General features: G+C 38.5%; 2 protein-coding genes across 4 annotated transcripts; one reads left to right on the top strand and one right to left on the bottom strand.

The window, feature by feature from the left end:
- The first annotated feature begins 7,011 nt into the window (after nt 1-7,011).
- On the top strand, nt 7,012-79,302 carry LOC145984006 (glycerophosphocholine cholinephosphodiesterase ENPP6-like). Of its 3 annotated transcripts, none has more exons than XM_083117301.1 (10): nt 7,012-7,149; nt 52,819-52,926; nt 54,181-54,323; nt 57,051-57,231; nt 61,743-61,875; nt 68,583-68,720; nt 70,997-71,155; nt 71,939-72,059; nt 77,144-77,275; nt 78,865-79,302. In XM_083117301.1, the coding sequence occupies exons 2-10, from the start codon at nt 52,826-52,828 to the stop codon at nt 79,065-79,067; spliced, it is 1,311 nt and encodes a 436-aa protein (XP_082973427.1). In that variant the 5' UTR covers nt 7,012-7,149; nt 52,819-52,825; the 3' UTR covers nt 79,068-79,302. The 3 variants fall into 3 exon arrangements, with proteins under 3 accessions (XP_082973427.1, XP_082973429.1, XP_082973428.1); XM_083117303.1 differs by lacking the exon at nt 7,012-7,149 and adding an exon at nt 17,287-17,427; XM_083117302.1 differs by lacking the exon at nt 7,012-7,149 and adding an exon at nt 22,240-22,376.
- Nucleotides 79,303-83,751: 4,449 nt separating this feature from the next.
- LOC145984407 (ankyrin repeat and SOCS box protein 13-like) lies at nt 83,752-109,135 on the bottom strand. Its single transcript, XM_083118070.1, has 5 exons — nt 109,009-109,135; nt 98,517-98,704; nt 94,669-94,819; nt 87,228-87,362; nt 83,752-85,031 (listed from the first exon to the last, which is right to left on the bottom strand). Exons 1-5 carry the CDS (start codon nt 109,022-109,024, stop codon nt 84,706-84,708), a joined length of 816 nt encoding a protein of 271 aa, XP_082974196.1. The 5' UTR covers nt 109,025-109,135; the 3' UTR covers nt 83,752-84,705.
- Nucleotides 109,136-114,130: the final 4,995 nt, after the last annotated feature.

The following is a 114,130-nucleotide window of genomic DNA, read 5'->3' as shown; positions in this document are numbered from 1 at the left end:
TGCCAGCAACAAAGGATGCATAAGGGAAACAGGGATCTAAGGTCGTTATAGTAAACTCTGGCCTAAGTGTGTGTGACCAAGTGGGATATTGTGTCCAAAACAGCATTTCATGATCCCAGTGAAAATTTCAGCAATATAGCTAGTTTTTGTGTCCCTCAACCAAAGTGGAAAGCCAGACCACATGGTCGGCAGAACTGACGCTATAACAGCATCCATAGGATATCAGCAAATATCCAAGTTGTTCTCAGCCATCCATGCAAGAAAAGCCAGGCAAACTCGTCCATCACTCCTCCAAAGCCTTTGTTACACCAAGGAAGCAGTGAATCTCTAATTTTTAGTGTTGTGTACCCCAAAATTACCCATGTGTCGGGATGTGGCTATGAAGGGTGAAATATCGTGTGTGTGGCCCCAGGTATGAAAATTATAATGTGAAAACGGCTGGTATGTAAGTACAGAATCTTTGGTATATCTTTTTTTGTGTGTTATGTACAGTGAAATGCTCGTGTTTGGTGGTAGCTATGCCACAAGCGGTGTTTTTTATGAATAAATATGTCGTTCAAAGGTGTCTGACCTTCTATCATTGAAGTGAATCATAAGCCTACCAAGCCCTCCTCTGGTTACTGTCTGTTGCTTAACAGGTATCTCAAGGGATATCTGTTATTATACGGAACACCTCACGTGGAATAGGGTCTGCGTGTGGCCGCGTGAAGCGTGGCTCTCTCTTTTGTTTTTGCTGTTTTTGATATATTATATATCTAAAGTTATCCTTTAAAACAAACTTAAACGAATTTAAAACAAAAACAACACCCCTTTATAAAACATACCTTTCTACGAACGTTGACTCCTGTTCTTCTGCTCAGCAAATTTTGTTATTACTTTTTCGTTGAAGCCCTCTATGTTTGAAATGTATTCTATCTCTATTGTAAGCAAGTGCCAAGGCATCTGGTCTGTCTTGTCCCATTGCATTTCTTAAGCAGGTTTTAATACGGTTCAATGTGCTGAAACATCGTTCAGATTCAGCTGTTGCCACTGGAGTTATTAAAACTAAGTTTGTCATTTTTACTGTTTCTGTAAAGATACCCTCTAAATAATTTTAAATGAAAAATGAACGCAATCTACTGATACAGTTTATGTTTTTCAACTCTTCACTACAATAAAGAACACGAAGTTACCTCTTCTATGAAGGGATAATAAATCTGGGAAGATGCCTCTGTTTAAAGATTGTTCTCTTTCATTATGTCCTCGTAGAGCAAGTTCATGTCGACCACAGAATTTTAAGCAATCGATAATTCTATTTAATATATGCCTATTTTTCCGGACAAATTCATTGTGTATTGTAAGTGACAGCCTATGTCCTTCATCAATTTGTGTTCGAGCATCAACCCTGCCAAACTCACTCAAACATAGCGAATGAAAGCCACCAAAACACTACAGAACAACACGCGAGATTGAACGCGACTCAACGGAAGTAGCCCCGAATCAGCACTCAAATCCATTGCACTCTCCCCTCCTCTATCTGCTAGCATGTGACCTTCACTGTAGCGTAGGTGGGTGTAGGCCACGCCTTCCTTTGCGACGTGCCCCGGAAAACGATAATTGACATCAATGCCGCTAAAAGCGCTGTCGTATCCATTACAACAGACGATGAATTTACGTGGGTAAAAATCGCCTTTTAAAAGACTGCGTGATAGTTATGCGTTATGGTGATTGATAATTACGTGAATACGTCCGTTTTTCTTTAGGGGCTAAGCCCCGGAAGCCCCAAGGGACGAGACGCCACTGCATGCGTGTGTTTTAGGGTGACATGTCAATTTCTCGTTTATGTGAAAAGGTGAACTTTAATGTAAGCAAAAGCATGTGCGCGTCACAGTTAAAGATTTTCGCATCTACAAAGAAAATCCAAAACACATTTCCACCTCGCCAGCCTTCGTGGCGGAGGGGTTAGCATATCGCGCTTTGACACCAGAGGCCCCAGGTTGGGTAATGTGAGTGTTCGTCCATTTCATGATATCATCGCCCATCCTCATCTTTGCGATTAGCCAAAAGTGGCAGAAATGCGAAGTAAAATAAACCAAATAAATCAATCAAACATTCTCATCTCACTCAAAGACCTTGCGAATCCAATCCAAAAATCTACCAATAGAACCTGCAGTGAGTTTCATTTATCTCGTGCATTCATCTGACTAATATAATTTTCTTACAGATTGACTTTAGGTTTTAACTTAAAATGGCGTTGTGTTTGTGTTGCATTCGATTCCAAAATTAGATTTTAAGCAATTAATATCCAATTATAAGTATAACTAGTACATAGGTAAAAATAATTCCCCCATCTGATAATATCGCAAATTGCACCTTGTTTAAATGTCTAGGAAAAAATTCATTTGACCTAGAAATGATATCGCGATGCGATGAGTCGAAAATTGTCACAGCCTCATCTCGTCTCCTGTGTGGCGAGGTCCTTCTCGTTCTTGTTTGTGTTAATTGTTGTTTCGGTTTCCACTCGGAAGTCATTAAAACTTATTCTACATTCACTTCATGCTCAGATAGACTAATCGGGACTCTATTTTCAAAATCTCTTAATATATAGGTTTAAGTATAGTTTTCCGAACACCCCTCAGAAAGTTATGAAAAATATGGGTCAGGTACAGCAGTACATTGTACCCCCCCCCCCCCCAAGTTGGTCTGTAGTGTCTCGTCTCGTTCGTGTAAGTATTTAGTTTTGGAAAATTCCATTTTAAATATTGAAAAGAAAATGGGATCATACCCTTCTGATGAAGATTTGTATCTTATCTTCGAAACGACGCGACCATTTCTTTAGAAAAGTGTACCCCCCCCCCCCTTACGCAAAGGAGCATTCGTCTGCAGCGTGATTTTCTGAGAGCAAATCTGATTCCATCGTTACACACACATTTTAAACAATTTTCATCTCCTTAAAGAGGTTTCCAAGAACTTAGGTCAATTAACTAACTAGTAGCAACCACAATGTATAGTGGAACCACAAGCAAAACAACCTGCGTACACCAGCGAATCCTGTGCACCGTACTCCCGAGAGGAGGGGAGGGGGAGAGTGGACCATGCTTCCTTATGGCCCGAGCTGAACGGAAGAAGGGAAAGCTCCGCGGGGACTTTTCGTCCAAGGTTTTTTCCTTGTGGTCGCTCAATAGTAGAATAAGTTTAGAATGGTTTGAATTTCTGTGGTAAGGAAGATAATGTTTATAAGTTATAAACAATATACACTTTTTTATTGGGCGAACTGAAAATAGGTTCTTTTAACAGTAGCACCTTACGCCTGCTGTCAAATTACAAAGGGGGGGGGGGTACAGTTGGTACAACTCGATTTACGGATTTAGGGGGGTACAGTACCCTCCTTCAAAAATTTAGGGGGGTACAATGTACCCCTGTACCCCCCCCCCGTTCCTGCGCCACTGTACGTGGCTCATCATAAAGAACACTCTTTCACACGAACATCTTGTCACAGGTAAAACAGCAAACATATTCAGCAACTTTGAAAAATTTGTATATGTTGCAGTTGAGGTACTATCAGAATCACTCAACCACATAAACGATTCCCCAGGAAGTCGATTTTCACTTGCAGAACTGTTTAAAAGGGGTTGGGGTCAAACCCCATGATTATTGGCATCGTTCATTTCAAGTTACAGAAAAGCAGAAAGCTTGTTATTTTTATTGTTGATAACAGAAATAAAGTTTATTTAGTTAATATTCGAACAGAGTAACCAAAGTAAAAAGTGCATTAGAACAAAAGAAAATAGAGTAAGCAGGTTATATTTTCGTATTCTATACCATGAAATCCAAAGAATAAATGGTGTCCCGGTTTTCAAAATTCCAAATATTATAGTTTTATGTGAGAGGTCACACAACATAAACTTTAGGAGTAAAATTTCCCCCTAACTTATGAAGCACTTTCTCGAACGTTCAAAAGTTAATAAGAAAACTAAATAGCTATGTAAATGTAAAATGTAAAAAAATAATGGAAAACAGTTGTTCTAGATATTCACTCATCTGGTGGATCGAGTAGAAAAGTCTCTCTATTTACATAATATATTGGAATAAATTGGTTTATTTTTATTAGTTTAAAATAGCTCTTATTGTGTAATAACAATGATAATGATAATTATTTATATTATTTCTACTATTGAGGTTTTATCAATGGCCTGATCCCTCTACAAAAATTTCTGGCGACGCCCATGCTCCCCATTACGCGATTACTTGTCTTCCGGGGCCTCCCCGATGGCGCAGTGGTAGCGTCGTCGCCTTGTAATCAAGGAGTCCCGGGGTCGATACCTGGTGGAGGCACATAGTGGTTCGGATCCTACTTTAAACTGTAGGCCCAGTCCCAATTAACCTTACTGTGCATAAAGTGGACTTAAAACACCATACCCAGATATGGAAAATTCTGGATAAATTCCTGCCCACAAGTAACACTCCTTCTGTTTGAAAGTATCATGTCCCTGAAACACCTTTGAAATCACTAACATAAATTACTGTAATTGAATTTATATGTGTGAAATACATACTTTTAGCCTTGTTTCCATGATATGAAAAACTCAATATGCTGACCAAGGCAGACATTTATTTTATTTTAAAACATAAACTAAACGTAACGTTTCAACCTTCTAGCAAGGTCTTTTTCAGACTATGTACCAAGTACAAATGTAACAAGGTACAAGAAAAGGACGATATATATACACAAAAATATTCCCCTCCAGACTATTAGAAAGTTGTTCTGGAACATTCTAGCAGGTGGCTTTCCCTTGTCAACTGTACTTTCACCTGAAAGTGAATGTGGTTGGACTCTTTATCTCACGTTCTATTTCCTTCATTCTTCTTCCTTCTTCTCTCCTCTTTCTCTTTTGTCCTTTCCACTCTTTCTAACACTTACTTTTTGGTTGACATTCATTTTCCGGAATAGGGGTGTGTCCCACTTATCCCCCTTCCGGACGTCCATGATCATATACATGTAATAGGCAAAGTAATAAAAACGGCAAAATTGCAAGCAAAGCGAGGCGAATAGTAATATTTTACTAAATCGATTTCTTTGCAAGCTTACAATAGTACCAGGATGTCATCCTATCCTCACTCATCCTCATCTTTGCGATTAGCCAAAAATGGCAGAAATGCGACGTGAAATAAACCAAATCATTCAATCAACATACAGCAGTAAACGTAGCCCATACAAGAGTGCACATCAATGTGGAGCAATTTTCTTCGCTTGTCAATTGACCAGGAAACTTGTTCGTGGAAATGACGAGGGAATTCCCCGCACAAAGCTGCTCAGTAGGTTAATTGTCCTGGCATTCATCTCCCGTGGCGAAAAGAAATACAAATAAGGAAGTACGTTTCAGACACGCTCCTCTAAAAAAAAGATGAAAAAGAAACGTTGCGAGGAAGCAATGGAAAAAGTTATTTCAAAGTCCTGACCTGGGATTTTTCAGGGCGTGGTATCATAACTCTTGATTTGAAAGGTAAATATTAATTCGTAGGCTGGTGAAAATGCATCTTGTTCACAGCGCCACGGCACTCGGTCAGTGGCGCAACCACAGTGGGCAGGGGAGCATTGCCCCCTCAACCTTGGACGGATATGAGTTCTATGGGGGCAAGGGGGCAAACATTGACGGCCAAGGGTACCTGCAGGGGACAATTACCGCCCCAAATTTCAAATTTTATGTATAATAAAAATTCATTTTGGAAAATTTTCTTGCTCGCTTCGCTCGCAGTACCTGATTTTCTTACTCTTATCAAGTTCAGAGCCGCAGCTAGGGGCGGCGAGAGTCGGCCCTGGGCGCCGAACAATGTAAATGAGAAAAGTTGGAAACGAGAGAATGCCATGGCGCCCTATTAAATCACTATCGATTTCAGTTTGCAAAAAAAAATTGATCTAAAAATTTTGTAGAGTCGAATTACTTTCGGAACATCTCCAGCGGACTACGCGAGTCTGTCTAGCGAGCCTAGTGGGAGTGTAGAGCCTGAGCAGGGGGCTTAGCGATGGGTTCGGGTTGAGATGACGTCAGCGGCTCGCTTCGTTCATTGGCTGCTTCGTGAGTTGCGACTCGTTCCGAAGCTTTAAATGCATAACAGCCAAAGATGTTATGGAAATAATCTCCCTCTAGCTCGCTTCGCTTGCAATTTATGGTTGTTTTCTGTACTACATTGTACTTTACCACAGAGAGAAGTAAGACTTCCCTTAAATGCATAAACAATTGTTTTGAGGAAAGGGAGCGTGCACATTTCAGAGACAATTTATATAATTTTTGCTGTTGGTTTATTATGAGGTGATGTCATTGCCTTGTAATCAAAGGGTCCCGGGTTCGATACCCGGTGGAGGCACAAGTGGTTCGGATCCCACTTAAAACTGTAGGTCCAAACCCAATTAGCCTTACTGTGCATAAAGTGGACTTAAAACAGCAACTCAAACTCAATTATGAGGTGAATGAATTGATTCTGTAATGTATTTAAATAATATATGTTGTGTATATATGTATTAAAGAAACTTTTAATACTACACAATTTAGTGTTGGCACGTTGCAGTATGTTGCATATGTGTGAACCATATAACGTGCATGAATATTATACACGTTAATGTAAAGAAAATGAAACTCGGATTGCATTTATCATGCATTTGCTGTCTTTCAAATATAGTTCGTGTGCTTGTTTTCCATTATTAATGTGAAATTGAACGTGTTGAACAAATAATTCAAATCGTTTGTTCGAACACAAATGCTCTAGCACCGACTTCTACTCCCTCTTTTGCGTAATTTACAAGGATAATAACGTCTTTGACACCACTACTACTACTAATAATAATAATAATAATAATGTTATAATAATAATAACAATTATTATTATTATTATTATTATTATTGGTACATTTATCTTGGTACTTGCCCCCCTAGACAAAAATTCGTGGTTGCGCCTCTGCACTCGATGCTATTGAGACTTGCATTAGCCGCGTGTGGAGCGCCTTTCCTTCGGTTATATTTGGGTGAGAATGAGAAGAGATTGGAGGCACGTGGATTGTGCTTGAGGCGTCTGGGCCGAGATGCTGGAGTCAAGTGCAATCGGCAGTCGACTAGCGACCTGCGAGCACGCCGAGTTCATCTCTCCTCTTCGGATCAAGATTTCAAGGTCAAGGTGAGTGTTCTGTCTGAGTCACGTATGTTATTCATATGAAAAGCAACGTGTTCAAATAGAAATATGTTTCTGCAACGAATTCTGAGTGTTGCTATGTGGTTACGTTCTCCGCAAACCCGGGAAATAATTCTCAAAATAAGTACTCGCTACTTTCTAGTACATTTACCTCAGCAATCGCCATGTAGTACATCAAGCGACAAAAGGATTTGTAGGCATTCTTTCGTCGTAAGCACTGGATGGTATTTAACTTGCATTTATTCAGATGTGATGTCCATATATTTATTTCGTGAAGTTGTATATTCATTCTTACACTTTCAGGTAGATCCGACCTCCGTGGGGGAGTGGTTATCACAGAGTGCTACGACGCCGGGGGTACCGGGTTCGAATCCCGGCATGGGTGTTCTTTGTGAGTGTCGCCTCATCAATTTCATCATATTATCACTAATGGTAGAAAAGCGATGCCAAATAACAAAAATCGAATCAAATCAAACGTTCAAGTGGTAGAACAAGTTTGCAAAGTGCGAGATTAGGTTAATGAATAAAATTCACAAATATATGTATGTGAACCAGATTCTCTGGGGAAAAAATCGGGATACTTCAGTCATACTCTGCTTTAGAATATAACATTCAATGTTTCCAGTGCAGCAGCTGCAAAACCACGCATAGCATACAAATATCAATAGGACTACAATCTTTAATATTAGAAAGGGAAAATAAAAGTTAGGCTAAAATCAAATAAGGGGATGAAGAGTTTAGAAATATTTTCAACAATTTCAAATGTACGTTGTGAGAGTAAAATATAATAAATATAATATATATATATATATATATATATATTATATAATATATATAATAAAATATAAATATATAGGTAGGTATAAACATATATATATTGCACTACTGGATTCTTGCACAATGTTAAATACAACGGAAGTACTCTACAGTCTTAATCTTGAACGAAAAGCACTTTAAACGTATGACTCAGCAATAAAATGAAATTATTCAGAAAATATTATGTGTTTCGTTTCTGGGTTAAAAACCGGGATAATTAAGCATTCCGAGGAGCACACCGAAACCTCTAGGTGAAAACTGGGACTGTTCCTGCAAAATCAAAACTTCTGGTCACACCTTACACAATACAGCCATTCGTTTACTGTTGTCTTGGATGTGGACTGCTGCAGACCTGTTACTGCATCATGAGTTAGACTGTTGTTTTCGTTAACATTTGCAGATTTCCAGTGACGTGGCGTGACTTTTTCAAAAATGTTACCGGGTATCAGTACGACAATTATGCCTGCTAGGCGTTATCACCCCCCCCTTTCCCCCCGATAAAGAAAACATGTCTTCGAGCTAGATATTTGTTCATTTCGTTCTTGTTTTGCAATCAGCACAGTGATTTAGCCACAAACACTCCTAGAAAGAACTGCCACTCATGAGACAGTTACCATGAAAATCCAATGAATAGTGGTAGACCCTTGTCAATTCTTCATCTGTCTCCGTTTCTTTGCAATGAGGTGCGAAGGGGAAGAAGAAGATACACACTTTTCTCGGGTCAGTTTGGCGTTTGTGTGGTGAGCACTGAGCAGACGACAGAACTCCGCTCTTTCGTGGAAGGGAAACCCAGCTGTTCGTACTACTGTTGCCAACTTAGTATTTTGGAGCAAGGTTTGTCCAAATCACGAATCACACCAAGGAACTATATTTTCGTCTGTTACCTAACTGGTCTCAGTTGTAGTTCAATCCAGCCTTGGCTCTGCAGTCTACCTCTAGTTGCTTCACAGAAATGGTACTCCTATTTTAGGCGGGATTTAGCTCTTTTCTGCCAATCCGATGTGACAACACTGGTTGATCCGGTAGGTCTGAACAGCAACAGGGAGCCTTAACAGGCATATGAATAACCCCATAAAGTCCTTCCCCGCTCTTTCCTTGCATTGGCGCCCTCTTCTCCCTTGTTGCCTCTTCAGGGTAGCGGAACGGCCTCCCTCTTCGCTTCTGTCGGCTGCAGAAAAAATGTCCTAGGCAATATCTACTCGACGGCAACGGTGTTCATTAACGTATTTAACAATGTTGTCATTTTATTGAAACAACTTTTTAATTCTTTATATTTTGCTGTTACCTGCGGTAACACCGGATACATACACGCCACGCCTCTGCAGATTTCATAGATATGGACTAGCTACAGAAAATTTGAGTGGAACTTTCCAGTTTGGGGAAACTGCATTAAAGTAACGTCCCAACATGCTTGCAGAGTTAAGTTAAATAGGTTAGTTTTAGGGAACTTAGCATTAAAATATCGTTTCTAAATGCTTTCACGAAACATTAGACGTGGCGATATGCTGACTCAGACGTTGGGATGTCATCTAAAACTGTAAAATTAATTCGTGCCTTTGCAGTTTCTCATAGATACTGACCTGAGAAAATTGTTGTGCTTATGTGGACACCTAGAACATTTTTAATATGGAGGTGTAAAAAAAAAACACATAGCGCACATATATAAAGAAAACCGAACATCCTAATGTGGATTTAATGAGTTTCAGAACGAAATGATAAAACAGGACATTAGGGTCAAAACTTGAGTCGGCGGGAGTTCAAGCTCCCTCGGTTTCTGTTCTGGGCAGCTCAATTTAGCTGTGTGTGTGTGTGTGTTTTGTGTGTGTGTGTGTTTTGTGTGTGTGTGTGAGTGTGCAGTTCTATTTATCTCAGACTAACGAGGCTCTGACGTCTGGACTCGCATCCAGTGTAGTTCTCTGTGCGACTTGTGTTGTGTGCTGTCCATTTGTGTGCGCGTTTTCACCAACTTCATCTCATTACCATCATCCCTATCTTCGCGATTAGCCAAAAATGGCAGTAAAGCGAAGTAAAATAAAGCAAATCAATCTCTCCCTCTCTCTCTCTCTCTCACACACACACACACACACACACACACAGGTTCAGTAGCGTTTCGTCCGAGTTGCAGTTCGTCCGAAAGCTAAATTCGTAGAAAAATGCTACAGTTCGTCCGCGACGGTTTAATGAGGCGTTTCGTCCGGGCTTGGATCCAGAAATTTTAGTCATGGCAGATGGAAACACTTTCTTAATAGCTGACGACTGTGAAGGTGAGAGGTTATTAATATTTGCAAGTTCCAGAGGGAAAGAAATATTAAAACAACAAAAAATATTTTCTTGGATGGAACATTTAAGTGTGTTAGCAAACAGGTTGCTCAGTTGTATACAGCACGTAGATTTAGGAAACACTAGAGAAAAGACAAATGTTACGCCTGCAGTTTTTACGTTGCTTCCTGACAAATAATAGGTTACCTACATTCGCCTATTTGAAGCTATCCTTAAAGTACACAGTGTTTCAAAAAGAATACACGTATTACAAACCAGTATGCTGTTGAAACTACTGATCGGATTACAGTCCAGCGGCTCTGAACGGAAGGTAACATAGCGTAGTTTCGCTCAGTTGCCGCTAGATCGCTGCCGAGTGCGGTAATTCCATGGAGCTGTTAAGCATTTTAAACATTCTAAAAATAACTTAAACTATCCATGGATTATCCGTGCTGGCCCATGAGTCACTTATGACCCTCTGTCGTGCATTCCGAGTGCGAGGCTATACGGCAGGCACACCTCTATTTTCATAGAGATGGACTTCATCGCACTGTAAACCTAAGCAATCAACAATAGGTTTTAAAGCTTCAACGCTACTCGGTCAGGTAACCGTAAGCTGCCTGTTCCTGGAATTCGGACGAAACGCAACTCAGACGAAACGCTACGCCACGCCCTCTCTCACACACACAGTTACATATATCCACTGCTACTGCCTGTCTCTATCAAGTTAGAAAAGTATAGTTAGAATTCTAACTACACTTCCATGAGAAATCAGGATTAATTTTAACTTTCGTAACTGATGAAGAAAGCAGGGGAGAGTGGAAGCTGTCCCCTGTGTATTGCAGCAGCCCTTCCCCTTCCCAACCCCATGACAGCAAGGTTGGGTGAGCCCCAGAGCCATACATGCAGGAACATAACGAAAACATTCACAGAGCACCCACTGGCCTCCGGTTTGCCAGTAACAGACATCCTTCTCATAGAACGAAACCTGCAGGAATGTTACGGCCTCTTGGGCTACAACTTGGCAGTAAAATATTTGAAATATAGCTCGTGATTTAGAAGAAGCGGAAATGCAAAATGTCATGAATTTTGTGACCACGACAACTCTCACAAATTCAGAGTGATTTGTCTAAAATTCTTGCAGCAGCTAGAAACTTTGAAAAGCAGAAACCATATTGCATTTGAGCAAAATCGAGCGACTTGTTTCAAGATGGTGAACGAGAAACCTATTTTCCTTATTACGTGCAGCATGCCGTACTATACATGTTTTTCTTTTTAACTCTATCTAGCTAGAATATATTTTCGGACTGCAAGAAACCAAGCCGTCATTTCAGGTTATTTTGGGCTCACAATTTTACATTTAAAAAAATAGTGAAGTGTATAATTTAAGAGGGGGAAAAGAGCTGCACACACACACATTCTAACTGCCATAACTGCTTTAAATTCAAAGTTTTCGAGTTTAACTTATTATTTTACAGTCAAATCTTTTCAAATTGTATATATTTTGAAGTAGCATCAATATTAATTTGCTAGGGCACCAACGCTTTCCAGTACAACTTCGAGGTGACCCTTAAACGTTTGATTTACCACTTATTAGTGTAAAATTAACTTGAAATTAAAACAAATTATTACTTCGAATACTTCTTTAATTAAGTAACAAAATCATAGAAATATAGATGAGAGGAACCTCCCCGATGGCGTAGTGGTAACGTCGTCGCCTTGTAATCAAGGGGTCCCGGGTTCGAACCCGGTGGAGGCACACAGTGCTTCGGATCCCACTTTAAACTGTAGGTCTAGTCCTGATTAGCCTTTCTGTGCATAAAGTGGACTTAAAACAACAATTCAATTCAATTCAAGAGAGGAAATTATTTCCCTGACTGGGAACTAAATTTAAGATGTAGAGGTTGATACAACAAAATGGAGATCGGGGAAAATTCCGTGGTTCCCCCCACCTGAATTCGAACACTGATTACACCATGGTCTTGACGCTTTTACTTCACTTCTACCCTGAAGATGAGAGTGACGTTAGCACTCGATAGCTTAGAAACTGTTCCAGTATTTACCTGGTCGATAGCCTGAGAGAATTTATTCATGACTACACCATGTTTTTGCAAATCTCTATCACTATATGGACCTCGATCGGATGATTTTCTATCCACACTAGCATCTCAGCTTGTAGAGAAATTTGATGAGAAACAGCATTATGGTCAGGGCAAGTACTAAAACTTACGATACTATAGAATATTTTCCATTATTCATCCGACATGTTGCAACACAGAAAAGCAAGAAAATCATTTCATCACTGTGTGAAACGGTTCGTAATTTATAAATTTATGTTAGAAATTGTGCTAGAATAATAATAATGAGACAATAAGAACAGATTCCTATATCTGTGTGTCTTGTCTATGTCTACACACTCTCTAACACACACATACACACCAGTGGCGTGCCAAAGGGGGGTTGGTGGAGGACAAAACCCCCTTTGGCCCAGTAGTGCTAAAAATAACGTCAAAGGTAGGAAAAGATGGCAAAATGAGGGCGACTACTAAATAAGTAAATCCCCCTTTCTTTCAAAAATCCTGGGCACGTCACTGACACACACACATACAAAACGGAGATGTTGGGAAAATTGGGGGTATTTGGGGTGTGAGGTTTTCAGTACTCCATGAAAATAAAATAAAAAATATGGATACTGAGTATCATTTAAAGCACATCTCAATACACCTGGTACAGATCCAGTTGTAATGCTGACATTACATAACTTCAACTAACATTTTACCCCATGAGAATCTGCTGACAAAATCAGTTGTTCATAATATATTTCCTGCGTGTGCAGGAAATGGGCTAATAGTGTTTATTTCCAGCAATGTCTCGATCGAGCATCAGCGCATAGTAATCTGTATTGTAAGGACATCGATGACGTAATGGGTCTCTTTTTATTTACTTTATTATTCCGTACGCTCCGCGGCAACTTCCGGCACGAGCCAATCATGATTTGAGAACAACAGACATTGATCAACCGATGCCATGTCCTGCTTGTAAATGGTTGCTTTCAGATACTTCCAATGCAGAAGACGAAGCGTGCCTGTAACTTGACTTGGAAATAAGGATCCAAGGCCTTTGGGGTTGGCACCTTCTAGGAAAGAATGTTCAATGGTGAAGAGCAGACGTGAGGGGCGTTTTCATCTTTTGCGCTGGTGCGCTGGTGGTGCTTGAATTTTTAGTGTGGGTACAAATATCTCGATGGATATTTGTTCCAACATAACTATTGATTGATTTGGTTTATTTTTCTTTGCTTCTCTGCCACTTTTGCTGTACATGTGCACACATGCCATGAAGGCATATGGAGTGATGTGAAGGTGGAGCTCCACATATACTTGATCTCGGCCATAGTTGGAATGATGTGATCAGCATCACGCCTGGCCGCCTTTACCTGCTGGGTGAGCTCCAGAGCTGCTATGCTGGGACAAAGCCGGAAAAATTCCGACCTTAGATCACCCCACCCCTGGAATCGAGCCCGGGTCTCCCAACTGAGCTACCGCGGGGGAAGATGAAGGTAAAACTCTCAAAGAACATCCATGCCTAGGCCGGGATTCGAACCCGGGACCTCTGGGCACATGCATCCAAGACTTAAATTTTATAAGGGTTTAGGGGCAGTGCTGTTCATAAAAGGAATTTATTTCTAGTTACCAGTGATATATTTTACCATTTTTTCTATTTAGGGAGAGGGACTGATCTAAAGGGGTGAATTATGGGCATGCCATACAGTCTAAAGTGAGAAAGAACACAGAAGTTGAAAATACAAATGCATGAAACATAATCCAAAAAGAAAAATCATTGTCTTCAGGGAAATGGGAATAGGAAAAGAAGATTAATTCAAAGAAGCAATATTTACAAAAGAAGAATTAAGTAGCACATTCTAATGTTGTTATTTAATATTAATGTAGAGAATCTATTAACTATCGCACATATTACGGTTATTATGCCATAGCGAACAAGGAAATGATCGCTAAGTCACCCGATGGGAAAACCCAGTAGGCTAAAAGAAGGTGGTCTAAAGGAGCTGTCACCTCCAAATGGCACGCTACAGTGACAAATCGCGACATAAGTTACTTGAAATACACATACCGGAGATAATGAAAAAAGTATATATGCAACCTCACATGCACTTTAGTTTCTTAGTCCCTGTGGGTAACTCTGGCCTATCTTTACCGCTTTTAACAGTTTAGCTGTTTGATTTCAGACCTATTGAATAATGCTCGTTTTAAAGCAACGACATCACCATTTTTTGAACTCAACAATCGATGGAGTTCGAGTTTTTATGTCCACTTTATGCACAGAAAGGCTAATCGGGACTGGACCTACATTCAACGTGGCATCTGAACCAGTAATGGGATGACGTGTGGTCAGCACGTCGCACCCCCAGCCGTTATAGAAGATAATTTCCTGATGGTGGGTTGCCACCGGTTCTATACACAGGCCGAGAACATATATATATATATATATATATATATATATATATATATATATATATATATATATATATATATACACACACACACTGTATGTGTGTAGTACAATCGCTAAAACGGATCCCATTGTGATATTCATATATTTTTTAAAAAAATTAATAATGTAATTCATGAGATAAAGCATTTGTCCTATGTTAACTCGAGTCTCCTTGCTTTTATTCCCTTGCGTTGCCTATTTCTAGTTAGGTTTAACAACCCATAGCGGTGAAAGTAGTTAGATTTAACAACCCATATCGGTGAAAGTGGACTTTGATACAAACCGGGAATTCGACCATTGCTCTGAACCAGCTAGAGTTATTACGTGGCGTCTTGGCTTTGGTGACTATTCTCATCTGGCTCTTGATTTCATTCCTGGAGTCTATAATTATCCCAATGCAGACTTTGGCACTTAGCCTGTGCCTGCTCTCTGCTGATAACTTTTTCGTCATTCAGCTGTTTGAAAAAAAAAAAAAGTGACGAATAAGAAGTTGCATGGACTTGAACCTGCAAAGAACATAGTCCTTCGAGTGAGGGGACAGTGCTATTGCTTAGACGGAAGAGGGCAAGTACCAGTTCATGCAATTTAGTTTGTACTTGCATTTTTCCTGTCTGATCCGGCGATAAAAATAATATAGTCGTTAATAACTCGCAAGTATATAAATGGAATGCTCAAAAAGTAAGGCAACCATATGGAGGAATTCATGCTATGTAACAGGTCCTGAAAATGCCCACCATTGTGCATTTCACACGTCCAGTGAACACAACGTACAATGAAAGGCAAAATGATAAACATATTTTACGATCTTTGTATCTGCAATTTCGTATTTCTAAAAATATAATTATGCTTATGTTTATTTTGCATATGTTATTACGTTATTTTGTGTCGTTCTTTTTTATCTCTCTCTTTATGTTGATCGTAAGGATGGTTGTGCTCCAGCTCGACTTGCTAACTTTTAAGATCACAAAATCACGAGGGCCTATTTGCAAATAATCAGTTGGCCATCCCCATTGATATGTCCTAAAAAGTCGAGTATGTCGCACAATAAAGCAATTTTGGTTTATGTGAAAATTTCAAAATTGTTTACCAAATTCTCGAACGAGACAAGAGTCTACTACAAACAGGGGGTGCCGTGGAGTAATTGGTTAGCGTACCAAATTTCTAGGAAGCGAAGTCGACAGACAGCACTAATTGATAGGAACATGTTGTACTTGTTTGACGCTGAAAATACCTTCGGTTCATAGGAGAACTGCGGAACTTCTCCCATCGGATCGAATGAGTCATTGATCGAATTTGGTTATTTGGCGTCGATTTTCTGGTAAAGAATTTTCCACTCGTTTTGACGCCATCGAAAACGGCATCCTAAAAGTATGCAACCACGCTACTCAGGTCCATAGTCGCCACTAATGGATCGACTGAAATTTCGAAAAACTAAAAACACTCTGTCTCTCGTCTTATCTCAGTTGGCATACCGTGGTTATTATCGTAGTCTTGTTTCCCAGTGTACAAGAAACATAAACGCTCTGTTTTTATTCCTCGGGTTATCTTTGTTTACTTTCTGCTTCCAAAACTGGTTATACGTTTGTTTGGCAAAGGAGAAAAACAATAATCTGCATGTCAATGTTAGTGAAATAGGCAGCAATAAAACCAAACGGCTTGAATTTAGTGAAATGACTTTCTCTTATATTTGTTACTTTGACTTTGTCATAGAGAGGGATGGGAAATGTGGGAATGAGTTACTGCAATGTCAGATAAATGAAATTTTTGTTTTAAAAAATATGCTTACAGTTCAACAAATTGATTGATTGATTTGCTTTATTTTACTTCGCTTTCTTGTGCCACTTTTGGCTAATTTGCGAAGATGGGGATGAGTGATGAAATGATGAAACTGATGAATGGACACTCGCAAACATCCGTGCCCGGGCCGGCATTCAAACCCGGGACCCCTGGCGTCGTAGCGCGATGTGCTAACCACTCCGCCACGAGGTCCGCTCACAGTTCAACAAAGAACTCTCATTAAATCACTCTTCGAAAATTTCTTACACTTCAATGTGTAGATCTTCCAGGATAGGAATCTATTTGTCCATCTTATGCAAAAATTAAGAATATGTGAAATGTGAGTGGAACAGCATGTGATTACCGCACCAGTCACGAAGAACAGCTGACGCGATGTGATGCGTTATTCGCAGTGAGGCGGTTTGTTTACAGAGGGTCGCAAGGTTCATGATGCCCACATTAGTCACCTTAGTATAGTCCGTCGTAGATTCGATCCAAACCACCGACAAAAAGAATAAGTTACATTAAGTAAAAGTAGAATGCAACTAGACAAGAGATAATGTCCAGTTAACATCGTATGCTAACACTTTCCACCCCTGGGAACCAAATCGTCGACGCCCTGATTACAAGACAATAGGTTATTGGTTACTGGGAAAGAAACTATGTGAATAATCTCCAGTTGACAATCTGGTAGACAGGTAGTCTTTCTCGTGTTTAGTGGTATACTATAAATTTCTAGCTTCTTTCCATCCCCAAGGCTGAAATTTTGCAACATTATCAATGCACGTGCACACTCATTACAATAACGTGATAACTTACACGTTAAAGGTTTCCTCCTTACGTAACGCTTCGTTCTACGTGGTAGTGAAAGACGCATACACCTGGGCTGACGCCGTGTGCAAGGTAAGAAAAATAATTGTCATGTATGTAGTCCTCACATACTAATATAATCCACTTTATTTGTTGATGTCAAATCTTATTCCCATTTTTTTGTCTCTTCCCGCCTTGTCTCTCGTGTTATCTTCGCTGGTTTCTTCTTCATATTTTTGTCTTGCGTTGTATCTAGGATATCACCTTTCTCTCGTCGTCTGGTTACTTTGACTCCAATCGTCTCACGATCTACGTCGTTCCTATATAGTCTCACCTAGTTCTCGTCTCGTCTCACTTTGATTTGACTCTTCTTTCTTCACAATCGTCTAGGCCAGTGGTTCCCAAAGCGTGCGCGGCGCGAAATGTTCCTGTATATTCATCAAATGATATGATTGTTCCAAATATGTGCTTATTTAGTACTTTATACGGATAAAATGTTCCTGAATTTGAAATATGTGTTATACCTAACCACACTAACCGAGCGCTGCAAGTGTTAGATAGACCTACATTCTGACTTGAGCACCGCGAAATAAACCTTGAAACAAAAAGGTTCGGGAACCCTTGGTCTATGCTCTTCCCTGTCTCGCCTCGTCTCGTCAATCTCGAATCTTGTCTCGTTTCATCTCATTGCGACTGTTCTCTCGTGTCATGCTCGTCTCACTGACATTATCTTATTTTATTATCTCTCATCTCGTTTTTCATCGTCGCTCTCATTTCTGTGAACTCCTCACTCTCTTCTCTCTGCTCACTCTTGCCACTCTCATCTCATCTGGAACCAAGGGCGCCCGCAGAAGGGGGCCAGGACGGCACTTGCCCCCTTAATATAATTCGAATGATGAAATTGTAGCGTGAAAACATGCTTATAAGAATTTTCTTAACTGGGGGGGGGGGAACACCACCCCCACGCCCCCTCCACTTTGAGTACCGCTGTCTCCCCTGAGAAAAAATCCTGCGAGCAGCCTTGTCTGGAACTGTGTTCTCTAATATCGCTTCCCACGCTTCGACTAACGCCTCTATTCCCGCCTATCTCATGTCATTTTTTTTTCCATTTCTATATTCTCTGCTATGCAATATGTGTACTAATTATTAACAATATAATAGGCTGAAAAATAATTCGATTATAATCGCTGTTCCATTTTCATTGCTACATGTGCTGGAAAAAATCTTGTCCATTTCTTTGGTGTCCTTTGATTTATTGTCATTTAGATATCAGACTACCTGATTTATACATATTGATTCTTAATTAGGGTTAGGAATTTCATGCATTTTTTGGAAAATGTGATGTGTTCTCTAAATATATAGAAATTCATATTATGAAGAAACTAATTGCATTAAGTCGCTTTTTAAGGACATATTTCTAGGCATATTTGGCCATTTTTACGTGATAGAGCATATTTTGATAGATTCACAAGTATGTGACCAATTTGCTTCAGCGAAAGTAATTACATTTTCAGAAAGCTTACCATCAGTGATGACAGAAATGACATTTCGTTCCTTCTCATCATGTCAGGATTTTTTTTTACGCTTTTTCAATTTCAAACGAAACCGCCTTTTTGCTAGTATAAGACAATTAGTTAGGATATATCTACTTAAGTAATTTGCAGTTAGTTTCAATTTTGTTTGAAGAAACTTGGCGTCCAACAATGGCCTGATATTGACTTTCAATAATGCCCTGCCAACAATGCCCGAGTATTGCTGATAAAACAATGTCTACCTATTGTTTCAAAATGCACTTGAAGAAAATACTCATTTCTTCACTGGCGTTTGTTAGTTTCATTTGGGAAATGCTGCTCACTTGTTGAACTGTTGTTCTGTCTTGGATTTAACTGCTTTCAGGTGGTCTATATGTGTTTGTGTGTGAGCTTATCAAGGAAACCTAGTTTTGAGATTGTAGTGTGAAGTGGTGCTGAAAAATGTCTCACCGGGCTTGTAGAAATCATCCCGATAGTTTCTGTTACACTTGTGGAAGTTATATGTTGCCAACACAGAGGAGAAATATTACTTCTTTCTACAAAAAGGCCTGCTTGGCATATTTTGGTGTTAGTCTAGGCGATCAAGACAAAGCCTGGGTACCTCATTAAACGCGCTTCACTACAGTTTGGTTGTCCAATGGTGTGGTTGGAACCTCGAGATCACACAAGTGATTGTTACTTCTGTTTATGTAACGTTCAAGGCATAAACAAGAAGAAAAGAAGAAGAAATCCGTGAAATATCCCAATCTTAGATCAGCCATCTGCCACCTTCCACACAGTGATGAACTGCCAATCCCTGCACCTACGCAGCTGGAGGATAACAGTGGTGAATCAGAAGAGACCTCTGAACACGAACATGATCCTTCATTTCAAACAAGTGGACTTTCTTCTCCTCGTCTGTTCACACAAGGTGAATTAAACGATTTAGTTAGGGACCTGTATTTACCCAAAATTAGTGCTGAACTTCTTGGATCGCGACTCAAAGAAAATAATTTACTTGCTCCGGGAACTACGTTTGCTTGGTACAGACATAGGGAAAATGAACTTGTACATTTTTTTCAAAGATGGATAAACTGATATACTGCAATAACGTGGTAGGTTTGATTGAAGCCCTTGGAGTCGAGTATAATGCTGCTGATTGGAGGTTATTTGTTGACAGTTCGGTGAGGAGCATGAAAGCAGTACTGCTTCATAACGGCAACTTGCTGCCCTCAATACCTCTAGGATATTCAGTAGTTTTGAAGGAAACGTACATAAACTTGAGGTTCATGTTGGAAAAGATAAAGTACAACGAGCATAACTGGATTGTTTGCTCTGATTTAAAAGTGTTAACAATTGTTCTTGGTCAACAAACTGGTTTTACTAAGTATCCCTGCTTTATGTGTTTCTGGGATAGCAGAGCACGAAATGAACACTGGACGAGAAGACACTGGCCAAAACGTACTGATCTTATACCAGGACAGAAAAATGTTGTGAGTGAATCTTTGATTCCTAGAGATAAAGCTGACCTTCCTCCACTCCATATTAAGTTAGGCATCATGAAGCAATTCATGACAAGTCTAAGCCAGGAAAGTAATGTCCTTCAATATCTGAGGTCAAAGTTTCAAAATAAATCTGAAGCCAAAATTCAGGCAGGTGTATTTGATGGCCCACAAATACGCATTCTTATGAAAGACCACCATTTCCCTAACTGCATGAATGAAGTGGGAAAATCAGCATGGGTGTCATTCAAAAGTGTATGTGAAAACTTTCTGGACAACAAGAAATCAGAAAACTACGAACAGGTTGTTGACGAAATGCTACAAAACTTGAAATTGTTAGGGTGCAGAATGAGTGTTAAGTTGCATTTCTTGAATAGCCATATTGATTACTTCCCTGAGAATCTTGGTGCAAAAAGTGATGAGCAAGGTGAAAGATTCCACAAAGATATCAGAACCATGGAAACAAGATATCAAGGGCGGTGGAATGAGGCCATGATGGCTGATTACTGCTGGTGCCTCAAGAGAGATACTTCTGTCAATTACAGTAGAAGCTCAGTGAAACGGCGCAAAATAATATCTTCTGTTTGATTTGTTAAGGTTCACTCACACTCTATGAACTACTCTTTATGATGGTGCATTGACATCAATGCAAAACTTGTATAAAATATTAATTCCTATGACTTGTTGTAATACTTCAGTTTCATTGAAAATACTCCAAACTTGATTAATGTACATTAATTTTAAAATGATATTACAAAAGAAAATGACGTGATAGGAGAAAACTGAAAGCAGATCTGAATTCAGCACACATAAGTTTATGTAAATCAGTTCTTACTCGCAGTGAAGCAGATAAAAAGTTTCAAAATGCATACTTGGGATCTCTCGTATTCAGCATATTCTCGCTTTTTCAAGGAATATACAGCAATTTTCGAAGTGGATTTGTTTTTACTGCCATGTTCACTCAAGTTGTTGAATTTTTGTGCTCTATTGCAAAAATGTTATTGGGAGAAAAAATTTCTCTCGATACTACAGAACTTGAGTATGAGTATGAGTATGAGTATGAGTATGAGTATGAGAATGACAGTGCTTAATTTAAATATGCTGCTCTTGTGTCAGCCGAAATAGAAAGAAACGTTTCTCAGGCTTTGCTAGCTGACAATAGGCGATCATTTTTAGTTGGAAATTTACAGAAAGTATTCGTTCTACATTGCAACTCAGGGCTCATAAAGTGAACTAAAAATAGTATGTGAAAACATCTTAGCATATGTTAAATATTGATGTTTGAAACAGTTCAGTTGTAAGGGCATATTTTTTTAAATTATAGTGCATATTTTTAAAATTTTAGATCGTTTTTATTTTGCATATTTTGGTGATTTTTAGGTCATAAAAATCTTAGCCTCTTATTTTTTTTCAAAACTCGAAACAAGACCTCGACTCTTCCTTTCAGACAGGAAGTGAACGTTAAGTCGTCATGCTGCACCTTGAGAAAATTCTCCACTACCTCCCGCAATGGCTCGGTGAAATTATACGCCATACTTCCTAGAAAATGTTAACGCATGAACATCCAATCTTCACAATCGAGCAAATTTAATATAATCTTACCGGCTGAAGAGTTCGCATGACAGTATCTTTGTAAATGCATAAATTTGTCACCAAACTAGCTTGCGAGTTGTAGCACGTTTACAGTCAATGGCATCAATCATGTACGCCTCCTTCTGCAATGACGACATCGTTTGTTTCGTCCCCAGTAAACCTCGTACTACCACATGTTCACCATTGTTCGTTATAGGCATGTGGAAAAAGCTGACATTCTTGTTCCACTATATCACCCCTTCCTATTGCTGGCAAAACGTCATTCACAGCACATAATAACTGGCTGCGACTTGACTGATGACATAAAAACCTGTTTTCCCGCGTAAGGTTGGGCCCTACCTGATGCGCGATCTTCAAGCAAGTTGCACATGCCGTTAGTGCTGGGTTCGCAAGTTGGCCGGGAGTGAGGTGTTTGTCTGAACCTGGAGTTTCGTTGGTGAGTATGACGTTATTTCGAATGTATCTTGTTGTTTGTTACTGAAGTACCAAGTCTTTGTTTCCCGCTAAGAAAGCTAGATACTATGAACTTTTGTAAGGCGGACATGAAAACAGATTTTCTGCAAGGTTCAATTTTTGTTCTACAATGATCTTGCCAGACGAAGAATTGTGTTTTAGCTGAACATTTCAGTAAAGAAAATGTAGAGGAGGAGGCAATTTTGCAGGTTTTTCTCATTTTGAGTTTTTTTAAACAGTAGTTATGGTCTAATAATATTTCAATGTTAATTAAAATTGTTTCATTGCAATAACAATAGCATCAAACGCGTCATATTTCAGTCATTATTGTTCTGTTTGGGGGGGTGTTCGTCAAAATTTGGGGGGGTGTTAGGGGTGTGTGGATAAATCACTGCTGAGTAAATATAGCGTAGTGGGTTCCCATATTGCCTTGCTCAACACGGGCGTCGTCCTCAGAAGGGGTGCCAAATTGGGGTGACCCCTTGATTAGCGTCAAAACTTTATTTTTGATTGCATAAGCGTGGTCAGGGGTGCCCACGGCGGGTTTTTGCGGACGCAAGTTGCGTCCACCCAAATTTTGGAGGGATTTTTAATTTGCATTTTCTGTGATAGAAATTTGACTGAATAAAAATTTCAGCATTAGACAGAAGTTGAACTTCGTTAACATGTAATAATCACTTCGTACACTGCTAATATACTGCTAAGGGACTGGTAATAAGCATTATTTGTGTGGGGGGGGGGGAGAACAGTTCTTATTAAGTTTTAAATTATCAGCTGAATTCTTGTGGAGAGATTAAGCATTTGTGGGGGGACACTCGTTAAGTCTTAGATTTTCACGGGAATTCTACTAGGGGGTGTGTGGAGATTGAGCATTACATTGGGGGGGGGGGGGGGCTTGAGGGAGAAATATCCAGATCTTGGATATCAATATTAGGTCTTAGATTGGTAAAGATTCCATAGTAAAGGGGGATCGAACTTTGAAGTTCGGGGTGGGGGCAAAATTAGTGCTTTGGTATACAATTCGTATGATGAATTCCTATAGGCTGTCATTTTTCTGAATCATTTGGAAGTCGTACAGTATCAAGTGGATTTTACTCTGGATTATTCTCTAAGCGGAGTGGCGCCTTTGTTCCTTCACTCCCTAAACAAACATCGGATACATGAAAAAGCAGTGAAGTAAAATATAGCACCAACTACTAAACAAGAAGTCAACGGGTAACTATTTTTTTTTTTTTATTTTACGTCGTTTTTCTGCCACTTTAGGATAATGATGATGAGTGTGGTTCGACAGCAGTAACTATGGAAGAAGGCAAGAGGACGCCACAAGCGCCGAGGCAAAGTGGGTGCTGAACGAGCAAGAAGATAAAAATTTGGAAGGAGTAAAAGTCGCGCCTTGTTAAAACATTAACTCCTTTTTAAATTGTATTATTGCCAGACTCCTAAAAATACCCTAAAAAATTGTTTGCTCGCTTCGGTCGCACTTCTCCTCCCAGATTGAAGGACGTACGCAGTGGGGGGCTGATGGTGCTGCAGCTCCTTCTGAGATTTTGAAGAAGTTAAAAATTTTCAAATGGCAGTAAAGGACTTGGGAAAAGGCAAAATGGTAAAAGCAAACTCCCCTTGAAATGACCCCCGGTTACCATCTTTGTTTTTTAACAACTTTTACAACGAAGTCCAAAAATTACATTTACGAAATATTTTATACTTTATCCTGTCTCCTCCCAGAACGCAGCTATGTAATATCTACCTTTACAATTCCAGCCCCCTCAGAAACAAAAATTCCTGCGTTCGCCAGTGGTGTGCCCAGCTAGATTTTTCTATCATTACGTTGTGTGCTTTTTTAACGTTTACGCATTCCCCGTCCAAAAAACCCTATTTATACATACTTTATTGTCTGACATTTCAATTTATCTAACCAATCAACGTGCTTGCTAGCTTACGTGTCAAAAATTTACATTTTAAGTTAACTGTCGACCACTTGACAGGCTATTGCATTCAAATTAAAATCAGTTACTATATATTTGTCAAAACAATTGGGGGGTGGATTGTGATGAACGAATTTGGGGGTACTGCGTCCAGGGTCTTGGGGGAGGGGGGCTATTTGTTTCTTAGTTTGTTTAAACAGTGGGATCCGAACCATCATGCCCCTACCAGGTTTTTGTTTTAAAAAGAGTTGGATTTATTGTTGACAAAAATTAATTGAAGTCACTTCTGCATAATATAATAAGTATATTGCAATATCATGCAGCAATTTAAGCTAAGAGGTTCCTGTTATTTTCATGTCAGTACGTACGTATTGAATAAACACATATCTACAATAAACATGTTCTTTAACAGTAACACGAAATAATATACCGGGTGATCCAAAAGTCCCGGAACGGTCACATATCGTGAGAAATACACATCGAATCGGAAAACGAAAAAATACGTGTTTTAGTAAGTGAAAGAAAGCTATTCAATGATATCACACTTGATTCCCCACCCCCGCCCCCTGGGGGTGGGGCAACTGTGAAATTTTAAATGGAAACCCATATTTTGTATTGTAGAATCGGAAAGAGGACTTCATTCCGAGTCCAACGAGCTATCAACCATCCTCCTAGCTTAATTAGGAACGGAAATATGGCGATTTTAAATCTTCGAAAAAAAAATAGTTTATAGTCAATAGAGTATATACTCTATTGAAAGGTCTTGGCGTGCAGATTCCGAATCTGCAATCGCTTTCACTCTACCCTTCTTAAACCCGAAGGTTCGTGGCTGCAGCAACACAGGCCTTCCATCTTTCCCTATCTTGAGCAAGATCTATATACTCTTTTCCATCCCTATCGATTTCCCTTAGGTCCATCTCAACGTTGTCCCTCCATCTTCGTCTTGGCCTTCCTACAGGTCTCTTACCATCAGGTTTCCTAACAAGAATCCTGTAAACTCCTCTTTCCTCTCCCATTCGTGCCACATGGCCTGCCCACCTAAGTCTTCTTGATTTAATTATTCTAATGATATCTGGACATGAATATAAATTATGTAGTTCTAAATTATGTAACCTTCTCCACTCACCTGTCTCCTCATCCCTTTTAGGTCCAAAGATTTTCCTAAGGATCTTATTTTCAAATACTCTCAATTTATGTTCTTCTTTCAATGTAAGGGACCAAGTTTCACATCCATATAATACTACAGGCAAAATTACTGTTTTGTATATTTTAACTTTTAGTCAGGGGCGGCGCCAGAAATTTTCGGCCGGGTGGACAGAAGCTGAATATTGATAGATTAGGGTGGGTAGTATAAATTTAAGAACATATATACACTGCCCTCCAGAAATTAAGCAACAACAAGAAAATGTGAGATAAAAGAGAAAACAGTTGGAGAAAAGAGAAGAAGAGTGGTGGGCACGCTGAAAGAAAGCAACGAATGCGTTAGGGAAAACAGGTGAGTCATAAAGTGCGATCATCGTGCCCTCGCACGGATTTCTGGCGTACCAGGTATTGGAGTCGAAGACGCGCTTTCACGGAAGAGGTGTGTGTCTCTATCTGGAGAGTGCAGAGGTGAGTCAAGTGTGCGGAAAGGGTCGAATATGGCAACCAGGCATCATTTGGCTGATGAATTACGGTGGCGTGCCATCGGTAGACTAGAAGCAGGGCAGCGTCAGGACGAAGTGGCCAGATGGCTCAATGTCGATCGTTCAGTTGTCAGTAGGTTATGGAACAAGTTCCAGAGAACGCAAAATGCATCGCGGAGTTTCAGTGGAGGTCGACCGCGTGTGACATCGGTCAGGGATGACCGATATATCCGTTTGACAAGTCGGCGTAACAGGTCCGCAACAGCTACCCAAGTGCGTGCAGCGGCTATTGCTGCCACAGGACGGCCTATGTCAACGAGTACAGTACGCAGACGGCTACGCGAGGGTGGGTTGTATGCCAGGAGACCAGTGTTGTGTATACCACTCACCCAGCGTCAGAAGACAGCCCGCTTACGTTGGGCACGAGAGCATGTGAACTGGACACTGGACCAGTGGCAGTCCGTTCTCTTCACTGATGAGTCCAGATTCTCACTGGACAGTGATTCGCGACGCCGATTGGTCTGGAGAGAGGCAGGAACTCGTTTCCATCCCTCCAATATTGTTGAAAGGGACAGCTATGGTGGTGGAGGTGTGCTTGTATGGGGTGGCATTTCTATTGGTGGACGTACTGACCTCTATATCCTCCCACGTGGCACCATGACAGGTCAGCGTTATAGGGATGAGGTCCTTGCACGTTATGTGGAACTATTCGCACGAGAACGAGGTCCGGGCTTCATTCTGCAGGATGATAATGCCCGTCCCCATAGAGCAGGACTAGTCGATCGGTTCTTGGACGAGCACCATATTCAACGCATGGTGTGGCCATCCCGTTCCCCGGACCCTAACCCCATTGAACACTTGTGGGATGCTCTGGGGAGACGTCTCGCTGGTCTTGTGCCCCCTCCACAAACACTCCAAGACCTTCAACTGTCTCTCTCCCAACAATGGACCCTCATACCCAATGAGTTGGTGGACAACCTTATTGGCAGCATGCGGCGTCGTTGTGAGGCGTGCATTGCTGCGCGCGGTGATCATATCCCTTATTAGTGTCAGATAATGGTCACTTTCCGTCTCCAACGTTTACCACCTGTGATGCTCCATGCATACATTTCATTTCTTTTGCCCACGAGTGTACCTTGTTTTGTGTTTCTTCTGTTCTGTAAGGCGTGGGACACTTGTTTCTTTCGTTACAAATAAAATATGTACACCCTCTGGCCTTGTGTTTGATTCTATTGGATGATCACCATTTGTTGCTTAATTTATGGAGAGCAGTGTATGTGCATGTAAGACGTATATGTATTCCCACCTCTCTTACACTCCCGATTTTCTTCTTGCTTCTTTTCTCTTTCCTTTTCTTGTTTTCCTCTTTATTATTTTGTAATCTATTCTCGCAACTTGTTCCATTTCCTTTCACGTTGTCTCTGATGGACACAATTATTTCAACGAAGAGTTTATCCATGCGCAACCATACATTCAAAGTCACATTCTTTCATGCATGTTAATATAATGAAATAAATGTGAGTTAGGTTTAAGCTTGCCCTTCGAGAACAAATATAAAATACAAGGCACATACTTGATTTTATGTATTCGGCGACAGTAATAGAAAGTGCTATGGTAGACAATCGTGATGTTTCTCATAATGTAAATGCATGTTCCTGAGCATAGTATTTTCATCGTATGAGTTTTTGACTGAAAGAGTTTTCTTACTCCTTGGGGGTCGCCTTTCTTAGCTTACAAAGTTTGTACAACTGACAAATCTATCTGAATGTTTGCAGTAAGGGCGATTGGGTACCAACATTTGAGGGTCAAGGGCGAAATACTTTATTTTGGTAGAAAAGGCTTAGCATAAAGAGGTCGTAGTGCGGGGGCAAAAAATGTGCCGGGGGGACTGCATCCTCCACCTCCCACCCCACCTAATCGCCACCACTGAATGTTTGGATTAAAATGAACGTCTCATTAGGAATAATTTAAAACACACACGGGAAACCAATTCTTTGTTCATTGTCCATGAAGTATTCCTAGGCTAATAAAAGGCTATTTTGACAAAGTATCACTCATAAGTAATAAACAAGTAAGATTGAGAAATCTGTTCAGAATTGAAGAGATTAATAGCTAAGTTGCTATTTGTTTTCTGAACTAAGTCATATTACTCATGTGGGAGAAGCAATACACGTATGGTTACATGAACATATTTTTTGAGGTAACAAAATTATTTAGGACACAAGGAATTCGTCGAAGTTGATCACCGTACCAGCAATAATTCATCTATTTTTCATAGATGACTTAAGTTGTATGGCATGACCATTTCGAACACACTAGAATGTCAACCTCTGTCATGTACAGCATACCCTGCAAACTTTATTCTTTCAGGGCAACGAGTTCCTGGCGCCTGGAAACACCGTCGAAGTAATAATTTATGGGGGTTTGTATTTTGAGTGTCCGCGTGTGTTTGTTTTCGCCCCTTCGTCACTTTCATCTAATCACCATTGAACCTTATCGTCGTCATTATCAAAATTAGCAGAAAAATGACTTAAAATAAAACAAATCAACCACAACTTACTCTTCCAAAAATTGAAGTTTCATTATTACACTCGCCTCATCAAGTACTACGTTACCCTCTCCCTCCCGAACCGAGCCGCCAACACTAATTGGAGCAACAGAGACAGGTTCTTATCGAACTACTACTCTAAAGTGCACGTCCTTGAGGCGAACACTCCTGGATATGGAGAGCAAATTAGCTTTTCTTCTCTTTTTCCTTGCATTGGATGACGTCCTATAATAAGTTGCAAGTCAATACGCAATACGCTTGCTTTACTTGAGAGCGTGAGCGATACCAATGCCCGCGCCGTGATAGCTATGAAATTATCAGGTGTGTGAATGCGTCTGCGTGGTGTGTTGTGTGCGCGGGGGGGGGGGGGGGGTGAGGTAGGGAGCAGAGAGACATGCACGCGTTCATCGAAATTTCAGACTCGCATGTCAAACTCTTAACCCACACTGCTGACATACGTGGAGGAGTGGTTAGCAGAACACACTACGTCGCCAAGGACACGGGTTCGATTCCCGGCCACCTGGGAATGGGTGTTCTTTAAGAGTGTCCCTTCATCAATTACACCATATCGTCACTCATCTTCATCTTCGTGGTTAGCCAATATCGGCAGAAAAGCGACGAAAACAAACAAAAGCAATCAATCAATCAGTCTTAATCCCCACCGACCCTTTTTTCATACGTAGCACCAAAAAAAGTGTCGACATGAACCCCTCCCGCTAATTCTTAAACATAACTCAGGTCTTCTAATGGCTGTTAATATATTTTTTAAAAGATAAGAAGAAAGCACTAATGATTTCCAAATTACATTCATTTCATGACGAAAAATTTGTAAAAAGTTGATGAAGCAACTAACATGCAGGCCTTTCCGATGTTGCAGTTGTAATATCGTCCCTCGCAAACAAGGAGTTCGGTTTCGATATGTGGGGGCACGTAGTATTCGGTTCCCACTTTAACCTGTAGGTGCAGTTAAAATTAATATGTAGTTAAAATTGTAATTAGGAACATTTTAAAATTTCATAACTTATAAACGAAGTAACACTAATAATAGAATATAATGAAACTCAACATAAAAAACTAATTTTGATTTGATTTCGTTATTTAGCGTAAAATAAACTAAATCAAGAATAACCAGTCAATGCCTTCTTATATTTCTAAAAAAAAGAAGAAGAAAAAGAGCCTAAAATTTCCAATAGTCCTCCGTAACCGTGCTATCTAAGGCGTTGCGTAACGGCATGGGTTCGAGTCCGCCTAGGTTCAGTCTCTGGGTTCTCGGCCGGTGTATAGGACCGGTGGCAACCCACCATCGTGAAGAAATTGGGGAGCTACGAGTGAATAGTGTAACATAAAAATCTCCTCTAACGGCTGAGGGTTCGACGTGCCGACTCCACGTCACCCCCATTACATCACTGGTTGAAGATATTCACACTTTTAGGTAGGATTGTGGGAAGGAGGCTGGCAGTCAGAAGTTAGACCCAAAGCTCTTCCAGGGCTGTAGAGTCATGGAATATGTTAAAATTTCCAACATTTTGTTTTGAATTAGTTTTCCGTTTGATTGGTTACCTAAGTATATATTTAAAATTTACAATGACACACACTACTACTATTTACCCTTGACCAGGCTTTGAGATGCCTTCTATCTCTCTAGAAACTGGCATGTTTCTTATTTAACGTCGCTTCTCTCTGCCACTCTTGCCCAGTCGCAAGAATAAAAATGAACGATTGTCGGGTGAGATTTGTGAAAGGACACTCCCAATGGACATGCATATGTCCAAGCTGAGACTCGAACCCGGAACCTTCGACGACGAGATCGTGAAGAGACAACTAAGGCAGCAAAGGTTTTTGTTATTTTATCGTCGCTTTTCTATATCTCATGTTAATCTCGACTATGAAAAGGATGAATTGATGAAATGACGATGCGCGAAAGTCTTCATAACTGACCAGGGTTCGAACCTGGGACCTCTGGCTTCGCAACGCATTACGGTGTCCATTTGTTTTCAGATGTCTTTACTTGGCTCTAATTCCCCTACATTAGTTGTAATAAACATATTTTTTGTAACAAGATCAACATGTCAAGCAAGGGCTGTTTTTGAACTGACACAATTCATCTAAGAGATTACGTGTGTGAGCGAACGCACACGCACACAAAAACACCAGAGAGACACATTTGTCACTATCATATATAAATCCTAACTCCCACAGATACACGTAGATTCATTCCAGTGTTGCATTTGTAAAACCGCACTTCTTTTCCTAGTATGGTGACATTACAGTGAAATGATCCTGTAATTAACTGTAGATAAGTCGCAATTAGTAGATCGAATGAAGTTGTTTTCAGGTGAAAAAACAAACAAATAGTGTTATACTTGATGTATTGTTGCCGGCACACATTAATAAAATTAGAACACATTTACGGGTGGGCACACGCAAACTGATGACAAAATTGGCTTTTTATGGGTTGATAATATGTGAACATTTCTAGCATAGATAATATTCACAAGTAAAATAGACATGTTATGAACACCAGAATACACTTATTTATTGAGTCATTCACATATCCCAAAGCATATGTACTTATTGAATTTGACTGGGTGGGCAATCGGGTGGGCACAGGAATTTTTGGGTGGGCGCTTGCCCACCCGTGCCCACCCCTGTCGCCGTCCCTGCTTTTAGTTTCTTAGATATTAAACGAGAAGACAAAAGTTTATGAAGAGAGAATTAACATGCATTTCCTGAATTAAGCCTACTTTTTATTTCCTCTTTAATATAATTTTCATTTGTTAATATTACTCCTAAGTATTTGAATTTGGAAACTGGTTCAAACGAGTTGTTATCAATAATTAGATTTTGATTATTACCTAACACTTGGTTTCGGCCTGTAAGCATATATTTAGTTTTCTCTTTGTTAACTTCCAAACCTATCTCTTTAGCAGTTTTGAAAAATATTTTAGCATTATTCTTAATTGTATTCACATCATCCCCCAGTAAGTCTACATCATCTGCATATGCTAACAACTGAGTCACACCATTTAATTTTAGTCCTTCTTTAGTTTCTTTTACCTTCCTAATAGCATATTCTAAGGCAAAATTAAAGAGCAATGGAGATAATGCATCTCCTTGTTTTAACCCATCATGAATTGTAAATTTGTCAGACATATTAATACCCACACGAATTTTACTTTCTGTTTCACTGGTGCATATTTTTATCATACTAACAAGCTTCTTAGGTATTCCAAACTCTACTAATATATTATATAATTTCTCTGTTTTGACCGAATCATATGCTTTTTTGAAATCAATGAATAGTTGATGGACATTTTGATTATATTCCCACTTTTTTTCAAGTGTCTGTCTGATGTTAAAAATTGGATCTGTAGTTGATCTGTTACGTTTAAATCCACATTGATAATCTCCTATGATTTCATTAGCATATGGGGTTAGTCTTGTTAAAAGAATGTTAGATAATATTTTATATGTTGTTGAGAGGAGAAAAATTCCACGGTACTAATTGCAGTTCATTTTATCACCTTTTTTAAACACAGGAACAATTATGGATTCTTTCCACTGTTGAGGGATTTCTTCTTTATTCCATATTAAACAAATTAATTTATGAATTTGACATATTAATGAATTTCCACCATATTTAATTAACTCAGCTGGTATTAAATCAATGCCAGGTGCTTTGTTATTCTTTAGCCTTTTAATAGCATCTTTAACTTCAGTCAAGTTAGGTTCTGGAACTAAAGGTTCTGCTGTGTGTACTTCATTTACTTCTGATTTATCTCCTACATGGACATTTAAAAGGTCATTAAAGTAGTTCTTCCATCTATTTAGAATATCGCTTAGGTCAGCTAGAAAATCACCGTCTTTATCTTTTATCAAGTTTACTTTAGGTTGCCACCCCTTTCTAAATTCATTTACACCTTTATATAAATCTCTGATTTTTTTTTTTTTTTTTTTTTTTTGCTGTTTGTTTCAATTTCGTTAATTTTGCTTTTCAAGTAATCTCTTTTTTTACTTCTAAACGTGCGGTTAACTTCTCGCTTTATTCTATTATAATTGTTTAGATTTGTATCATCAGAGTTATTTAACCACCTAAGTCTAGCCTGATCTCTTATTTCTATTAGATTATGACATTCAATATCAAACCATGGCTTACTTTTTCTTGGTTTATGGTACCTATACTTTCTTTAGCTGCTGATTCTATTGCATTACGTATGTGCTCCCAATTCTTATTTACGTCTGTCTCATTTATATTTTCATCATCATTTAAATCCTGCAAAACATCAAATCTATTTGACAGTTTAATTTGGTAATCTTTCTTAATTCTTTCATCAGTAAACTTTCCTGTATCAAATTTTATAACTTTTAGATTTTGTTGCTTATGATTTATCACTGAGAGTCTTTCTCTTAATTTAGCAATTACTAAATAATGGTCACTGGCACAGTCAGCACCTCTATGTGTACGGACATATATATATATATATATATATATATATATATATATAAATCGCTATATCTCCGCTCCTAATTGAGCTAGGAGGATGGTTGATAGCTCGTTGGACTCGGAATGAAGTACTCTTTCCGATTCTACAATACAAAATGTGGGTTTCCATTTAAAATTTCACAGTTGCCTCCCGCCCCACCCCCAGGGGGGCGGGGTTGGGGAATCAAGTGTGATATCATTGAATAGCTTTCTTTCACTTATTAAACACGTATTTTTTCGTTTTCCGATTCGATGTGTATTTCTCACGATATGTGACCGTTCCGGGACTTTTGGACCACCCGGTATAACATGGTAATGTTTTTATTTGGAGGAAGGTGGAAAGTAGGAGTACCAGGGTAGAAAGATGGGAAGGGGGCAGCAAGGTGGATAGTACGGGGGCGCCAAAAATCCACTTTGTCCGGATGAAAATCTTATCCTGAGCCGCCCTTGATAATCAAGAGATACCGGGTTAACTTTCCGGCGGTGATTCGGATCCCATGTTAAACTGTAATACAATGTAGAATTAGGCTCAGAATAAAGTAGACTTAAAACATGCTTTGCCAATGCCAAAGTTTGCGCAGATTTGACTTAGTAGTTGCATAATTATCGCTCTTCTTTCAAATAAACCATTGAAGAATGACGTGGAAACAGTGGCGGCGATTGGATTCCAAAACTGGGGGTAGGAGGGGGAAAGGACAATTTACTTTTCCTTAATAGATAATGTTTAGCATGGTGTGGGGGCAAAAGTGGCAATAATTGAATTCAGTGGTGAATGGGTGAATTATGGGTTGATTAAGTGCACTTTATCGGGACACTTTATCTACTCCTTGACTTTAAAGTGGGACAAATAAATAAAATATAATCAGCTTGTCTTGTGGCTAACTGGGAGGATAATTGTTATGATTTAACATGTCGACAATGAGACCGGTGAAGGGGTACTTTGCATAAATTTTCCTAACTGGAGGTTGCCTCACTTCGAAGCACTTCTGGTAAGGATGTTTCTCCCGGATTTTGGTCTTTCAAAAAGTTGATCACCTTATTGAAGCAGTCAATTAGCATTTATTAAAATAACTATAACAATCACTAATGAAAATAATATTCGCAACGTAAATAACAATGCAGCCCTCACTTACACCATGGGTACGCTTGGACTAAACTCAAGCCTGCAAGCAGAAATTGTTTTGACCTTTGATATGCATATGCATTACTCGCATCTCCCACGCTGTAGTGCCAACAGAGATGGATACAGGTTACGATACTGTTACTCTCACGGGCCAATCACTGTACAGTGTTGCCAGTGTACAATAAAATGAGTTCAAACTTTGTTTTTTTTTTAATCACGCCACTGAATGATTGGTTTGATGCTAACTTACATGTATTGAAACAAAACAGAATCGCTGGTTTGTTCTTTGGTATAAAAAAAATCTAAAGATTGTTTTCGATTCTATTCTCGAACCACTTGGTTCACAAGTCAGCATTATTCCAGATAGAATACCGGAATGGGGAGCTCAATTTTAATATTTCTAATTCTTAGCATTGAAGAAATAGGTAGTTTATCTACTTCTTGATTCCTTAACGTCGTATTTCTCTATCACCCCGGATATTTTCAACGATAAGGTTGATAAGGATAATTATGACACAAATGAGAGAACATTGTTAACACTTATATTGCCAGTACTTGAATGAGGAACTAACAAACAAATGAAACTTTACAGTCCTTTAGATGTTGAACGTCCTTCTACTTATAAAAATTCATTTTTCGCGCCTGTTAGACCTATTCCTAAAAATAGTGATTCTATTTATGGGGGCTAATAATTATACACATTTAGCCGTATATGCACATATTCTTCGTCACTGTTTGAACCTCCAACCAAAGAACAAATTTCACAGTCGCTTAATACGTCCATCTGCGAGGCGGGCAGCAGAGTATCATGTCAATTTCTTAGCAAGTTTGGTGACTCATGTTTGGCCAAATTGACCAAATGAAAGTTTTTTTTAAATGTTAAGTAAGGAAACTTCTAGTTTTTCTTATTTTCGGTCGAATGCATCTATCGAACTATAAAAATCTGGGGGCTACAAAGGGCTGAGATTAGTTTTTGGGGGGCTTCAGCCACCCCTAGCCCCCCCCCCCTTCGTAGCGCGGTCCCTGCTTGTTCCTCAACCCTGTCTTTAATTTTCAAATCCAGGGTCACACAAGGGACAATTTGGTGTGTAGTACAGTGGTGTAATTTATAGGCATGGTATCTGTGGTGTATCATTGTTATCTATGAGATTACTAATTCCTGATACTACTCACAAACAGCACACGCTGTCGCTTTGTAACCAAAGCATCCCCTGGTTCGATCCTCGGTGGAGGTACGTAATGGTTCGGATCCTACTTCAAACTGTATACAGCTCAAACTGCCTACAGGTCCAGTCCCAATTAACCTATCTGTGCATAAAGTGAACTTAAAACAAACTTTAACAGCACCTGCTGGATTCAATGATGCCGGAATATTGGCTGGAATCCATACGTAGCTTAATACTCGTCAATCATTTTACACACGCATAACTCACCGCAAACAATAACAAAATAGCATCGCTGTATAACCTGTTGATGCTGGAGGAAGAATTGCAGGAAGGGCATCCAAAGCATTCAACATTCTCCCTTCTTCTACGAAATTAAATTTACACAAGCTAGTCTATCAGGAGGATTTCAGATCTTCTAGGCTCCTTATCGCCTATCATTCTGTCAACCTTTCGTGCTGCTATACTCTATCCCGGGAATCTCTGGAGCAAGGCTGCGTATAACGGTAAAGAAGTGGAGAAAGGATGTGGACGGAGCGAAGCAGTACACGCAGTTGCAAAGGCTGGTAACTGCAGTCGCTTTCCCCCTCCACACAATCCCGTTTCCTCGCACTTGTTCATTTGTTCAGCTCCCTCGGGTCACTAATTGCGCAGAGACTTGATTTCGTTCGCTCGCTCCAGAGATTCCCTGGACAGAGTATAGAGTTCCGAATTTACATCGCGTGGATCTTAATTTCTCATTATACACCATTCATCATGAAAATATAATAAGTTCGTCTTCCTTTACTCATCATCCATCCATCCATTTCTCTTCTTCAGTTCTTACAATTGATTTTCATATATTCGTTTCCTTTGGCCATCAACTTCTATAATCCAAGTCATATTACATCACTGTTTCTTGTTATTAACTTGCTTCGTGTGTATCGTACAGCATTCCTCTCATCCTATGAAGGTATTTGCACCCAAACGACTTCAGGTTTAAGTTTATAGTCTTCGATCTTTCCTGATTATCACAGTCATATCCTATCATAGCAGTGAAGATTATTATCAATACGAAGCGAGAGCCTTCCGGATGGCGAGGTGATAACGTCTTGTATTCAGGAGGCCTCGGGTTCGATACCCGGTGGAGGAACGTAGTGGCTCAATCGATTCATTGAATCGAAAATTCTGGGTGCGTCAGCACTTAGGCTATTTTGCACCCGTCACATTATACGGGGCCCAGCCCCTTAGCATATCTAAATTAAACACGTGCCTGTGGACTAAAATATACTTACCTGAGTTGAAAGCTGAGGCTGCAAAGGGGCACTCAGCGCATATAAGGACAAAATACAGGACAACACACACACACAGCCCTGCAGAGGAATATACTGGCCGTAGTTCCCGACGCCAGAACCTCGTTGGCCTGCAAAAAGCACTTACCGGCAGGGTGCAAAATCCCGGGGGGGGGGGGAATTCCCCCACCAACGATCTTGTCCTAAAATCCCCCCTACCAAACTTTTCCAGGGGGGGAGAATTTTTTTGTTATAACAAATAAAGATAAACAATTAGTTTTGAAGTCGAATATACTTCACGGGAATAATATCGAAAACATACACCAAAAACGAAACAACAGAGCCCCGTCTCTAAGGACAATCAACCCAGCAATCCCCAGAACATAGAAATTAGTCCGATTTGTTATTTCTTCTCCATTTCTCATCGCATTTCGTCAACTACCGCAAAGTATATAAATATATAAATAAATAAAAACTTCTCAGCTTTTAGATGTGATTTTTATGTTGGCAACTATTATCTTATGTGTCTTAATTTTGGATACTCCCCCTACTCACGCAAGTCATTGTTCACAGCATTAGCAGTGTAGTAATATCTTAAATTTGCAATCGAATTTTGAATGAAGGACAATCGATATTTTGTAATATAATTATATAATATATATAATTATAATATAATTGAATTATTTGATAATTGACATATATTTAATGATGCACCCTGCTTACCATGGTGAACTACGTGGAAATGAGGTTGACAATTGGGTGCTTTAAAAGAAGGCCAGCCCTTACACGCCCAATCTTGGCTCGAATTCCACTTTAAACTGCATGCCCAGTCCCCATCAGACTACGTGTGCATGAAGTTGACTTGAAAACTCGAACTTATCTCTCAAACGAAACGAGATGAAACTTTGATGAGCCTGGGTGCCGTTTCGATATACGGCGTTTTACTGCATAAACTTTCACAGCGTGTGGAATTCATTACGGCCAAATGAAGTTGTTCTGCTTGATGCCTCGTTTCGGTGCTGCGAACCCTCGAAAAGACTTAATTCAATCCTGAATGGATGCAACTTCTCACACAAGTTACTGTAAAATTTACAATACTTCCCATGTGCATATTTAGGGGGAGGGGGTTACGAGTTCTAACTCTAGGGCAATAAGTGGATTTTAATAGCAAACTTTCAATAGCAAGTCCTACCAGCCCCGTAGAGTTATGCAACACACGCAACGCCTTGCAGGCAAACGAGTATTTCAGGATCTAAGTGATCCATCTTTAATGCCGGTGACTGTACAAAGGAATATTAAAATCAACACCGATGATGTCATTTTTAATTTTTTTTAGCAAGGAGGAAAATACTAATTCCAGAATTGTAATTCTTATTGAAAATGGAGGTGGAAATAGCTTTACTTTTTAAAAAGTACTTTTCTGTTCATTTTATGGCCTTCCATGTGGTGGCAGATTGGCTTTTGATACCCTGATCATACCCACTTACGTGGCCTATATGGTATATGACGATGCGTTTTCCTATTTAATTTACATAAACGGGACAAGAAAAATCAATTTGAATATTTTATGATGCATAAAAGTAGATAATGATTGTAAATTACAGTTGCGTGTACCGTAAATATATTTGTAAAAATGAATCATTAAAATTATATTAATTATGGTAACCATGTAAAGGTGGTTAGCATTTTAAAAACTGCCAGATTCATTTCTACGGCAGTCAGATGGCAGCAAAAGAATGAAGTCGAAGACCGTCATTTCGCCAAGCAACTTTTTACAGTGCAGCACAGGCGCAGGTACACAATGGATTGACTTCGTAATTACTACAAATAAAATATAGGGCTCATCTATAAATAACACTGGTCTACGTCCATTTTGCTGACTGGAGGCTGATGGTTGTTCTTTAGTAATTCGAGGGTGGTAAATCCGAAACCGAAATCCGTTTTTTTCTATCACGTCAGGTTTCGGAGGAAAATAGAAAAATATCTAATATTAGGGATGTATATTTAGAGCAATGAAACAACGTAGTCCGTAAAGAGGTTACAAGTTGGCAGCACATGGAATATTATAATGAATATTATTTCAATAAGTTATTCGAACATTGTTAACTCCAAAACAAAGGACAAATATTACTGACTTTGTAAGGAAAGCATATAGTGCATATTTCGGAATTAAATTGGGTGACCAAGATAAATCCTGGGCACCTCATAAAGTATGCAGGACCTGTGTAGACTAAAGGAAAGAAATATGTTAGCGTCTGGAACAACCTTCATGTATCGGGACAGAGAGAGGCATCCATTAAGATATTTTCAAAGGGACGAAGAACTTGTCTATTGTACAGATGTGAAGGGACTAATTGAAGCTATGGGATGTACGTATACGTTTAATGCAGAAGAATGGAAATTTTTTTTGATAGCTCGAAGAGGAGTTTGAAGTATGTGTTGCTGCATAATGGCAATAAGTTAGCATCCATTCCTGTTGGCCACTCCGTACATTTGAAGGAAAGCTACAAAACAATGAAAGAACTGCTTCGAAAGATAAAGTACGCAAATGACAGTTGGCTTATGTGCGGAGATCTCAAGGTCATTTCAATGTTACTTGGTCAACAAGCAGGTTTTACGAAATATCCATGCTTTTTGTGTTTATGGGACAGTCGAGCAAGGAACGAACATTGGGTACGAAGACTGTGGCCTGCCAGGAAAAGATTTCAAGTCGAGGCGAAAAACATCCAGAACAAGCCGCTTGTTGATCGTAAGAAATTGTTACTTCCTCCACTGTACATTAAGTTGGGATTAATGAAGCAGTATGTAAAAGCTCTGGATAAGAATGTGGCTTGCTTTAAATACATTTGCTCAAAATTTCCTGCATTGGCGCATGAAAAAGTAAAAGCAGGTATTTTTGATGGTCCTCAGATAAGGATGCTAATGCAAGATGAAGAATTCTTACAAACAATGTACCGCACAGAGAAAGATGAATGGTGTGCCTTTTCTGATGTCATTACAAACTTTCTTGAAAACTTCAGGGCACCCTACTACGAGGTTCTAGTTGAAAATTTGTTGGTGACGTTTCAAAAGTTAGGAGTAAATATGAGTGTCAAGCTTCAATTCCTGCACAGCCACTTATATGTATTTCCGTCCAATCTTGGTGCCTTAAGTGAAGAACAGGGCGAACGCTTCCACCAAGACATAAAAACCATGGAGCACCGATATTAGGGGAAATGGAATGAAAATATGATGGCCGACTATTGCTGATTCTTGCAGCGTGACGTTCCTGAGGCCACCTACTCCAGAAAATCAAAGAAACGAAAATTTTTGCATAAGTATGTATGCATGTTGTGCTATTCTGTGGTGTATGTTAAGTTTAGCATAAGAACAGACATCAGGTGTTGACTGTATGTGCTCGTGAAACAAATTGATCACTTTGCCGGAATTGCCTAAACCTTTTGTCCATTAAAAACTCCCTATTGAGAAAATAGAAACGTATGTTTGTTAAAGAACGTGACGTGATACTCTGCATGGACATCTGACTACGTCGCATTCTCTTTGCAACTGCTGTTGGCATGTAACCGGATATAATTTTCTGAAAATTTTGAAATGTGACTTGTGAAACAATGCAACTTAATACCTGTTATCAGCTACACCACCTATGTATAGTCCTATAATTTCATTATGTGCAGATATCTATATGGAAAATTGTTGGAGTTAGCCCAGTATTATAATATTGTAAAAATTTTCAAATGTGATTTGTGAAAAATTGTGACGTGATACAATTTTTCTGACTACATATTTGAAATCAGCGACCTCAAATTATATAGAATCAGTTAAAATATCTAAGTCAGCAGAAAAAAAAATCATATGTAGACCAGTGTAATCAATTATATATCCACTTGCTATGTCTGAGGAAATAAAAATAAATAAAAATAAATTTTAGTAAAATACATTTCTTTTAGGTATTGCTTTTTAATATACCGAAGTCTCAAAATATAACGTTCGTCTCGCAAGGTCTTCTCTCGATTTTTACAAGACCGCCCCGATCTCGGTAACATCCCTGGTATTACAGCCAAAATTCACAGAGAAAATAGTGCGTGCTTGGTAACATTTTTACCTGGCCTAAGTGCAGTGACACTTTAAATCGTGTCGCCGAACACGGTCCAATGGCTTTTAGAACACTCATTTCGCATAACGACGTTTAAAAAATCTCGCAAGGGATTGAAATCACGTTACGATAGAGTTATTCCACAAATAGCACGGGAAAGCTGTGATGAGATCATGAGAAGTTATTTCTAGATGTTGTATCATGCGTGCTGTGGTGCAACTTCAAAGAATGAGGCCAAAAGATCAGATTATTTCAAGCTAGACTCAGCCGTACGACTCGCTAGGGCAAACTCAGGAAGTTTATTCTCGCAGATTTCCATCCATACACAATTAGAGTCGCAACATCTGGTCTGGAAGATAAATTCGGAATACATATATGAACGATAGTCAAATTAAAACCTTATTTTGTTTTTGTTTTGTTCTTTTATCTAATAGACTTCTGCATGTAGGGTTGCACAAGTTTGCTGCATTTTAGCACAGACTCATTGCTGATTGGAACAAATCTCTGCACAAGAATGAGATTGCCCTTAACCACCACTCACAACGACGGGCAAATACCTCGAGCTGGAAGCAAAGGTTGAAGTAAATGCCAGAGTGGTGTAGTGGTTTGGGTGAATGATTGGTATTCCGACTGTCCAAGGATCGTCAAGCCCTACAACGGTAGAACATTTTTCCGAACAACTTGGAGCATTCTGTTATTAAGCTTTCCAGACTGTTGTGAAGGTCAAGATTCCATGGATGACAGGTCACATGTAAGTGGTCTCGTGGCACGGTACTGTCGGCCCCGTGGCGGAGCGGTTAGCACATCGCGCTACGACGCCAGGGGTCCAGGGTTCGAATCCCGGCCCGGACATGGATGTTTGGGATTGTCTGTCCTGAAAAGTCCTGAACTAGATATATGAGTGAAATAACTGTGATGGAAGAACCTTCTGCTTAGGGGCTTTCCTTTAATAATAATAAAGTAAAGTGTTCCCCTGTGCTTAGCACCACGCCATGAAGGCGTATAGGGGGTGTGGGGATAACGCCCCACACTTTCTTGATCCGGTCGTGATTGGGGGTGATGTGATCAGCACCACGCCCCTGACCGCCTTTACCCCCCAGGTTTCCCCAGGTATTCGACGCTGGGTGGGCGCCGGGGCCGCTTCCAACGTTAGAATAATAATAAAAACATGGTTAGCGCAGGTGGCCAGTATTCCAAAGGTCCAAGGATCCATTCCAGCAGGGAGTGGAAGAAATTTTCATGGGCATGGTAGAACTCTTTTATTTTAATTTCCATGCTGACGGTTGGAAGCGAAAAAATAGACATCGTGGTGCAGTGGTTGAGCAGTTTCTCCATGTACGAGAGGTCCAAAGATCGATCCCCGTCCTAACCGCAATATTTTTTTTCCAACCCATTCTCAACTTCTTATTTCAATTTCTAGATTGCTGCCGTACTTCTTTCTTTCGTTGGCTTCCTTGAGGACTTGACGATCACAGTAGTCTGATGATTAAAGCAGTCTAATCTCGAGGACGATGGCAGGTTACTGAAAAAGTTTATGGAGCACGTGCGCTATCTACTGCAACACGCTACCTTTTGCTTTGAAGTTGTTTTTCTTGTTCTTTGAGTAAGATAGTAGTCAGCATGTAGCAGTAATAGAGTTCGGCTTCATTTAGGCTACATGGAAGGACAATTCAATGGTAATCGGATCGCTGCAATTCATGTATTACTGCGAGTGAAAATAATAACGTAGGTTTCGTGCGTGTTGATATTTATTAACATCCACTTTCTCTCTGAACTCGTGTCATTTTGTTCTGGAAAATGTTAAATAGAATGAGCACACGCCCCTGAGTCACAAGAATATTTCGTATATTGTTTGATATTCGACGAAGGATGTTCCCAATGCTCCATGAATCGTCAGCAGGGTTGGCAATTTTTTAAAAAAAAAAATAAAAGAAACTGTTTTTTTGTTGTTGTTTAAAACATGTTTTTTTTGTTTCGAACATAGTTTTACACATGAGTAAAAAAAACACGTTTTAAACAAAAGGAGGCCAACCTTTCCCCAGTAAATTATAGCTAAAGTCGTTAAAGAAAAAATATTCATTTTTATGAAACTATATTACTGAAGTACAGTGGCGGCAAGGTAAAGAAAAAAAAGGGAAAGTGCTCCCCTGTGCTTAGCACAACGCCATGAAGGCGTATAGGGGGTGTGGGGGTAACGCCCCACACTTTCTTGATCCGGTCGTGAGTGGGGGTGATGTGATCAGCATCACGCCCCTGACCGCCTTTACCCCCCAGGGTTTCCCCCAGGTACCCATGTTATTCGACGCTGGGTGGGCGCCGTGGCCGCTTCCATCGTTAGAAAAGTTCCCGGATTTGAACCGGCCGGGGATCGAACCCGGGACCTTCAGCATGGTAGTCAGACGCGTTACCTTTGGAGATAATGTTTACCATACTGCAGGGACAAAAGTTGGGGGTAATAGTCCCCCTTTTTCCGCCACTGCTGAAGTAGGTCAGTATTCATATTCATCTAAATTTCAAGAAACTAAATATTATAGACAGTGGTGTGCCCAGGATTTTCGAAAGGGTCGGGTTATGTACACTTCTTCTGGTAGTCATCCCTCATTTCGCTATATTTTCCTACGTTTAATGTTATTTTTTTCTAGGAATACTAAGCCAAGGGGGGATATAACTCCCACCAACCCCCCCTTGGGCACGCCACTGATTATAGAATTACTATCCTCGTCTTGGGAAAATCAGGGTGTAAAATTTCCCGCTACCTGAACAGTTTACATAGCAGAAAACAACCTACAGTGTCATAATATATTCTCCAGATCAATTTATCTTTCCAACTACACCCAACGCGCATAGGCGCCGACCCCCCAATGTTAACGATGTTGGGGCAGAGCCCCCCAAATAATTTTGCTTAAGAGGATCTAATTTATTATTTTGCTTCTCTTGTAAAGTTTACTCTGAATTGTGCCACATGAACTTAACTTTAAATACACATTTGAAATGTTCTAGACCATCAACTTTGGGGGGCTGAGACCGCTAAACCATCAACTTTGGGGGAGGGGCTATGATCAGAGACAGCAAAACACATGACTTATTACTATACAGGGTGTTTCCGGGATGATGATACAAAATTTCAGGGATGATGGAGAAGGGCACACGTATCAATTTGAGATAAGGAACCCTGGTCCGGAAACGACTTAGTCGAAAGTTATAAGCGAAAATCGGTGTATGAAGATGTAATACTTTTATCTTTATCTTTTATCGACATCTTGTGTACGAGACACCTGTCGAGACTGAAGAGGATATCCTGGCAAGAATTCTCGCTGCCTGTGACATTGTTCGAACGACCCCGAGCTTGTTCCAACGGGTATGCCAGAACTTTGTGCGACGATGTCATGCCTACAGCAAAGCTGAGGGACGACACTTTGAACAACTGTTGCGAATGTAGCAGCTTGTGAAACTTGTGCAGGTAATAAAAGTATTATATCTTCATACACCGATTTTCGCTTATAACTTTCGACTAAGTCGTTTCCGGACCAAGGTTCCCTATCTCAAATTGATACATCTGCCATTCTCCATCATCCCTGAAAGTTTGTATTATCAGACCGGAAACACCCTGTATACTAAGTATATAACTATGAGTATTGTTAACATTTTTACTAAAAAGAGTTTCAAAAGAAGATGTGCATGGACTAGGAGAGTGGATAGGACGTTCGGGCTACAAATGGCTATCACATGACATTCAGAACGAGATCATTGATATATTAGAGAGATCCAGTGGCAGCGATTGGGGGGGGGGGGGCGTGAGGGGGCAGTTGACCCCCACTTTTTGCCACTTTTGCCCCCGCACTATGCTAAACCTTATCTACGAGGGGAAAGTAAATTATTCTTACCCCCCCCCCCAGTTTTTGCACCTTGCCCCCCTAGATTTGGCACCAAATCGCCGCCACTGGGAAGATCTGTTTTGCGCTCCGTGGTAGCAGATATTAAAAGTCGGAAATATTTTGCTATTATGGTTGACGAAACTTGTGACATATTCATCCGTGAACAATTGACATTTTGCATTCGAACTGTAAATGAAAATTTTAATATTTTTGGGGAATTTATGGGTTTTACGAGATTCCGAACACTGAGGCCAAAACTTAGAAAAGGGAGGGAGTGAGTCATTCATTAATTTATTTCAGTGATAAGAGCCCCCCCCCCCAATAATTTTGACAAGTCGGCGCCAACGGCGAAAGAAACCATAGACGAATTGTACACCACCATTTTCATTCGGTCTGTATTACACAATGCGATGGTAATGAATTGAAACAATGACGTTAATAACCATTAACCAGAGAACAATGCCTGCTTCGAACCAACATAGTTTCATTCCTTAAACCAACACAGGATGCATGGACGTCCGCAGGATTTTTTCCAGGGGGCAAACAAGCCACATTTTCCCCATTAATAGTGTTGTCCCCTCAAAAAAACATTGCTTAAATTTGAATTCATCATGTTCGTGCATTAATTAACACATATTATTGTGGCTGAAATGAAATTACATGTGTGAAATATCTAATTTTTGGTTGACTTTCATTTTCCAGGAGGGGCCACGGCCCTCCCTTGCCCCCCTTCCGGACGCCCATGACAGGATGTAGAATAAAAAAGTAATGAAAATAGTGATGGACAATTTGCCTACTATTATTTTTGCCGTTGACTGTACAAAATTATGTTACCAAAAGTAAGCATCTACGCTTCATTCAGTTATATAAACCAATGAATCGTATCTCAAGAGAAAGAAAGATTCACGTCATGATCGAAATCACGCATTGTGTATTCAGATATTAGTTTCCAGTTTCCACCATAGTCTCAAACTTACAGGACGGTACGAAACAAAGAACTGAAAAGTTTCGAATTCTACAGTGGGTCTTCCTTGTCGCAGAACGGTTTTGCTAACTTGTGTTCTGACGTTAGACGAGGAATGCCTACGAGGTTAGGTTAGGCCTGTTAGCTTAGGTTCCATTAGCATAAATACAATGAAAAATTATTATTTAGGCTAAGAGAACTAAACATAGCTAGCCTAACCTAACAACGTAGGCATTTAGCCTAAAATTAAAAATCTTTCTCCCGTGACGTCAGAACACAAGGTTGCTCAAGTGTTGTGCGATAAGTGAGGCCCTTCTACAGTAAAGCACGGATTAATTGACACAGATTCAATAAAAAGACAGGGTTGCCAAACAAAAATATTATCACAGACTATAAAATATCAAGTACCAAAATGTGTTTTAATCACGTCTAAAAACATGTTTAAAACACATTGTTTTAAACGTTTAAAACATTTGTAAAAAGAACAAAGCCGTGTTTTTTAAACGTTTAAAACAAAGTGTTTTTAACACATTTGTTTTAAACATGCCAACCCTGATCGTCAGCATGTGTACTATAGTGGAACCACAAGCAAAACAACCTGCGCAGACCCGCAACTCCTGTGCCCCGTACTCCCGCGAGGAGGGGAGGGGGAGAGTGGACCATGATTCCTTATGGCCCGAGGTGGAGAGAAGAAGGGAAAGCTGCGTGGGGACTTTTCGTCCCAAGGTTTTTTTTCCTTGTGGTCGATCTATAACATGCTATTGATATCATGAATAACAATGTTGATCAAGATGGAAAAGATTAAGGTGTACAGTGTCTCTCAAAAGTTTTAGGACAACGACATTTTAAACTAGGCAACCCAATTTACACAAGGCGTTTGTGGGTTGCGTATAGAGTTAGGCTCAATTTCAGGGTTGCCACATGAACAATAGATATTTATAAAATACGCGAAAGAAATAAAAAAACAAGTATTATTGTATAAAATTATTTAAAATATCACTATTATATCTCAAGTGACAAAATTCTTTCTCAAAGAAAAAAAAAAGGTTTTCTAGTATTTCGTCGCTGATGAGTCTACAGAAAGGAAAAGAGGTGTAAGAAAACGAAAGGTGAAAAAGGACAGGAGAAAGAGAAAGCGAAAGCAGAAGAGGAAATGTAGAGGAGAGAAGAAAGAGAGGATAGACGAGGAGAGGAGATGTAGTGAGGAGAATGGAGAAATATTCTAGGAGAGATAAGGAAAGTGGAGCAAAGAAGAGACAAGAGGAGGAAAACGAGATGAGAGAGGAAGAGACGAGAAGAGGGGAGTGGAGAGTAGAGTATAGGAGAGAAATATAGAAGAACGAAAAGAAGAGGAGAAGAGTCCAGTGGAGTCGGAAATCTAAGACAGAAGAGGAGATACAAGGAGTGGAGATGAGTGGGATGGAGATAAGATGCGAGAAAAATAGGGAAAGCGATACGAGATAAAATCAGAGCAGAAGGAGGGGAAAGAAGAAGGAGAAGGAGAAGGGACTGAAGAGAAGAGGTAGTTCAGGAAATATCGTCTTAGGGTCAAGAATTGATGCATTGGTCAAATTATCGACATGAAACAGTCAATAACATTTTGAAAAGTATTGGAGAATGTATTAGATCGGTGCGAAATGCCTTTTGGCTTAGTTCAGAGCAAGGTAAAATCTTCCATGTAAGATCTTTGATTTTACCTGCGATTATACCACTAAAAACATGAATGTAGTTTTAATATTTATAAGAATTATCCACTTCTCGGTTCGTTGAAATGGAGATTTTGTAATTTATTATTTCCTCCCTCCCCATCGTTAATTCCAAACTGAATCATTCCGTTTCACACGGCGTAGACAATGAACACAATGGGATTGGTCTAAAACTTATGAAAATTTTCTGGCACCGGATGGGTTTGAACCTACGACCATCAGATTGACAATCCTGAACGGTAAACACTACCCTACAAGCTTTCGCTATTGAAAGTACGTAGACAGTGGGAGAGAAATTTTGAAGAAATCTTTCTATTAAATTTATTATATAAATCCACCTTATGCTCAGATAGGTTTATTCACAATCGTAAACTTTTCGTTTAATAGATAATATTTGGTTTTAAACGACGGGAGAACGTTGGTCTAATTTCCTTTCTTGCTCTTTTGAGAGAATATATACTTCTACAATAGCAATCGCGTTCGGAAACGGTGAAAAAAAATGACTTGGTTATCAAAGAAAGACAAGCTTGGTAGCGTAGCTTGCTAGCCTTCAAAGTGGCTCACTCACGCTATTCGAGGCCGCTTCTTATCGCAAAACACAGTGCGTCTTTGTAACAAACAAGTATTGTTTGCACACTACATGTAGGAGGAGAGTTGCATCTACATTTCACATTGGTCAGCTCCTTCTACGTACTTTCAATAGCGAAAGCTTGTAGGGTAGTGTTTACCGTTCAGAACTGTCAATCTGATGGTCGTAGGTTCAAACCCTTCCGGTGCCAGAAAATTTTCATAAGTTTTAGACCAATCCCATTGTGTTCATTGTCTACGCCGTGTGAAACGGAATGATTCAGTTTGGAATTAACGATGGGGAGGGAGGAAATAATAAATTACAAAATCTCCATTTCAACGAACCGAGAAGTGGATAATTCTTATAAATATTAAAACTACATTCATGTTTTTAGTGGTATAATCGCAGGTAAAATCAAAGATCTTACATGGAAGATTTTACCTTGCTCTGAACTAAGCCAAAAGGCATTTCGCACCGATCTAATACATTCTCCAATACTTTTCAAAATGTTATTGACTGTTTCATGTCGATAATTTGACCAATGCATCAATTCTTGACCCTAAGACGATATTTCCTGCAACTACCTCTTCTCTTCAGTCCCTTCTCCTTCTCCTTCTTCTTTCCCCTCCTTCTGCTCTGATTTTATCTCGTATCGCTTTCCCTATTTTTCTCGCATCTTATCTCCATCCCACTCATCTCCACTCCTTGTATCTCCTCTTCTGTCTTAGATTTCCGACTCCACTGGACTCTTCTCCTCTTCTTTTCGTTCTTCTATATTTCTCTCCTATACTCTACTCTCCACTCCCCTCTTCTCGTCTCTTCCTCTCTCATCTCGTTTTCCTCCTCTTGTCTCTTCTTTGCTCCACTTTCCTTATCTCTCCTAGAATATTTCTCCATTCTCCTCACTACATCTCCTCTCCTCGTCTATCCTCTCTTTCTTCTCTCCTCTACATTTCCTCTTCTGCTTTCGCTTTCTCTTTCTCCTGTCCTTTTTCACCTTTCGTTTTCTTACACCTCTTTTCCTTTCTGTAGACTCATCAGCGACGAAATACTAGAAAACCTTTTTTTTTTCTTTGAGAAAGAATTTTGTCACTTGAGATATAATAGTGATATTTTAAATAATTTTATACAATAATACTTGTTTTTTTATTTCTTTCGCGTATTTTATAAATATCTATTGTTCATGTGGCAACCCTGAAATTGAGCCTAACTCTACACGCAACCCACAAACGCCTTGTGTAAATTGGGTTGCCTAGTTTAAAATGTCGTTGTCCTAAAACTTTTGAGAGACACTGTACAAATATGGATATACACTGGCTGACAAAAAAAGTTAAGCACCCAGAAGGAGTGGTTGGACGTGAATGAAACTACATATGCTGAAAGTCCATGTACCTTTATTGAACTGATTACAATATAGGATGCAAGAGTCAAGGCTGTTGGTAGTTACAGGTGGAATGGTGGCGCCAGGTCAGTAGGGTGTCGCACCCTCTCTGGCCGCAATGCATGCCCTTATGAGGTTTGGAATAGTGTCAAACAGCCTTTGGATCCTCTCCTGAGGCACGTTCGTCCACGGGTGTTGCAGCTGTCCCTCCAGATCCCGTAGGTTGGCACTAGGACGGAGTCCCCGTTTAATGTCATCCCACACATGTTCAATGATGGAGAGGTCCGGGGATCGTGCTGGCCACGGGACGACCTCAACATGCTCTAGGCAGTCCATAGACACATGGGCTGTGTGTGGACGTGCATTATCTTATTGGAACACTGTCCCAGGGTGCTGTGCCATAAGGGGTAGGGCGTGTGGACGCAGAATGTCTGTGACATATCGCTGTGCCGTCAAAGTCTGCCGAAGCACTATTAGAGGTGACCTGAACGCATATCCAATGGCTCCCCACACCATGATGCCAGGGGTCACACCTGTGTGTCTCTCCACAATGTAGGCAGGTTGTGCCCTCTGCCCTCGACGGCACCACACCCACACACGATGGTCATCGGAGGTCATGGAGAAGCGGGACTCATCACTGAACATGATGCAACGCCATTCGTCCTCTGTCCACACCTCTCGAGCACCGCACCACACCAACGGCAGGCATCAGTGTTGTGGTGTCAACGGCAATCGGCGCATGGGGCGGTAGGACCCGAATCCGGCGGATGCGAGTCATCGAGACACTGTGCGGGAACTCACAGGATGTTGTAGAGTGTCCAGTACATGTTCTTGGATGACGGGTGTTGAAGTTGTGGGATCCTCCACTGCTTGGAGCGCCATATGACGGTCCTCCCTCGGGGTGGTGTTTCTTGGTCGACCTGAACCTGCACGACGTGCATGGGTGCCCTCATGTACCCGTTGATTCCAACATTGGGCCACTGTGACATCTGAATGGCCCACATGCCTGGCAATTGCCCGATACGACCAACCTGCCTCATGCAGTCCCACAATGCGGCCTCTGTCAAATGCTGTCAATTGCTGGATCGGCTGTCTAACGCGTCTGCGAGGCATCGCCGGTGCTTCGTTTTCCTCTCTGAACTTCATGCTGCACTGTCTGACTCACAGCAGGTGACTGGTCCCACCTTATCAGCAACAGGAGGTGACGTCACAAATGCCCTCTGGTGGGCGTTCTACACATTACAGATCCTTGTACATCTAATCATTTACTCACACATCAATGGTATGCATGTATACCGAAATGGGGTAATCTTCAACCACTCCTTCTGGGTGCTTCACTTTTTTTGTCAGCCAGTGTATGTTCTCTGCTTACTTCTCGTACATCTTGTTCCAACTATCTCTGGAGCAAGGCTCGCATAGCGTCAAAGAAGGAGAGGAAATCAAGCGGGCAGAGCGTAGGAGTAGCCTACATGCTGCTGTGAAGGCTGGTAACTGGAGTCGCTTTCCTCCCCTTCAGGCAATCGAGTTCTCTCTCGCGTGTTCATTGGTTTAGTTGTCTCCCGTCACTACTTGCACAGACACTTGCTTTCGTTCGCCTGTTTAAGAATAAGTTCGACTTATTATTAAACTCTTTTATACGCTTCTGAAGAGAAGTTCTAACTTAAAGAAAATATAAAATAAAACATACTTATACTAAATATGCACTAATAATTGATGGCATAAGGATAGAAAAAAATTGCAGTTTAGGTGATATATTATTCAATTATTCTCTAGAACTAGACTTTTAGAGGAAGATTCTCAACCGAAGAACTTTTATATAATCCTGGCCAGGTGACTGCTAAAGAACAACAAGTATGACATTCAAAGCAGGTTTTATAAGATCATTTTGCCTATGCATCTTTAATTTTCTCTCTGAAATTCAATGGCCTAAGTCTGTTCGCTTGACGCCTAGCTTTTACTATTAACAAACTCTTTAATAAAAATGAATGATCCTTGTGTCATCTGTGAATTAATTTCACAAACTAAATGAGCAAATCATCAAAGATTGATTAATTTCCAATCTCCAAAAGATGATTAAGATTTTTTGTTACATAACCAGCATAATCACATATCCTTCCACAATAATCTTCCTGTGGGTTACTTGAAATGACAAATAAGCTTCTTCTTACCTCCAGAAGAATTAATCTATCCCAACTCTGAGAGATACTGGATACATCATTGGAAGTTATCCAGAAGATTCACCCATCACTAAAAGATTTGAACACCACTTTCAACTGCACCACCCTCGCACAATGGAAAATTCAAATAAGTCTCACGCATCTGCATATATATTCATGATGAGGCGCAACATACACTAAAGTCTTGGAAAGGAGCGATTCCACAAATGAACTGTAATCATCATTTAATAAAGTGATTGGTTGCGATTGAATGGCTTCTACACGATTGTGACACATTTACATTCATACGACATTCAGGTGCACATCTTCAAATTACCTGTAAGCAATGCAGATCCACAGGAACTAACTTTACTTTTTTGTTCTGATGCCTTTTCCCCATTAAAACTGCTATTCTATTCAAGAGCTATTTTTCATGTTTAGAAAAACTCAGTTGTAGAAAATCATTTTTGAAAGACTCAATTTATGCTAACACTGAATGCCAAGCCACTATTGTTTGAATACAACAACATTGTTTACCATGTAACATTGCTTACCATGTGCTCCAAGGTGGAATATCAAGAAAAATAATGGTGATCTTTGAAATCTTGTCCATACAAATGGTCCATAAAATGCACATAGACTTCAATTTTATAGAGAATAAATCGCTCCCTGTATATACGTTCTATTGTATATTGCCTGCATCAAAACATAATTTGAACTTCTTTCCTTAAGTAACACATAAAAGTTTCATAATACATTTTCTATTTTTTCTTAATTATTCTGGCATATGTCGCATGCATTTGAAGGGGCAACTGTCAGGCTGTGGGAGGGGGGGGGGGGGCTTAGCTTCCTCGTCCCTACCAAACTATGCCCATGCCAGCCTCTCTGCTCAACACATGGTCCAAAATTTTGGAGAAAATGAGAAGATAAGGATCATGTGAAGTGCATGTAAAAGTGGCCAGCTTGCTACACATACATTCTGTGCTGCTTCACTTGAAGAAAATCATGTTGCCATGCCAAGTCAGATGTTGAATTCCTGAAGCACCATCATCATCATCTTATTCAAACGTACAATTTTATGCACATTTTCTGATCGATTTTTGGTCTGTGTATATTGGCGTCATTTCTCACAGATGTAGGCTAACCTATCAAGCAGTATGTCAAAATATAGATTAAAACTAGAAGAATCAATGCTGTACTTACCAAAATTGGATATTTAAAGGTGGCTTGATAAGGCCCAACTCAGTGCAGAGGCAATATCAAAAACTTGAAAGTTTCATAGAAAAAAGAAGAGCAAGCAGCCGCATCCATAACTCGATTCACAATGGCTAGGAATGGTAGCATGCTAGATCCCCAGCATTATCGGTGAGAAACCAAATGTCCCCATTTGACCTGCCATCCCTGTTTTGAAAGACTCTCCCCTAGTATATAATTTTGAATTTCTAAAATATGATTAAATTAATAAAATTATGAAATATTTTATTAATTAGATTATTTAAAGTGTCTGGAAGAATATTTAATTTCATATCATTATTCTTTATCAGCTGAACGATGACATCTCTTGTGGGAAAACTGCTCCCAATTTTACTCTTTATATATGCACTTCCCCGTGCACATGGCAATAATCAACTATTGGTGATTCTTCTTGATGGGTAAGTACCAGAAATGTTTGTGAATAGTTTTACTAGTCTATTTTATTGCAATTAACCAAAAGTGGCAGAAGAGCGACATAAAAAAAAATCTCAATCTATTTGATAATTGATGGAAAGTAAGAAGGACTATTTGACTATTTGATTCATTTGTGATAGACACCAACCTTTCTGATGAATGCTCCTACCTTCAATATAGATTGATTTTTTAAAATTATATTTTCCAACATGATTATAAGCTCTGCTTTCTTGCTATTATTCTGATCAAAAGTATTTTCTTCACTAGCATTTATTGGTATTTTCTAATCTGTTCTAATCATCACTTTTATACCTCTTTGTATTAATGACGACAATGAGGATCATCTGATCAAACAAACACAATGAAATGTCCACACCTTACTCAGGATTTGAACCCCTGGCATCATATCTCCTAAGGGGCATTGAAATGTATTTTTATTGAATATGGTATCACTGAATAAGAAATAAAAGAAAACACTACTCATATGCACGTCCTGTAAAACTGTATTGCATTAGCACAGGTAGCAGTTAACTAAGAGATTCACATCACAGGATATTACACATGGTCCTATGAGAATGTGAAATGTTATAAAATATGTAGTAGAGAATGAGATGTTAATGTATTGGTAATTTGGCTGCATCCAAGGGGATTTTTTAGGATGAGAACCCCTGTGGTGCCATGCTTATATACTTTTGGACTACCTAGAAAACTTGTGGTGTCTTTAGCATTGAAATTTCAAATTTCCTGTGGACCAAAATTGAAATTGTATTATACTGCTGGTGAAGCATTTGCCATATTAAGCTTTAAAATAGTGATTGAATAATATGGTAAATTAAAATATAATCATTTTAAGTTATTTAATAATTGACAGATTCTTAAGTTTTCTCAAGTTGGAGAGATTTACTTCCATTCAGTGCTGGAAGTGGAAATCTCTAGCTGGGGGAGGTAGGTGCTTGCTTGGTTGAGTTTGGAATAGGAGGGAGGATGCTTATACAAATTATCCTAGTTGGGGGATGCTTAATGAAAATTTTCTTAACTGGGAGGGAATAGCATCCAATGCTGTACTGTTTTGTTAGTTAATATTTTAGAAACCTATTTTAAATCAAATACATCTCAATTGATTACTTACACAGCTTTTCTAAAGTTCATTTTGGGTCCATGTTCTCATGTAATTCAAATGTGTGTTGAATGTGGATGTGGTTCTGTGAGTAAAGTACTAACTTTCTCTACATTTGTAGGTTTAAATGGGATTATCTTAATCTCATAGATGAAGAACACCGGGGAGGATTCAACAGTTTTATAAACCAAGGTGTCAAAGCTGAGTATGTGGAGGCTATATTTCCATCGCTTTCATATCCAAGCTGGACAACACTGAGTACAGGTAGATTGATTACTTTTTGTTGGCACATTTAAATAGAATGCATATGTTATTATCAAGGTTTGTGAAGAGTTTCCCCCACCCCGCTTGAAGAAGTCTATCCATAACAGCCCCTTTTCCATGAAGGGAGGGGATTGTGTACTTGCAACTAAAGCAATAGGAACCATTTAAAAACATGAATATGTGCAGAAAAGCTAAAACGAGGTGGTCAACTTATAATATAACCAACCTGGACATGGGTTCATGGACGTCCGCTGGATTTTTTTTCCAGGGAGAGGCAAGCAAGGTATTTTTTTTCCAGGGGGGGGGGGGGCAAAGGACACATATTTTCCTCCAAAATAGTGATGCCCCCTTAATAACACTATTTCAGTCTGAAATCATCATCTTTCTTCAACGAATTTATAATAATTAACATAAATTACTGTGATTGAAATGAAATTATGTGTGAAATATATAATTTTTACGTGAACAATCATTTTCCAGGGGAGGGTGTGGTCCCCCCTTGCCCCCCACCCCCTTCCGGGCGCCCATGCATGGGTTATCTTACCAATTTCATCTAATCATCAGTCATCCTCATCACTGCAATTAGCTAAAAGTGGCAGAACAGTGACTAAAAAAAAATATATGAAAAATCCAAATTCACAGAGTAGGCAAAGGATAAATTGAGTATAACAAAAGTTAGGCAAGAAGTGAAAATGATCTACAAATGTCTGTTTTCAAGCTTCAATCAATTCTTACAAATTATAGCATGAGCATTTCAGAGAATAAAATGAAGTCAATGGCAATAAATGGTAAAAATACTTCCTAGAGTGAAAATAGTGAAAAACAATAAAATAATTGAACAGGTAACAGACTTTATATATATGGGAAGCCATTTTTCTCAATTCGAACACCAAAAAGATGTTGAGAAAAATTTAATAAAATATAACAGATTAAATGAAATTTTGTAAAGAAATTTTAGAAAACAATTCAGAAAAGAAATGCAAATTAGACACCACAACATAATTTCAAAACTTGCTGGTTCTTCTATGTGGTAGCAAATGTTGGACTCTTTGACAACATGATAAAACTACTTGTAGAATAAATTGTTCACAAATGACATTTTGCGATCTTTAACTGGAGTAACCTTACAAGACAAAATTAGAAGTGAAGAAATCTGAAATAAACGGAAGGTCGAAGTAATTGTAGAAGAAATTCAAAAATATCAGTTAACATGGAATCAACATGTTCTGAGGATGCCAGATAGCCATTTGCCTATAATTTGAAGAAAATTATTAAATTACAGGCCAAAAGTAAAAATGAATTTAGGAAGACCATATTGCCAATGGGTCCTCCTCCATGGCCGTGCGGTCTAAGGCACCATGCTTTGGGCGGCGGTTGCGGGACGGCATGGGTTCGATCCCGGGTTCAGTCTCTGGGAATTTTTTGCCTGTGTATAGGGCCGGTGGCAACCCACCATCGTGAGGAAATTGGGGAGCTCCGAGTGAGCTAGCGTAATCCGGTCGCGAAGTCCTACAACGGCTGAGGGTTGGTCGGGCTGACCACCCATCCCCCTAGTCTGGCTGCAGATCTCCACGCTCCCCTGGTGGCCCACGTGGGAGGGAGGCCAGCAGTCGGTAGGTAAGCCAAGGCCCAATATTGGACTGTAGTGCTATAGGATTAGGATATTGCCAATGGAATGATCAATTTTTGTAGTTGCAGAATGTGCTTTTGTTAGCCAGACCTGCAAGAGGAAGAAGAAGAAGAAAAATTGGGACTAAGCAATTACCATGTTTACCTGATACCAATACCAATGCTGTTACTTGCAAATTGAAACAATTCACAGTAGATTAGAATATTTATAAATTTTAAAAATAGTTTTTAATTTAAACTATAAATCTATCAAGCATTTGCTTTAAAATATTCATAATTTCACACTAGAAAATCCAAATCATTAAATCCATTTGTCCCCACAATGCCCTTGCCAAAATAATGAAAATGATGCATTTGTATTATTTTCAGGCTATTTAGACTGTGAAAGTGTTGCATCAATTTTCCAGACTGCAAAAGTATTGACCAGTATTGGTGATTCATTCAAATCAATTCTAAAATTCTGGGTTTGTTTCTTCATCTGTTTTATCAATTTGTCAACCTCTGTGTGGGGTGGTTAGCACAGCAGTTGCTGCAGGTTTGAATCCCATCCTGGGAATGGGTGTTCTTTGTGAGTGTCCCTTCATCAATTTCATCATATCATCACTCAACCCCATCATCACAATTAGCCAAAAGTGGCAGAAAAGCAACACTAAACAGCAAAAATTAAACAAAAATGGCTTCATCAATTCATCATCATGGTGATTAACCGAGAGGCTAGAAAAGCAACATACAAAATTACCAGAAATGCAATACAATGCGATAATTTCAGTGGCCTCTTGTCATCATCCTAAATGCAATTTGTTGTTTCAGTTAGTTCGGTAGGCTCCTACATCATAAAAAAAATAGATATTCAAAAAATAAAGGTAAGTACACAAACAGAACTGCAGAGGAGTTGTACAATGGTTCAGATCCCACTCTGAGCATAGAGTTGACTTAAAACAGACTTTGTAAACTCGAACAGAACTGCAGTCAGCTACTAAGCTGGATTATAAGGACTGCTGTAGGTATTGAAATAATTAGAAATCTAATTCGTCCAATAACTCTATCAGTGCGATTACTTGAAGAGTAAGATAATGAAAATATCATTTTTCTTTTTAGGTGTGTATCCAGAGAATCACGGAATTCTTGGTAATTATTTTTACAACAGGAAACAAGATGCTATATTTGCATTATTTAATACAACACTTACATCACGAGAAGATTGGTGGCAACATGCTGAGCCAATATGGACAACTGCAACTAAAAATAAATTGAAAGTTGCTACTGTACTTTGGTCAAGGTACGTGATTTATTTTGAACAAATAATTTCATCTCGCTTGTTATTTATGTTTATAAATTATAAGAGTTAATTCAGCATTATTACTCAACACTGATGTGCACACATGCTCACACAAATAGAGAAAGATGGATGTGTAGGAGGTTAACTGTGCACACCACAAAACCTAGGTGTCCCAGGCAAATACTGAACAACAGGTGTGTCATTTTTATTAGGAAGTGGCAATAATGATGATAATAATAATAATAATAATAATAATAATAATAATAATAATAATAATAGTAATAATAAAATTCTTTATTAAGCGGGTAAAGGTTCAGCCTATAGGCTGCTCTGCCACCTAACCCTTGTCAATGTAATGTTACATATATAATAAACTGCATGTGGAGCAGTGAGCTACAAGTAAAATAATACATATATACTTGTAAGAGATACACAAAATTAAATGAATACACAAAGTGATTAACTACAAATACAAAAGACAAAATAATAAGTAATAATAAAATACAAAAGTAATACATAATAATAAAAATACAATTTCATGTAGTGACTTGATACCTTCAATATGTGCCACGACTCTGCCATTGTTCCATTAACAGTATATCTTTTACTTTACCTCTGAAATTAAGGGGTTCTTTATGCATGCAATGTTTGCAGGCAATGCATTGCATGCTTTGGGAGCCGAAAAGGAGAAAGGTTGTAGGCCTTGGTAGAATGATGGGGTAAATCGAAATTGTTCCACTTGCAGGTAGCATATTCATGGATATCCCTACGAGAATGCATTTTTTCGAACAGATACCTTCTGCTAATATACCGCGGACGAAACGGAGATAGTGCATTTTCCTTCTGTTTGCCATAGTAAGAACCTGATTGTTATTTAAAATCAGAAGAATATGATCGGATATTTTTAGTTGAAAAATGTACTTTTACACTGAGCTTTTGCGAGAGTTGAGGGCCGTAAACATTATCACAATAGTCAAAGAATGGGTATATTAATGCTTGGATGAGTCTTTGTTTGCATTCAACAGGGAGGAAGTCGCGGAAACAATTTAGACTTCTGAGTGTTTCGTAAGCTTTCATACAATGCATCTTTACATGTTCTGACCAGTCCATTGTTTCGTCAAAGACCAGACCAAGAGTTTTGGTAGTGTTACTCCTGACAATAGACAAATTGTTTAGTTTGAGATCCATGTTAATGTTTTTCATTAACGACCTTGAATAATTAGATCCAATGATCATGAAAGTGGATTTTTCCGGATTGATTTTAAGATCGTTAGATTCACACCAGTTATTGACGATATTCAAGTCGGAGGTCAGTGACCGCAGGTTATGTTCCAATGAAGCATGATGACCTGAAAAGTATAACTGGGTATCATCTGCGTAAAAATGTGGAGTGAAGAATTTTATGGCTTGCTGCAAATCTGCAGTATAAAGGGTAAACAGGAGGGGGCCTAGTATAGATCCCTATGGCACACCTGCTTTTACCATTATAGGCTGAGATACGTGAGACGGTGATTTATGCAATATGACCCTTTGACGCCTGTTAAACAGATAGGATCGAAACCAGTTTAATGTTGAAGCAGAAAACTTGTAATATTTAAGTTTAGCTAATAATAAATCATGCTGCACAGTGTCAAAAGCCTTACTGAGATCCAGAAGTACTAAAATGGTGACTTGCTGCTTATCGGTGGCATAGAGAATATCATCCACTACTTGAACAAGTGCAATGGCTGTGCTGTGTTTCTCACGGAATCCAGATTGCAGTGGGGGCAGTAAATTATTTGTGTTAATATATTTCAACGTTTGTGAGTGCACTATTTTTCCGAGAACTTTAGATAGCACAGGCAAAAGACTGATAGGCCTAAAGTCAGTGTAAGAGGTAGCGATCTGTTTTTTCTAAAGTGCCATCTTGCTGTATTTTTTGTGCAACTGATGAGTCGGAATTTCGCATTGTAGCCTCCATTTTATCCAGATATAGAAACTATGGAAGGCAAGCCTTTGGCACACTATGACAATATATGTGTTCCAAAAGTGGGTGTAGCAATGCATGATTTGTAGCACCTGACAAATTGGTTAATGGAGTTTTTGTGGACTAAAAGTTCAACAGATGGAATTTGTGTAAATGCTTTCAGAATTTGTTTTCCTCTATTGCATGTTCAACAACTAGAAGTTATCCATAGGTGTTCAAAATTCCTTCAGCTTCCTCTACTATATGTGAATGTCAAAAGTAAGAGTAAAATTTCAAACAGCAAATCATGTAAACATATGCACATGCATGTGTACACACAAGAAAAGAGCCAATCCAGTGGCTACACTCATTAAGAGGACAACCTTCCATTTTGCCACTGAAAGTTCTGCTTTTAAGTCCCAGCCTAAACATGGGTGTACATAAGTGACCCTTGATAAATTTTTCACCATATACATACACATATCAGGAGTGTATATTCTAGGCTAGCTAGGCTACCTGTGAAACCCAGAGACTAAAATACATTAGAAAAATCTATTAGAAAAGGTGCATGAAATTTTTCATCTTGATAAGATGATAATGCTTCAGAAGTTGGCACTGTATCCTCGCCTCTTTGGGAATTTGAGAAGGATCACATGTCCTCCCCGCCAATTCTTGTGGCTTAACATACAAGTAAACATACTTCTCCTTCCCTCGAATGCTGAAGAGCATAGTACAATGTGTCCAGCTCTCATAGCTTGTTGCAAAATTGTAGGAAACTGTCTATTTCAGTACTGTTTTTGCTGGGTAGACAATTTCATATCAGTAATCCTATTTCTTTTATTTTGCTGTATTTACTCCTTACATATATTTTACTGCATTTGATAAGTTTCCATCCCTATGGTAGCATCGTCAACTTGTAACTAAGGGGTCCAGGGTTCGATTCCTGGTGGAGGCACATAGTGGTTCGGATCCCACTTTAAACTGTAGGCCCAGTCCCGATTAGCCTTGCTGTGCATAAAGTGGACTTAAAACACCAAATCAATCATTCAACCATTTCTATGAACATGGGTAGACATAAACAATAATTATTATTTCCATTATTTTGTAATTGCTAATTTCAGTTTATAAAATGAAGAGAATAATTTGTTACAATGTCACTTCACTTCATAAATCCCAAAACTTTACTGTTGGGCAAATTAGCATACTGCATAGCCAACAATTGTCTATATTTGAAACAAGCAGTAGAGCTCTAAGTAAAGTATTTTGGCAGCATTTGTCAGTTCAAAGGTTACATTCAACTGAACACATGCAATTAGATCTCTTTCCATATTCCTATTCAAGTTATTTTACATCCCTTTTCTACCTTGTGGGTTAATTGAAATGATGAGGATGAACGATGAAGTGATGAAATGGATACACCCATGCCAGGGTTTGAAACTGGAACATCTGACCTCATAGTGAGTGGTGCTGTCTACTCCTTCATGGAGGCTGGCATGAGTCAACATAGAGCAGAGCATGTAGCTGTCATCTAAAACAAAGGGAGATGGGTGTCCCATTACATCACTGATGTTCTAAACATCACCCCGTTCAGTAATTCATCAGCTGTGGTGTTATTTCAGACAGGCCACACCAGGTAAGTTTGGAAAACTTGAAAATGCATGAGAATCCAGAATCAAGATTCGTAATGGTCATCTCTGCTTTCCACTAGTGCTGCCACTACGAGAGATCCCCAATATGACCTCAAAATGGCTGGATGAGTGAGGGTATCTGATGAAATCATAAGGAAGAGCTTAAATAAATTAAACTTGAGAGAAAAACAGCTCACTACAATAGAAAGCTGTTCCTCTGCAATTCATCAGTCACCACATTAAATTGGCAACTTGTGCTTGAAAGACAAAGTTAAGCACAGAGGAGTGAAGATTTGCCTTCACTTGATGTGACAGGTGTGAATATGTCAGGAGATGCCTTTGCGAGTGCTGCTTACCAGGCAGTGTTCAAGAAGTGGACAGATTTGGAGGTGGTTATGCATCGGTGGGAGTGACATTTTTGTAGACAGCCAAACGTACCTCATCGTCGTCCCTGGATGCATAACTGCCAGAGTATGCATCAACTACATCCTGGAGGAGCATGTATTGCTTTCCACACTTTGTTTGGGTTTGTAGTTACTCCTCGTGCATAACAATGACAAGCTGCATGTCACAGGCATGAACAATGAATTCCTCCCCAAGGGTCAAATTCAATTAGTTTATTGGCCAGCCATGAGCCCTGACTTAAATTCTATTGAGTACATGTGGGACATGCTCGACAGCAGTGGTAGCAATAAGGTCTTTGTCTCCCCCCCCCAAAAAAAAACAACTGAAGAGACTAAATACATTGAGTTCAATAACTTTCAACTCTATTATTTGAAAAATTCATCTCTCATAAAAAACAACATTACTAGAGGTTAGAACGAAGGATCCTTAATGACTGTGGAATGAAGTGAACTATTTGAGACTCTTCCCCTTACTGTTTGGTATGCAGGGCCCTGTGTTTGTGGATAAATATTGTAATAAAATATATTTTACAGGAGTGATGTTCCTGTCCATGGGATCCTTCCTGAGGTTGCAGGAGGTTTTTTCACCAAAAAAGGATCAGATGCTATTGTGCAGAGCCTCGATAAATCTCTTGAATATCTAGAAGCAGAATATGACCTTGTAATGGTAAGTAGATTCCTAACATTAAACAAGCAAAGTACTTATTTTATCAAGAATTTCTACTTACTTAAACAGTTTTGAATGATCACTCTGATTTATATGACTTAACAAAACATGATATACTATTATTATATCAAAACAGATTGGAGTTGCCAAGTCATGTTTATTAGAGCTTCTCTGACATGAACTTGATTTCTATAAGATCAAGGAAAAAGTAAATGAACACAGATACATATTGAAAATGGCTTTATGAAATATAATTTGTGGTACTTACATTAATGTAACAAAGCGTGATTACTTTCTCTTTGTAGCCTTCAAAACCAGTGAGAGTACTTCTTTCATGGAAATGAATAATTTTTGAAAGGGAAATATCAGAAATAAATTATATATATATACGTACACATATATTAGTTAATTTAAGTTGCTCCCCCCCCTTTTAGATTAATAATGATCACAAAGATGAAAGATGTATGAATGTAAAATATATAAACAACAAATGCAATGATTCCAGCTTATAGAACCTTGTGCATCGCAGGGAATTTAAAGCTGAGAAAGGGAATTTTTCAGAATCTATAGGTAATTTCATTTTTAGTCAAGCAGGAAGGAACCACAATAAAGTATTGGCACAAAGCATTGAATGCATGTTGTAGGTGGCTTTGTGCTGTTGTTCCTATTGGCAATTCAAAAATTTATTATTTGTTTAGCTGTTAGAGTCGACGAGTGATATGAAAGTGGCTGACCTTGACAAGTCCGCGCAGAGAGAGATGGAGATACATTTCCGCTGTTGCCACCTACTCACCGTTCGGGGTTCTCACCAGCTCTTACAAAATAAAAAAACAATGGCTTACATTTGAACAATTGTAAATTGCCGCTGCACGGCTATTATTGCAACAATCGATATCAATTCTGCACGAGTATTACCAAAAAGCTTTAGACAATCGTATTGTGGTGTAAATTAAACGTGTAGTATCTTGAAAGTAAGTGAAAGAAATGAAATATTTTATTGACCATTATTGTATAGAGAAAAAGTTCTCTTGCGAGCCGATTTTTATTAAATGAGATTTTAACTTCCAGTGAGAAAGTTACAAAGGTAACTCCAAATTTTAAGTTTGTATAATATTTACAGCAATATGTTATTTGGTTACTGAGAAAACGAGAGAAGAACTTCATTCATTCTTTCGCAGCGTGGCAAAGGCAACTTCGTTTGCCACAGATACCATGTGCCGGTCTTGTGGCACTCACAATAACAAAGCAACTGTCTGGCATGCATAATATGAACTGAAAACAAAAATTAAAATGCCATTTACTTACATAACGCTCATTTTGTACTGCTGTCAACCTCGTCACTTGATTCAAGTTCTTCGGAATTCGTGTCTTGCAAATTTATAATAACCTGCTTGATGACATCGTCTCTGACTATTTCATGCTGGATCATCTTCTTGCATTTTCTCTGCGTGAGCCACACAATCTGCCCACTCAGAAACACCTATTCTGTCTATTGCTTCGTGAGTCAGTTTCTCTATGTCAGCAATTTTGAAAGTCATGTTCTTGTCAGCTATGTACCCCTTCATCTGAGTCCAAATCATTTCAATCGGTTGTACTGACAATGATACGGTGGGATACGAACAACTCTGTGACCATATTCTCTTGCTATTATATCGATTTCGTAACTTTTGTGAGTTGGTGTATGATGTTTCACCAACTGCAACAATTCTGCTTGGGTTTGTATGCTTGTGTGGGGAATGTTCTTGTTACAGAGCCATGCAATTATATCCATGTTCCTTGTGTTCGAACAAGGCGTTTTATCCACTTGCAAGGAATGCATGCTCGCGTTGTCCATTACAATCACGGATTCAGGAGCGAGAAACGGCAAGAACTGCTCGCGAAACCACTTTCGAAACACTCCAGATGTCATTTCTGAATGATAGTCAGTACTGTTTGTTTTGGAGCGGAAAACCAATTTACTTTGGGGCACAAGGCCTGTAGCAGCTGAACCAGCATGACACACTCTAAGACGAGCACCTTTTCCTAATGGCACCTTTAACCCACCAGAACCATCAGTCATTCTTTAGCAGCTCGTCTTCGTGTGATTCTGGTTGACCCAGGTTTCATCTAAATAGTATATATTTGCAATACCAGCTTTCCTGATTTTGTGCATGGTTCTGAGGAAGATCACTCTCGCAGCTACAACATCACCCCTCTCCATTAAAAATTTCCTCCCGTCATTGCCTTTCCTATATCTGAACCCCATGTTTTTCAAAATTTTTAACACTGACCACGTACTGCCTGCAAACCCGATAGCTTCCTTCAATTTAGCCCTAAGTTTCACTGCAGTAGGAAATTCGCCATTTGCATACATATCAAATATAATATTATGCAATACCCCTTTATCAAAATCATCCAAGTGCGTAATATTCTTTCGCCGATTACGAAGTTTGCCAGGCGAGCGAAAAGAAACCGATCCTGTATCACCGATCGACGACCTGGCTTCCTTCGCAATCGTCTGAACTGTAAGCAGACCTATCCCACATGCAGCCGCTGTATGCTCCTGACATTTGGCAACACTGCTCCCTGACGAACACGAGGCACTGTCTGCACTGCGAGATTCACTTTGGAAGAACTGATACACTTTGTACACCATATCTCGCGCTTGTTTGTGTAGAACACGACGCAAAGGTGTTTCTGTAGCCATCTTGCACATGTATATTGACATTTTTTTGTGATCACACTGGTGAAACACGTACAGTCACAACGAAAACCAAACCGATTCTTACTGCTCGAGAAACAAAAGAAAGACAACTTGTGTTTTCCACGGCAGTCTGTACTTCCTCCTTTTGCTACTGCGCATCGAGCCTTGTTCAAGGTCAGCTGCTTTCATATAGCTCTTCGACTCTAGTGATTTAGTATTCATGCTGGTGCTGTGTTTACTGAAGTTAAAGGCAATGGATGAACAACTGCATGTGAAAATATTTGTAACGAGATTTTTCTTCCGGAGAAATTGCAAATCGTAAGTGCAGGTAGGCCAGTAGCATCTCTTGTACCACAGGTCTTAAACTTATATTTCCGTATGAAAACAAAAATCAGGAATGTACAAAACAGGGTACTGGGGTAACTTGAATTTTACACTTCAATTAATATTGGATGTTTTTATTTCGCCACCACATTCCTTTCATATTCTATGTTACAGGTTGTTTTTGTTTTTTTTGTATAGGATTATTATACTTTCTTGTTTTATTTGAAATTCTAAATGTAGATTAACTGCAATCACAACAATGGTCGCAACAATAAGATAAAATTTTCCACACATATATTCATAAATCCTGTATGGATGCTGAGGTAAATTTGCAAAGAGACTTCAGGAGTGGGTGGATAAATCAAGTGTCGGAGATTACCCACAAGTTAAAACCAGATACGCCACTGGTTAACACATGCTACTATGCTACAGAAGACAAATAAGATTTGGGAGAAAGAAGTATTTCAAATTTTGTAGCACATAGGTTAAAGTTTAGTTTTCGTCCTGCTCGTGCAGTTTTCCCTGTAAACAAGTTGTCAAAATTGCCTGTTTTTGCCTCCACATGAATTCTTTCCATTGAATCTTGCAGAGAAAGCATCCTTTGAGCACAGAATATTCATCTGCAACTGGGCACATTTAGTGTTGCCAGACCAGGATAAGGAGAAAGATGTCTGTCTCCTTTTTCTATTAGTGGAACACACAAGACACCTATTTGGAGAGAAGTTGAATCCTCAGAATTTGTGATATGCATGGCAAAATATACCCACATCTTTGTTTGCAGCCTTAGGGATGTTGTGCCTGCAGAAGGCCCTTCTTCTAAACTCCTTCTAATGATTCCTATACCAATAAAATGTTGTATCTGGGACTAATAAGTTTTTATTTTAATCTTGATGCAAGTATCTCACTCTTCTCTTTTGTCAATCCTAAGAGTCTGACTAAATTTTTGAACTCGTTTTGAGTAAACACTTGTTTTTATCATCTGGTGCAAAATCCATATCATTTAGTTGTAGATTCTACACTAGAAGAAACCTCGGCATCATGTAGTCCAGTCAGTGCTGTAGGAATCTGAATTTCTGGTCCATATGGAATGGGTCGTATGGCTGAAGACAAGTTTGGATATGTGGTTGACAAGCTTTTCTTGTTAAAACCAGATGCTTTACATGTACAAAAATACAGTTATCACAGTGATTTTTTGGATCATGCCAAACCATTGGTATTTAAAACAGCATGGACGAACATTATGTCAGTTCAGTCATTCAACACATGAGTTGCACATCACATGTGGAGCACACTTTTTGTTTTGATCACCAGGTTTCACTTTAAAGCAAGCATGATGTGCATTTTTCACAGAGTTATACTTTCATTTTGAGTTGTTTTTTTTACTTTTAACCACTGTATTAAATATTTATGTACCTATGTTTCAGAGAAGGATTCTGTCTCTGTCCTCAGGGTAGTGTGTTATATCTAATAAATCATTTATTCAGTCCCTGGATATATGATGTGTTCGGAGTTGGCGACTATACATGGAGTATAAAATCTGTTGCACATTTTCCATCTTACAACAATGCTTAGATGATGCAGAAGAATGGAGTGGTACTACAAGACTGGGTATATGATGAAAATGCATGTGATGCTACTACCCACGGAAACCCAAATCACATGATTGGTGGCAGCTTATAATAAGGGGCTCCATTTGAAATTGCAACAAAGATGGGAAATGTCACCAACTGGAAGAGCTAGCTTTCAGATATGAGACAGTCCCTTTGACTTCATCTGTAAACGACTTAAACATGCTTGCTATACAAACATAACAGTTCAAAACTACCGTGCGTCCATTTCGATCTGCAGCCGAGAGATCGGGAGAAACGTGGCGCGCGGCGCTGACGGAGATGGCGACATTTGAGGCCTGTAATGCCCGCTTATTTTTGTGGACATCTTGCAAAACGAGCACTAACCTGTGTTATAACACGCAAAAGTTCTTCTGTAATTCTTCCAAGTTCCACCCTTATATACACAAATAAATACGCTTTAGAAATTATAATAAGAGCCACAGATAATACTCTGTAAAACATTTTAATCATAGTTTTGACCAGTAACGTCCTGCTTAAGTTTATATCCTTGAAAGAGTTTTGTGTCGATGGGGATCGTTTGGAGGTTTCGAATGTGCAACACTGTATCAAGATTACGCTGCAGACGAACCGTTAAAAGCTAATGGTGTTCGTGAGCTTCCTTGCAATTCGAAATCTCCTAGCTCAAGTTTTTTGTTCCTTCGCGACTACAGAGCTGTGAATATAGTGGCAGGCAGATGTAAACCAAGAGCGTGTTAATTTCGTACTGTGCGTAAGAGTGTTATTCTTGGTTACTTGCCGTTACTTGTTTGTGTTATTGCAGTGTGTATGTGTGTTGTGTCAGTCAGACGATTGGAATGCCAGCCGCAAGGTTCACGTTAGAACAAAGAATTTTTATGTATGACACTTACGTGAAAACAGACTCGTGTTGAGACGTGTGTAGGTGGACATCACTTTGAACAACTCTTATAACACAGGTTAGTGCTAGTTTTGCAATATTTATATAAATGTCTGCATATGTCCATAAAAATATGCGGACATTACAGGCCGCAAATGTCGGCACCTCCGTCAGCGCCGCCTGCCACGTTTCTCCCGATCTCTCGGCTGCAGATCGAAATGGACGCACAGTATTTTAGGAATGCTGTCTGATGCCATGCAAGTAATACTTAAAAGAGTTTTGTGTCGATGGGGATCGTTTGGAGGTTTCGAATGTGCAACACTGTATCAAGATTACGCTGCAGACGAACCGTTAAAAGCTAATGGTGTTCGTGAGCTTCCTTGCAATCCGAAATCTCCTAGCTCAAGTTTTTTGTTCCTTCGCGACTACAGAGCTGTGAATATCGTGGCAGGCAGATGTAAACCAAGAGCGTGTTAATTTCGTACTGTGCGTAAGTGTGTTATTCTTGGTTACTTGCCATTACTTGTTTGTGTTATTGCAGTGTGTATGTGTGTTGTGTCAGTCAGACGATTGGAATGCCAGCCGCAAGGTTCACGTTAGAACAAAGAATTTTTATGTATGACACTTACGTGAAAACAGACTCGTGTCGAGACGTGTGTAGGTGGACATCACTTTGAACAACTCTTATAACACAGGTTAGTGCTAGTTTTGCAATATTTATATAAATGTCTGCATATGTCCATAAAAATATGCGGGCATTACAGGCCGCAAATGTCGGCACCTCCGTCAGCGCCGCCCACCACGTTTCTCCCGATCTCTCGGCTGCAGATCGAAATGGACGCACGGTATTTTAGGAATGCTGTCTGATGCCATGCAAGTAATACTTAAAAGAATTGAAAAATTCTACACGAGGTGATAATATAATGCAACCAAGAGAGGATTCGCAGCATCCACAAAATGTTGAATTGTAAAATAAGCTTTACGTGATGGAACAAAACTACCAACGTTTTTGAAAATAGCATATCTTATTTGTCAGAAATTAGTTAAAATTATCAAAACAACAAAATCTTTGCAGGTCAGTGTTATCTCTACAAGTGGAGGTTTAGCGTAAAGTTAAATTGTCAAAAGCACTTGAAATATGTCATTATCACTTACTTCTGTCTTACATTATCTTACCATTCCACATTATTTGTAAGTGTAAGTCTATATTCTTTAAATTTCTCTTAAATTTTAGATGTATGGGGAACACATTGATAATGTTGGACATAGATATGGCACAGAGTCACGTGAAATCAAGGATGCCCTCATAGAAGTAGGAGGTATACTGGGGAATTTCCTTCAGAAGTTAGAAGACAAAGGTCTACATGAAAAGGTAACTAAGGTCACATATTTAATTTAAATTATTTTATCATTGGAAAATCACCTAATTTTATATAAATAAATGTAAATTACAATTACTTATCCATTTGTCAAAAATGTATAGATTTATTAGAAAAAGCCACATGAAGTTCATATAAATTGTCAGTATTTTTTTCTGGCTATAGTGCTAAGATTAGGATCCATGGTGGTTCAGTTGGTAGGGACGTGGGACTGACTACCACTTGCTCTTGCATAAAGTAGCTCTAACTACTTCAAACTATTGGGTACCTGGAGAACATGGTACTACATGCCCGGGCATGGTGCTAATCACATCACCTCCAAAAATGGCCAAGATCGAGAATGTGTGGTACCCTACCCATGTGCATGGGAGACTTTACCGATAGCACTAAGATTGTTTGACTGTAATTTTGAAACTACTTAAAAAAAAAGAAATGCAAGAGTTATGTATTTTGATTTAGTTTGTTCTTTTGAGTGTTTTAAGTTAATCTTATACAAAATCAATGTAATTTTCACATTTTAGGAAATTCAATCAAAATAACAGTTGGGCTGAAAAGTTCATAGGCTGACTCATAGATGGCGTTACTAGAATTAAATCCATGTGATTTTTACTTAGTACTAACCTTCAAAAGATACGTGTATAAATTTCACAGCTGCCGGATAATTAGTTCGTGAGATATAGCATTGTGAGTGAAGCAGCTTTTGTTATTGTGAAAAAATGGATAAAAAAGAATTTTGTGTGTTAATAAAGCATTGCTTTTTGGCGGGAAAAAATACTGTTGAAGCCAAGGCTTGGCTTGATAAACATTATTCGGACTCTGCACCAGGAAAATCAACCGTTGAGAAGTGGTTTGCTAAATTTAAACGAGGCGAAATGAGCATCGAAGACGATGCACGCAGTGGACACCCCAAAGAGGCTGTTACCGACGAAAACATCAAAAATGTCCACAAAATAATTTTAAATGATCGTAAAGTGAAGTTGATCGAGATAGCTGAGACTTTAAAAATATCAAAGGAACGTGTTGGACATATTGTGCATGAATATTTGAACATGCGAAAGCAGTGTGCAAAATGGGTGCCACACGTGCTCACAGTCGATCAAAAGCAACAACATTTTGATGATTCGGAGCAATGTTTAGCGATATTCAACCGTAATAAACACGAATTTTTCCGTCGATATATTACAATGGATGAAACATGGCTCCATAACTACACTCCAGAGTCCAATCGACAGTCAGCCGAGTGGACTGCACGTGATGAACCGAATCCAAAGCGTGGAAAGACGCAACAGTCGGCTGGCAAGGTTATGGCATCAGTATTCTGGGATGCGCATGGTATTATATTCATCGATTACCTCAAAAAGGGCCAGACCATCAACAGCGATTATTAACTTACATAGCGTTGTTGGAGCGTTTAAAGGATGCAATCACGAAAAAACGGCCCCATTTGAAGAAGAAAAAAGTGCTGTTTCATCAAGACAATGCACCGTGTCACAAATCAATGAAAACGATGGCAAAATTATATGAATTAGACTACGAATTGCTTCCCCATCCACCATATTCTCCAGATCTGGCCCCCAGTGACTTTTTCCTGTTTGCAGACCTTAAAAGAATGCTCGCTGGAAAGAAATTTAGCACTGATGAAGAGGTAATCGCCAAAACTGAGGCCTATTTTGAGGCTAAAGAGAAATCGTACTATAAAAATGGCATCGAAAAATTGTATGACCGCTATAATCGTTGTATCGCCCTCGAAGGCAACTATATTGAATAATAAAATCGAATTTTGTCAAAAAAATATTTTTTACTATGTTAGCCTACGAACTTTTCAGCCCAACTGTTACATGCAATGATGTGAAAGATGCGATGATTACCAACATAGCTAAATAACAATACAATGCGCTAATTATTACAAATTATCTTCTCTTAACACACTAGATATGGCAATAAATCAATATATCTTTCACTGTAAAGCTAAATAAATCTGTGTTTTCATTATTCACACACATGAAATAATTCTTAATGCATACCACTTTGCTTTTGGAGAGGGGAAGAGGGAGTTACCTCTACACTTCTTATTTAATAACATACCACATTGATTCAATTGTATTTCTACACTTGTGGACATATAAATAATGCATATTTTCTGTGACGTGTAAAAATAGTAATTTCTATGCTATTAATAAAAAAGTGTTTTTCAAAATAATTCATTTACCTTGCCTTATTCTACAGGAGAAGATACGGCATTTATTTATTTTATATTTTTTTCTTGAAGGTTAATATATTGATTGTATCAGATCATGGTATGACATCATGTGATACAGGTGTAACATTCATCAATATAGAGGACTACATAAGTTTACAAGATGTTCAGTATATTTTTGATCGAGGTGCAATTATGAGCATTTTCACTCAACCAAACAAGCTTGACACGGTAAGTTTTTCAAATATAACATCTGGGAATTCTTTTAAATCTGACAAATTCAGCTATTCAAAATTAACTTATCTGCAAATAACCTTACATGTTCTTCATGTAAAAGATATTAGTATATGTAGTTCATGCAGGATTTCAGAAAAACTAATGTGAACATGTGTGAAAGTGAAGTGTGATTACTTTGAAGAGAACAGTGTTGAATAGGTTTATATGCTGTAAATACATATTACTGTGTATGGTTCAGTTTATTTTGGGACATACATTGTTAATTGATGGGTATTTCTGCATTGTAAGTACCTCACTAGCTTTAGATAAATAAAGGTAAAATGCAATTGGTTTCAAATAACAATTACATTCAAAAGGTCCAATAAGTTTAAAAAAGTTCAGTATTGGCAACAACTTCTGGTCAACAATCCACAAGAGGCCAGTTAGTTCACTTAGAAAAGCCTTTATTTTGAATAGAATGGGATCACCAAGATATCCAGTGCAATTGGATTGAAACTGGTGGCTATTTCTGGATTTCTGAAGCTACTAGACAGATGTAATGTATTCTGTAAAGTCATCAGAAACATACATAATATCGTCATATTCATGAGATAAATGAAAAAAAAATATTTTTGCTAACCTATTCACTTCAATACAAATTAATGTAATCACAATTCTCCACCCCCACATGCATAAGCAGTTTAAATGTATCTATTTTTTAAAAATATTATTTGAAGCTTCAAGAAAAATAATTTAACATCTTTAATTAAAACAATTTTTATAAATTATTTTTACTAGGTGTACGAACAGCTAAAATCCATAAAAGGCACTCACATATACAAAAAAGATGAAATTCCAAGTTATTTGCATTATCGGGAAACTGACTTACTTCCTGACATTTTGGTAACAGCAGAACCAGGTTAGTATTACCACACTTTTAAAAACATATTATGTATTATGTCATATATTGTACATTATATGAGTCAATTCATTATTTCACACTTTCAAATGAATGATAAGTACGTTTTCAACACCGTGAAAAACTGAGTTTTTGTAGAAATTACATGTTTTTTGGAAGGTGATATGATCACCAAAGGTAGCAGGAGGAACACTATTTAAGAGCCATAATTTTGAAATTCGAACAAAGTGAGATAATTGTATTTTTTGATTGGCTTTATTTTTTTATATGTTGAAGTAGATCATGAGAAATGAATATAGTGCAATTTTGAGACCTTGAAAAATGTTTCCCTCCCCTGTAGAAAATTTCAAAGTTCAAGGTCAGACCACCCATTTTTCATGAAAAGTGAAACATGGGTAACTTCAGAAATCAATAACATCTCAAACATTTGTTTTGATATACTGTTAATATAAGATGGGTTGCTCATATACATTCAGTTGTTTTGATGGGACATTATTGCTTTCCATTGTTATGTGGCAACAAAGAAGGTCCAAAATGCAGTTTTTTTCCTGTTTGGCCCTTAATATCTTGGTTAAGCGACACTACCCCAAAGATTTGTTTACTGGGCATTGAAGCTCACTATTAGGACAAGCTACCTGATATATCACCTTACTGGGATATTGATGCTGTTAGCAGATATAACCCTTTGAATAATAAAAAATTGCAAAAACCGCAACTTTAGAATTAGGCCTATCTCAAAACAGCATCAAGGTAAAAATACACTAAGTATGCCAACTTGTAGGTGAATATATGTACTAACACCAGGAAATGAAAAAACTTTGGGACCTCGTCCCACTTTCGAGAAAATATTTTTTAAAATATTAGGAAATGTCAATGTAAATTATCACACTTCCTACCCTATCAGAAAGTGGAACAGCTCTTTCTCCTACTTTTCTTTGTTCCAAATGCAACAGCCCATATCTAGACAAGTTGTGGGACAGTTTTCGTTTTTCTTTCTTTGATAGAGAGCATAGTGGTAACGTCGCATCCTTGTAATCAAGGGATTCCAGGTTTTATGCAAGGTTGAGGTACAAGTTGTTTGGATCCCACTTAAAACTGCAAGTTCCCAGTCCCAATTAGCTTTCCTGTGAATAAAGTGGGCTTAAAAATAAAAACTCTATATACAGTGGCGTACTAAGGACTTTCAAAAGGGGGGAGGGGCTATACATTTTTTAGTAGGCAGCCATCTATTTGCCATCTTTTCCTGCCTTTGATATTCTTTTTACTGGGCCAAAGGGGGGTTATTATCCCCCCTTTATGTACGCCACTGTCTATATTGCAATAAGAGTATGTTTGTAAACGATTCTGTATTATTGTACCAAATAAAACGTAACTTTCTTGTTATACATAACTTGAGATTCCCATAATAAACCAATTTCAATTCAGGTAGGTCTAAGAGTGGACATTCATGATGGAGTGGTTACCACAGCAATCCACGATGCCAGGGGTCCTGGGTTCGAATTCCGGTCTGGGGATGATTGATTGTTCTTTGCGAGTGTCAGTGGGAGTTCAAAAGTCAACAGAGAAATATATTTATGCAATATGCAAAGTAGGAATCTTCACTGGCTGTATTTTCCTGATTGAGTCAAGCATGAAACCAATGAGTTCCTATTGATTACACCAAAACTTCTTTTTTACATCGTATATAAATTAACTATCTATAAATGGAAGTCAAAAAGTTGATATTATAGAAGCCAACCCAAATTTCAGGAACAACTACAGATCAGTGCTTGAAGTGGAAATTCCTAGCTGGGGGATGCTTGTATGGAACAACATGGAGACAATGCAGTGGGTGGGATGATGCCAATGCAAATTACCCCATCTAGGAGGGAATGATTCATGAAAAGTTTCTTAACTTTCCTCCCCACTCCAAGCACTGTTGTAGATACAATAAGAAATTTGGTGTACTGAAATACCAATTTGGTGAAGCATTAGTTATCATAATGACATATTAGGACATTATACCCATCACAAAAACATGAAATTTCTATGTTGTGGTTCTATCATTTCACTGGAACCCGGTACTTTGGTGTACGATATCTGATGTAAGTTAAAACGAAATTTTTGTGACACATTTTGATATAATTCAATTGCAGGTAAATAGGTGTACAAAAATACCTATCTGTATTTTTCTTATTTTATGATGAGAATGAATGAGAGTAGATGAAATTGATGAATGGATGCACACACAGACATACCCATGCTGAGGCTGGGACCCAGTGATGGTGCCAGAAAAAAATAGTGGGGAGGAAAAGAGGGGGGCATTCATATTCAAGGTACCACTAAGTACCAAACAACAACTACATGTTTGGACTAAAAGTGTGTTTATTTGTAGAGTCTTTCTTGTTTGCTGGAGGGGGGTGTATTCTCTTTCCCTTTTGATGCCATCAGCTGGCACTGGTTTGTGATGAGATCATGAGAACCACTCAGCATGCTCAGTAGGGTGGGCTGTTCTTATAGATGAGAAATCTTAATTTTACAAAATCAGCAACATAATAGGTGGCAAAAGATGTGGCTATGACAAGTAATAATTCTGCAAAAAAGTTTTTGAATTTATCTTATATCTTCTGCCCCGGTTTCAGAGCGGAGTGCATAGCATATTAAAGGAGCGCTCCGGAGTGACTCCGAAGTGTCGCTTCTACTCCGCTCCTCACTCCGGAGCGGAGCGTGGCACGGCAGCACTCCGATTCGGAGCGGAGTGATTCAACTTTTTGAGATTCAGTTACGTTATAGAAAATTGGTGCAAATGTGACTTCGACATCAGCCCAGTTAATCAGTTCGATATAATATGTGGCATTGAAATTCAAATCTGGAAGTACAAATTGCCTTACATCTACAGCTTTCTTTTGTTTTGCCTTCAGAATTCGTCTTAAGGCTAATTCTCTCACAAATCAGTGATCATCAGACAGCATGTTAAGGAGGTGGTTTTCTGGGTGAAGAAAATTAATTAATTAAAAAAATTAAAGTAATTCTGTTAAATTACGGGGTCAATGACTTTTTTTAGGTCCTCATTAAAGTAGTGCAACAGTTGTATTGTTCTGAATTCATGCTGAGCCCCATTTTTGCAAGATGAATGGGTCTTTATATCAAACTACATTGGGGCGTATACTTTTATGATGAATTCAGCAAGGATCTTTAAATTTGTGGAGGGATCTTCATTGCCAATATACAGCCGCAATACACGATTTGACTTTGTAAGTCACCTTGCATGGGAAAGCTTTCCAGGGTGACGATTCACTAAATTTGGTGAGCAATTAGTTTTAAATCATACTTTTCATTACGCTTAATTTTGGGAAACCTTATATGTTTTAAGTACTCGTTATGGTACTTATCTAAAAGCTCTATGATATGAGAACATGACACGATGGGAATTGTCGCTTTCTTCCAGATGTCATCGAGTTTTTGTGCAACTATATTTGATATTTCATGAAAAGTCTGTCCTTTATTCGAAGGCTTATTTTGATATTTTAACTCATGTCTGATGAAAGAGTAAAACATCTTTTACAGTTGGCAAAACTAAATAATTAAGGTCATTAGGAGGACCAAAAATAGGACAACTAACTGAAATTCTTGTAGTAACAAACTTTTGAGCACTCATTTTTATTTTCCTAATATCATGTAGGTAACTATTCAAACACTATTTTACACCCACACTGGGCTTGAAACAAATTATGACTGAATATCCTGTTTTACATATAGTCTGTCTACATGATTTGGATAAGTATTTGCCTGCCGCCGTGTTTAGCCTGAAAGCAATTTTAATGGAGGGGCTGTTCTTCGCTTCAACTTATTGTAGCATCTTTTGTTGTCTCAGTGAAGGGTGCCAGTAAATAAATACATTTAAAACAACACTTTTGAGTTTTATATTCCGTGGATAACAATTTATGTTAATAGTTACAAATAAATATTTACATTGTAGTAAATCAGTGTGTGAGAATTTTTGCTACATGTCGAATTATACAAGACGCGGTAGAGCGCAAAAGATATTAATCGATTTTTCTAAGATTTTACATGGAGAATACATGTGCCCATAGGCACATTTTGGCACTGCTCAGCCAAGGCAACTGAGAAGTCCTATCAAATACTAATATATCATTCATTTATTTCTTCCAAGAATCTCTAACCATTTTCATTGGTGCCCACAGAGCAAGCATATCATGGTTATGTAATAGGAAAGGTCCAACCACAAACTTGTTTTAACTTGTTATTGCTATTTTTCCCACATATTCAATATTTTTTTTATTGGTACATCTAGGCAAGAGATGATATAAGAATGTTTTTCTTCTTGGTACAGCAATGATTGTCATCACATTTGTATTTAGGTCGGTCAGAAAAGAATGAAACTAACAATGTGTAATGGAACATGTTTTGCATTTGGAGAAAAGTGACTGTGGTTCACGTAACTAGTGACCTTGGTCTATTGACAAATGAAGTGCAGAGTTTTACTGCAAGTTGGCACCATGGGGCAGGTGGTATTTCCCAGTCATGTTGGGCGTAACATGGACAACTTGGTTTTTGTGAAAAGATGGTGTAATCACAATAGAGTTTGTGAATTGGTTACGAAACCTCTTAAGAAAGAGCAGTCAATGCAATGGAAGCACACAAACAGTCCATGGCAAAAAAAAAAAGAGCAAACCAGGTTTCACATGTGAGAACCATCATCAAGCATCATCCATACTCATCAGACCTTGCACCCTCTGTTTGACAGTGCGAAAGAGCTAATACACAGCCAGAAATTCATGTGTCAAGCCCTTACAGGAAGCTGTCTGCTCCTTTTGCCATACCACCCCAGAAGACTGGTTTCATCGGGCACTTACGAAGCTTCCAGACAGATGGTGTCGATGTATTCAGGCAGGGAGGGAATATGTCCAGCAATCATAAAAATATCTGCTATGGGATCTTCACTTCCAAATCAGGCAAGTCTCTTTCTTTTCCGACCAACCTAAGTAGTATGTGGATAAAATGATCTTTTTTCTTTGATGAAAAATAATGCATACATGAAACAATGCTTAAAAAATATTATAATTAAATATATTTTGTTGCAGCGTTTCTTCTGAAAGCAGCAAATTCCAGTAAACAATGTCCCTATGATAAGCCAAAAAATTATTGTGGTGGATTACATGGTTATAAACCTGCATTCAAGGACATGAGGACAATATTTTTTGCAAAGGGACCAAGTAAGTGTCATAATTAAATATGAAATAGATTAGCCTCTAGAAACTGCACCACTTTTAAATATTTGAAACTTTAATCTACTATGTATCAACTCCATCCTGAAGCCTGAAATGGATAATCAGCAATTAAAGAACGAAAGAACAAAATCCTTTACTTTTAACATATACTGTTCATTGTAGGACATAACCAATGGTGTCAAAGTGTGTGTATATACCTGTATATAAAATGAACATACTAATAAAGCATATGGATAATTCAGTCCAGAGGAAGAAGAAACTGCAGTTCAGTACTTTTTGCTGAACATGCAGTCTCAAAATGTTTGAAAGATAATGAACACAAATGTGAAAATTCTGGGCACATGAAAAACCCGATGCCAAAAAGAAAAAGTTAATTGACAAAAATTTGAACATGCTACAACCAAAATATTTATTAAGGCTGAACTGATGCTGATGTATCAATTCCACTGTTACTGGAAAATATCTAGGACTGAGCAGATACCACTTTGAACTAGGGATGGGCCGATACCGATAAAGTACAGATATAAAATTTACTGATACAGATAACCGATCCAATATAAAATTAGAAATGGTCCTTGAAGAATCCCTGAAAGGTTCACTGACCTCTTTAATAAATGTGTATTTCAAGGTGGCTGCAGTGCAAAAGAAAATGCATATTTAGACATTTACTTTTTTAGAAAGTAGGGCATGGAGATTATCCATAAATATTACAACAAAATGGCAGAATTTTGCACTAAATTATCAGATATTTATCGATATATCGGATCGGTAAAATAATCGGTAATTTTACTGATAAACTGATACACCGATATGCCTATATTGGCCGATACCGATAGAGCACCGATTAATCGGTCCCATCCCTACTTTGAACTTATACCGATACAGATACTTGGAAATTACAATAATTAAAATTTGTTCAAAATATTGGATCAGGATTGGTGTGTAAATAATAATCTCCAATTATATGCATCAATTTAACAAGAAATTTGCTTTAGAATATTCAAGAATTACATTAGAATATTAAAAATAGATGTTATGTAATCTAAAAATACAGTTTGAATTTTGCATGATTTCCAACATAATGAGACTCCGCGAAAATGTCATGCGGCACTTTTATGGACCACGTGAAGAACCAATATGCCAGAAAAGTATTGGCTGCTAGATGAATTTCAAATGATACTTTCCGATACCGATCCTCCTCAGGTTCTGCAAAAATGAATTCACAGAATCTAATTTTCCTGGAAATTATGCAAAAATTCGAAGTTTCCTTCATTTTGCACCAAATTGTGTGAAAAATTGATTTTCTGATTACATAAGAAACATAAGGAGTGATTTTAATATTCTGATGTAATTATTGAAAATGTTTAAAGCAAAATTGCTAAATTGATGCCTATAATTGGAGTGGAATACTCACCCACTAATATTAATCAATATTTTGAGCAACTTTTCATTATTACAATTTTCAAGCATCAGTAAGACTGTCGGTTCCAAGTAGTATTGAATCAGCCCTACTATTTATATTATGCAATTTTCTTTAAAGTTAGAATCTACAAGTTTCTTTTTCTCTATTGCAGATTTTCAAGAAGGTTATGCAAGTCCTAAAATAAGCCTTGTGGACATTTATCAATTATATCCACATTTACTCATGATACCTCCTCAACCAAACAATGGAACTTGGAGCAAAGTCAAGGACATGCTACGGGATTCTGCTCACATTCATTCAGGATCTGTATTCCTCTTGCTTTTTATACAAACCTGCATTGTTCTTTTTAAGTAAAGTTATATTTTTGTACAAAAAAATGAAAAATCTTGAGTTGTGAAGAAAGCAGTTAACAAACTGCATCTACTGTACAATTTAATATATTTATACACTAATCATGTGTAATTTTGTAATGATACAGATGCTACAATATGAACTTGTACATGAAAAATAAAACATAGTTTAAAACAATAACAGATACTGCACACAGGTGAGGGTGCAAAACTAGGTATGGAATACTGATATTTTCTTTGTATAATTTTCAATTTTTTTGCAAATAAAAGGTAACAGTGACAACTGTGCATTTGACCTTTGACCAATGCAAATTGATGGTTTGGATACGGTACCATTGGTAATAATTAAACACTTACCACTTTTCAGCATTTTGTAATATATTGTAACTTTAGTTTTGCCTAAACTATTCTGAAACTTCGCAAACTCGGCAGTAAATTTCTTCAGGTTAAACACTACCTAGTCTAGTGTTTCTAATCTCACAAAAATATTCTCCATCATTATACATTATATGATTCCAATGTGTTCAAAAATTCTCATTCAATTTAATTAAATGATATTTATATTTCAAATATTTAATTTAAGATGTGGTGTTTACATTTGATATTTTCACAAACCCAGACTTGAAATAATACATTTACAAACACAAGTTACAAATGGTACAAGATATACCAATCTACAAAAAAATGTTAATTGTTATAAGAATTTCAAACTCAAATTTACTAACCCACTTCAAGATATCTTATCTTGCAATAATCTTCAGTTTGTCAGACAGATTCTTCTGCAAACGACACTAACAAAGTAAACGGATCAAGAGAATTCGGTTTCATTTTCCGTGCAGTTTTATTTTCCTTCCTCAATAAAAATAAACATTAAACTTGCCTCAGCGCATTTATAAATACAGGGGTTGGACAAAAATATGGAAACACCTGGTAGAAAACAGGTAAACCATTTCAAACACGATTTGCGTCTGAATGGTAGGTGGAGCTGTGGTCATTGGCACTTCCTGCTAGGTATACACCCTGGCCAACCTGACAGATGGGCCAGTTACAGTTCAGCGACCGGTCTGTGCAGGTTATCGTGAATCATGTCTGAGCTGACATAGTTTCAGAGGGCAAATTGTGGGTGCGCATATGGTGGGAGCTTCCGTGACGAAAGTAGCAGAAATGTTTTCTGTATCAAGAGGCACAGTCTCGAAGATCATGACTGCCTACGAGACTTCCGGAAAAACTGCATCAATGAAGCACCAGCGTGGATGCAAGTGTGTGTTGCGTGACAGAGACAGACGCACATTGGGTAGGATTGTGACCAAGCAGAAGATCACCATGGCTCCAAAATTCACTGCTGAGCTGAATACAGTGCTTACAAACCCTGATAGCATCAAAACAGTCAGAAGAGAACTCCACAAGCAGGGTATTCATGGCAGATCTGCAATTCCCAAACCACTCGTGACTGTTGACCATGCTGCTAGATGGAGACAGTGGTGCAACGCCCATAAAAACTGGACAATGGAGCAGTGGAAGACTGTAATCTGGTCGGATGAGTCATCCTTTACATTGTTTCCAACTGCTGGCCAAGTGTACGTATGGAGAACGACAGCACAAGCGTACGATACAGACTGTCTGTTACCGAGAGTGAAGCATGGCGGTGGTTCAGTGATGATTTGGGCAGGCATCTCCTGGTATTCTGCCGGACCCATCATCACCCTGCATCGACATGTCACTGCCAGGGACTACGTAACCATTTTGAGTGACCAGCTGCATCCCATGGTGCAAACTTTGTTCCCAGATGGTGATGCCGTGTTTCAAGATGACAGAGCCCCTGTTCATACAGCTCACATCGTCCAGGACTGGTTTGATGTGCACAACGATGAAGTGTCACATCTGCCATGACCTCCACAATCGCCAGACCTCAATATTATTGAGCCCCTGTGGTCAGTTTTGGAGACCAAGGTGCAAGCCCGCTACCCACCACCATCATCTCTACAACAACTTGCAGCTGCTTTGGAGGAAGAATGGTACAACATCCCTTTGACAACCATATGCGACCTGTATTTGTCCATTCCACGTTGACTGCAGGCCGTTCTGCATGCCAAAGGTGGTCCTACTCGATATTAATAAAGGTAATGTGCATTTCTGCAGGTGTTTCCATATTTTTGTCCATCCCCTGTATGTATAAATTCAATGGAATCTGGATTAATAAAAGCTGCAATTTTTCAAGTCTATGGAGAAAAATTCACATAGAATTCACACATAATTCCAAGAATTCAAGGAATTCACAGCGAGTAGCCACCCTCGTAATATTTGCAGTATTAACTATTATAAATTTTAATACAGCATGTCATTTCAATAGGCATTAGTCTTGTCTCTGTAGTAATCAGACACAAAAAAAAAAAACACTATGTTAACGAAAGTCAGGAATTCTTTTTCTGGAAAATTTCCATTTTGAGCCCTGAGGATAACCAACTACATATGTTTTTAAAGCTTTAGAAAATTGCACACCACAGTAAATGCATGTTTCAGCTTCCACTAGATGCAGTCAACAATACTAGAAAAAGTTAATTTCTAAAATCTTTATTATCATGAGAATGGTTTTAATTCCATAGCACTAGCCTTCAACATACTATTATACAGCTATCACATATGAGAATGAGCAACATATAACCCTTCTAACAAGAAAGGCTGGCATCGGAACAAGATAGGATCATAGAAAGGCAGCTTGCACAATTTTAGCTGATCTGGACCATAGGTGTGGGAAAGAGGAGGAAGGGTTTAAAGAGAACCAATTTTCGTATTTGTGATATTGGGTCAGTTGCCATGCATAATGCAAGTGATTGTAATGGATGGCTTACTACTGCCATATTGGAATCCCAATTCCATTTTGCCATCTGGTATGAATGTTGATGTAGCAAATATTAAAGCATTTGCAAGCAAATTAGCTAGCATAACACAGAGATTTGGCAATTTTTCTGTAGCAGATGTTGTAGTCAGATTTGCATGACCAAAATAAAGTTATTTTATTTCACCAAAGACTTCACTTTCCCCCTCTTTCCATTTTTCTCCTTTTAGACTTGAAAAAGTTAAAACCAAAGTGAAAATATGCATTGGCCTCCACATTAATTCCCTCCTCACCACTAGATTTCAACACAACACTGTAAACCAAGCAAATTAAGCACCACAGTGCAAATTAGCCTCAATCTTCCATCAGTTGCCTTAAATATCACACATCATAAGGATTTTATAAAAGTTTATTACTGTGGGAATAATTCAAATTCCCTAGCACTAGCCTTCAACACACTTATTATAATACTATCACATACAAGATTAAACAAGCACACACACCATCAAATGTTCAAGAATTTTTAAAATCATGGTTAACTGTGACCATTCCCTTATACAGACCTTCAACAGCATAAACTAGCAGAATTGTGGTTACAAAATAATATTAATTTGGCCTTTGATAGATCATCTCAAGAAATACAATACATATGTATATTGATATGATGAGAATAAATTAAGAAGTGATGAAATCAATGAGGAAACAAATAGAGAAATATCCATACATTAATTCAGATTTGAATATAGAATTGCCTAGTGTGACAAATAGTGCTATGCAAAGCAACATAGAGGGCAGTGTAGTGTATGAGGAATGTGAGTAAAGGCCACAAACACTGGCTTAGGTTCTTAGTTTCCATTAGTCTGCACATAATCAGGTAATTTCTGGTGAGATGGTATGGGAGTTTAAACAAAAATATGTTATCACAAGTTCTTATTTTCCAAATTTTACAAAACTGTAAAGCAACGTTTTTGGAATTAATGAAAATAATTTCAATTAGGGCTGAGCTGATACCACTTTGAACCAATACCCACACTAATGTCAATACTCTTACTGATTCAACTAAAAGTTGCTCAAAATACTGATTATAAGCATCAATTTACCAGAGCTTTCATTAAAAATAAACAATTACTACATCTGAATATCAAAATACCTGTTATGTAATAACAAAATAAGTTTTTCACACAATATTGGTGCATATTAAATGAAAACTTCGAATTTTGCATAACTTCCAGGACAATTAGACTCTGCAGAAGTGTCGCATGGCATTTTTGCTGACCCATGCGGATGACCAAAATGCAGGAAAGTGTTGGCAGATATTCATATATAAAATCCAGCCAATATCTTCCAATACCAAAAGCACTAGTGTTGGCAAATACAATGCTATCAGCTCAGCTCTAATTTCAACATAATACAAAAGTTCTTCCAGATTTTGCAAGTATAAAAGTAATTGATGTTTCAAAGTACATGATGATAAACAATGATTTTATATATCTCTGAATCTATATGAGTTGCTACATTATGTGCAAAACAAGGTTGGAAAAATAATATATATCAGTACACAATTTTACTTGATAAGCCTTAGTTATTTTTTTTACACTTCAATGTAGCAAACACTGGTATCACATCACACGGAGAATTAAAGAGCTTGTAGCATGACTATTAAGGCTCGACTGGACCATTGGCAACCGAATGGGTGAAGTTTTTCAAATTTTTCTCTCCTTTCAAAAAACCACTGTGATATTCCAAAATCTAAAAAATTATATGAGCTTAGAATTCCTTCTAGAGCATTGAAGTGAATTTTCATGTAGTTTGCTTTCACTGTTATCTAGATATTATCAATAGTTGTGTGATTTCGTAAGTCTATTAAACTATTGATAATATCTAGACAACAGTGAAAGAAAACTACATGAAAATTCACTTCAATGCTCTAGAAGGAATTCTAAGCAGATGTAATTTTTCAGATTTTGGAATATCACAGAAGTTTTTCGAATGGAGAGGAAAATTTGAAAAAATTCTCCCATTCAATTGCCAAAGGTCCAGTCTAGCCTTAAGATGGAAGGTAACATTTAAAAGTAAATGATACACATCAAAATACGAGGGTTATTATTTTTTTCAACCTCCGATGGTGCCGCCAGGAGGCCTATGAAGCGCTAGGAAGCAGGGCGTAATGCAGCGTGATTGGCGTTCTCTCTGCTACTACCACCACCACCACTGCCAAGGCCAATGCTTCAGTTGAAGCTGAGCAATGGGTCCGTAGAGATGTCTGCTACAATCGACTCTCCCACCAAGTGTGAGGTGCGTACTGTGATACAATTTCTACAGGCAGAGGGGCACAATGCAGCACAAATTCACTGTTAAATGAGCTGTCTGCCAGAGAGAGATGCTGTCTTCCTTCATGAGAATGCCCGACTGCATGTTGGTGCATCAACCCAAAACCTTCAACGAATCCACTAGGAAGTGTTTGATCATCCTCCCTACAACCCAGACCTGGCACAGAGTGACTTCCTACCTTTTCCTGGCGATGATAAAGCATTTGAGAGGATGGTGCTTCCACACCAACGCGGAGCTTCAGCAGGCCTGGCTCAACAGACAGGCGGCACCTTTCTTTGCAGAGGGCATTGGAAAGCTGGTCCATCAGTATGATAAATGTCTGAATCTTCTTGGTGATTACATTGAAAAGTAGATTATATGTGTACCTAACTATTGTCAATAAACCCATTTCGCTATTCACTGTGGTTATGATTTCATGCCCTATCGGAGGTTGAAAAAAATAGCCCCCCTCGGATGTATCTTAGAAAAGCATAAATCAATGGTCAATGTATATAGTTTTTATCAAGACTTGAGGAAGAGGCAACTTGTCAGCTAGATGTAATCGTCTTGCTCCAAGAGCTTTCCTTACAGCAAGTCTACATAGCTGCTCAAGTGAACGTGGATGTCTCTCATACCAATGGAGAAGTTTATATCCTTCTGTTCCTTCCCTAGTCCTCTCCTTTGGTGTTTTCCCTTGGTTGTCCCTTTTGTTAACATCTGCACCATATGAATGTAAAATGCGTATTAATTCTTCAGGTTTCTCATGTAAAACAGCATAATGTAATGGTGTCTTCAGAATTTTTGTAGCATTCACATTGCTTCCTGTAAAAGAGGGTAGACTAAACTGAAACAAAATCAATACAGAAGAATCAAACATTAACATTCAGCAACCAAACTGAAAGCTACAAAAGTCACTTCTGCAATGAAGGTGTTTAGGTAAAGCTGCGGCACCCAAGTTGTGCCTGCGTGCAACTATTCTCCCACTTAAAGATGTGGGGGAAATCAATGCTGAAAGTGTCATTATTATATCATATTACACATTTTAATTTGATTTTAAAATAATTGTATATTCAATGCTTTAAAACTAGATATGAAAATAGAGGATAGCCAACAACAAAGAAGATATCAGAATAATTGTCTGAATGTTAGTAGTGAGAATTATTTATTTATTAGCATGTAATCTTTTTAGTTACTGTATTTGAAGAAAGCATATTTTCTTTCATCTTCAGGTGGAAACCATATATTATATCATCTTCAGGTGAATATATTACTTATTGCCAGTGGTAGGGGTCAAACCTGTGACAGTCCTGTGGTTTTTTCACAAGTCTGGTGTACGGTGGAGTACTTTGTTAGCACACCAGACCTGTAGTAAAATCACAGACCCACCATAAGTTTGACTCATGCCACCACCAGCAGAAATAAATTAATTAACTGAAGATGAGAAAAGAGGTGTTCTCTCAAAATGTAGTGAGCAAATATAAAGGATAATGTCCACTTAAGATTGCACACTAAGATATTTGGATAGAATTGATTGTCACTTGCATTTTTCACAATGTACATTGTTTATTGTTGAGAATTTGTGCGAATTATTAAGTTATATTAAGCACACTAATTCAGCACACATAGCCTACTTTTGAGGGAAACATTTGAAACATTGGATCTTCATGTTGATTGCCCTCCAACAGAAATAGCACAGCATCCAATGAATATTTTGAGAAGCAATAGGGCCATTCCATGTGAAATCAACCTATGAAGAGGCACTTTTCAACCTCACATATTTTGATTTATTTTAAATTTGGCATACTGGAGGTAGGAAAATATGGAGATCAGTATCTTTTGTATTTATGAACTTACAGGGTGTGTGATTTTGACCATCTTTTTCAACACCTCATGATCTTTAAATTGCAATATTTCAGCAATCAGGGCATCTGAAGAAGTGATTCACACAGCAATGGAAAGGTCTTGAAAGGTTCTCTCATTAGAGGTATTGCATGCCTATGTCAGGGTAAAAAACCAATTGAAGGTGGTGTAATGAAAATTTTGGTAGCCATTTTCTCAAAAACTGGTCTTTTATTTTTTTCCAAAAAAATTATGTCATACATACACTATTACTCAATAACTGTACAAAATTTGAAAATGGGATGCCAATGGGATCTGGACGTAGGGTAGGTTAGGTAATGCATGATAACATATTTTGATAATACAAATTCCTACAATTCAAAAGTAAAAGTCTAACCGACATGAAATAGAATATAAACACAATATTATTTGAATCAAGGTACATGAAACTGATGTTTACATTCCTGGTTCCTAGAAATACAAGGTGATTCAAAAGTCTAGGTCCCATAGGCAACTCCATTATTAATGCATATAGCGAGAAATGGAAAGAAGCAGAAGTTGTTGGAAATAGGTGAGTTTCAATATAAAGTGCTTCAATTTTCAACATACGGTGTGAAGCTGTACACTGGTACGAGCCTCATTGGTAGCCAAAAATGCCACATGCTTGGCCTGGAATATAATGTCATGACAATACCATACATTACTGGGTAAATTAAGAATTGATGGCGATAATTACAGGCAAAGTAAACAAGTAGAAAACACTAACAAAACAAATGTAACTATAACATTCCTAGTTTCCAAGATAAAAAATTATATTATTCAAATCTTGGCAAATTTCAAATTTAACGCTCCTGGCGTTAAGGCCTAAACCAGGGAAATAGGCCCTGGTGTCTAAGGGTTAAATGTTTGCCATTTCATATCTGTTCATCTGTAATTCATAGTATTAAAACTGCATTAAAAAAAAGAGAGACACAGGGGGAGAGAGAGAGAGAGAGAATTATTATTTGTCGTAAAAGTTAAATGCTATGTAGATAAGACAATATAAGTTTATGCAAGAATCTTATAATAACCACACAACTTGCCATTATACAGATCATTACACAAGACCACATCTTAAAGTTTGGCATGGAAAAATAAGAAATTCATAAGGGAGAAGTCTATTTAGCCTTTTACACTCACCTTCCTCAAGAAGCAACTGAACACATTCCATGTTGCCTACTGCACAAGCTGAATGCAAAGGTGTTCCAACATAGCAGTCAGTAGCTTCCAAGTTTGCTCCTGCATTGATCAGTAACTTCATACAAGTTTTAAATCCTACAAGATAAAACACACTTCAAATGTAATAAATTTTTATTGAAGACTTTATAGAATTCAGTAAAATTAACTTTGGAAGTAAATTTACAACACAATGATTTTGTGAATTACTTGATTTTGTTAACGAAAAACTCAATATGCTGACCAAGGCAGAATTTAACAGCAGCCATATTGAAGAAAGATATGGAAAAGCAGGGAAAAGTAGATAATTTGAGTAAAAAAGGAAGGGAAGGCATGAAGAAAATCAAGACAAGAAGTGATGTGGTGGCAGAGCAGACAGATAAAGGAGGAGCAATTGTGGTGATGGAAAGAGAATGGTACGAGAGGAAGTATGAAGACCTAAAAGAGAACGGATATGAGGAGATTTGTGGAACAGAAGAAGAACAAACTATAAGAGAAAGGGTCATACAAGACTGTAGGAGGAGAGGATTCAAGAAGTGCATAAAAGAGACAGGAAAACTGACCAGTTTGAAAGGCTTTCCAAAGATACACAAAGAGGAGATAAAGTTGAGACCAGTAATGGACCGCAGAAACAATGTTTTGGTACCCTTGGAAAATAAATTAAAGAAAGTTATTGAAGTGTTAGTAAGACAGCAAGAAAGCAGAGCAGTGAGGAAAAGTGAACAAGTGGTGGAACTCATAAAAGGACTTAAGTTAAACGGGAAGAAGACGACAATGTTTAGCTTAGACATGAAAAGCATGTTCCCAAGCATCAAGAGGGGACAAGTTTTGGTCATTGTTAGAGAATGGGACAAGAAATTATAGGAGAATGGGACAGTGGAAGGGTAGTGAAGGCACTGGAAACCATTTGGAATAACGGTTACAGTAAAATGGGGGATAAAATAATGTTAATGAGTGAAGGACTGAATATAGGCTCTAGCCTAAGCCCAGCATTGGCTGAATTGGTTATGAATGAATGGGAAAAGAAAGTGGTCGAAAAAGGATATGACACAATAATTCTGTTTTGCATATATGTGGACGATTGTTTTGGCATATGGAAGAGAACAAAGAGGCAGCTCGACATATTTGCCAAAGAAATACAAGATGAAGAAAGAGGGATATTGCTGGAACTCGAAATAGAAGACGACAACAAGATAAGCTACCTTAGATATATTGATGAAGAGGAAGAGAGGACAAGAAATTGAAACCACTTGGCATCAGAAGAAGTGTGCAGCAGCGGTATTCTGTTACAAAAGAAGTGATGTAAGCGAGCTGAAAAAAAGAAATTTTATAAAGAATATGGAGGACAGAATCAAGAAAATATGCATGAAAGAATGTGAAAAAGAAGTCACAATAAATAGCCTATCTAAACAGCTGGAAAAGAATGGCTACCAGAAGGAGGATAGACTGGACATAAACAGAAGGAAGAAAAGTGGCAGGGGGGAAGAGGAAGAGAAAGGAAAAGAGAGGTGGTTTGGCATAAGGAGTATGGGGAAGACAACAGAAAAGATATGCAAAGTGCTTAGGAAAGCGGGCATTAAAACTTACAGGAAGGGCGGATAAAGCATCTTAAGAATAGCGAAGAATGTGAACAAGAAAAAGGAAAAGAGAGAGAAGGAAGGGATTATCTACGAAGTGAAATGTAAAGAATGTCAGAGTGTGTACATAGGAGAAACAAAAAAGAGGCTGAAAGACAGGTTGAAATAACATAGGGATGATGTACGACTTAAACAGAGAGAGAAATGCTATATTTAAGCACACGAGAGAAACAGGACATGACACAGAGTGGGATGAGGCTAAGAAGATAGGAAGGGAGAAGAGAGTACTAGTGAGAAAATGGAAGGAGGCCAAGGAAATAGAGAAGAAAGGGGAAGAAGACACAATGAACTGGAATGGGGGACTGAAGATAAACTAAGAATAGAAGAAAGAGTGGAAGGAACAAGAATAGAAGAAAGAGTGGAAGGAACAAGAGTGAAGGAGGAGAGAAGAAGGAAGAGGAATGAAGAAAGAAATGATAAGGAAAAAGAGTGTGAGATAAGGAGTCCAACCACGTTCCAGATGAAAGGAAATGTTTATCTAAATCACCTGTCAGGTCAAACAACAGTTGACAGGAGAATGATTTGCAGTAAACATTGAAAAAGATGTGAAAATAATTTGTATTTACTCAGCAACCAGGAGTTGTTGGCATATGTTCATGAAAGTTTTCATGCAGAAACAATTTTACAGGTAGTTATTTTCCATTATTTCTCTGCAACAAATACCACTGATATGCCTCCTGTGTTATGGAAGGTGCACCATTGAATTCCACCAGAATGGCGCCACCTTTCTGGATGTCGCAAAACTTTCCAAAACAAACTGAAAAATCATGGGAAATTGGCCTTTCACTTTTATATGTGTTCTTATTATTATTTATTTACTATTGTTAAAGATATCCAACTTGGTAATTTGTATTTGCACCTGTTGATATTTTCATGTTACATGTGGTGACACAGTGAAAACCTGCATGATTTCAGGAAATCATTGACAATGATTTCTGGCGAACATCGAGAAACCCATGGTTATACTGTTGTATGCAGTTACACAGAAGTCACCGGCATCTGTTCGTGAAAGTTTTTAACCAGGAAATGATTTTAGAGGATTTTCATGTGAAATCAATCAATGAAAAGGGCCTTTTCAACCTCACATATTTTGATTCATTTTAAATTTGGCACCAGAAAATTTCTAACCTGAGTTAGGAAAATATGCAAATTTGTAGATCCATATGTTTCGTATTGCCAAAAATACAGGGGTATTGACAAATTTTTCAACACCTTGTTAATTTTAAATTGCAATATTTCGACAATCAGAGCACCTATAGAAGTGATTGAAATGGTGTTGTAAAGGTCTTGAAGGGCTCTTTCATGCAAGATATTGCATACCTGCGTTAGAGGCAAAATAATAATAATAATAATAATAATAATAATAATTAAGGTGGAGTAAAGACAATTTTGGTAACCATATTCTCAAAAATGGGTTCTTGAATTTTTTCAAAACACTATATGTCGTACATGCACTACTACTCAATAAATGTACAAAATTTAGAAGTGGGATGTCAATGGAATCTGGCATTATGTTAGATTTAGATTAGGTTAGGTCAGGTTAGGTAATGCATGATAACATATTTTGATAGACAAATTACTATCATTCAAAGGTAAAAGTATACCAGATATGAAACACAATATTGTTTGAATTAATGTACATGAAGCTAATACAAGGGGCATACTGAAATTAATTAGAAACTTTTTTCAAAAATCAGAATCCATCAATAAATCATTGCAAAAAAACAAACTTTACTGAATGCATCAAGGTAGTGTGACATCATTAGCTTCGATCATGTGAATGCAGGCAGTTGTTTCAAAATGGCTGACAGTGATGTTTCATTTTGACAATGTACAGTGATTGAATTCCTTGTTAAAGAGGGAATTCCTGCTGCCGAAATTCAGAATAGACTTCAGCATGTGTATGGAGATGTATGTATGGGTGCTAGCAGTGTTAGAAAATGGGTAAAACATTTTAAAGATGAAAACACGAGCATCAAAGATCAGCCTCGGAACTGCCTCCATGGAACGCAACATGGAAAGAGTTGATATCATTAAAGAAGACAGATGCAATTTCAGCAATCCTGTAGATAGAACACAGTGCAGGAAATGATTGCAAGGTTAGGCTATTGAAAAAAATTGTGTCGCTGGTTTCCATGTTTATTGACGGCCGACCACAACGTGCAGTGAAAAACCACAGCTCAAGAACTTCTTCAAATACATCACAATGAAGGCAATGATTTTCTTTATTAAGTATTGTGACTGGTGAACAAAGTGGCAAAGCATGAAATGGCAAAGAAAAGCAAAGACAGTGTTATCCGCTGGCAAAGTATCGTGCATTGCGGGATAAACGTCCTGGTAAGAAAATCATCCTTCAACATGATAATGCATGCCCGCACTCTGCTCAGTTTACCAGGGAGGAAATTGAGAAAATGGGATGGGAACTTCTGCCTTACCCTCTCTACAATCCTGACATTGCACTTTCAGACTATAATCTGTTCAGTATTGTGAATGAACAGTTAAGAGGCCAACGCTACCAGACAACAGAGGACATACAGAAAGAAGTGCTTCAGTAGGTGAGTGAGCAGCTGGAACAGAGTTCTACCATAAGGGTACTTTCAAGCTTCCAGAAAGGTGGGGAAAATGCATGCAAAGAAATGGGGACTTTGTTGAAAAGTAAATAAAAGTATGTAGGTTAATAAAACCAAAACTCTGTTCATGAAAAATTGTTGCTTTCAGTATGCCCTCGTATTTACATTCCCAGTTCTTAGAAATACAGGGTAACTCAAAAGTCTGTCCCCATGGGCAACTCCCTTATTAGTGCACATATCAAAAAATTGAAAGAGGGGAAAGTTGCTGGAAATAGGTGAGTTTCAATCTAAAGTGCACAGTAAAGAGCCCTATTGATGGCCGAAAAATGTCACATGCTTGGCCCGGAATACTGTATGCCATCGCAAAACCATACAGTACCAGATCTGGCTCTTTCGTGCACTCGTTTGGCTGTGAACTGTGCCACCCGCCCCCTGCCCCACTATGATGCCACCCACCACTGGCTCAGGCCCACAAAGACCAACTTTTCTCATGAATGTACATTTTGCACATGACGTGATATTGTTATATTGGCTGCATCACCCAACCCCTCTTACCTCCCCAGGTACTTTTATATAGCGCCGTGGCTAAGGTGAAGATGACAATACTGTTATCCGGGAATCCTTTATTTTCGATTTCATGTGAGCATCAGTGGATTATTGAGATGGGTGATTTCGCCAAATCTATGTGGTGAAAATTAAGAATAAATTGCCATCACTTTAAAGATAATGGTAATAGCAGCGCCCCCCCCCCCCTGCCACCTAAAATTACCCTAGGAGGCACTTTATGCAGCCTTCGTTAGTCTAGCTCCTTGAAAGTCATCTTTAGCTCTCATAATGGTGAAATTTAGCTCTTTTATGCACATCAGGTTTGGTAACACTGCCAGGATGGCTGTAGGAGGCAAGGAAAAATGCATTAGGCTTATGGGACCATTATTTTTTATTTGATCTCTTGGGAATATCAAACATCCAATGACGTAGAAAAGTACATAGACGGAAAAAGGACACGTTGAACTATGTCATAGTAGTAGGAAAAGTCCAAACTCACATTTGATTAGCCATAACTTGAAGTTGAAGTTGCTTTCCCATAAGGAATGCATAGGATTCTGTAAATACTTATTAAACATATTTTTCGAACATCGTGTCTAGGTTACTAATCAACTTGAAAGACAGTTTCCACTTGCAACATGGAGAGAAATTCATACTCTCTTGCATACTAATCCCTTTTTTAAATAGCAGTGTCCAATCCGACAATATTAAAATAAATGCACAACTGGTACTTAATTGTCCCTCTTAGACTTCTTAAGAAGTTGTGAAAAAAGGGTCAGTGTCCAGTCAGTGTTCAGAGTATAGCATATATCATTTGAGTTATGATGAACGGGATAGTTTTCGTTGAGAAACAAACATACAACTTTTACATATAAAAGTATGCATGTAACTGGTCAGTGTCCAGAACTTAGGTGAGATGGAAGTGTGTCCTCACGTCGTCCAATGGCAGTGCGTTTGACACCCCAGTTTGCAGCAGACAGTGTCACGGGGCCAGTGGGAGAAGATGATCGTCGGTCAGAGTTCAATACCATAGTGACCGACACCATGGACACTTGGGACATCCAGGTTCCCTAAGGGCCTACAATGGATTCATCAGTGGACAGTACCAGTACATCGGAGTAAGTGACCGAAATCAAAATTAAGTGGTGGACTTAACACACTGACAGTAGGAAGACATATGTAGTGAATCTCCATGTAGATACTTGATCACATAATTACAGCAGCTCAACAATCAGAATTCCTATAATTTCACATACAACCCCCCCCCCCTTTCCTTTCCAAGCGGCCCAGGGGGGGGGGGAAGAGCTAGCCTGCATAGCCACAACAAGGATTTTTGGCTACCAATGAGGCTCGTGCCAGTGTACAGCCTGAAGGATGCATGCTACATTGAAAGTTCAACTACTTTTGATTGAAACTCACCTACTACCAACAACTTTCCCCTCTTTCCATTTTCCGTTATGTGCACTAGTAACGGAATTGCCTGTGGTACCGGATTTTTGAATCACCCTGACTTCCTAAGAACTGGGGACGTAAATACCAGGTTTATGTACGGTAATTCAAACATTATAGTGTTTCATATATGGTATACTTTTACCTTTGAATTATAATAATTTGTCCATGAAAAACTGTTACCATGCATTGCCTAACCTATCCTAACCTAACCTAAATCTACCATACTTCTGGATCCAATTGGGATCCCATTTAAAAATATTGTACACTTATTGAGTAATAGTGTATGTATGACATAATATTTTGAAAAAAATAAATGAAAAGACCCATTTTTGAGAAAATAGCTACCTAATTTTTTTTTACACCTAATTCAATTATTACCCTGACATAGGCATGTAATATCTCACATGAAAGTGTCCTTCAAGACCTTTCCCACGCCATCTCAATCACTCCTATAGGTGCCCTGATTAACAAAACATTGCAATTTAAAGATAACAAGATGTTGGAAAAAATTGTCAAAATCACACATTTAGAACCCTTGTATTTTCGGAAATACAAAACATATTGATTTGCATATTTTCCAACCTCAGGTGGCCCTTTCAGAATGCCAAATTTCAAATGAATCAAAAAAATGTAAGGTTGAGGACCTTCTTGATTTGACATGGAATGGCCCAGAAAGTTATTTTCCATTATTACTCCCACGACAAATACTACTAATCTACCTCCCTTGTGATGGGAGGTGTGTATTCAAATTCTGCCACAACAGCTGCTTTTCTTCATATCGCAAAACATTCCAGTACAAAGTTTAAAATCATGGGAAACTGCCATTTCATTTTTTGTACGTTTCTTTTTAACTATTCTTGCTAAAAAAAAACAATCTGCTAATTTGTATTTGCACCTGTTTACATTTACGTGTTATATACAGTGAAATAGTGAAAACACTTGGTTTCATGTTGGCTGTCTGAATTATTCCATGATAACATTTCCATTTCTTGGGGGCAAAAATTTTGAAAAAAAAGTGTGTGTTATACATGCGTAAATATGGTACTTGTTTACCCTTATGCCACAAAACAAAAGTTTAACTTCGCAGGCCTATGCTATAATTGCCATTTTGACAACAACAAAAAAAAGTAACATTTTCATTCAATGCCATCATGAGAACTATACAAGCTTTGACATTTTCAGTTTGTATGGCTTCCTTACCACGGACTGTAGAATCATGCAGAGGTGAAGCAAGTGCAAAGGGTGGATTTACTACAGCACCATGTTCGATTAAATATGCAATACTTTTTGCACAACCCCTGGTAGCTGCTTCACACAATGGTGTCATTCCATCCACATTTGATGCATTTACCTGTAGATGAATTCAAATTGTTACAAAGTACAATCCATGCCTTACCCAGGATTTAAGTCTAGGAACCCTCATTTCACAGCATGCAATGATTACCACTCCAATATGCTTATTGGTTATTTAAAAAAATATCAGACTTCCTAACACTCCAATTTTGATGGGAAAATTAAAGGAATATTTCTTTAATCTCAATTTTATCAACAAATTTATGATAATCTGCAACAAAATGCAATAATCTAAATACATTTAAAGAAAAAATACCCCTGATGCAAAAACGTTTACATCTAAAAATATTACATAGCTTTGATATGTTGTACAAGTGATACCTAATAAAAATGAATGTGCAGGGATATTTTCTGAAAATCAGAAATGATCAAAATTGGGAAACCTGAAGTTGTTATTAAACCATGTGCTATAGTTTCATTATGAAACATAACAATATTCTCAGTGATGGTTAATAGTGTGAGTTTAATGCCAAATGCATATATCATAGTGGAGCAAGCAAACTGCAAACAAAATTGATATTTTTGATACAGATTTTTTACAGGAATTAGAGTGAGGGAGTTGATGTTTGCACGTGAATATTAAAAAGGAGTATGAAGTAGGAAAATAAAAACAAGGTGGGGAGGGGTGAATTTGTTGGTAGAGCTCGCGCACTTTCGGAAGTTCTCTGGCGTATGGATGAAAGCTGGTCAACGAGCCTCAGCAAAGGTTCGAGCTGGCGCGAGGTAGGGGAGGGGAGAGGAGAAAAGCATGAGTCAGAATATTGTCGTCGTGGGCGGCCAGGCAGAAACAAGTTGGAAATCGGTTGTTTATCTTCACGCGGGTGCTGTTAATTTCACATTCGTTTCTTCGTTCGTTTCAAGGGAAACATGCCTCCCGTTCATTCTAAGGTTTTCCGCAGGACGATTCGTGGGCAAACACGGGAAGTTGTGGCAAACGTGCTGCAATTCATGCAAAGGGAAGCCGATGAAAATGGATGTACCATTCCACTAAAGAAAGTATATGAACGTGTTTCTGCTGCTACCGGTGTGTCTTCGAAAATTATAAAATCTGTAAAAAAAGAAATGGAAAAGGTGGAAGAAGGCACATCAACCAGTTATGGTACACCGCGCAGAAATCAGAACCGACCGCGACGGTGCACAAATTTGGATGAATTTGATCTCTGTGTAGTGCGAAGAACAATTAATGAATTTTATATTCAGGAAAAGAGAATTCCTACCTTGAAATCCGTGTTGCTGAAATTGCGCCAAGATATTGGATATGAAGGTCAATCATCTAGCTTAAGAAAAATATTTCGAAAACTGGGGTTTCGCTGGAAAAAGGTTCAAAGCAACAGACGGCTGCTCATTGAAAGAAGTGACATACGCAATACACGTATAGCTTACTTGAGAGCCATTACCAGATTTCGTCGGGAAGGGCGACCGATAATATACAGTGATGAAACGTACATACATAGTTCGCACGCAAATCCCAAAGCATGGTGCGATGATAGTGTAAAAGGTATGAAAGTGCCTATTTCAAAGGGACAGCGTCTCATTATCGTACATGTCGACAGTGAAAAAGGTTTCATTCCCAACGCGTTGTTGATTTTCAAATCGAATCAAGCAACCGGAGATTACCACAGAGAAATGAATTCTGAGAATTACATTCGCTGGGTTAAAGAAATGCTCCTACCCAATTTGCCACCTACCTCTGTTTTAGTAATAGACAATGCTTCTTACCACAATGTTCAGTACGAGAAATGCCCAACCTCAAATAGTAGGAAGCAAGACATGCAAAACTGGTTGTTACAAAATAATATTCCCTTCGGTGATGGTATGTATAAAACTGAACTCTACGAACTCATAAAGTTGCATAAGGGCAAAGCCAAAAAGTTCGTTTTAGATCAAATTCTAGCTGAATATGGTCACACGGTCTTACGTTTACCACCTTATCATCCAGATTTGAACAGCATTGAGAAGATATGGGGCAACGTAAAACAATGGGTTGGACAACACAATGTCACTTTCAAATTAATTGATGTGTGGGAGCTGTGCAAAAGAAGATTTTCGGAGATTGGGGCGAAAGAATGGAGTGATGTCTGCCGTCATGTGCAAGATGTTGAACAATATTATATCAAAACTGAAGGTTTGTTGGAGCCTGAAATAGAGCGCCTCACTATCAGGGTTAACAGCAACAGCAGCAGTAGTGACAGTGAAATATGCAGTGATAGTTCCAGTGACTCCGAAGCAGAAGATTCCTCCATAAGCGACATCGAAAGATTGAATTAAAGAGCCGCAATGTCGCCATCACACATCTGTTCCAGTTCCACCACGTAAGTTTCCACCTTTTACTAATTACTTATTCTCGTTAAGATATTCATTTTTGCATACGTCTCATACTGGATTACAAATGATTTGTTATCTTTAAATGCACTGCTGTATTACTAGTATTCTACTTTGTCCCTCTCCAACTCTCGCTGTTACAAGCATTCTAGCAGAACAGCTGATGATCGTACGCGCATGTGCCGAGGCACTTGGTGCTGATTGGCTCTGACATTCGCGCCCACTCACTTCCCCTCTCCCGGGAACCTCCGTGCGGAGTGTTAGACTCGAAACGACGCTGCGCATTAGAAACGCCAGAGAACTTTCGAACGTGCGCGAGCTCTAACAAAGATATAAATATGTGATAACTGCATGGAAAAGTATTTCTTGTTGAAAATTATTATCTCAACACACTTTAATTTTCCAGATATGTTCAAAATATGGTGGAACCTCGATTTTATGTTATCCAGAGTACCAAGTTAAAAAACTTAAAATTTGGGAAAATGTAAAATCCAGGAACATAAAATTTGGGTTCCACTGTATTGTCATATCCTTGATCTCTGTACCACGATAATTCCAAGTTACTACACTTTGTCTGCTCTGTCGTTGCTGTCTTCTTATCAAAATCAACTAATTTCTTTAATTTTTCATGGAACTGTTAATACCTTTTCTGTACTGTCAGGGTTCATAGTTTATTCAAAATGATAAAGACAGAGTAGTCGAGATTTACATCAATCACACATTCACACCTCCAGAAGGTGAATAGCAAAGAGAATAACATGGTACATGGTTGGACACTCACCTAGCCCCCAGGTCCCAACTCTGACTCCCACTCTTTCACTTTAGATTGTCTTTCTAGACCATCTGGTTTGGATCTAGTGTTTCTCCTCAGGTTTCTTTTTATATTTATTGCCTCCTCAATCCATCTGATCTTATCACATTTTACTTACATAAGGTTCAGTTAGATTATAATCTAGTAGGAAGTAGTAATGTCCGGGGGCAAATGACTGACTGGGCATCAGGTAATGTCTAGTAAAAAAAAAAAAGAAACAAAAAAAATAAAAATCTTACATCTTTGCTCCTTCATCAATATATAGAAAGATGAAAAAAATAACATGGGTGAAAATGGTATTCATGTAATGTAGAACTCAAATTTTGCAGCAAAAAGAAATAAAAGATCGCTTGATTTCCACCAATTTTCCAGTGCATTACCAGATTAACTGTACAGAACTTTATTTGGCTACCGACATATTGCAGAATCTATACTTCTGTTATACAATGTGTGAGTATTTTTTAATACTGCATACAGATAATGATAATTATTGATTTTTACTGCAAATCTTGACTTACCAAGAATCACATATTATTAAGATAAACCGCAAAGAGAAACTCACATTTGCTCCATAGTCAACCAAGAATTTTACAACCTCCATATTTCCATTTGCACATGCCTGATGCAATGGTGTTATCCTGTCTCGTGATGCCAATGGATGATTAATATCACAACCATTTTGTACAAGTTGTCTTAACAAATGCATGTCACCATCTTGACAAGCTATGTGAACCATTAGATGTGGATCATCTGCAACACAAAAGAATGGATGTTAGTGCATTAATTCTATTATAAAAAAATATATAAGATACAAAACCAGGGTGGCCACTCTGGGGCCATGATAAAATTCAAGTATAATTCCTGGTTTTCAAGGCAAACTATTCCAGGGTGGATACTCCAGGACAATGATAAAATTCAAGTAAAATTCCCAGTTTTCAAGGCAAATATTCCAAACATTCAAGGGTACAAACACATGTTTTCTCTATTTCAAGCACATATTACTGTCTCTCACCACCCACACAAATATGTTAAAAATATAAAGATATGTGCATTTGCAACATATGCAAAAATTCTAAATAAATTCAATTAAACATTGAATAAATTTAACACACATAAAATTTAATATATATTTAAATAAAATAAATCAAATTTAATATACACTTAAAATATTTAATTTATGGTGCGGAATTTACATTTGCCATTACTCAGGTCTCCAAACACAAGTCACAAATCTTATGCGATATACTAATCTAAGAAACATTGTTAATTGTATAAGAATTTCAAATGCAAATTCACCTAATCAATGTCAAGTTATCTTATCTTGTAATAATTTTCTGTCTGTCTGTTACGTAAAGGACACTAAAAATGTAAATGGACTGAGAGAAATCTGTTTTATTTTCCAAGCAGTTTTCCTTTCCTTCCTTGATAAAAATAAAAGCTAAATTGTGAAAAACTTGCCCCAGGACATTATAGATATGTATAAATTCAATGGGATTTAGATTAATAAAAGTCACAATTTTTCATGTCTATGTAGAAACATTCACACAAAATTCACGCATAATTCTGGAATTCAAGGCAGCGAGTAGTCACCCTGTTTTAAAAAATTGAAGGGTACAAGCAGATGTTTCCCTCAATCTTATTTATTTCCATCTCTCACCACCCACACACAAATATATTAAAATTATAGAGGGTCTCTGTGATTCTAATGTATCCAAAAATTCTAATTCCATACAGATTAAATGGTATATATGTTTCAAATATTTAATTTTAGGTGTGAAATTTAGCTATTTCACATACTCAGACTTCAAATGCATCTACAAACACAAGTCATAAATGTTATAGGATATACTAATCCACAAAAAATTATTAATTCTACAAGAATTTCAAACTCAAATTTACTTAATCAACTTCAAGATTTCTTATCTTGCAATAATGTCTGGTCTGTCAGCTAGATTGTTCTGGAAAGGACACCAACAAAGTAAACAAATTCTGTTCATTTTCCACACAGCTTTCTTTTCCTTCCTCAATAAAAATAAAAGCTAAACTGTGAAAAACTTTCCTCATGGCATTTATAAATATGTATAAATTCAAAGGGATTTGGATTAATAAAAGTTGCAGTTCTTCCTGTCTACAGAGAAAAATTCACACAGAATTCACAAATAATACCTGGACACAATAATACAGAGCATTCCGTGACATTCACTACGAGACTCGGCGGCAAGCAGCCCGGCATCAACGCTTGTCTTTCCAGGTGAACGAGTCTGTGACATTCACACACTACAGTCTGTTTTCTTCGCTCTCTTTCCCTTTCTGTTGACGTTGCAGACTGACGCCAGTATAATCCTCCCTCGGAAGTTGTGTTGTGTCGTGTCCGTGTGTTGAAGATTGTGGCTTAATATGGCACCACAAAAATTTACATTACAACAAACGATTTATCTTGTCGAGTGTTACTTCGGAAAGAGGAATTGTGGAGAAGTGCGACAACGTTTTGCAATGAAATTTCCTGGTGTTCCCATTCCACATAGGACCACTATATTAAACCTCGTAAAAAAGTTTAGAGTAACAGGGTCAGCCTGTGATTTTTATTTATGGGGAAATCTAAAAAATAAAGTATACAAAGACAATCCACACACCATCCGTGAGTTAAAAGAGAGTATTGTACTAGAAATTGGGAGAATTACAGTAGACGAACTTGCACGTGTAAATGCCAATTTCCTTTGGAGATGCAAGGAATGTGTTGCAGCAGAGGAACATCATTTTCAACACCTTCTGTAGTCAAGGTTAGTACACAATATGAAAACTGTAATTTTAATAGCGGACTCTAGCTGACTGTTGTGGACCCCGTTCACCGGGAAAGACTAGCACTGACGCCGGGCTGCAGAGTCTCGTAGCGAATGTCACGTAATGCTCTGTATATGCATAATTCCGTGAATTCCTTGACACCATGCAAACAAAAGATGAAAAAGTTACATAAGTTGGTGTGTCAACTGTTCTACAAAGATTACCACTTCAGCTACTATTTACTTTCAATTAATTATGAAGATACTTGTAACGTGGAGAATTGGGAAGAAATTTAATAAAAGTATTTTACAGAAATTTTCCAACAAGAAGATGAGAAAAACCATACCAAACACACGAATTAAGTGGAGAGTCTCTTATCATTTCCCCTTCACTTATCCTAGAGTGCTTCATCTTGCCACATGTATAACTTCCCTCCCTTGGTTCATTGGCATAAAGATCAACATTAAATATTATATCTTAAATGTATCATCAATTCTTGGTAAAGCTCTAATCAATCTTATATCCCTTTTTTTATTTAGTGTGCTTTTCTAACCTTGTTGGCTATATGTGATAAGGACGAGTGATGATTAAATGAAATTGATGAAGAGATACGAAGAACATACATGGCAAGTGTTCAAACCCACAAACTTCAGTGGCACAACAAAATCACATTAATGCAGTGGCAGCTAGTGACAACTACAATGGGTAGTGCCAACATGATAAAAAAAAAAACTTTCACAATGCCCCCCTCCTTATGGTTGTACCACTGGCCAAGATCTTTTCACTCTTAATTTATCCTTATTTGGTAACGTGGAAAACACAGTGTGTAATAAGTAATAATGCTCTAATCCGATTCATCTTCACTCACTATCCTATCTTTTATACACTACAGGAGACTTCCCAAAAAATAAAACAATTAAAAGATTAAGGGGAAAACAAATCCTTTCACCTTCTCCACCCCAATGCACACATAATCCAACTGGACGTAGAAAATATCCTAGACATTTGTTGTAAAAGAAATTGTTGAAATGTCACAGGAAACTCGCATCACCATAGGATTTTGTACTTTATATTTTAAAAAAAGTCTGTATGGCACATCTATCTATTATCTAAATGTTCATTTAACTTTGGAAACCTAAGTTCGTTTCTCCAAAAGTAGGCTGAAAAGTAGATAGTACCTTTCCTTTCTTTTACTTTCCCAACAGGTCTTCCAAATCAGTCATATTTAGAGACTTATCTCTGAAGGTGGCAACTATGTCAACACTGTGAAAGTTCGCTCATTGGCTACCCCTTTCCCTGCACCACCTTGTTCCCCGCTGAGACTTCTTCAACCATCTGCACATGTGTCAACTAGGGATGGCCAAACAGATTTGGATCCGAAAATTCTGGATCCAGATCTGGATCCGAAAGTTCCAGATCCGGATCTGAAAATTCCGTATCTCAATCCCATTATAAATATTACCACACTTTAAAACGTATTATGATCTTAGATTACAAAGAAATTTTTAACTAGTTAGTCCTACAAGATTTTTTTTCAAGTGTTGTTCCTAAAATACTTTGCTACGCATCGGCTAACACACTCGTGCACAAAAATAATCTTACTTGGTTAACATAAAATGTCAGAGGTGATTTTGTAAATGCCATTGAAATGAATATATATTCATTTGAATGTATTGGAAATGGAAACACACATAAATGTGAGACATTCCATTCCAGGATGAAACCTTTAACACATTTAACAAGATAGAAATGTTATACAAAAATTATACAATTGTTCTACAGTTACAGTTTTAAAAATTAAAATAAAACATTATAATATATGCAGTGTTATATAATTACAAAGTGTAAGACTAACAAGGGAGGTTATCTAAGTGTTCCCCCTCCGATTTTCATGAAACTTGGCAGGTGTATAGAGGGGCCCAAAGGAAGAAATACGTGTTTTTTTGTTTCAGCTAAAAAACAGTTTTAGGAGGCAAAACCCCCTCAAATGTCAAGATGAGGACAAATTGAAGCGAGGAGCTGACCCCTGTGTCCCCCTCAGATTTCCATGAAACTTGGCAGGTGTATAAAGGGGCCCAAAGGAAGAAATACATGTTTTTTTCCGGCTAAAAAACGGTTTTAGGGGGCAAACCCCCCTCAAATGTCAAAATTAGGACAAATTTAAGTGGGCATTTGACCCCTGTGTCCCCCTCCAATTTTCATGAAACTTGGCAGGTGTATAGAGGCGCCCAAAGGTAGAAATACATGTTTTTTTTGTTTTGGCTAAAAAACTGTTTTAGGGGGCAAACCCCCTCAAATGTCAAAATGAGGACAAATTTAAGTGGCCATTTGATCCCTGTTTTTTTTTTTGTTGTTTCGGTTAAAAACGGTTTTAGGGGGCAAAACCCACGTCAAATGTCAAAATGAGGACAAATTGACATGGGAATCTGACCCCTGTGTCCCCCTCCAATTTTCATGAAACTTGGCAGGTGTATAGAGGCGCCCAAAGGTAGAAATACATGTTTTTTTTGTTTTGGCTAAAAAACTGTTTTAGGGGGCAAACCCCCTCAAATGTCAAAATGAGGACAAATTTAAGTGGCCATTTGATCCCTGTTTTTTTTTTGTTGTTTCGGTTAAAAACGGTTTTAGGGGGCAAAACCCACGTCAAATGTCAAAATGAGGACAAATTGACATGGGAATCTGACCCATGTGTCCCCCTCCAATTTTCATGAAACTTGGCAGGTGTATAGAGGCGCCCAAAGGTAGAAATACAGTTTTTTTTTGTTTCAGCTAAAAAACTGTTTTAGGGGGCAAACCCCCTCAAATATCAAAATGAGGACAAATTTAAGTGGGCATTTGATCCCTGTTTTTTTTTGTTGTTGTTGTTTCCGTTAAAAACGGTTTTAGGGGGCAAAACCCACGTCAAATGTCAAAATGAGGACAAATTGACATGGGGATCTGACCCCTGTGTCCCCCTCCGATTTCCATGAAATTTGGCAGGTGTATAGAGGGGCCATATGCCCCCTGTTTCTTCCTATGCCATATTTACGTCGTTTCGGGGTCAGATTCCACTTCAATTTCTCTTCATCTTGACATTTGGGGGGGGGGGGGATTGCTCCCTAAAACAGTTTTTTAGCTGAAACACACAAACACGTACTTCTTCCTTTGGGCCCCTCCATACACCTGCAAAATTTCATGGAAATCGGAGTGGGACACAGGGGTCAGATCCCCGCGTCAATTTGTCTTCATCTTGACATTTGAGGGGGTTTTGTCCCCTAAAACCATTTTTTTTTAGCTGAAATACAAAAACAAATATTTTTTTGGGCCCCTATATACACCTGCCAAGTTTCATGGAAATCGTAGGGGGACACAGGGGTCAATTCCCACTTCAATTTGTCCTCATCTTGACATTTGAGGGGGGTTGCCCCCTAAAACAGTCTTTTAGCCTTACAAAAAAAAAAACACATATTACACCTGCCAAGTTTCATGGAAATCAGAGGGGGACAGTTAGATAACCTCCCTTGAAAGTGTGTTTGTGTCGCAGGGTGTCGCAAAACTCTTTCAACAACGCTTGGGTGCTGGTAGATATCATAAAAACAAGTAACTTTTCCCTATAAAGTTTACCTCGAAAGCGCTTAGTTTCTGCGCTAGCGCTTAAAATCTATCCTGTACATATGCAACCCAACACAGCAAACACTTGCTCTGACATAACTACCAGGGGCGCGTGGCAGGGTTGCCACTAGCTTTATTCGTTAAGAAAGACGACTTGAAAACAACAACTTGGGAGTCTTGCCTCAGCAAAATCCAAAACATAAATGATACTTGCGATGTTGTAAGAAGCATTGACAGTATTTATATAAACTGACTAAGACAAATAATGGACAGACTGAAATTCAATATTACTCATTCTAAAATATCTTGATAATTGATTGATTGATTTGGTTTATTTTAATTTGCTTTTCTGCCACTTTTGGCTAATCGCGAAGATGAAGATGATATGATGAAATAACAAATGACACCAATATCTAGGCCAGGATTTCAACCCGAGACACCTGGCTCCGTAGCGAGCTGTGCTATCCACGTCACCACGGAGTGTTTCGTGTATCATGCAATATCAACAATTGCAAGGGACACGTGAGGTAAGGGAAATCCACGATCGAACAAATGTAAATAATACGCAAATGTGCAACACAAGTTCCCTTTACAGTCCGGTGCTTGAAATAAGTATGCATTTCTTGGCTTTGGTCTTTAATAAGCACTAGTTTTAATGTGTGAATTTAAAACGACGTTTTTCATTAACATTGCCAGAGGTCTTGGATTCGAATCCCGGCTTGAGTATGGATGTTTGTGAGTATCCATTCATCAATTTCATCATATCATCACTCATCCCCATCTTCGCAAATTAGCCAAAAGTGGCACAAAAGCGAAGTAAAATAAAGCAAATCAATCAATGAATGAATCAATCAATCATTAAATTAAAAGAGCCTTGAAATTACTTCCTTATGAGATGCACATGATTAGCAATAATGCTAGGACAGATAGGAATAATTTTCAAATAAATTGTAATGACATTACAGTCTGCGTGTTGGAAACGAGGCAGGAAACACATCATGTATACATTTGTTCGTTCGTGGATTTTCCCTACCTTACGTGTCCCTTGCAATTGTGATTCAAGGGACCGTAGGTGTAGCATACCAAAGAAAGATGCATGCTGTTTTGGGATAGAACCCTAGCCACAAAATCATTAAGTTGTTAAAGTATGGCCAGCATTATTCCCTGCCTCCAACAGTGTAATGGTGAGAGATGATTCCAAGAATACGCTTGTCTGATTGGTTGTTTCGAGCACCTGTTGTAACTAGTAGGAAAGACAACCCCACAATTAATTTACTGTACTGCTAATTATAATATATATGAATGAATAAAATGAACTAACAGACCACAAGTGCTGGTGAAATGCCATAAAATGTTTGTTTTAAAAACGTCTGAAGACACGAACATAAAACTTGAGGAACAACTTAAGATGACCGGACCCCTCTCAGATTTTCTTCATATTTGGCATACTCACTAATTGTGGCCTCCTAATCATGAATCTGAAGTTAAAAGTTGTCGGAAACGTCTAGAAATTGCAAAATAAGCTAAAATAAGTCGGATTTCTTCAAATTTAAAAGTTTGAGGCTCATTTGGGGGCAGTTGACTACACCTAATTTCTAACATGCCTTTAACAGGGACTTTATAGAGAAAGCTGGGTAGCTGGAATGGAGCAGAGGTGGGCCCACGGCAGTGTGCGGTAGGTCAATTACCCCAGGGGTGGAGTCCGGAAGCAGTGGGAAATTTGGACTCAAAAATTTCAAACAAAAATATTTTTTTAGTTTAAATTTCCCACCGATTCCGGGACGGATAGCCCAAAAACCATTCATGGATAGAGCCACGAAACATTACAATTTTCTTCGTAAAACAATGCAAAAAAGTTTTTTTAAAAAAATTGGATCAGATGAGCTTTGTTCACGGGTATTTCTTGGGTTCCGAAGGTTGAAACACTGCATAACAAATGAAAATCGACAAAACACAATCACGACACACAATTATGAGGCAACTATTGCCTCAACCGGGTATCGAACCCGGGACCCCTTGATTACAAGGCCAGTATAACTTGTGCCTCAGGCAAGCGAAAAGACTACAAGAAAGAAGTACTCGTAATGTGAAAAATTGCAATTATTTTGATAAAAAAACGTGAATACACCTTAAAGAATGTTCCGCAAAGCAGATGGGTAAGTACAAATGTAAAAAATTGACAAAACGAAGAAGTTATAGGTGTCCGGGGAATATCAGATTTTTACCGTTTGTGGGGTTTGCGCCAATGGTTCATAGGGCTAGCGTCAATGGTTCCCAATTATTTTGCAATTTCTAGATGTTTCCGATCAATTTTAACTTCAGATTCGTCATTAGCAGGCCTCAATTAGTAAGTATGTCAAATATGAAGAAAATCGGAGAGGGGTCCGGTCATCTTAAGTCATACCAAACTTGATGCCTGATATCACAGCATGTAAATGCAAACATGCGATTCGTGGATTTGATTCATTGGGTTAGTGTTTTAAGTCCACTTTATGCACAGTAAGGCTAATCAGGACTGGACCTACATTTGAAAGTGGGATCCGAACCACTATTGCCTCAATCGGGTATCGAACCCGGGACCCCTTGATTACAAGGCCAGTATAACTTCTACAGTATATAAGTATTTGCTTCAGGACCTCATTTGATACTTTCTTTGGTAACAGTTAGATATAGTGAAAACACATTTCTTCAAATTTACAGGAGAAAAGCCGGGAAAGTACTTACGGAATTGAGTTCCTGTGGAATAGAGTTTTTTCCATTCGTGCAACTTATTCGGCCGGTAAATAATGTAATTTTCGACATTCATGTACCTCAGTTGCACGATAGCTCATGCCACCATTACTCAATTTTCGCTTAAAAACATTTTGTGAATAGTTTGTGCAGCATTTATCGGTTCATAAGTTTGGAAACACTGCATATCAACTGATGATAGACGTGAGTCAAGATTTGCCCGCCGAATTAGCAAAGACCAATAAATAGTTGTAATGTTAAACATTACGCTTTTTTGAGTGAAAAAAACATAATCCCAAGTTGAAAAATGGGTACTAATCTGATATTCCCAGGACAGATTCTTCATTTTTACAGAAGAAACTACTTACGGTAATAAGTTCCTGTAGCATTATCTAACATCTGGAAGGTGTTTTGTGTGATGTAACGGATTTCTTCAAATTTAAAAGTTTGGGGCTCATTTGGGGGAAGGTGACTCATGCCAATTTCTAACATGCCTTTAACAGGGACTCTACAGATAAAGCCAGGGAGCCGGAGCGGAGGCGGGGCCGCGTTAGCGGTTGGGGGCAGTAGGTCAATTACCCCAGGGGCGGAGGCCGGAATCAGTGGGAAATTTGGACTCAAAAATTTCGGTAAATTTCTCGTATCGGACAAACGGATTTCTTCAAATTTACAGAAGAAATTATTTACCGAATGCAGTTTCTTTAGACTTGTGGAAGTTCGGGGAAGTGTTATCTTGCATCGTTCATTGAATTTTGCCAGTAAATCATCTATTTTTCGATATAAATGTGTGACCGATGCACGAAACCTCTTGCATCCATTTACTTCCAGGTGGATGTAGCCTGTGTCTGATGACGTAATCCCGGTCAGTGTTTCCAAACATGTGTTTTTGTAACTGAAGAAGGTGCGTTTCCACAAATGGTTTGTGGGGCTATGTGTCAATGGCTCTTGGGGCTATGTGTCAATGGTTCGTGGGGCTATGCGAGAATGGTGTGTGGGGCTACGCATATTATTTTCGAAACCAATTTTTCACTATTGTAACTTATAGTGACCCTACTAACCTAACCTTACCGGAAATGATTTGTGGGGCTATGTATGAATGGTTTGTGGGGCTATGCGTCAATGGTTTGTGGGGCTACGTAGGTATTTTTGGGTGCAGTTGGGTGGAAACACTGCATGTCGAGTACGGTAGTGAAACTGTGACCGTCATTTTGCATGTTACCGAAGGCAAAAAGAAACTAAGAAAACTTACTCGATATGTCGCAAATAGAGCTTATTTCCATGAAATAAGTGAAATGACACCTTCAGCAATGTTTCTCAATGCAGAATACGTAAGTACGAATATTCAAAATAAATGAACTAGCAAATTTCAGCCGTTTGTCCAATACGAGAAATTTACCAAAATTTCAAACAAAAATATTTTTTTGTTTAAATTTCCCACCGATTCCTGGACGAAAAACGTGAATACACCTTGAAGAATGTTCCGCGAAGCAGATAGATAAGTACAAATGTCAAAAATTGACAAAACGAAGAAGTTATAGGTGTCCAAGGAATATCAGATTTTTACCGAAAAAGATTCCGCTATGCATATAAGGTAAGTACAAATTTAAATAATTCGGTATTAAAAGAGTTAAATGTGTTTTCACTATATCTAACTAGTACCCCTTTTTTTTAAGTCCCTAAATATTAATTTTCTTGCGAAATTTCGTGTAGACTATATCTACAGTACGGAAGGAAAGACGACCAAGACTTTCTTGAGAATGAAGGCTCATCGGATACCGTTCATGACTCAGCACACATATACATACGTACAAGAACAAACTACATATTCATTTTTATGACAACCAAGATTATTTCAATACTGTGAAAATGAAGCTGTCTAATTTCAAGAACGTAAATAGTTATGACCTTATTGTATTTTTCGTGGCATCCGCAGTACTGCAATATTTTATTACCTTCGTTTAATTCCATGACGATCCTAACAACTTACGACATGTAAAAAAAGATAATTTACTATATTGGTTAGTTTACAACTGTCTTTTTAAACTTAATCTTCTCGTAGACCAACACTGATGTCCAAATGGATCTTACTAATTGTCCCACTTTGAATACCACATGCGTGAAAAATTACTTTATGGAAATAATATGAATATTAGGTGTTAGAAGTAAACCGCACCTGACGTGATAACTAGAGGGCAATCACACAGAACTTATCACAAATCACATACCAAAAATTAGTGAAAACGACCAATTTATTGATCCTTTATTTCCAGTTGCTATACGGTGCAGGATGAATGTCAAGATCTAACGTGTCTTTTCTTCTTGAACGTACAGTGGTATGCACAAGTATTGCTTGGTAAATTGTCACTAATTTTTCTCTTGCATCATACGTGTTTTTAAGGACTGTATTGTAGGGATGTGCGGGACAGAATTTTTTGGGTCGGAACGGGAAAAATTCGCAATTTCCCGACAAAGTCCGGAAATTTTCTGGACGGGAAATGTTCGAAATTTCCCGAAACTCTAGGAATCTCGGATTCTACACGTCATTTTCATCTTAAGTGATTGTTTTTGCGTTTCTGGTACAAAAACTAACAATTTTCGATACGTTCCAGACAATTACAATGCAGAAAACGTCGAGAATTAACGACGTTTTAAAATAACCATTCGGAATTTCCCGCCTGTTCGGGATAGACGGTGTTAAAGGCGGAGCTACTGCGGAGCATGCGCACTCGTCTGGTCCCCCTCGAACATCCGGTTACGCTTACGGTGCTATGGGTGTTAATATGAAAGGGCAAAGTGGAGATTATTTTACAAGGAAATAGGGTGTCAGCTGTGTAGCATATGGTTGTACAGTTCGATCGTGAACAACTTTATTGAGTCAAGTAAAAAAGATTTTTTAAAAAAAAGGTAAAGTGTTCCCCTGTGCATAGCACCACGCCATGAAGGCGTATAGGGGGTGTGGGGGTAACGCCCCACACTTTCTTGATCCGGTCGTGAGTGGGGGTGATGTGGTCAGCATCACGCCCCTGACCGCCTTTACCCCCCAGGGTTTCCCCCAGGTACCCATGTTATTCGACGCTGGGTGGGCTCCGGGGCCGCTTCCACCGTTCCCGGATTTGAACCGGCCGGGGATCGAACCCGGGACCTTGAGCATGGTAGTCAGACGCGTTACCGACTGAGCCACCGCGGCCACCAATTATTGAGTCAAGTATCACTTCGAAAGTTTCCGAAGGACGTAGAGAGACGAAACCTATTGATACAAGCAGAACGAAGAAAGGATTTGTACGACTTGCATTTTGTTACAAACATGTTGATCGTATATCTGCGTATTGTGTTGTGGTGAAAAGCACGACTCTTAGTGAGGTTTCAAACCGAAGCGACACGCGACAGCAGTGGTTCGTACCGAAGTGACAAGCGACACAGGCCCATTTAGTCTATAAATAAGCATTTACCGCTCATGGGAAATCAAGTCTCAGGCGACACAATACACGCCATTGGAAATCTGAGCGACACGTGCAGCTTGTCGTATCGCTTCGGTTCGAGAAATTTCATTGATCACTGAGGATTCACTTTTAAGTGGCACGGAGATTACACATCGAAGCGACAAGCAACAGCCCCTTTACTCTAAAGGAAACAATTCATCTTGCATACGAGTACAACAGTCCGAGGCGACACGATGCATGGTACTGAGAAAACAACAGTCCAGTCCAAGCGACATGTGCGTTTTCTCTTGGTGATTTGGTTCGAAAGGAAGCTTTCAGACTGCAGCGATACGTGTCTCTTTGAAACCAACATTCAAAAATAGACAACGCCTTCCGAATTAGAGACACACGACAAATTGCAGGTGTCGCTTGTCGCTCGGAATGAGCCGTTTTATCAATACAGTGCATTGTGTTGCCCCGGGCCTGTTATTTGCGCAAGCGTGACTGGTGAATGGTTTGCTTTAGATCGAATGCTTCTGTGCGAAATCTTGATATCCCTTGTCCCTTCAGTCTGAAAACTCCATTATTGTTTGAAATAAATTGAAAGTAGCATGCCATATCATAGGTTTTCCCTAAATCCCCCAGGCGGAAAGGCAACGTTGAAAGCACATATATTTACTAGCATTTGTTATGTGTCATTTCATTAATTCTGCAGATTTGTTGGCAAAGATTCACTTAAGCATACTTTATAATATAATAATATCACTAGTTTTATAGATTTATCTTTCCCTCACTTTTCCATTTACAAAATAATTGAATATATCTAAACTTTCGTACGTTTTGAGTTCGTCGTGCGTGTACATGCGATACTTGTATCATATGTAGTGCTATACAACTGGCGGTCACAAAGACGCGTCATATTTTAATAAACTGCTCTGCAGTTGATCATCCGACGGATTCTAGACGTCCACTCCTTCATAGGAGAACTGTAGCACAACAACTTCCGGTTCACGGCGGTCGGGTAATTCAATCGCGTACTTGTGGCATTTCTTCTCGTTTTGTATACCGGATGAAATGGATCATATAAAAGCACTTGACGACGAGGAGAATAAGAGATATCAGGACAAAGTAGAGGCCTTTGCATATCAATTGGATGAGCAACTAGGAAGTAATACGGCATTATTCCAAGATGAGATCCATTTGCTGATCGTCGTTTCATTGGCGATATTTGTAGCCTACATATTAAATAGAAAGTAATTTTTCCTCAAGAGCGAGAGCGCTTAAATGCATACATTTATGTTTTAAGTGAAAAAGTGCGAGATGTACGGACATATAAAAAACGGAAAAAGGAGCTTCTTTTCTTCTTTCTTCAGTCAGGACGAGTCAGAGGGATGCGATAATGCACACTTGCTGGTTTCGTTCTCGTTTGAACGCAGAAATACAAAACGCTCATTGTTTTTTAAAGTCAATTTTCTGCTATTTGTGTTAAACATGACGATGAAGATGAATAATAAACTGGAAAAATTAATGATGGGACAAACACAATGACACACCATTGCCTCACCATGGTGTTCAAACCTAGGACCTCTTCTCCATCAATGTTGATTTGATTGATTGAGTTGGTGTTTTAAGTCCACTTTGTGCACAGTAAGGCTAATCGGGACTGGACCTACAGTTTAAATTGGGATCCGAACCACAATATGCCTCCACCGGGAATCGAACCCGGAACCCCTTGATTACAAGGCGACGAGGCTACCACTGCGCCATCGGGGAGGCACTCTATCTATCAATGTTGAAAAGATTTCCATTGCAAAAGACGAAAATTAATAATAGTACCCGCACTTAATTTTCTGGCTACACAAAAAAAAATATTTCCTCTGGTTACACACACAAAAAAAAATCTGGTTACACAAAAATTTAATACAGTTCGTGTGTACTTCAAGAACTTAACGTGTAACCTATCTGGCCATGACCGAGCATCTTTTGAAAGGAAAAGTAATATTTTTGCTCATATCACTAAAACAGAGAGAAAATCGAGATTTAAATGATTTCTCTTCTACTTTTAATGAAGTGCGAGTGGTGCGGGACGCAAAATTTTTGGTTGGGAAGGAAACAGGACGGGGTATTTTTAAAGTCCTGACGTTCAAAACGGGAAAAATAGTGTTATTTCCCGACTAAATTCGGATATTATAGGAGCAGAAAATATTCAACATTACCCGATACTAAAAAAATAATAATAATTATACACACAATTTCACCCTCGGGTGATGATTTATTTTGCATTTCTGGAATAAAAACTGCTAATTTCAATAAATTTCGGACATTTAGTACAAAAAAAAATGCAGGGAATAAACTACTTTTAAACTATCATTTTTTCCGAAGTCTGGATCGGAATGTGTTGTTTTTTTTCGTTCCGTTGTCATTACTGCGCAGTCTACTCCTGCTAATGGTCTTCCAATTTTCACGCCTGACAGCTTCAATGCAATAATTTGGCGCCTAGATCTCGAGGAAATGGATGATGAGAGATCCATGAAAGATTATTTAGCCCTGATCGTAGTTTACATCCTCCTTGTACACACTCATTCGTTCCTTTCATACATGACACAATCTCAGCTCCCTTTAGCGGCATGTTGTGAGCCTACGAACCGGAAGTTGTTGTGCTACAAGTATGGCGTCCGCGCGAAGGCACTTCCTTCAAGTGGATAGCCCCTATACCGAAAATTCGGGAAGTCATTTCCAGAAGTCTGGATAGAGACGGGAAATTGTTTTCCTCATCCCGGTCCGACTTTTCGGGATCCCGAACACCCATTTAAAAATGTATGCAGGTACAGAGGTTGTTAGAAACTTGTTTAGCGTTTTGTTTCAACTCCTGAAGTTTTCATTGCGTAAATCAAGAAGACAGTGGTGGCAATTTATTTGGTAATACTTATGCATCCTGCTGTACACAATTGATCGTGAATTTAAAACATGTACAGCCAACAACGTAAATAATAGTATTACCAGAGAATATTTACTTCACTAGTCTGTGGTATTACCTCCTGACATTTCTAAGCAGGCGCTTTTGAACTCTTGTTGCTAGAAGCGAATGAATATGCTAATGCACGGGTTCCCAAACTTTTTCGTTTCACGACGCCCGTAGTGTTTCAAGATTTTCCCACGGCGCCCAAGTCGGAATGTAGGCCTATAGACGGTGTTAAAGGCGGAGCTACTGCGGAGCATGCGCACTCGTCTGGTCCTCCTCGAACATCCGGTTACGCGTACGGTGCCATGGACGTTAATATGAAAGGGCAAAGTGGAGATTCTTTTACAAGGAAATAGGGTGTCAGCTGTGTAGCATATGGTTGTACAGTTCGATCGGGAACAAATTTATTGAGTCAAGTATCACTTCGTAGGTTTTCTAGAACGTAGAGAGACGAAACCTGTTGATACAAGCAGAACGAAAAAAGGAATGGTACCCGGAAAGGATTTGTACGACTTGCATTTTGTTACAAACATGTTGATCGTTTATCTGCGTATTGTGTTGTGGTAAAAAGCACGCCTCTTAGTGAGGTTTCAAACCGAAGCGACACGTGATAGCAGTGGTTCGTACCGAAGTGGCAAGTGACACAAGCCCGTTTAGTCTCTAAATAAGCATTTACCGCTCATGGGATATCAA

This window comes from Lepisma saccharinum, chromosome 2 (assembly GCF_977018435.1).
Source record: "Lepisma saccharinum chromosome 2, izLepSacc3.1, whole genome shotgun sequence".
Lineage (NCBI taxonomy): Eukaryota > Metazoa > Arthropoda > Insecta > Zygentoma > Lepismatidae > Lepisma > Lepisma saccharinum.
Note: the sequence above shows the minus strand (reverse complement) of the source record. Positions and strands in the feature narration are given on the sequence as shown.

Coding starts and splice junctions, on each gene's coding strand:
- LOC145984407 (XM_083118070.1), bottom strand. Junction 87,363..94,668: donor GCATGATTCTACAGTCCGTG/GTAAGGAAGCCA, acceptor TTTATCTTGTAG/GATTTAAAACTTGTATGAAG. Junction 85,032..87,227: donor TCAGTTGCTTCTTGAGGAAG/GTGAGTGTAAAA, acceptor CCTCTTTTACAG/GAAGCAATGTGAATGCTACA.
- LOC145984006 (XM_083117301.1), top strand. CDS start 52,826: ATGACATCTCTTGTGGGAAAACTGCTCCCAATTTTACTCTTTATATAT. Junction 54,324..57,050: donor CTGGACAACACTGAGTACAG/GTAGATTGATTA, acceptor TTTTCTTTTTAG/GTGTGTATCCAGAGAATCAC. Junction 71,156..71,938: donor AACCAAACAAGCTTGACACG/GTAAGTTTTTCA, acceptor TATTTTTACTAG/GTGTACGAACAGCTAAAATC.